Source organism: Cajanus cajan, chromosome 2, assembly GCF_000230855.2.
Source record: "Cajanus cajan strain Asha chromosome 2, NIPB_CcT2T_4, whole genome shotgun sequence".
Lineage (NCBI taxonomy): Eukaryota > Viridiplantae > Streptophyta > Magnoliopsida > Fabales > Fabaceae > Cajanus > Cajanus cajan.
The window spans coordinates 55,554,536-55,664,198 of NC_138518.1; the positions used below are offsets into that span (position 1 = coordinate 55,554,536).

The window sequence follows — 109,663 nt, forward strand, 5'->3', positions numbered from 1 at the left end:
GTGGTTGTACCTACCACTATGCTGCCTTGTAAGATATATAGTTCATTTTTCAACTTTCTTATCATAACTATCAAGGCACCTCTAGAAACTCTTAAGACTCCTCCTTCATCTCGATATGAACAATCAAGAGAGTCTAATGTGCTAAAAAAAATTAAATTCTTTTAGAGTTAAAGAACATACCTCACATCAGTTAATATTCTCACAATACCATCAACCATCCTAATTGCATTGAACCTTTACTAGTTATTCTACAAGCACCATTATTCCCAAATAGAACTTTGCCATTGTCAATCTCTTTGTATGTGACAAACCAATCTCTGTTAGGAGTCATGTGAAAGGTACATGCTAAATCAAGAATCCAGTCAACATCATTTACATTATATGAGACAAAGAGAACATTTTCACCATTTGATTCTTCCAAGGCAACAACTACTCCACCATACTCTAAAGTACTTTCTCTATCTTTCTTGAGCTATGAACAATTTCTCTTCTAGTGCCTTTTCTCTTTGACAATTATGACATTTATTATTGTTCTTATTTTCATTGCGTGATTTTGAATGCCTCCTTTGGAAATTCTTTTTCCTTTCCTTTGTTCCCATCAAACCTTCACTTGAGTTGGTCCAATTATATAAATCGGTAATATGCCTTTTCAATTTCCAATAGTGTAAGGTTGTTTTAACTTCCTCCATCAATAGTGAACTTCTACCAAAAATTAATTATTATGTTTAAAAAATTTTCATAAGCTCTTGGCAAAGAGCTAAGGGGAAAACGGCTTGGTCCTTGTCATCAACCACAATATCAATATTTTTTAAATTGAGAACAACTTAGTTGAAATTATCAATATGTTTATGAATGTACTCACCATCATGCATCTGCATGGTATATAATTGTTTCTTTAAGCAAAGACAATTATGGAGAGACATTGTCATATACCAAGTTTCAAGCTTTGCCCAAAGCTTATCGACAATTTTTTTCTTTAGAGACTTCTCCAAAAACTTCCTCAACTAGTGATAACAATATTACGCTATGCGCCTTTTTCATTATCACATTCTTTTGTGTAGATGTGTAAGATCAGCTAACAACTTTACTTTCCCTTCCAAGGCTAACTCACATTCTTGTTGCACAAGGAGAGTGAGCATCTTCATCTGCTATATGTTTAAGTTATTTTTGCGTAAATTTCTCAACGTCAAATTTCATAAATGTCACAGCTATGATACCAATTTGTTGTGGTAAAATCGTATTTGATGTAGAAATATAACTATATGAAAGATAGTTAACACTAAAAAGAATCTCAATTATTAAAAAAAAAAAAAAAAAAAAAGAACAAAATTATAAAGAAAAATTCTCGATAAATTCTTTATCTCTCACAATATTCTTTAAGGATTTAATTCTTTCACTCTTCTGCATGAATTGAATTGTAACAATCTTATACACTTATTTATATGGAATACAAGTAACACAAATTAAATCCCTTCATTTTGTTGGTCAACCATGACCAAGGCCTAATTTTTACCAATTCAAAAGTATACTCTAGGTTTGGTGCTTCGTTTATGAAGATAATGTTATTTCTATGAATCCACAACAATCAAACCATAGAAAAACATACATTATTTAGAAAGATAATTTAAATGTATAATTTGTATGTATAATTTAAATGTATACAAACATAGTTCGTAAGTTTCATTTCTCAATGAGTACTTATATGGTTAATTTACGGTTAAAGTTTCTATATTATATAAATACATTAATCTTTATATTATATTTGTCATATTCATTCAGCAAGGTAAAAAATTTTGCAATCCTTGAATATTTGAAATTCAAATGATAATAATCAAATTTTAAATATCAAAGATTTAGCCCATCCTTAGATATCGTATATGAATTTAGAAAAAACAAACTGCTTCAAATATTTTAAATATCAAATTTACCCCTTCCTTAGATAAGGACGTTGTTCCAACATATTTTGGTGATATTTTGTGTTTTGGCATCACTGTGAAGTGATTTGAACTCATAAAGTTCAAAATATTAATTTTAACGAATTCTAGCTAATGTATTTGATTTGTTTAAAAAAAAAAAAAAAACTCAATTCGTTCTCCTCACACATATCAAGTATTTTAATATGTTCCTTTCATTATTCATTTAGCTTGAGATCAATCTTAAGTTGGACATTTTAATTTCCAACACAAATCTTGCTTTCGGTTCAAACAAAATATGCACAATTTAACTATCATAGTTTGTATATTAATTACATTCATGCAGGAAGACGTCGAAACTACTTTATTAGAGAAGACACGTACAACCATAAATGGTGAAGAAATTTTTATTGCAAATCCAATATCCTTTTGCAGTCCTGATAACTATTATATTGGTTGTAATGAGGTCATTGAGAGCACAACAAAAGAGGTATATTAAATTTTCCCATTAAAATTTCCTTTTGTTACAAAGAATTTAGTTTTTCCATTATAAACTTCAGTTGTATATATCATCTAATCACATATTTGTACACTTAATAAAGAAAAAAGTGTATTTCACATGTCGAATGAGATAAGTTTGAGTTTATTTGATTACTTTATAGATAAATTTTGTCAATACATTTATTTACATATATAGAGAGAGATAAGGATTATATATATTTATTTCAATGTTCATTTTTGGAAACACCTTATATAATCGCTTTTTGAGGATGTGGCATGCATGTAACTGTCACTTCATATGCCACCTAAAAATGGTCTCTGCATGACATGACTAAATATTAGAAAGTTCGTCGTCAATAAATAAAAGCATAGACCATTTTCAAAAAAAAAAAAAAAAAGAAAAAAAAAAGACCAATTAACAAGAAAAATGTGAGTACTAAGATCAAATTTAAAAATATTTACAATTATTAAATACTTTTTAGGTGTAAATGCATTTGTGAGTGTTCATTTTTACTATTTTAAATTTATTAGATGATTTAACAACTAGATTTACTAAATACTAGGCTGACTAGTTTATAAATTTTAAATTAATTAATATATCAATTAATTTATCAAACATAAGGGTTTCAGAATTACTGAACTTTAATACCATGGGACATATGATACCTTCCTAAGGACACCCCATCATATTTTTGTTGAGATTTTAGGAATATATTTTCAAGCATATAAACCTCAATTATGGATTATCATATCTATTCATAAAGTTACATACTTCTTATAATATAAAATAGAAAAAAAAAATGTTTTAACAGTGCCAAAAGTCTCCATTCATATCAAACGAGGGTATGATAGTTTGATTCCTAAAAGAACATTATATCAATCGAAACTTTAAATTTTTGCTTTCAGTTTTTAGAATATCCATGTGTACCTTATATTTTTTTTTTTTTTTTTGTGTATTGTTGCAAGTTCAGAATGAAACCTCATCTGGGAAAGAAACTTCAAGGACAAAAAGAGGAAGACAACCCAAACCACCTGCTGAATGGATTGAAAATTGGAATATTGAATATAGAAAGCGGAAAAATGGTAAAAGGGTTGATAAGGTATGTAGACCATTAATTTAGAATGAATATATTCTTATCCCAAAAGTCTCTAATAAACTTGTTTGCATGAATAGTTCAAGTTTTAGGTAAATAATAATATACATAGTATAGAGATTTATTTCATAAATATGTTTCTTAATTATAGTAAATAGTTAGCTTGAATAGAATGCTACCTTTCACATTTACAAAGTAGTTTTTTTCTTTTCTTTTTTTTAAAACCAGGATGAGAAATTTCTATAGAAGATTTATGACGGTAGAAAACAAAATATATTTTTCAATTCCTAAATGTTTTATACAAAGGGAAACTAAGTTATCAAGGGTTGTCTACAAACCAAGTTCTTTAGAGTATATTTCTCCTTTAATCTCAATGGTCTCTGCTTGTAAATTACGATAAAAAATAATATTTTCTTTCTATTTGATCTTCTCTTTATGGAATCAAAAATTTCTCTTGAAGAAGATAAATAACTTATAATATTTTCAAATATATATATATATATATATATATATATATATATATATATATATATATATATATATAGATAGATAGATAGATAGATAGATAGATAGATAGATAGATAGATAGATAGATAGATAGATAGTGGAAGATCTCTATGTAAGCAAACAATCATTAATCTTCTGTACAATTTTGCATTTAATTCTTCACAAAATTCACCATAGAAAAACATATTTCAATTGTTGCAGTTGCCATATGCAAAATAATAGCTATTTTTTAAACTAAATATATCATTCGATAATAAGAGAGGATATAATAGAGATTAGAATAGGTTAAAATTTTGAATATAGCGGTGAAACATGTTTTATATATAATAGTAAATTTTAACTTTGACATATTATTTATTATTGATTTTTTTTTACTTAAATGGTCTTTTAAAAGTCTTATTTAACATATTAATCTATTTAAAGTCTATTTTACATTAATAATATTAAATAATTTAATAAATTTAATTTTAAATAAGATAACAAATTTATTTTTAAACACACATGGAGTCTTTTTTTTTTTTAATTTCATGTCAAATAAATAATTTACTCTATTATTATTATTGTTATTATTAAATTTTAGATTTTAAAATAAAAAATCTAATGTAAAAATGACAACTTATATGCACTCATGTATATATTCACGTTTGTGTAATGAAAAAAGATAATCTTATAAAAAAATATATAAATATTTCTTATATCTTATTTAAAATATTCTAAATAAACAATCATAAAAATAAAGGAAAAGAGTACACAAAGTTACGACTACTCGATTTTCTATTTTCTACTTCTTGATTTTGTGTGAATAGAAAATGTAAAATATTTAATTTAGTAAAAATGTCAAAAATAATAATAATATTTTTTTTACTATATTACATAGATAAATAATTTAACTTGACAACTTTTTTTAAATTTAAGTTTAGTTGGTTTAAATAAATAATTTTTTTAAAATTCTAAATCTAATATTTTTATTAAATAAGTCAGGAAATATCAAACTTTAAAAAAATATTAGGTCATAGGTTCTTATTTAACATGGTCAAGATCTGATCTATTTTCATCCTTGTAGATGAGTTGAGATCTTCTACTTTTACTTGATTATGTTTAATAAAAAAAAATCCTATAAAAAATAGATATTGTCTCATTCATTTTTTTTAATAAAGGTAAAAAAATTATATATTAGATGAATGATTGTTTGATTATATATATATATATATATATATATATATATATATATATATATATATATTATTAACAATGAAAAAATTATACATCATTTTTAAAATGGGTACAAGGCAATTATAATTTGTTTAAGTTTGAGTATTCTTTATTATTTTTCTTATGAAATTGTGTATTGTGAAATGTTTTTATTTTGTAAAAATATTAAAGACCACTTCTTTGTCTGTACTTAAAATAAAATTCTAGATTTGTCACTATTTGACATGCTATAACTTCTAATTTTCACCACAATTTTAGATACATCGTTAATCAAATTTAAATTAAAAATTTATCATAAGATTGAGCTTCTATTATAAAAGTTTCAAGTTATTAAAATGATATAACAAACTGTTTCTTCCAAAGATATCAACAGATACTTGATATAAACTTAAGATTTGAATTTTTACTGTCTTTATTTGAATAATAATCTATGTAAAGCTCTTGTAATTATTTACTAGCTGCTTAAACTTATATTTTTCTGTTTTTGATACATTTTCATCCCCATTTCTCATTTTATATTTTACTTTCTAACACACGTGGAAAGAAAGCATGGCTGCAACATCAACAATATTGAACATGATTTCTCATCATTTTTTTTTTATATGTTTACTCATTTTGTTTTAATTTTTGTTTTGAAGTTTTATCGTCATAAGGAGAAAGGTTTTCAATGTCGTTCTTTAGCTGAGGTTGAGAGATACGAGAAGCAAGGAATTCGTACTCGACGTTACAAAGCAAAAACCCACGACAAGGAAACCAAAGTGAGTATTCTTATTTTCAAAATGAGAAATGTTAACACACTTTGTCATATACACATTTTATTATAGTTAAAATATAATGAAAAATTACAAAATCACATGTAGATAGAAAGTCATAATTAATTAATAATGAAGAGTAGGATAGTGTTACACAATTTTTAATAAATTCCATACGCATATAAAAAAATTGTATTAGAAATGGTGATGCTAGCGTTTTGTTTTCAAAATTGGAAAAGTCCAAATATTTTTTTAGGGTTTGTGGTATTTTTTTTTTTTTATTTCTGGGGTTCACTGGTTCAGGTGAAGTTTTTTTTTTTTTTTTAAATTACAATTCAAAATATTTCTTTTTCAGGAAATGATTGTTTTCTTGGTATCTTTTTCATTACTATTTATAATGTTATTTTAAAATATTGCTAAAATTTTCAGGAAATGATGGCTAATGAGAAAAAGAATGAACCAACATGTGATGTGAGTATATTTATTTTGAACGTTTTCTATTTTTTCTTTACAATTAAAAATATTGTTTTGAAATATTGCTAAATTTTTCAGGTAATGATCATGACTAAAGAGAAAAACAAAGAAACAAAAATAGAAGTGAGCATACTTAACTTGATTTGTTTTTACTATTCAACATGCCAATTTAAGTTTTACTATCAAAATTTTCCGTAAATAATCGTGATGAAAAAAGCAAAATGCAAATTGAAATTAGTGTTCAAGTTTTACTATGAATATTTGCAGGAAATGTTTGTTGCTGAAAGGAAGGAAGAAGCTGGAGAAATTCAAATCAATGTTGAAAAGTTTCTTTCAGAAGCTCACTACAAACAACGTCACCAGTTCAAATAGTTACTTTATAAAATATTAAGATTGACTAAATACTTTCCTAGATGTAAATAATAATGATACTAAAACTCATATGCCTCATAACTCATAAGAGATTGTTTTAATTATAAAATGGTTACATTATAATTAAGTTTACCTAGTTCTTGCTAGATTACAAATACTAGATTAGATTATGACACAAATTGTTTATGTAATTTAAATATGTCAAAGGGATTGTTAAAAATGATGTTTGTATAATGTTATGTTATAGATGAATGAATAGAATGAGTGGTGATATTGTATAATGTTATGATGTATAAAATGAATGATGATGAGGTATGGTTGAGTTGATGAGATATAATGTTGATAGATGATGATGTTAAGCATGTAAGTTCAAGTTGTGACTGGTAATGATGAGATCCTAATTAATAAGACTTGGTGTGTTGTGGAGAAGTTAAGGGTTATATTTTGACAAAGAATCACCACATAATTATTGCATATATATTATGTTGTTGTGGTTTGTAGAATCCATGCATACATGTTTTGTTGCAAGGTAGTATGAGTTTATGCAGTAAGGTTTCAAAGGTCATTTACTTAAACCTTGGAGGTGTTATGGTAGGGAGCCTCTAACACACAATATAAGGTGACCATGGTCGATTGTAACACTTCAACAACATCCTTATAAACATCTCTTGGTTGAGGGTGGATCAAGGGGATCACTTGTGAAGGGGTGGTCCCATTCCATGACCCTAAGCTACCTTGATTTGGAGATGATGAGGTGATTGACATCACATGCATATAAGCTAATTACATGCATTGCATGAATATTATTAATGATTGAATTATCTTGAGTAAGATTAATGGATCTAGTTGATCTTGGATACATGTAATATGATTGGTATTTAAATGAGCCTTGATTTTGTAAATGTGAAATATACCTGTAGGGAGAACGTTAAAGTTATTATGTGCCTAGTTAATACTATCTTATGCCTTATATGTGTTATACTTGAATAAAATGTATTCTCACTCCCTGTGTTTGTCGTTGTATGTGTTTGGGTTGTGTAACGACTCGCCATGGTCACTACACTTAGTGGAATCGCACTACAACTAATTAATTAAGAGAATATAAATCTGGATAACATATATCATACATGCATAAATATAAGGATCAAAATAATTAAGTTTCTGTATACAAAATAAAATACCATATATGTATAGTCATCCCAAAATATTCCCTAGTGTCGGTCAAGCACAGACAAAAATCGTTACCCAAAATGGTAACTCTAACACGAGGCTCAAACTCCCCATCTCGCAGCGGTCACCTCTACTCCAAGCTATCTCTGACCTGCTCCCATACCAAGTATGATCATCGCAGTCCATCCACATGGAAACAGAAGGGTAAGCTAGAGTTTAAAAATCAATCATACAAGTATAGAACAATAATCTATACTACACAATCATCCAAACTATCAATCATATTCATAGAGTCACACCATACACTCTATCCAATACTATATATTCATGCATAAAGTAAAATCCACCAATCATGAAGTCAAACACCACACTTCATCATATTAATAATCATGCAATAAATGCATCTCATGACAGATATCAATGCATATCAATCATCTAATGCGTCGTCACGCATACACCTAGGAGATCTCCATAATAATAGAGTTGTATAAGTGACATTCCATCCTACCGAAACCACCCCAACCTTTTTCACGCCCAATGCGTCCGCTCGGTCACAGCTAAACAGGATATAATCCTCACTCGGGTTTACTCGGATGATGTCACTTACACAATTGGAAGTCCAGATCCACCGTCAGGTATAACACAGCTGGGTACGGGCTTACCACGACCTTGGCATGCATAACCAAGTCAATTGTGGAGTTCGCCCACCGATTATCCGCAAGGATCCACGCACCTTCTCGAGTACTTGGTTAAAGGAATAACCCTTGACCTCATATCCCGCTCCAACACTAGCTAAGGACTTAGAGGAGACTCACCCAACCTAGTGGCCTATCTGAGCACCACTCTCCCAAATCCAGTGGCCTCCCTGAGCACCACTCTCATATATCAGTGGCCTATCCAAGCACCACTCTCAAGAGACTCTATGTGACCTCTTCTAGTTCGAAAATATTTTTCCTCTCCTCAAGTCCTAGGTTAGACTCATTCCATAAGGCATCACATGCAATTATGCATCATACATCATACATGGTCTGCCCACCATCATGATCAACAATCATACACATGTCATAAGACATCACATGCAATTATGCATCATACATCATACATGGTCTACCCACCATTATGATCAATAAACATACTCATATGAACATATACACATGTCATATCATATTCAAACATTCATACGTATCATCATAAAGCATACATATGAATCGCACCTCACCATACATCATATATCATACATACATGATCTAAAACTTCAACTTTAAACATGCATAAGCATCAATTTAAATCAATTATTTATGAACATATTCACGCTCGGTGCAGTCAGCTTGCGCCTAGCCTAACACCAACCTGAGAGCTCTAAGCTCTTCCACGCCCGGCGTGCTCAACCTGCGCCGGCCTAAATCCCAATCAAAGAGTTCAAAAACTCTCATCCAAACCAACATATCTAGCCACATGCAAACACAAAAACACAATGCATAGGCTCCATACAACTTAAATAAACTTAGATCTCACATGCATCCAACTTATGCATCAAAATCATCAAAATCCTCCTTTTCTTCAAAACCCCAAAAAAATGAGATTTTCTTCAATCCTTCTATGGATTCTCTACATTCATGCATCAATTGAGTTTCTAAACTCACATGCAACCTAAACAACAAACATTCTAGCTTCCCTCACCTGAAGATTGGCTCAAAATAGCCAACAACTGAGACGAAATAGAATTCTCTTCCAAAGCTCAACCCGGAACTTCAATCCTCCCAAAGCAAGCTTTCTAATCTGAATTTCAAGAAAAGACAGAAGGCATTAGTTATATAGAGGAGAAAAGGAATCATACAGAGAAATTTGGGAGAGAAAGGAGCTCACAAACCTAGAGACCTTCTCTCTAAAAATTATCTCTAAAAACTCACATTCTCCTCACTGCACACAACCCCTATTTATAGACATTCCGGAGTGGCCAGAACGGCCTATACCGAATCCAGAACGGCCCGTTCTTCACCCCTTCTTCATGTGCAAAAATCACATGCAGAACGGCCCGTTCTGAAATCAGAACGGCCCGTTCTGAAATCAGAACGGCCCGTTCTGAAACTCATCTAGAACGGCCCGTTCTCCATCCAGAACGGCCCGTTCTCCAACCAGAATGGCCCGTTCTCCCTCCAGAATGGCCCGTTCTCAACTATAATTTACAGGTCAATTTAATAGCTTGGAACGACCCATTCCAGATTGGGAACGGCCCGTTCTAGGCTACTAAATCACCTATATTGGGCTTTCTAAAATAACTTGCTACGTTACAGGTTGATCTTCATCTACAAGAGTAGAACCGTTATAGGAGGTTGAGCATGAAGGAGAGAAAGTTTAGTGGTTCGATTGGTGTTTGATCTTTCTCTGATATTGTAACATTGGGACTAGTGGACATTCTTATGTTTTCTTAGTTATAGATGAGGATTCATTTATTTTATGAGGGATTAGGTTCTTTTTTTAAGTTTTGTGAACCTTTTGACTAGATGAATTAAGTTTAAATACGTTTTTATAATTATTTTAATTTATTTGTCTCTTAAAAAGGAAAATTCCTATTTATTATGTTTTAGGTAGAAATGTGTCACAATCAAAATGTTTATCCGCATACTTTTATTTTTTTGAATGTTTGAATAGGTTTATTAAGAGCACGAAACATTTTACAAGCATTGAACTTATGAACATATATAAGACATAGACAAGTTTAGGGTTTAGGATTTAGGATTTAAACGTTGGACACAAACATTGACTACTCTATTTTATTAAGTATTTCACTTGTCTTATTTTACATGTTTGTAGAAGGGATTTATTTATAAAACATTTTTTTCTTCTTTGCTTACATCTTCAAATGTATGACACCCTTCTACCCAAATTATTGTATGAAATTTTTGTCTTGAATAATTAAAAATATTTTAATAAGAACAAATTAGACCTGGTCAATTTGGTAAAGAGGTTCACACATTATTTATAAATAAAACTCTTACATTAAAATATGATAAATCTTTCAAAAATAAGCAAATCAAGGCCCAAACAACCTTTTTACACAAAATTTCAATAAGATACAAGTCAAAAAATAAATAAACTCTATCAAATTAAAGAACTTAAAACTCTCTAGTCCCAATGTCAAACTTTCAAAAAAGAAAAATTTTAGAATAGTCATTCAAGCACTAAGTTTCACCTCCATCTAATTCATCATCTTGTTCCTTGTGGAGAAAAGGACAGATATTAGAAGAGGGATTGAGTAGTGTCTATCAAAAAATTCACACTTTTTAAAAAATAGAAGTAGTAATACAAATCACAAAGAATATTTTATATTAGAAAAAAGTCCAACTTTTGTCTATCATAGATCATTAAAAGAGGTCATTCACCATTTGTCTAGGTAACAAGTCTAATAGTCTTAGGCAAGAAAATGGTATATTAAAAAAAATTCAAATTTCGTATCAACTAGAGATAAGGCAAAAAAAATAATCATTAATTGACTAGAGATAAGTATCATATCTATCTTTAAAAGAAAGACAAGTTTTTTGTAATTCTTTCTTGTCTTTAAAAGAAAGACAAGGTTTTTTTTTTTTTATATAATTCCTTCTATTTTTTTTTCAAGGAAGTCCGAAGAGATTTTGTATGTAAAAATAATACTTGTGGATGAGGATTCTTAAAAATTAGTTTTTCATTAATCTTTCTCACAATAATCTTCAAATGAATAAGAAAATACTTTAAAAAAAGAACAATTTTTTTCAAAGAGAAAATAAATTATAACCCAATTGATCAATTATGAAAAGGAGAAAGAAAAAAAAACTTTCTGACTGAAGTTGATCGTAATTGGGAAACAAAACCAAATACCCAACTAGATCAACTAGTAAAAAAAACATTTGACGATAAAATTTATCGTAATTGGGAATGAAACCAAATAAATAAATTTGGATGGGTATTCTAGAAATTCAAGAAATTTAATATTCTTGAAATTTAAATTACATTGATTTTATTTTTTATTATTCATTAAATGTTTATTTGAGTAAATTAATTCAAATTTATTAAATTTTTAATTTGGATAAGACAATTGAATTTAAAGAATTTGATTATATATATATATAAGGAGGGATCCTTTTACTCTATAAATAAGTCTACTTAGACTTACTCCGTTCAATAATTCATGTTTTACATCAAATTTCAACGATACAACCATTCAATTTAAAGTTTTTAATGCATAGATCAAATTTACAAATTTTTGAAAAAATTTAAAAATTATTTGATACTTCATTTCATTAATTCAAATTGATGGATAATCATAAAATTATTTTATTTATTGATTCGAATTAATAAAACGAAATATCAAATGATTTTCAAATTTTCTAAAAATTTGTAGATTTGATCTATACATTAAGAACCTTAAATTAAACGGCTGGATTGTTGAAATTTGATGTAGAACATGAGTTATTGAAAAAAATAAGTCTACATAAACTTACTCCTAGAATAAAAAGATCTCTTCTCTCTCTCTCTCTCTCTCTCTCTCTCTCTCTCTCTCTCTCTCCTCATCTCTCTCTCTCTCTCTCTCTCTCTCTCTCTCTCTCTCTCTCTCTCTCTCTCTCTCCTCTCTCTCTCTCTCTCTCTCTCTCTCTCTCTCTCTCTCTCTCTCTCTCTCTCTCTCTCTCTCTATATATATATATATATATATATATATATATATATATATAAAGAAACAGTAGCCAATTTTTGAATATTTAATCATAATTTTAAAAAACATTATTTATAATTATTATTTTTTAAAAAAAATTAAAATTTTACTATTTTGAAAATTTTCTCAAATACTTAAGTTTCAAATTCTTTAAAATTTTCACCCCAAAACGAACAAAAGAAAATTTTATTTAAAATTATTCACCGTTCTATATGAGAGGGAGGGTAGCTTCTTGAGCATGTGCTATGGGTTTGCTTTGTTGCTTCTTAATAATTTCGTTGCTATTTTGATAAATGACACTGCGTTGAAAGCATTTAGTACCTTATTGATCCTACATGGTGTGATTAGCATAAAGGAAGAAAAAGTAACAACATAACACTATGTTAGTTGTGCTATGCTTGTATTCGAGATCTTATGGCTCATGCTTGAAAGATTCAACTAAGGGTAACAAGTGTGTTGACTTTCTCACCAAACTTGGATCCAACTTAGGAGAATGGTTGTGTAGGGAGGGAGGATCGTCCACCTATAAGTTTTCTTGTGGATGATGTGAGTTTTATCTCTCACTCTAGAATGTAATTTTTCTTATTTCTTTTTGGTTTCTTTTGCTTATGTTAATTAGCAAGGAGGAGGATAAGATCCACTTAATTACACTTACAGAAGATCCACTTAATTACACTTATACATGTCTTCACTCACATATTTCTATAGATAAAATTTATTATAAATAAGTATACATGAGTAATAATATAATTATTTTTTATACACATACATTAACAGGCCGAGTCAAGATATCATACTATTTGTATTCGCTAATATTCAATTAGATAATTACATATTAAATTTCTTAAAATTTATGGGAATAAAGTACTTTAACAATTAAATTTAGTTTTAAATTTGAAGAACTTGATTAATAAAATTGTGCATAATATTTGAATAATTTAAGTTTTGATTTTTAAACTATTATTTTTTTATAAAAAAAAATATTAGAATAAATAGAAATTATTTTTGAAAAAATATTTATTTTTAAAATAACTATACATTGATATTTGTGGGTACCTACACATATTAAAAAATTATATGGATATTCGTTTAATAGATATCTAATATTGGGACGAGTAGCAAAGGCTACTACTCGGATCCATCTCACTCAATTGACATCTTCACTCTTACTCCAGTTAGGCATGGCAACGGGGCGGGGCGGGGACGGGTTTTACGTTCCCCGCCCCCGCTCCCGCAAATTTAAACTGCCCCCGCCCCCGCCCCCGATACCCGCCGGGGATAAAATCTAGGTCGCCATCCCCACCCCCAGCGGGGTTCGGGTTTCCCCGCCCCGCCCCCGCCCCCGCTTTTATTTTTTTTCTTCTTTTTTTCTTTTAAATAAATATGAACAATTTAAAAAAAATAAAAGAAAAATAATATAATATAAATTTTTACATATCAATATTTATAATTTTGGTTTATATATAAAAATAATTTTTTAATCATATTATTAAGCGGGGCGGGGGCGGGGCGGGTATGGGGACAGGGGCGGGGTGGGTATTACACATCCCCGCCCCCGCCCCCGCCCCCGCCCCCGCCCCCCGCCCCCGATTTTATCAATCGGGGAAAACCCAAACCCAAACCCGAACCCGATAAACACGGATTTTCCCCATCCAAATTAGGACGGGTTCGGGCGGGTACCCACGGGGGCGGGTTAGATTGTCATGCCTAACTCCAGTGACTAATTCATAGATTATATTGAATTTCAAATATCCTACCATTAAAATATGTTTCTTCTTAATGAATTGATCAAATTTACAAATTTTTTAAAAAAATTAAAAATTATTTAATACTCTAATTCATTAATTCAAATTAACATAATATATATATATAGAATATTTTATGATAACACTAATTACATAATACTAAAATTATTTGCTATCTTACCATATCACTTTATTTGGGTCGACCCGTTACAGTCACAAAGAAACGTGGATATCAAATGCGATGCAAGGAAATTTAGTTGCGTATTTGTTTCAAGATAATTTTGCAGTTTTAAATCAAAATGTTTAAAGTGATTTTTATTTATGTCTATGTATAAAAAAAATAAAAAATAAAAAGTGATTTACTATTTTCATTTACACAAATTTTTTTTACAATTTTAATATTTAAAATAAAATTAAAAATCTGTTCAATAATAAAATTGTTACTAAATAATAATAATAACAATCAGACACTACCTCACTATAAACTAATCAAACTATTTGCTGGAAGGAAACCGTGAGTTGGTAACCAGCATGCTAACGCTACAAAAGTTGAGAAAAGAGACTTTTTTAACATTAAAAAAAATTAAACATTTATACACGGTTAGTATAAAGTTTTTTTACACTATCAACTAATTATATCTTTTAATTATGTCTTGTCACTGTAAACACATTTATTTTTAACAGTAATATGACATAATTAAAAGATATAATTGGTCGTCAGTGTAAACTATAAACACATTTATTTTTAACAGTAATATGACATAATTAAAAGATATAATTAATCGTCAGTGTAAAGTTTATATTAACAATGTATAAATGATTATCTAAAAAAAAAAAATCATAGCACTTAGTGCACAGCTTTGACCATTTACTTGAAATCCGAAAGTGGTAATATTTTGATTGATAACTTGAATTCTATAGTCATGGCTCTTCTTACACGTCAAATTCAACACCACAAAACCTCTCTTTGAAAATATGATGCAATACTCTTTAATATGATTATGAGGTGTTGAAGAAGTCACATCAACTTGAAGCAAATCGGGAATGGCCAATGGTACATAAAAAGGAGACTCTTCTATGTCATGTCTGTCTCTTCTGAGCCAACACAATTAATCAAAAGACAAAAAAAAAATTGAACTTGAATATGAGAATACATTGTGAGTATAAAATAATTTTCTGTAAAAGTTAACCATAATCTTAATAAAATCTCATAATTAATAGCAATTTTATATTGTCAATAGTTTGATTAAATTCTTAAATGAGTTATTTACAATATATTACAAGTAATAAAATTTTATATTAGTATTATTAAGTAATTAAAAAATCACTTTAAGTATATTATATTTTTTAAAAATACTTCTTATCGGAATCAACAATCTCATACATAGCATACAAGAATTACAAATTCATTGGGGATATATAAGTTAAAAAATTAATATTTTATACTCCTTTTGATCGTTTTTAATTAATCAATTTCTTTAATGAAAACTTTGATTTAATTTATATGTTATATTTAAAGTCTAAAATTATATCAATTATACCCTTATATATTATCTAAATTTTAATTAATTTATACATTGACAATTCATATTTATTTATTATGATTTACAAAGTGAAAATCTAAGAAAATATAATAGAAAAGATCAAAATTATTTTATGAAAAACAAGATAATTTATTATATACCTTGACTTAGTATAATAACATTAAATAACCATTAAAAAGAACGGAGGCATGATAGTTAAATAATACATAAAAGAATATTAAATTAATATAATATCATAACTTTATAACACTAAAATTAAAATAAAATATCATTTTATAAACTCTTAAAAAATATTAAAAGTACACGTAAAAGTTGAAACTAAATATGTCATAATATTTAAAATTTAACTTAATAAAATCTAACAATAACAGATTTATATCTAAACTAAAAAAAGTCAAATTAATATAATGTAAAATTAAAAAAAAAATAGATATAAAATTTATTAATTAATATAAAGGATTAAATTGTATATATTAAGAAAGTTATTAACACTATATGAAAAAATAATTTATTCTAATTGATAATCTTCATTAAATATGTGTATATTTTTATTTTTGTTAAAAATATTTTAAATTATATTTAAAATATTATTTTTGAACAATATCGATTCTCTATACTATTTTTTTTTAAAACCGGTTGAATCCGATTCTAGAATACTCTATTTTATTTTTTTTGTTAAATAGACCTATACTTGACCAATTCATGATCAGACCCGTCCAACTTTTGAATTACTGATCATTATTATTATCGGTTGAAAAATAGGCATTACATTTGTTCATGTATTTTTTAATATTATTTTCTGTTATTTAATTAAGAATTATTATTTGCAAAAAAAAAAATGGATGTTAAAATATAATAAATATGAAGAGGCATGAAAAGGACGTGAGACACTAAATAAAAAAATAAGAAAAAAAATCATAATTGAATAATGGTAGTTTATAATCACTAATTACGACTCCTAAAAATCTTTCCTAATTTACTCTTATAACAAATATGATCATTACAATCAAAGATATGAAATCAAAGGTAAACTTAATATAAAAGAATTCTTACATAATCATATGTAAATAACAACATTATCATCAACAATAAAATCACAACAACCAATCATCATCAATTTCACAACAATGAACGTTACAACTCGTTACAACTCAACATCTCATGAACATCGTACATCAATCATATCAAAACTTCGTTATCATTAACTATGCAATGCATAATGGTCAACAACAACATTTATCATGTGTCATCATAGATGCAATATATCGAGCTTGCCAACATAAATTAGGAAGACTAGTTACTTCTCACCTATAGTGAAGTTTAGGCATAGGACTGCCACGATATTGATATATATTAACCAAGTTTTAAATGGAATTAGTCTGGCCCTTATCTGACAAATCTAGTACTTCTTTCCAACACTAAGTTGAAAACTATTTGCAATCTTTAATTTACACATGCCAATTCAAAATCCTTTATGTCAAATATGGATCAATCAGCTCCATATTGTTTTCAACAATACACCTTTAAAGGAGACATCTTTCTTTTAAAAGAAAATTCTCATTATTATGGTTTACAAAGTCTAATGCCTCTTAATGAAGATCCACTACTATGGCATCTCACAATTGAATACGAGGTTCAATACAAAATGCTTCCATTTAAAGCCTATTTTTCTCTTTTAAACTACCTTTAAAAAGCATGCAATCAACTATTGCAACATTCAACATAAACTTAACAACCAACATGGAGGTTCTCCTTCCATCATTCACAATCATTTAAGTCCTTAAACATTATAGGTATAAGAAGAGAAAATCACACAACTCACATCTCTACAAATAATTCAAATCCTACTACACATAGGTTCACTAAGTGAGCAACTCTCACTTATCAAATTCAAATGGACTTATAATAGAGGTCAAAAATCACCAAGGAAAAATGTTTGGCATAGAGGATTTCAAAAAGTCTTATTTGGTATAGACAAAACATTGTTCAATGAAAATACATCACAAAGTGAATTAAAATGCATCAACAATAGAGGCAAAAATTTTCTAATTCTCAGTAAACAAATTTAAAAGCACCCATATTAGGGCAAAAACTTCACTGAGCCAAAACTCTTAGCTAAGCAAATTAAAATACCCCTACCATTGAGGCCAACATTTGTTAAGTCAAATCGTTGGGCTAAAGAAAACCCACACTTCAAGAGACATGCAACAACTTGACTCAATGAAATAGTTTCACTCAGCCAAAATTTAAGTCATTTTTCTAAGCGGGATTGTGTTGTTAAGCGAGATTGTGTCACTAAGCAAAGATTCATCTTTCTCATAATAATCAACCTAAAACCATCATCTTTTGAAGGCTTTCTTAGTGAAATAACTGTTGAGCTTAGGAGAACTTGAAGCTTAAAGAGTTTTGATGATCACAACATGCAACAACTTGGAGAGCACAAAAACAAAGTTAAAGAAGAGTCAAAGAGAATGCTATGAACTGGAACTATGTAATAGAACTTAGGAAATGAATTTTTGTAATTGTGTGTTTCTCTCTTCTATCCTTTTATTCTCTCTTTTAATGCCAGTTGCCTAACAACTGGTATCAGAGCTCTAGGTTCGGGAGAGTATTCTTAGTATGCTCTGTGGTTGCAGTTTTATCTGATCTTCCACAACAGAAAAGAATAATCTTCAGTTTAGAGAGTGAGAGGAGAGTATTCTTAGTATGCTCTGTGGTTGCAGTTTTATCTGATCTTCCACAACAGAAAAGAATAATCTTCAGTTTAGAGAGTGAGAGCTTTTCTCAGAATTCCTCAGTTTAAGAGGAGAGAGTCTCAGTTTAGAGAGCAAGAGCTTTTCTCAGCAGCAGAGCAATGGCATTAGAAGAAGGGAAGGTGAAGATAGAGAAGTTTGATGGTAAAGACTTCGGCTTCTGGAAGATGCAGATAGAGGATTATCTGTATCAAAAGAAGTTATATCAACCCTTAATAGGGGAGAAGCCAGACGATATGAAACAGGAAGAGTGGAACTTGCTAGATCGACAGGCTCTTGGCGTGATCAGGCTGACATTGGCCAAGAATGTCGCGTTCAACATCGTCAATGAAAAGACAACTGCAAGTCTGATGAAGACACTATCAGACATGTATGAGAAACCATCTGCAGCCAACAAAGTACACATAATGCGTCGGTTGTTCAACCTTAAGATGGGAGAAGGTAACCTTGTGATTAATCATATTAATGATTTTAACACTATTCTTGCTATGTTAGAGTCAGTACAAATCAAATTTGAAGATGAGGTGAAGGCATTGATACTATTGTCATCATTACCGGAAAGTTGGGCTGCAACTGTTACTGCAGTCAGCAGTTCTGCAAGGGATAACAAGTTGAAGCTCAACGACATTCGCGACCTGATCTTGAGCGAAGATGTTCGCAGGAGAGATTCCGAGGAACCTTCCAGTTCTACTTCCAGTTCAGCATTAAATACTGAAAGTAGAGGAAGAACCACTCAAAAAGGTTACAACAGCCGAGGAAGATCAAAGTCAAGAGCTAAAGGTCAACCAAAATTCCGGAATGACATTGTTTGTTGGAATTGTGACAAGAGAGGTCACTTTACCAATCAATGCAAAGCTCCGAAGAAAAACAAGAATCACAAGAAACGTGATGATGATGAATCCGCAAATGCAGCAACTGACGAGATAGACGATGCATTAATCTGCAGCCTAGATAGTCCTATTGAGTCATGGATTATGGACTCAGGTGCGTCATTCCACACCACTCCTTCTAATGAATTGTTGACTAACTATGTTTCTGGAAAGTTTGGAAAGGTTTACCTTGCAGATGGCAAACCTCTGAATATTGTTGGAAAAGGAGATATTGCCATCAGGACCTCAAGTGGGAGCCATTGGACACTGAAAAATGTCAGACATATCCCTGCCTTAAAAAGAAATTTAATATCTGTAGGGCAGCTGGATGATGAAGGGCACGAAACCACTTTTGGAGATGGAGCATGGAAAGTCAAGAAAGGCAATCTCATTGTCGCTCGTGGAAAGAAGCGAGGGTCACTTTACATGGTTGCAGATGAGAACATGATAGCAGTTACTGAGGCTGCCAATAATTCATTCTTGTGGCACCAAAGACTTGGGCACATGAGTGAGAAAGGAATGAAGCTAATGGCGACAAAGGGTAAGTTATCAAAACTAAAGCACGTAGATGTCGGCACTTGTGAACACTGTATCTTGGGAAAACAGAGAAAAATTAGTTTCTCAAGGCAAGGAAAGACACTGAAAACAGAAAGGCTTGAATTGGTGCATACAGATGTTTGGGGGCCAGCTCCAGTGAAATCTCTTGGAGGCTCATGCTATTATGTCACCTTTATCGATGATGCTACGAGAAAGGTATGGGTTTATTTTCTCAAAAATAAATCTGACGTGTTTTCTGTGTTTAAAAGATGGAAAACAGAAGTTGAAAATCAGACAGGTTTAAAGTTGAAAAGTCTGAAATCTGACAATGGTGGAGAGTATAATAGCCACGAATTCAAGAACTTCTGTTCAGAACATGGGATCAGAATGATCAAGACAATACCAGGAACACCAGAACAAAACGGTGTTGCAGAAAGAATGAATAGAACATTGAACGAGAGGGCTAGGTGCATGCGGATCCAATCGGGCTTGCCTAAGGTGTTTTGGGCAGATGCAATCAACACAGCAGCATATCTCATAAATAGAGGACCATCAGTTCCTTTGGGTTATCAATTGCCTGAAGAGGTATGGTCTGGGAAGGAGGTAAATCTTTCACATTTAAGAGTATTTGGCTGCGTGTCATATGTTTTGATAGACTCTGATAGTAGAGACAAATTGGATCCCAAGGCCAAAAAAGTGTTATTTTATTGGTTATGGTTCTGACATGTATGGCTACAGATTTTGGGATGACCAAAACAAGAAAATCATCAGAAGCAGGAATGTCACTTTTAATGAGAATCTATTTTATAAGGATAGATTTTCTGCAGAATCTATTGATACAGACAAGTTGCCAGAGCCTTCTGAGAAAGTAGAACTTGAAGAAATTTCAGAAAGCGACATAACCAACAGAAGCCAGAGTACAGATATAGAGGTTGAATCAGAACCAGCATCTCCTCCTTTGAGAAGATCCTGCAGAGTTTCAGTTGCACCAGAAAGGTATTCTCCTTCATTGCACTATTTATTGTTGACTGATGCTGGTGAGCCAGAATACTTCGATGAGGCTATACAGGGGAATGATTCTGTCAAGTGGGAGTTAGCAATGAAGGATGAGATGACATCTCTTCAAAAGAATGGTACTTGGTCGTTAACTGAATTGCCAGAAGGAAAGATGGCTCTACAAAACAAGTGGGTTTACAGGCTGAAGGAAGAATCTGATGGCAGAAAAAGATACAAGGCGAGACTTGTGGTCAAAGGATTTCAGCAGAAACCAGGAATTGACTTCACAGAGATTTTCTCTCCAGTTGTAAAAATGACTACCATCAGAGTCATACTGAGCATTGTTGCTGCAGAGAATCTTCATTTGGAGCAGTTAGATGTTAAAACTGCATTCTTGCATGGAGATTTAGATGAAGATATTTATATGACTCAGCCAGAAGGTTTTAAAGTTTCAGGCAAGGAAAATCTTGTATGCAAGCTTCATAAAAGCTTGTATGGCTTGAAACAAGCACCAAGGCAGTGGTACAAAAAATTTAATGAGTTTATGCAAAACTCAGGATTTAGCAGATGTGACATGGATCATTGCTGTTATGTTAAGAAATATGTTAACAGTTATATTATCCTTGCTCTATATGTTGATGACATGCTAATTGCAGGGCCAAATATGACAGAAATTAACAGGCTAAAGTAGCAATTGACAGACCACTTCGAGATGAAGGATCTTGGTCCAGCTAAACAAATTCTTGGCATGAGGATTTCTAGAAACAGACTAGAAGGAGTCTTGAAGTTGTCTCAAGAGAAATACATAGAAAAGCTTCTTGACAGATTTAATGTTGGAGATGCCAAAATCAGGAACACCCCTTTGGGAACTCACATGAAGCTCTCAAAGAAGCAATCTCCAGAGACAGTTGAAGAAAAGGACCACATGTCAAGAGTACCATATGCATCAGCAGTTGGGAGCTTAATGTATGCCATGGTGTGCACCAGACCTGACATAGCACATGCTGTTGGAGTTGTCAGTCGATTCCTATCGAATCCCGGGAAGAAGCATTGGGAAGGTGTAAAGTGGATATTAAGATATCTGAAGGGTACTTCAGGAATAAATTTGCTCTTCAAAAGAGGTAATTTCACTTTACAAGGGTTCTCTGATGCAGATTTGGGAGGAGATTTGGACACTAGAAAAAGTACCACTGGTTACATTTTCACCTTGGGGAGAACTGCAGTGAGTTGGAAGTCTAAGCTTCAGAATAGAGTTGCTCTCTCAACTACCGAAGCTGAGTACATAGCTATCTCAGAAGCAGCCAAGGAGATGATCTGGCTAAAGAACTTTCTCAGTGAATTAGGGAAAGAACAAAAGAACGCTCCATTGTTCAGTGACAGTCAGAGTGCTATATGTCTTGCGAAGAATCCTGTCTTCCATTCTAGATGCAAGCACATTCAATTAAGATATCATTTCATTAGAGAATTGATAAATGATGAAGAATTATCTCTGCTGAAGATTTCAGGATCAGAAAATCCAGCAGATATGCTAACTAAGACTGTTACAACTGACAAGCTGAGGCTCTGCATTACCTCAGCTGGTCTTCAGGGATAACTGAAGATAAAGAAAGCTGCACTAGGCGAAGGAGCATATGAACTCGATGCTTACAAGGAAGCTAACTAGAACTCAGACTCCAAGTGGGAGAATTGTTAAGTGTGTAGTCTAAGTTCTAAAATTGAAGTAGTCCCACATTGTTTAGTTTAACTTACTTATTAAGTCCCACATCACTTAGTTTGTAATGCTTGCCTCTTCCTTATGCTATATATATAGAGGCACCTTGTAAGGTTTAAGACACACCAAAAACAAATACTCTTAGTATTGTTTATTTCTCTCTTCTATCCTTTTATTCTCTCTTTTAATGCCAGTTGCCTAACATGTGCATTGAGAAAATCTTGTCTAGGATTAAGTAAGGAGTAGATGATGATGAGTTAAAAACATTGGAGAGTTATTTTGAGGCTTAAAATGAAATTTTAAGAACTAACTCAAAATAATCGATTATTGTTAAATATAATCGATTATTTCAGCAAATGGGCTAAGTGGCATGCCTTGCTGTAATAATCGATTATTTGCCAAAATAATCGATTATTTCAGAAATAACTCTCTGGAATAATCGATTATCCAGCTAAATAATCGATTAAATTGTTCTTGGTTGATTTCCAGAAATCTGAAGAACAAAATAATCGATTATTCTTTAAAATAATCGATTATCTGGGTTTGAACTTTTATAAATAGACTTGAACTCTTTTGAAACTTAAGACAATTGAGTAAGAACTGATAATCAACTTGTGAAAACGTTTTAGAGAGTCTGTGTGACATCTTGGAGAGTTTTCTTTGTGAAATCCAAGAGAAAAACGTTTGTGAAAAGCTTGTGAGGAAATCATCATCATCATCATACTCTTGAAAGAGGAAGACAAAGATTTGTTCAAGAATTCCAGGTGAATTCGTTCCATTTTAATTCTTTGTGAATCTTTGTGGAAAATCTTGAGAAGGGGTTCTCAAGTGGTGAAGTTTCTTGTAGTGGGATCTACAAGGGTTGCTTTCTTGGGGTCAAGAAAGTGGTTATCTTTTAGTAGTGAAGTATATGCATGTGTGTTTGCTTGTAAACCTTCTTGCTTAAAGATAGTGGAAAAATCTTAATCAGGTGGTGATTAAGGACTGGATGTAGGTCACATGTGGAGTGGCTGAACCAGTATAAAAGACTTGTGCAATCTTCTTCTACCCTATCTCTTATATTGTGTAATTCATTGGTGGAACTTTAAAGAAGATAAAACTTGATTAATAAATGCATGTGAATCTTGATGGTTTGAATCTGTAATTGAATATTATTGCTGAACCTTACTGTGTTGAATCAAGTGAGCACATTGCATTCATATCATCATAACAAGTCTTTAGGAGGGCTTTATTTGAAAATTCTGTCATAGAAAAGTTTTGATTGAAATTAAGATCCAAAAACTCTGATAAATTTTTAAAGGGTCATTAAATCCAATTCACCCCCCCTCTTGGATTGTGCCATTCTTTTCTATCAATAACTTCACTAAGCAAAAATGCCTAGAAAGTTACCATACCTAGGGGTTATCAATGGTACCCACCATCCCCTTTTTTCCCCAAAACCTTCAACAAACCCAAATACTCACAAAATTCATACTAGATTCAACATATGCACAAGAAATAAGAGAGAAATAACCTTTCTCAAGCAAGTCCTAAAAACTCAACCCTTCAACAAGAGTAAAATCAACAATCCAACATCAAAATACATAATATAACACATGCAACCCAAAAGCTTCAGGGATCAAGCTCCCTTTACCCCAAAGTGACTTCCTACAAGCAAAAACCATAACAAAAAAGAAATCACTCTACAGGAATACTAGTTTCTTTCAATTCCACCTCAACAATCTATACTTTGAGGATCCTCCCTTAGTTATGCGAAACTTGAATATACAACTTGAAGAAAGATCAGAGGCTCATAAGAAATTAGAAAAGAAAAATAAATTTCTTACCACCCAAAACCTTTTTATCTAACTTTATCTCCCTAGAATTCAAGATATGTAACTTGTGAAGCTCTCTCCCTCCTTGTCCATTCTAATCTCATTATCTTTTAACTTTCCTCCATTCTACTTCGTAACATCTTAACTCAATCCTAGGATCCTCTCAACATTATCCTTCTTCACGCAACTCAAGAAATACACATACAACAATCAACCTGTATCAATAATTAAAATTTTACTTTTAATAACCTTTTGTAATATAGAAACAAAACATATCACATAAAACACTCAAAGAAAAACTACAATGTTACAAAAATAACATTTTTCATGCAACATCAACAACAAAAATTGCTTAAATATGATTTTAGTCCCTATAAAATTAATGATTTTGATTTTGGTCCCTCTAAATTTTTTTCAATATTTTTCATCCTTCTAAAATTTATAAATCTTATTTTTAATCCTTATAAAATAAGTAAATTTTGATTTTGATCCCTATAAAATATTTTTCTTTGGTTTTCATCCCTCTAAATTCTAAACTAACTATTTTAATTTAGTCCCTAATATCAATTTAAGATGGATAAATAACATTTAATTTAAAGACTTATAATATTTTTTAAAACCGTTAAATACCAATATAATATCAATAATATTGAAGGTAGCACTTAAGATGGTTACTTAACTTTTTAATAAATAAAAGATAATTAAAAATAATTACATAAAAATAGGGATTAAAAATAATAGTTTTAATTTTATAAGGATAGAAAATATAAAATAAATAAAAATTTACAGGGACTAAAATAAAAATTTGCTAATTTTATAAAGACTAAAAATATTTAAGTTAAAAAAATATTGATTCATTAACAAAAATGTTATATGTGTGATACATGGAAGACTACAATCTCATTAGCACATTTTGAAAACACTAGTTGAGTTGTAGTCTTACACGTGATGCACTTATGGCACTCGCATGGTTGAGAATTTTTTTTTTATTTTAGTAGAAAAAACTTTAATCTCACTAGTGTTTTCAACATTGATGTGCCCTCTTCGTACACATGGTTAGTTCAAACTTTTTCTTTTGGGTTTTAGTAGAACACTCAAGTGGCACTAACATTTTTTTTTTATATAAAAAAAAACCTATTAATAATAATCATAATTTTAAAAATTGGCTCAAACTGACCAATTAGATATAGTGTTCCAACCAGACTCGATTAGATATAGTGTTACAACCAGTTTGACCCTGTTGATGAATCATTTGTGTCATCAACTCGGTATAAATCGATAAAAACTGATTAATTTTTCAGTTGAACCAGCAATTATACTTGTTCATGTAATTCAACTTGTGAATCATAGATTCACCTAATAACCTACTGACTCAATGCTTTTACCGAGTCAATTATCACTTCAGTTTTTAAAAATACTAGCGTTCTTTGAACCTTTGGATACTTATTATAAATTTTCATCTAAATAGAAAAATTTATCTAACCATCTTATTATAAAAAAAGTTATCTTTGACATGATGAATGCATGAGCAATATCAATTGACAAAAATAGTGTTAAAGTCAAAATGCTAGTGAAGTTTGAGCCTTTCACTAGATAGAAAAATATATATAAATTAAGATATATATGAATCAACCACATGCATTGTTTTGAAGAAAGATAGAAAAATATGAAAAGGCTAGTACCAGTATTCTTTTGAAGACGCTAACACTTGAGTGTTCCATTACAAAGATATATATATATATATATATATATATATATATATATATATATATATATATATATATATATATATATATATGAATCAACCACATGTATGTGAAGGGCACATTAGACATTAGTGTTGAAAATCCAAGTGAAATTAGAGTTTTTTTATTAAATTTTTTTTAAAAAAATCAATGGCCACGTGTACATTACATGGAAGACTACAATTCTACTAGTATTTTTAGAGGATGCTAGTAAGGTTGTAATCTTCCATGTGGCACACACATGACGAATTTTTTACTGAAATATTATTTTTTTAAAAAAATTTACCAAAAAATATTTGTTCCAATTTATTTACACCACTAGTACCCTTTACTGTTTACGCTCAGAATTTGATTTTCCGGGAACCAAATTTTGAGAAGCCTTTTTTTTTTTTATGCGTTTTGGGTTTAGATTATGAGGTAAAATTAGATTCATAATGGGTCATTCTGCTATTAGAACGGATCGTTTCAGATGCAAAAATAACACATGACGAATGGATCAGAACGGGCCGTTCTCGTTAAGAACGGGTCGTTTCAAATTCAAAATTAACACATGACCAGTGGAACCAGAACGGGTCGTTCTGAATCTGAAACGGGCCATTTTGGCCACTTCTGATATCTATAAATAGCAGACTCAGACATTGTTTTTTGGTTCGATTTTCACTTATCAAATACCAAAACTCAGACATTGTTTTTTGGTTCGATTTTCATTATCAAATACCAAAAAAGTTGTTGTGGAAGCAAAATGAACACAGGTCTGCCTTCATTGGTACAACGGTAAGTTGAACACCATCATTATTTACTTTAAATTTCAATGAACTTGTAACAAATTAGTACTAAATTTGTTAATCATTGCAGGAGACTGATAATATTATTAACTCTTACTGTCATTGAATGTCAGAACCCCACCTTCTAATTGTTCCTATACTAAAGGAAGTTGGTTTTTCTGGGGTTGCAAACCTTAGACATCTCAAGGTGGATCACGCATTAGTCACAATTTTGGTTGAAAGCTGGAAGCCTGAGACTCACTCCTCCCGTTGTCCAACAAGGGAGTGCACGATAACACTAGAGGATGTTGCACTTCAACTTGGCCTAAGAGTTGATGGTTTACTAGTCATTGGCCCAACATTATATGACTGGGAAGATATGTGTTTCACGCATCTTAGAATCGTGCCAGTTAAAGGTGAGTCACTAATTAGCTTTGTGATCAAGCTAAAGTGGTTGAGAGAAAATATGTTAGAATTACCAGAGGAACCATCTCAAGAAGAACTTCATGCACATTGTAGGGCATATATATTAGGTTTAATAGGAGGTGTTTTGATGCCTGACAAAACAGATAATAAGGTACATCTTATGTATTTATCTTTATTAATATATCTTAGAAGAACAAGACAATATAGTTGGGGGTCTTCTTGTTTGGCTATGTTATACAGGGAAATGTGTAGAGCCATAGATGTTACCAGCAAAATAATGGGTGGTTGTGCATCTTTGTTACAGTCATGGGCATGGCATCGCATGCCATATATTGCACCTATTTCCAAAGTACCACCAACATTCCCTTTGTTCTGCAAATGGAGTGGGGGTAGAGTATTAAACTTTCAAAGTGTACCTCATAATGATGTTGTTGGATACAGATCAAGGTTTGATCATATTCACGCTGATTAGGTAACTGTTCAAAATCAAAGTTTTATTTGTTTCTTATTTTCTTTTGTTTAGCATATTATCTTAACTAAGAAAGTTTAAATTTTTTGTAGTTTTTATGGGCTCTATATCAAGTCTTGCAAACAACAATACCCATGCAAACATATACAGATGCTCAACTATGGACATCATGTAGCCCCATTATTTGTTTTGCAATTTTTGAATGGCACCAATCAGATAGAGTGAAATTACAATTTTGTCTCTTCCAAGATGTCCCTTCTTCACCCAATAATTTGGATAACTTGCACAAAATTGACATGAGGGAAAAACAAGATGAAAATTGGGTTACAAGACATGCTCAATGGATCGACATATGGAACAATAAACGTGAGCACACATTGATGGGTCATCCAATGCAAGACCCATTGTTTCACACACGAGAATACATGGAATGGTACATGGCCAATTCCATCTATTTCCTATTTGTGCCACGACTACTACAAGATCCAAGGACCCATCAACAACGAAGGACTTCCACAAAATTTGAAACTGGTGCAACTTCCATGCGATCGTATAAAAAGGCTCATCACCATGTATCAAATCCTCCACACAACATCTCCCCACAAGAAAACATAATTGACAGAAGGCATTCGTTTACAACAACTTTAGAGGATTTTTTTACAAATTTATTTGGAGTAGATTTTAGAACTCCATCTTCACCATAATCATACATGCAATCTCTTTACCAACCGGAATTCGCTAATGAACCTGGTAGTTCTTCAGCAGCATTTCAACAACCAGTGTTTGATGATGAACCAAATCCTTCTTAGCAACAACCTCCACAGCATAATCCAGGTCGTAACAGATGTCGCCCTCGTTGTGGAACTGGACACCATTACAGAGATTAAAAAACTTATATAATTCACTCTATCTTAATGTTATCGTTTTTTACTTTTAATGCACTATGTCTCTTTATCAATGTAATATGCATTTTAATGTTATGCATTATTACTTTTAATGTACTATGTCGCTTATAAACTATTATAATTATATATTATTTGGACATGTCTTCCTAGTGTGATGTGCATGTTATCTAGGCTTGTCATTATTAGCCACAATTTGACTCGTACGAGTTTTGAGTCTATTAAGACAAGGTCCCATTATTATCATCTCGTGTTTTCAAGTTTAAGACACTATAGCTTCATACTTCAAAGGTGTCTCCTTTAAATCTAGCTTCAAACTTAGCATTGCAACAAACACAATCTACCCTTTCAACACAAACACAACATAGTCTCAGAGACTAACATCAAGTAATTAAATTTATTGAATATTAACATTATAAATATAACTAAATAAATTTATTAAAACTCATTACAACAATAAAGATCAATGGTGGCGGAAACTAAATCCATGACCAATATTTGGACATGTCTTCCTAGTGTGACCAGGGGTGTGACAATAGGAACAATTTTTTACACGATTATGTTGTTCTCTAATGTCCATCTTTGTTCTAATCCTGCTAGACTTTGGCCGACTCTTGGAAGTTCTCTTGAGTTCTGGATTTGGCCACAAAGTTGGACCAGTGTAAGTAGGCCAATAATCTTCATGTCAGAGCTCTCTAAATTTTCCTTCGTATACCTTTGCAACTTATTGTAAGGTATATATGGGAGATATGTAGGTTTGATAGTCGTGATGTGTATGTAAGCATGAAGCGAGTACATGCGAGCAAGGGATATGAACTTTCTGAAACTTTCCACAATCACACCACATTTCATCTAGTCTTACTGTAAATCTCCTAACGGGTCAAACTTTTCTCGGATGTTGCGTTTCTTTCACAAGAAATCTAGTGCTTAATCTGTCAAAGGTGATAACTCTATGAGTATTTGCCTTGGACTGTGCATCTTGAATAGTTTTACTTGCAAGTTTAATAGGGTAGCAAAAATGTATGTTAGCCACCTTCTCATAATCTTGTCGATTTGGCTTTGTGTGGATGACTCACTGTAGTCTTTGTAGAGTAATTCCTCTCTTGATACGAACTAATTTTGCAGATGGGGAGGAGAAGGTGACTGTTTTATTCGGACATTGGTTAATGGAATCATCTGAGTGAACAATAATGTAGATTGAAAAAGTCATTTTATGAAGGGTTGAAAGGAAATGAATGTGATTCAGAGGAAAGGCTTAGTAGGGGTAGAGGGAACAATGAAGGAGTGAAGGTAAGGTGAAGCCGAATGAAGAGAATGAAGGGTAAATGACATATTTATAATGGAAGCATTGGATTTCCTGGGCCCATGCGTCAGTAGCCTAGAATGGGCCGTTCCAAAACTAAAACGACCCGTTCCAAACTACTAAAAAGGCCTAAAACCCTAATTTAGAATGAGTTATTCCAAACTACTAAAAAGGTTCGTTCTAAATTACTAAAAAGGCCTTTTAAACTTAGGAGTCAAATTGAAACCAAATATAAAATTAAGGAACCGAAAATCTATTTTAATCATTGTAAAATGATCTTAGTTTGGTGAATTATTTCACAATATTAAATGTATTTAATTTATTTAATTAATGTATTTATTATAATCATACTAAAAACAATTCAAATACATGATACGTATTAAATGATGATTTACAAGAAACTAATTAAATAAAACAAATGCATTTATGTATTAAAAAATCCTATAACAATAAAGTTTTCATGCTTACTTTACATTGAAATTTTACTAATTTTACAAAAATATTTTAAATATTTAATAAATAAGTATTGAATATTTTTTTAAAATTAAATAAAAGAAATGTATTTATATCTTAAAAACACATTATTTCATAACAAGGTTGCTTTTATAAATTACAAAAAATATTTTTAAATTTCACCAAAAAGTATTTTTTAAATTTAGATAAGATTTTGAAATGTAAACTAAAATTAAAATATTTTTAAAAATTGTAAAATTCAATTACTTTGTACCATGTAAATTACTTGATACAATGATATTCTCAAATTATACCATAAATTTTCTTATTTTTGGGAACGTTCAATAGGGAGGAGTTTTTCACACCGACAATAACTAAAAATTATTTAATCAACCAAAATATTTTTGAGAATATTCATATAAAATTTTTGATCATTTTTAAAAATAACTAAAATTTTGTATACTAAATACTTCATTTAAATAAATTTGTGAAAGGATTAAACAAATGCTAAAATTTAAGCAACTCATAAAATAGGACAGAGTTGATGTGACAGTGATGTAGTACGGGAGTTACTTATAAATAACCCGCATTGCTGATGCTCTAAGTAACATGATAAGAAAAAAAAAGTAAAAAAAAGATGAAATTGAAGGAAAAAAATTGTTTATAATAGCCCTTAAGAAAACTACTTTCAAAACTAGAAGTTGGAATAAATAGGAAAAACTGTTATTACATTTTCTAGAAAACACCTAATTCATTGTATCTATGCTAAAATGGGTAAATGAAAAAAATCAAGACAATCCAGTTGGTGTGATCATGTCAGTACCACTGAATCCTGTCTGTGCAAAATAGACAAAAAAAAAAAATAACAAAAAAGACCCAAAATCGCTGTGCCTCCAATCCACGACACTCCTTCATATAAATCAAGTCCCACCAACCTAAACTTCATTTCCTTCAAATCAATTGAACAAAACCTCAGAACATGGCTACTTCCATCCAATTCACAGGTCTCAACTCCTCAAGGGTGCTTCCCATTCCCAACCCATCTCTCCATTTCCCCTCAAACATGCTAAAGTTTGCATATTTGAGAACCCCATCTCCTTCTTCTGTTTCTTGCTCTGTAACCAGAGACCCTTCTTCTGCTTCCTCTGTTGTTTCATTGGAGGAACAGGCCAAAACCGACAATGGGTCGGTTCTGCTTCAGAGACCCGATTCGTTTGGGAGGTTTGGCAAGTTTGGAGGCAAGTATGTCCCCGAAACTCTGATGCACGCACTCACTGAGCTTGAGGCTGCCTTTCATTCCCTCACTGCTGATGAAGAGTTTCAGGTTTTGTGACAAAGGCTTAGGCTTTTTTGTTTTTGTTTTGTTTTTTTGGGTGATTTGGTTGGGGAAATGGTGTTTGTTTGTTTGGGTTTTGGGTTGTGTGGAGTGGTTTCATTGGGTTTTGGTGGAAATGGGTATCCCTTGCAATGTGGGCTAGGGGTTAGGGTGAAGTTTTGTTTATGATGAGGATTGTTGTCATGGCACACAAATTGATTGTTGAAGTGTTTCTGTGATGGTGATAGTAGCCGTTCTGGCCTTTTTATTTATTTGAAAGTTTAATGTGTTTGGGAATGCCATTTTGTTTGTTGAATTGAATTGAATCCTCTAGCCATGAAATGTTGAAGTGGTTGGGGTGAAGTTTTGTGTGTGACGAGGATTGTTGGTATGACACACAAATTGATTGTTTTAAAGTGTTTATGTGATGGTGATAGTAGCAGTTCTGACTCTTTTGGCTTTTTTTTTTAGAGTTTAGTATGTTTTGGAATGTCATTTTGTTTGTTGAATTGGATTGAATCCTCTTGCCATGGAATGATATTAAGTGTGGCATAGCCAGAAACTGAACTGAGGTTATGTTTCTGCAAGGTTCTAAACAACAGTCTGCAACGTGAAGTGTTGTGTTTTGGCAATTGTGGCCATATCAGTTGTATTTGTTCGCTATTCCCCACAATGAGATTAATTTAAAACCCTTTAGTTTATGCCATGGGAATGGCCAAGGGATACTTGCAATCAACATTGGTATTTTGATATTGTACTATCCTTAATGTTTTATTTCCTTTTCCTTTATGCTGTTTCTTCAAGTTATGATGCTTCTGAAATATACATTTTTGTGACTTTTGAATGTGTATCATTCCATTCTTCAGAACATTTCTTAGTCTTTACATTTCAGTTTCATACAAAAGTAAACAATTTGGAACTCCATATTAATCTTCACTTGATTTTACTGAGAAATACTTTGCCCCTCTTACATACTAGCACATCACTCTTGCTATGTATGTTAACTACATTCAGCAGTCATTAAATGTAGAATCCTGGAAGGAAAAACAATGGAAATTTTCTGAGATAGATGTTTTAAATTGCAGAGAGAACTGGCTGGGATTCTAAAAGATTATGTTGGTAGGGAGAGTCCTCTCTATTTTGCTGAAAGGTTGACAGAGCATTACAAGAGGGCTAATGGTGAAGGGCCTCACATTTATTTGAAGAGGGAAGATCTCAATCACACCGGGGCTCACAAAATTAACAATGCTGTTGCTCAAGCTTTGCTTGCCAAGAGTTTGGGTAAAAAACGCATTATTGCTGAAACTGGAGCTGGTCAACATGGAGTTGCCACTGCTACTGTATGTGCTCGATTTGGTTTAGAATGCATTATTTATATGGGTGCACAGGATATGGAAAGGCAGGCTCTAAATGTTTTCAGAATGCGTCTTCTTGGTGCTGAGGTATGTCGTTTGTTATTGTTGTTCTGTTTGGTTAGGTTGATATATCCTATATCTGGTCTTTTGAAGATACCTTTTCTCTCTAAGCAATTTCTTATGTTGTTGACTTATGGATAAAGTAAATTGAACATGCTGCTTTGTTCTATAATGTAATCATCAGCTGAACTATTTTATTCACAGAATAATTTATGAGTATTCTGAAAGTATATTGTTTGTTATGAAAACTGAGGTTTTATTCCTATACACCAATATTTTAAAAAAAAATTGTGAACACTTTTTTCTGATCCAACGGCTTATTTGATATATGCTATTTTCTGGAGTTTTATTTTATTCGTTACAGTGTATGCATCACGCTAAAAAAACATGATAAAAGAAAAGGACTGTAAGATTTGGGACGAGACAATGACACTGACATGAGAATGTTATAAGCAAATGAAAAAAAATCATCATCATATTATATAATTTGCTGTATTTGAGTAATTGTAGCATCCAAAGACTAAGTGTTGATTTAATTATCTTAAAAAACACTTAGATTGACTTATTACATTGTTAATCTGGGAAACTGTATGCTCTCTATCTACAATGCACGGAGTGTTGTGATGTGACTTCTTCATGTGTGTCCAAATCTAGTTGCTATACATTGAATTTAAAAGATCTGTCTACATTTGAAAAATGTGCTCTGTACATTGGTCTATCTAATAGGATACTCTTGTAATATAGGTGAGAGCAGTACATTCTGGGACTGCCACACTTAAAGATGCTACATCGGAGGCTATAAGGGACTGGGTGACTAACGTGGAGACAACTCATTATATTTTGGGTTCTGTTGCTGGGCCGCATCCATATCCAATGATGGTAAGAGAGTTTCATGCTGTTATTGGCAAGGAGACCAGAAAACAAGCTTTGGAAAAATGGGGAGGGAAACCAGATATTCTGATTGCATGTATCGGAGGAGGTTCAAATGCCATGGGAATTTTCCATGAATTTGTTGATGACAAAGATGTTAGGCTAATTGGTGTGGAGGCTGCTGGATTTGGCGTGGACAGTGGCAAGCATGCTGCAACATTAACAAAGGGAGAAGTTGGGGTTTTGCATGGAGCTATGAGCTATCTGCTGCAAGATGAAGATGGACAAATAGTTGAGCCTCACTCTATTAGTGCAGGGTAATTCATCTTATTGATTATTTGTTATATCAGTTGTCTTGTGTCTTTTGCGATTTTGCTTGTTCTGATCAAGTAATTATGTTTTCAACATCAAAAAAACTGTGCAGTTTGGACTATCCTGGTGTTGGTCCTGAACATAGCTTTCTGAAAGATTTAGGGCGTGCTGAATATCATAGCATCACTGATGGAGAAGCATTGGAAGGTAGGGCTACCTTGAGCTTCTTTTTTTATAATGTAATATGTGATTACACATTTATGTGAAAAATGCATGGATTTTGAATTGCAGTTGGCATATGTGAATTTTGTATTGGCATACACTGATTTTTTGCAATTGTCTTTCATAAATGTTAGATATATGTGAATGATAACTCTCATCTCAATCACTTGTTCAAAAATTATTTACTATATTATTCCAATAATCTTGATCTGGTCTTCCCTCAGGTTTTATTGGGCCTTGTTCTGCTTAAGTTTTATATAGACTGAGGTGTTCTATAATCTAAAAGTGATGTCCATCTGTTTTGTTAAATGCCATCTAGTTCTTCACATTTCTGTCTTTAGTTTACTTCGAATTGTTCTGGTGCTTGATTTTATGAACTTGAAATCTAAATTTCCTATCTACTTGTAATTTGTATGTGTGCAAAAGGTATTGGGTGATTTCTATGTTTAATTATGTTTGTGGTATTTGATAACATCACAATTTTTTGTTTCAATTTCTATAATAATGTTATTCATTTTTAGTCCTTGCATTTAACAAAATGATGTGGTTTTAGTCCCTCATCACCGATGTTTTTAGTCCCTAGTGATGGGAAAAAACCACATTATTTTGTTAATTGTAGGACCTAAAAATGAATAAAATTTTAGAAGGTCAAACTATAATTTGAGGTATTTTTAGGAACCAAAAACATATTCAATACTACTTTCTGGGAGTTTCAAACGTCTAGAACTGAGTTGCTACTGATCAATGTTACAAACCTGAACTATTAAAGTTGGCTTAATGGTAGAAAGTTGGGATGATATATATAAGATTCTAAGTTCGAACCTTATTGCTGTCTATTTTCTACTAGTAAAAAAATCAATGTCACAAAGCTATAATTACTGACTTTTAAGTAATCTCCCTGCTGATCTCATATCTCCTAGACGTATGTATGCTTTCTGAATACAGATATGAATTCTGCTATAACATAAAACATAGGCAGTGATGGGAATATTAAAAGTGGGTAAGTATGATAGTACTCATATTTCTATTGTATTCGCATCATCTTGCCATTTTCCATCATATAGTATTGAACAACATGCATATAACTTGTTTTGTGGTTAGATACAAATGCTTCTCTTTTATCAGATATTATTGTTTCTCTATCTTACTTTCGGATGTTTATTACTTTTTGTACATGTAGCTTTCAAGAGAGTTTCGCGACTTGAAGGCATAATCCCAGCTTTGGAAACATCTCATGCATTGGCATATCTAGAGAAAATCTGTCCAACCCTTCCTAATGGAACAAAGGTTGTGGTTAACTTCAGTGGTCGAGGTGATAAGGATGTTCAAACTGCTATCAAGTACTTGAAGGTTTGAAAGGGTCTTGTACTTGTGTGGGTTGGCTGCTGTGTGAGCTTCATTTTCATATATAGAGACAGGATTAGTACAATTTGTTGTTAAACCAAGTTAAAATAACCTTGTATATCTGCACCACAGAACTGTTTCTATTCAATCCTTAATAAACATAGTTTATGTTGTAATAAAAGTTTTGCAATAAAACTAGTATGCATGAACTTGAAGCATTAGAGTTAAACAAGTTTGCATATCTAATGGTTATGGTTTAACATTGACAATGGAATAAATTAAATAATTTGCTTCCTAAGGGGCTTGGTGGTGCACACCTGGAAGAAAAAGAAAAAGAATTATTCTTTTGAGTGATAATATTTTAATGTTGAAGCTTGGATGTGACAAAATCACCAAACTGCTTAGAGTTAATATGTTTGTGGTGTGGATTACATATTTTTAAACACTTATAGCATATTTTGTATATTATTGGAACAAGATTATGCTGTTATTATTGTAAATATTCAGATTAAATGTTTAGTTCTTAAAATTTTTTCAAATTTCATTTTTATTCCGTAAATAAATTTTAATTGGTTTTATTCTTTAAACTTTTTCTTTTGTTAATATTTTTAAGTCTCTCTCGTTAAGTGTTTCTGTTAAATGATGACGTATCAGTTACATTGTTTGTCATGTCATCTATCACATTATTAACTAATATGGTTTGCTAATTGCATATCCTTTTTTTTTCTTTTTAAATGATGTTTGTAGTCTTGTTTTTTATACAAATTTTACTTTTAATTTCTAACAACTTTTTAACTAACTGATTTTAGTGTTTTATCTTTTTATGAAATTTACTGATAGTTCTTCAATAATTTTATTAGTTCTAGTTCCTCAATTATTGTTTGGTATTGTTTTTAGTTAAAAAAAATGAGTTTCGAAATTTGAAAGAAAAAAAAAGGTGCTGCAATGAGTTAAATCAACAACCTTCACTATATAAATCAATAAATCACTAAAATATAATCCAAAATTATTTAAAAAATGATTTTTTTTTAGTTAAGGTGCTATAATCCAAAACTACTAAAACTATGATGCTTTCTAGTTATTAAGATGCTATTAAGACGTTAAAAGTGACGTTGCAACTAGTAGAAAATATATATATGATATCTAGAACTATAATCCAGCAATATTGTTCTAGACATTTGTTGACTAATAGAAAATCTCGAACCAAATAATAATAATAAAAAAATGTGATTAAAAGTGAATTTTATGAAAAGATGAGAAACTAAACATCATTATAGAAAAAAAACATAAAAATAGATAACACTATTGTATTATATTAGTTGGTGACACAGTAAATGAAGTTATTCTTAACTTAATTATCACACCACACTTAATTGTGTGATGATACTTGATGGTAAGGATTGAAAATATTAATGAAAGAAAAGTTTTTTTTTTTTTTTTGTTATATAAGAGTTTAAATTAATACAAGATACAATTTCATATAAAGTTAGAATCAACTACTAATTTCTTTGAAAATTTGTATACAAAGGATTTCGAATTTGATCTCCTAATTAGTGTGAGCAAACAAAATTAATGAAATGTGTTATTCTCACAAGACTTAACAAAAAAAAAAGTTTTGAAATTAATACTAGTTAAAAATTTTGTTTGAGGACTAAAAGGAGAATTGGAAGACCAAAAATATTTAATTATAACTTTTTCTAACGGTGCAAGTTTTTGCACACGGTTTTCGTCGTATTTTAAAGAGTGAAAACTTGGTTATAAATCATGTCTTTTTCAAAAACAATTTCCTGGATCTCTTTCATTTTCTTCCCTTACCAACACCTGAATTCGTTTGTGTTTTTGTATACCAGTATTATGATAGTATATTATTGATAAATCTGTTTATTTTGAACCCTTCTCTAATTTTGCAACAAGAGCGACCACCTAGTGTTTTATTGTTTCCCACTTTCGATATTAAGAATTCTTCATAATTTAAAACTTTAAAACCTTCATAAAGAGTGTTTTGAAGAATAAAGTAATTTTTTCCCTCTCGTTTTAAAAATATTCTATACAAACATGACTAAAATCTATGTCCTCTTCTTCATCTAAACATTAGGTGGCTAACAAGCTTTCATTATAAAAAAAAAACTTTACGTATTTATTATACTCATCGAAGATTTGATATTTTTTTATTTTTATAAATATTTCAAAAAGTCCTTAAAACGAAAGATGTATAAAAAACATATTGACATCATTTTAGTTCATTTTTCAAATTGAAGGGTAAAAATAAATGGTTATATAAGGTAAAATATTTATATAGAGAATAATAAAACACATCTTTTTAAGGAGAAAAAAACACGTTAATAAATAAGCTAAGATAAAATATTAGATATAGAGACTAATATAACATCTTTGGTAATGATTAAGGTAAAAGAAATATAAGTAAAAAAGACAAGATTAACTGTGAGACTCAAAAATGAGTTGTCGTCATTTATTATATGTGTGGATAACATTATTCTTATCATTTACATTAATATTATGAAAATTGAGCAAAATGTAAAATGAGTTGATGTGATATAATGTGTGTGTATATGACATCATTTTTATTATTTATATTGATATCATGAAAAATGAATTGATAGTAAAATGACATAACATGAAATAATGTATGTGTATATAGCATTATTCTTATTATTTACATTAATACTATATCGTTTTTGTAATACTAAAAAACAAACTGACATGAAATAATGTGTGAATAGCATTATTCTTATCATTCATTATACCACCTTTTAAAATAATAAAATAAAATAAACACTTCTTTATTTTACATTCCAAGTATAATAAGAGGTGTATAAATATCATCTATAACAATCATTTTGATGTTCTTATAGAAGTGATTTATATACTATTATCTAAAAGAATATCTAAGAATATCCAAAAACCGTTTAATTTAGTTTTTCAAAATATCCCCATTCTCCCCCTTTCCTTGTGCACCCTCCTCTTTCTTTCTCTCAATTTCACCCTTCCCCTCTCATCTTGATCTTTCATTTTTTTTTTCCTTTCTCTTTTCACATATCCTACACAAACTGGTTCTTGTAATGTAAAATTTACATCACAGCAACAAATTGACTCAAATTTACATCACATAAAATAAAAAGTGTTGAGTCAAACTTTTTCCAAAAAATATTCTGTAGGAACTATAGTTTCCATGAAGCGTATTTTTGTAAAAATAAAAATAAAAATAACTGATGAAGGGTGCAAAGAACAAACAAAAAGAGGGGGTGTAAACAGCATGGACTTTCAAATAATTACCCTCAAACTAAAGGCCCATTGACTAAGTTCTTGAATTGGTACACAGTGACCCACATTCTAATTCTGGCTTCTTGTGAGGGAAACCTTATCCACACAAAAAAAGACCATTTAATTGGGGCTTCAAGTTGAATCTCAAAAACATCATCCACAACAGCCCCTTCAAATGTTTCTGCAACAGTTTGGTTCACCATTTCTTGCACCTCTTAGAATGGCTTCAAGGGCCTTCATCAGAATACAAAATTATCAGACAAGGGTTCTTGTCACTTGCTCTATACACATTCTTCTACCCTCTCTACAATTGCATGGAACATCAAGTATGAATATGGATCTTCGTGACTGAAGTAAATGGACACAGCTAGTCTACATGGAACTGGTTCAGCTCTCTTTCTGTCTCTCATTACTCTTTTTTTTTCTTTTTTACCATTCTATTGAAATAAATTGTGCTCTTATATGAATTTTCCTAGAATTTAATCTTTATGCAATATTATTGTATAGGTTTTTTAATCAGTTTAATACTATTATACCGACAACGTACGTAAACATTCAGTCATAGTTTATTATAAATGATAAGTTCGTTAATTTTTACAATAATTATCAAAGTTATATTAATCATGGGTTTTGATTGATTAATTATATATTAAAAAAAAATTATATTGACAATATGACCATTAAATTTTTATTAAATTATTAATTAGTTAATAATGATTATGGACATTGCTTTAAAATATAGTTATTATTAAATTAAGTTAATAATCTTATCATAGATGATATCCTATTATTGAATGTCAGTTAAGAAAATAATTTATATTTTTAATGTAATATTAATTTCATCGATTAAATTGTTATTATTATATAATAAACTGAGTAGATGTACACTGATTTATAAATGCGAATAATAAACTGATGTCAATATCATCATTCTTACACCACTTATTTTAATAAAATAACAGGTATGCATTTCACATATAGTTACAAATCTTTTTTTTCAGGTATAATAAAATGCGATTATGCATTTGTGAGATGTATACAACTAGTTCAACAATCATGTCAATATTCTTATACAGTGTTTTGTAAATGGTTACCCACTATAATATTAAGTTTATGAACATATATTAGACTTAATATATCTAAGGAATTTGAAAGTCTGTAGAAACCTTAAAACATGTTTATATTTCACTCAATTCTTATAAAATCTACATATTTATTTTCACTTTTATTTTAGCGTTGAATTATAACAAAGTAAGCTTCTAAACAGATTTATAAGCTATATCAGACTTTTACATAGTTCAATTTAGGCTTTTTAAAATGACATATCTGACTCAAGCTATGCAGTTTTTATAAAGTCAAACTCAAGTCTAGTAAAACTAACCTATTTTCATAATTATATTCGCATATGAAATGTCGATAGCTTTCCTATCAAACGATCTTTAAACCATTGTATATAGTGTGAAGTTCAGTCGTAAGTGAAGAGTTAAGATCACAAGCTCTTGTGAATCCAATGAGCCACTAACTAGATGAGTTCCTGAGAACACCACCAAAGCTAGCTTTTCCCGAATTACCATGTGAGCTGCCATCCGTATTAAGTTTGAAAAACATTTCTTGAGGTGGGTGTCACTTAACACTTGGAAGTTGTTTGTTGGAAGTGATAATAGGAAACACTGCTTGTATAATAGCTTGTAGGGATGAATTATAGTATCAATTTGTCGTATTGCAGATGTATTACGGTGCATTTCAGATGTGTTACGGACGCAACACCTTTACATTGCGGAAAAATGTGTGATTTCCAGTCTCACTGCAATTGCGGTCCGATGCCGTTGCGGACAAGGTCGCAACAGCAATATTGCGGCTGCAATACGTGTTGCGGACCGCAATTTAAAACCATGTATAGCTTGTAGGGATGAATTAATCAAGTTTAAGAGCCTCCAAAAAGACCAACTTTTGTTGTGAAAAATGATATCATTTCTAGATTTCCAAAGATGGCAGCAAATGTTGGCAAAAAGCTGACTTTTATTTCCCAGAAGGTTTTGATGGAGCCATTCTGCTAGATTAGTTGTTGTAGGGAATTCGAATTGATAGTAGCTCCAGACTTGTTGAGAGTCATGACAATCTTTAAGAAGGTGGAGCCAATGTTGATTATGATTTTTACATCTTGGATTGGAAGAGAAATAGCTTGTTAGGAAGGTAATTTATGAAAACTAGCCATAAGAAGTGCTTTATATTATCAAGGATCTTGAGAGAGCAAATCCAGGACATGTTGTTGGTCCTACTCTAGTCATTGTTGTTTCTATAGAGCCATTTGTATGCAGTGCTGGCAGTGTAATCTCTGGTGGGAGAGGTTTTCCATATTATTTTGTCTTTAGTTATTTTGTCTATAGTGTTTTCATGAATGAAGGTGCTATAAAAGATATCCTTAATTTCCTAATTTAATTTACGGACTTAAATAGAATAATCTAAAATTTCAAGAATTTATTTAAAATTTTCTTAGTTTCAAGAACTCATTTTTAATTAACACACTTTATGGATAAAAATGTGATTTAGCTAAAAACAGTGTAAAATCACGTTAATTCTACCATTTAGATCATGATTTTTAATTAACTTGTTAAGAATCTTAAAATAATGCTTTTATACAACTATAATAGGAAAATTTTGGTTGTACTTTTTGCATTAGAAATCATTTTTCAGATGCGTGTATATGAATTTGTTTAGTAAATCTATTCAACTAATTTTTGTTTATTGAATAATTTATAGCTTATTAGACCAAAATAGATTGATTTTTTTTATTCGTTAAAATAGATGGATTTGATAAACAAGCATGTATAATTAAATTATAATATTTTTCAAATATTACTTAAAGTAACGTTTGAATTTATAACTTATAATTTGTTAATTTCTTTATTTTTACCCTGGATGGTTAAACAAAATTCCTTATTTACTCCGTCTTTTAACAGTACATTATTTATTTTGAAATTAATAAAATACTTCATAAAGTTATAAGAGCTTTGTTAAAAAAATTATAAAAATTCAAAATTAACTAATAAACTTAAAATTATATATAAAAAATAATATAAGTGTACATTTTTTTTATTTATCAATTACTTCAACTACTTTATTGAATATTCCAAATCAGTAAGTTATCAACTTTCACTTTTTTAAAAACTTAACTTTTTAACCTTCGATTATATTATTTTCTATATTATACTATTCTTAATTGTAAACATTAAATTAAAATTTTTTATGATTTTAATTATAAACAATAATCATCAATTTTTAAATGGTTTTTTTTTTCTTTCATACCCTTCCTTTATTGTTAACTCTATTTCATATATATTTACTTATACCTAACATTAAATATAACAACTACTTCAAATAAATCTTATATACTAGAAATATTATGACATACAAAAAATTGTCACCATAAATATAATATATATAGGATATAAATTTATTGAACATATATCTATACACAATTTCAGTATTAATCTTGATTAAGATTTAGAAACAGTATATCACTATAATTTATATTATGTCTTTAACAATTATGAGAATATAATTATGAGTAAAAATATTTTTTTAGTAACAACTACTATATCACTATTGAGTGATCACTACAAGAAATTTTTTAATAATAATATTAAAAATAAAACTTAAATTTATAGTAGAATAAATTAAAAATAATTATATTAATTATTTTTCTTAATAGTAATGATTTGTGCTTATAATTTGAGAGGAGGTAGTATATATTTACCAAACATAACTACAAAAGATAAGAAATAAATAGTTACTTACAATGTAATATAGAATTGATGTTGACATAATGCAAACACCCTATCTCAAGCTAGGCCTCGAATAAACTGAAATGATATGCCTGGCATCCTCAATTTATACTCGAATATTCTCTTATTAATTATTATGTTAATTAATATGCAAATATCAACACTGAACCAAGACATGCACAATGGGAACATGTCCTTTTGAAAAGCAAAGAGTCGCTTTCTCACTACACAAAGCTAACACATCACATGGAAAGGGTCAAAGGACATAAATGAGAGGACCACATTGCCCCCAAAATATTAAACCAGTGTTTGGTATTATACCAAACTTTTTTCATGCTTGAAATATGAGTTATGAAAATCATACATATGAAAAATCACCTAACTTGGAGAATGATGATTTCTCACTTTGAGAACAATTTTACGACAAATTATTTAGAAAATTATTTTATTACATCATTTTTGGTAAAAATAAATAAATAAATAAAACTATTTTTGTAAAAAAAAAAATTATCTATCTTTTACCTTTTCTTATGTAAATAAACCCAAAACAATGCTTATTATGAGACTGAAATAGTATTTAGTAAATCATAACAAGTGAGCATCAACTTGATCATATGCATCACATTATTCCAAGCTCCTTGTAGTAAACAATGTTTTGAGAAATTATTCTCAGACCATATAAACAAAAAATATTTATTTCAACTCACTGCCACTTAAGAAATCAGAGAGAGAAAAAAAAAACAGGAAAAAAATCTACCTAATCATCTGTATTTTGATAATGTTTCCTCAGCAACATTATTCTTATTATTATATCTACAGATGGACCAGCAGCCAGATAATCCTAGTCTTACAAAAATCCAGCAGTGACATATTTCAAAATCAACAACTTCCTTGTCCCTTGTTGAGCATGAAGAACATTAACAAACAAGTGCCTAGAGGAATCTTAGTTCCCTAACTCTATTGTTTTGCCTGCAGAAATAGTGGAACAATAAATAAGAATAAGTATACCTACCAAACAAAAACATCATTTCAGAAAGAAAAATGCATATTATCTTTAATGAACGCGCATAATCTAATCAATATTCTACTTTGTTTCAAACCCTTCTTTTTCTCCATCACTCACATGGCAACTACTTTCAAGATACATACCATAGATGCTCCTATCAGAAGCCTCACTGTGAAGGAATGAACCAAAGAACGTGCTCAAGTATTTGGTGTGGTCAACTTTGGAAGGTCTACAAGGTAAGCTAACTTATGTGGAAATTGACTTGGAAAAGGAATAAGGTAGGTTCAATGTTCGAAACAAAAGGAGTTAGGTGGCAATTCAAAGTTTAGCCACCAATAAAATACAGGATCACCTAACTTCAGAATAGCATCCCTATGAGAATGCAAAACATGAGGCACATTGATAACCAACTCCACCCTATCAACCAACTTTTTCTCCATTGTAAACTTCTACTAAAAGGACAAAACATAGGTACAATATCATAGGTGTTGTCCTCCAATCAGAATTAGAATATCACCTTGATAATATATGTAAATGCATATTAATGAGATCTACATTGAATGTATATTGTCAAAGTGAAACTCTACCAACAGTAAGTTTTGTCCCTTGCAGAATCAAAATTCCCTTTTATATAGAAAATCATAGTTTAAAAGGGTTTGCCAATTTGAGGTTCCATTTCACATGGATAAGCACAAAAAATCTCCCTAAACACATTCTCTCTATGTAATATAAGTGTGTTTGACGTTTCAAGTATAAATAGCATTTTTCTTTGGGTAGTAAATAATATGGAATACCTGTGAGTATAAGAAGGTTCCGAGGATAGCAATGGCAGCACCAAGAGCGTTGATGGGTTGAACCGGTGTGTGGAAGATAATAATGGAAGACACTATGACAGATATACGTTTCATGGTGTTTCCAATGCTAAATGTCAAGGGAGAGATCTCATCCAGAGACATGTATGACACCTGATTGTACAGATGATAGAATACACTTTGAGCTGCTACCCACCTGCAGTGAACAATTAACAGCCATACATTTAGTCATAATAATATGGAGAAGTGCAGAAGCTCAGAACAAAAAGATGGAGGATGATAACTGAACTCGATCAGAATGATGAAAAAAATACACATAGTTCTGTGCTTCTGTTACAATATTCAAACACATTAATCAGGTATCATTGATGTCACAGTGAACTGAACTGAAAGGTTTAGCCTTTCAATCAAATTACATTAACATGTATGAAATCAGGTATTTGATAATTAGTCCATTGAGTCTTGGACAAACAATCGGCCCACAATCTCAAATTACCATGAGGAAAGATCATCGATTGAGGCAGAAAAGACTGAAGAAGTTGACAATTGGCATAATTCTAGCAAGCAATAAATGTTCTCATGCATTCTATATGCATCAAAACTCGAGTTAGTTCTTAATTTCTCCAATTTATAAAGGATAAAGAAATAAAGGAAGCCAACTAAATAAAGCTTCTAATATAGGATCCCCAACAGAATAAAGTGTTTATATCGTGCATACAGATAGAGAAGAATGCAATCATGATAACAAACACAATAAGGATAACATTACAGTAAGTAGTCTTCTTCTTGACATTACCATATGAATTGGGGTCCAATTTGAGAGATGGCTGTTTGATATCCAGCAGCCCACAGCTGTGGTCCTTCCACGGCAATTGCGAAGGGCGTGAGAATTGCAAGGGACAAAATAGATAAACAAGCATAGTAATTCATTCCACTGACAGACTTTCCCTTCATGCCCTTTTTTGAAAATATATTACGGAATACAAATGCCAAATTTGATATCATAGCCCCCATAAAACCTGGAAAAACAATTCAATGAGATTAAAGTTGAGAAATACATTCCAGCACAAATAGCCTCTAATGCCGTCATTACATGAGTAAATTACAAGCAAATCACCCTTGCACTTGATGGATAAACTCATGCAAGAATAGACAACAAAGTGCAGTAAAAGGCCAGTTCACTAACAATAAAAGAAAAAAAAAATGATATTACCATAGGCCAATTAATTAAACAAACACAAATCATCAACTTTCGAGTCACATTGAAAATTCATGTCTGTTGATCATTCTATATCCAACTTATTATTATGCTCAACAAGATTAAAAATGAAAAAAATTTCTTCAAAGGACAAGTTGATTACCAGTCATATTGAAATTGAGCTCGGTCACAGCAGCAAGTGCACATCCACCAATGATTGGAAGTAAAGACAGATAGACTGGCACAGGGAAGGTCTCACCCAAAATAAATCTTGAAACCAGGACACTGAAAGCAGGCTCACCACTCTTGATAATATGTGTAAATGATACTGCAACTTTAGACATACTAACAGTTGCCGCTACATGTCCTATTGTATGTGCAACAGCAACCTGAAGGAGAAACAAAGACTAAAGTCAGTACCATTCAAAATGATAAATAAATAAATAAATAGAAAAGAATGACCAAATTGATCAATAACTTTTTTGAATCCATTATTAATACCAAAAATTTAAAGGTTTTCTTTTTGGGAGGGGAGGGGATGGGGAAGGAAGAAACTTCGCTAATTGTCAAACTATCACTCTTTCAAAATTAATTCTGTCCAATTCAGCCACAAGGTTTGAATGGAACAGACTAAATTTTCACCACTTTGTTTTTTTCTGGAATCAACCAACATATACGTATCCAAAATTGCTAACAACAAAAACATATTTTTCTCATAACAAAAAGCACATGAGCAAACAAAACAAAGCTTTCACTTCCTCCCATCAAATTTCTTTCCTCAACAAACAAACAAAACCCAATTCAAAACTTACAGGGAACAAAGACTTCCAAAACTCAAGATCCGTCTTGGGTGCTTCTGCAATCCTAGTGGCCCAAGAGATCAACATCATGAGAGAGCCACAGGCAAGTGAGAGAGTTGAAGTCAGCCAAGGGTAAGGGTAGGCATTCAAAACCTTCTTGTTATAAATATTGAACACCACATTCAGAGCCCACCAGGTTGCAAAATATATCCCAATTTTCACCTTCTTTGCAGCCTCTGATGGTGTGCTTGCAGCCTCAACCTCTGATCTGTCAGCCTCATAGGCTCCACACTTCACCAAATCACCCCTTTCATCATCCTTCACTGGCACAAAATTCCCAACACCAAGAGAAACAATGTGCAGTGGCTTTTGCACTGAAACCAGAGATCTTTGAGTCTTTTCTCTTGACAGAGAAGGTAAAAACGCCCTTGCCTTAATTGGGGTGGCATGTCTTTGCCTCAAAACAAGATCAGAGCCAGTGATCCCTATAACAGGTTGTCTCAACGAAGAAATCATTGTAAAGGGTAAGCGAAAAATTAAAACTTGTCTGACAAAACCTTGGTGGGGTGCTAAAAAATCTCGAGGGAAAAAGAAACAAAGATAAAATCAGAGACACTCTTTATATATGAGTGTGTCTTAGCTTTGATCTTCTGCCCCTCTGAGATCTCGAAAGGTTTATTTATGCCAAACCAAAACACTGCAAAACAACAACAACAACAATGATAACAGTAACAATAATTAATAAGTAAAAAGGAGAATTTTCATTGTTGAAAATTCAAGGCAAAACTCACAAGCATAGGAGAACAAAAAAAAAAAACAAAAAGATAAAGCTAAGGGAATGATGCCATGGAATCTTACCTTAGAATGAATTGAAAATTGTAAACAGCAATGTATTTGGTCAAATGATGTTGGTGGTGGTGTTGTGTTTTGTTTAGCGTATAAATAATAATAAGAAGTTGGGAATACTGTGTTTGTGGGGTTTGGTGGCTGAAACGTGACGGTGAGGGTCAGTGTTCTACTTCTTCTCTCGGTTCGATGATGGCTTTGAATGAAATGTACAAAGTTAACCTCTTCGAAATCTCAGTCCAATTTGGAAAAAATCCTAACAATAACAAAACTCACGTGCCTCTCTCTTATAATTTTGCTTTTAAAAAACTTAATAAATGTATCATACATGTTAATTTATTATTAGATAATAATAATGTAAAAATATTTATACAGTACTACTAGTATATACAGTCTAATTAAATTAAAAATATAATAATAATAAATTAAAATACTACCGTTTGTTGTGTAATATTGTTATAAAGTAAAATTTATGGAACATGTATAAATTTTGTTTGATAATTTTATGATATATTTATAGTCAAATTCTTCTCATTCATTAAAAAAAAAGTCATAGACATGTCACAATTTTTTATTAATATATTTTTATTCTATAATTTAAATATACAATTTAGATGAAATTTTCATCATCACAAGTATAATTTTTTTTTATTTATGAATTTAATGGTAATGCATTAATGATGTAAAACAGTTCTACAATTAATCATAATTCACATGAATAATAAATTTATTAGTTTTTATAATAAATATTTTAAAAGTCATAAAAATCATGATTTTTGATTAATTAACTTTATAAAAAAAATTATATTGACATTACATAATTATTAAACCTGTTATATATATATATATATATATATATATATATATATATATATATATATGTGTGTGTGTGTGTGTGTGCGCGCGCGCGCGCGTCTGTGTGTGAGAGAGAGATTGCTAACATTCTCATACCTAATTTTATATTTTGAAGTATGTTAACAACCTACATCGAGTTTTAATAACATGAATATCCTTGAATGGATGTTTTGCTTTGCGTGTGATATTATGAATCTTTATGAGAGTTTTTATGTTCTTGTAGAAAACCTCAATTTATAGATAGATGAAAATTGAATAATATAACTAAAGATTGGGCAATTGAAGTATTAATTAAGTAATTAAGAATGCTAGAAAGAATCAGAAAAATATCAAGCTTCAATATTTTTACTTGACTTACTAGAATGATTTGGAAATTAAATTTGTTGAATAATTAAGTTAAGGATGAGTTGAAACCCTTATATCATGTTTTAATTCATATTGGAAGTTGCATGCCTAATTAAGTATATTATATGATCGAATTAGGTTTTCTGATTTTCATAAGAATTGTATCCTTGGATCTTAACTTTCTAATGACATTGGAATCACAAAAAAGAAGTCTAAAATTCATGTTATGATCAAATTAGTAAACAAAGGTTGACCTGTCAAATTTAAGCTTAAATGTTACTAACAAAATCAACTCTTGAGGTCAATATAGTAGTTATAGTATCTTAAATTTCTAACAAAATTAAGGTTAAGTTGATAGCATAGATGTAGCTCTAGATATTGTGTTTAGACCACATGAGGTCATAGAAGATTAAGTAACAAAAAGATAGTTTGCAGGTGGTGATGGTAATTGTTTTAACATTTAAGTACTTAATCTTAGGAATGATTTGAAATACCAATATCAATAAGTAAGAAAAATAAAATTGTGGGAGACAACATTTGTGAATAAGTAACGATTTGAGTTGATTGTTTGTAATTTGATATGTTTTGGTAATAGCGATGCCTAAGAAATTAATGTATGATATTAATAATGTTGTGAGACTAGTTATGTTGTTGATTAAAATGCTTAGTTGATGTTGACTTGCTAGTGACTATGGTTAAAATATTTTATATATGATAAGATGAATTTATAATTGTGATTTTGAGATAAATTTGATTACAATTAACTTAAGGATACGACCTTTAGTATTAAAAATTATATGAAAGTGATTAAGTTAATTATTTATAATCATAATAACAATGGAGGATCTCATAATGAATCTATTTGAGGTATTATTGGAAGATGTTATGTATATTATTATACTTGGATTATGACATGTGAACCTTTGTGAGCTAGTACATTTTGTGCTTTTCTGTGGACCATGTGATGTGGTGAAATGTGAACACTTTTGAATGCATGATGACTAAATGACATGAGTATGAGATGAACTCACGAGGGGAAGTGTTACACATAATCTTGTGTGTTGAGATGCATCGTGTGCATAAAATGTTTTATGACCATATATGAGTTTTAGCTTTTGAGTCATTGTGCATAAGTATTAGTCTTCAAGTCATCGTGCATAAGTATTAGTCTTCGAGTCACTATACATGAGTTTTACAGGTGTCACATGCATATAGATCTATCTGTGTCCATTGTATCAAGTGCATGAGTTGTGAATGTTTATGAATTATGTTGACTTATTATTGTTATTACCTATAGTTATGTTGCACTACTTATATTATTAATATCACTTGTGTATGTTGTGTGACATATTTATATGTGTGGCTACATAGCCTTTACTCATACTAGGGAGCAGAGTAAGATGTATCTCACTCCTTTGTTTTGTGTTGGTTGTTTTGTTATGTGTTTTGCAGGTGAAAGTCATTATGATTATGATGCCAGTGATGAGGCATGATGCCTTGGCTAGGGTTAGAGTATGCTCTAATATAGGATATGATATTTGGATTTGGAGTTTATGATTTATGTTTTATATTATTTGAAGTCTACATTAAAATTTGTTTATGTTGACTAGGAATCTTTTGTAAGTTCTTTGGAATTTTGTAATGGCCTTGAAGCGTACTCCCATTCATTTACATTTGCCTTGTTATTTAAGTTGCTCTTGTTAAATACGTTTTCAAGATTCTTTTTGAACTTTTTTATGAACATTCACATGGAAATATTTTATGAACTTTTTTCCTTATTGATAATTTGAAGTATTTTATTTAAAAAATTATTTTTCTATGCTATTGTTTAAACACAACATTTGCAACATTCAACTTTAATTAATTTTACAACATAACACACAACTTACAACTTATGCAACATGACAACTTTTTAACTTAACAACGTATTCGTCGTCATGCATTCCAAAATTGGAGATCTCCTACAATGTGTTAGAAATTGAAGTAACTTAATCTTATTGAATTTATACAAGTGCGGGTCATTATGGACCATGAAACAACAACGGGTCACTTGGACCACAAAACAACAATGGGTCACCTGCACCACGAAACAATGTTTGATTTCTCAAATCTTGTCACTTAAATTAGGAAGGTAAAATGTTACCACCATGAATAGTACAATTTGAGCGTGAATCAACCATGACATTCGTATACATAAACCAAAATCTAAATAAAATTAGTCTACTGCTTATCCTCTAAATACCACATGCACACTTCAAGCACATAATTAAGGATTTTAATCCTTTGTGTCTTACTCATTAATCAGTTATATCAAGTATGACTTGACTTGGTCCCCATACCGTTTTCACAACCAAAACCTCACTAAAGAGAACTAATCCCAATTCCACTTGGACTAAAGACCTATTTACGAGTGAGCAAAAAATTTCAATCCACATGAAACTAATATCAAGCTCAATTTACGTTTAACAGATGGATTCAGGCGGGCCACAAGTTGTTGAGCTGGAAAAAATGAATTTCAATGGATTTCTACAATCGGGTGCAGATTTAATTTTTTTTTTCATTCTATAGAACCAAACCTATTCGATTGTTGCAATTATGTTATATTTATTTATTTATTATTGTTGTTGATTAATTGTTTTTCACCCCTTTTTCATCATACTCTACACTCAAACACTTTTTCTTAAAAATGAGTAAAGTATAATATTTTATTATTTTATAAGTCTTGAATAGTGGAAATCACAATAGCCTCTTGTCACTTGATGTGAATGCATTAATTAAAAAAGAAATTTCTTTTATAATCAACAACTTTATTGTTTCAAAGAAAAAAATCTTAAATAAATCCTAACAAAATCATATATAATCAACAATTTCTCACCTATGTTTTGAATATCAAAAAAAGAGCTCATTATAAGAAATGTTACATACAGTAACATACAAAAAGTGTTATATTATATGAAAGTATATATCTATTTGACATATAGTTACACACAATTTTAATATTAATTTTAAATAAGATTTAATAATATATTTTATATATCATTATAGCCTATGTCTATACTTTTTAATAATATATCAATATATATTATATTTATTATATAAATAAAAGTAATTTTTAGTGATAATTTTTATGTCATTATAAAATATATATCACTATATGATAATTTTCTTATAATAACTTTATGCAGGTTTATAGAATTTGTACTTCTATTAGAGAATGATCTTCAATAAAGCAAGGTGAAGTGGTGGTGCATACAACCATACGTGAGTTTGCTTGAATTTTTATCATCAATGATGCTCAAGTAAAAAGCTAAAATGTAGAGTTGCATTATTTCATTTATTTTTATTTTTTAAAAATTATTTCACGACATTTCTCATGTTTATCTTATATCGAATTTTCTATATTCCCAAGTGGCTTCTTCCTCTTCTTGTCAATGATTTTCTACAAATTCTTTTTTTCTCTTTAATCTGAGAGAACCCACCCGACTTATCCACCACCAGCTGCTCAATCCAATGGAGTTTATATGATTAGTTATGGATATGTTTTTATTGCATTGATTTATTTCAGATTAAATTATTTTAGTTCGAACCTGCCTGTAATTGACCGTTCAATCACTTTTTAAAAGAACTTTAGAAAAATTAAGCTGCGTATTTATAGAATATATATATATATATATATATATATATATATATTTTTTTTTTTAAAGAAGTAGCTTTTAATTCATGTAATTGGAGACTTTTATGGCATATATATTTTAATAAAAAAATATAACTTCTTTTCACCAAATCAATCTATAAGGTCAACCCCAAGCGTGTGGTTCAGCGGTAGGAGTTGATCCATGCTTAAGCAAGCTCAGGGGTTCGAACAAAAAAAAAATCTATAAGATGAACTTTTATGATTTATAAGAAACTTATTTTGACACTATTATTTGCAAGTTCGAATAAGACTAAAAATACCATTTTTTTTTTAATTTTACACTAACTTTTATCTTTGTGAGCTTCCTATTAAATAATTATCACATATTTTAGTTTATTTTACAATATAATTATTTATTGTGCTGTCTTAATTTATTTTAAATTATTTTTAAAAACTAAAAATATTAATTATTTTAGTATTTATTACATGAAATAAAATAATGTTATTAAAAAATATAGTTAAAAAATTGATATTTTAAATTATTTTAAATTTTTAGTTTTAACATTTAATTCAGAATTCAATATTTTTTTTCAATTCTTTAGTTTATAGTTAAAATTTTAAATTTTAAATTAAAACAATACATTCATTAAACACTTTTTCTTAAATTTATAGTAAAAAAACATATACTTTTAGATTAATTAGTAAATACTTTTCTTTTATTAGTACAAAAGTATACTGCAATAATAATAATGAGAATCCAATATAAGCCTCTATACATTTAACCTAATCTCCAACGACTAAATATATATTTGATTTACGGTTAAAATATTACAAATCTATGGTCAATTTAAAAGAAAAAAAAAAGTTAGTTATCAGTTTTTTTTAATCTATGGTATAGTTACTTATAGAGTTATACGGGTGTGTACAAATTTAATTAAATTGGATTTGACACGTATAATTTTAATGGGATTGGATTGATTCGATTTTTTTTAAATTTTGAATTTGAATTAATTTGATTTAATTATATTCAATTTAGATTGGTTTATACCATTTTGATTTATCCTTGAAATAAAAAGTAGAATAAAATTATACTAGACAACTTGTAAAATATATTTTTATGTCATCAATTGATAAAATATTTAATATTATAAATTTTTTATCAATATTTATAAAATATTACTTAAAACATTACAAATTACAAATTTAAAAAATAACAAACATTGTTAAATTAAAACTTAAATAATTGTGTTTAAGGTCAGGGGTTCGAATCTTGCCTTGTGTATGCAGCCGCGTTAAATCTTGGGACCAGCTATCCCACCCTTTGAGGTGCCTCCAATGTAGCGAGGAGATTAGTCACTGCTATCGGCGGTGGATACTCCAGGGATGAACCAAAAAAATTTACAAATTTACTAAATATCATCAACATTATAAACTTAACAAAATATCCAAGTATTATAATTAACACTACAAAAATCTTAATATCTAATTGGTACTCAATTTTTCTAAATGAGAGACATTAACAATAATACAAACAAAATACTTAAGTTTCATTTTGTCCTTTGATACGAGACGAATGACAAAAAAAAAAATTGAATGGACCACTTACTCCTTGTTCATCTTTTATTGGTAGCCCAAATTTGATAATAATTTATAACTGTTAACAAAAAAAACATATCAGTGTGAATGAGTTATTCATAGTTGATTAATGGTTGCATAAGAAAAGTTGATTAGCGGTTACAAAAAATTATAATCGTTCACATATTGTGAAGACAAAAAATGATTAAAAAAAAAAGTAAATTTATGTAGACTTATTTTATTTAATAATTCATGTTTTATATCAAATTTTAACAATTAAATCATTCAATTTAAAGTTCTTAATGCATAAATCAAGTTTACAAATTTTTAAAAGATTTAAAAATTATTTGATATTTTATTTCATTAATTCAAATTGACAGATTTAAATTAATGAAATAAAATATCAAATGATTTTCAAAATTTTTAAAAAAATTGTAAAATTAATTTATTCATTAAAAATTTTAAATTAAATTATTAAAGCATAAAAATTTAATATAAATTATAAGTTATCAAATAAATTTATTCTTAAAATAAATAGATCTTTCATTTTATATATATATATATATATATATATATATATATATATATATATATATATATATATAACTGTTAGACATGGATATACTCCACTAATCATTATGATTATAAAATATTAAATTCATCGAATAGAATATTGTTCTGATTAATAAGATTTAAAATCATAGATCGGAACCAACCTGATTGAGTTTTCCATTTTGAAGCCAAATTGATCCTGTTGTTTATACCGATCTAATTTTTTGGTTTTAATTTGATGAGATTGATAGGATGTAATTTTTTGGTTTGAATTTTAGTTTCATGAGATATGTAACACGTGCATGGAAAGTTACTTCTTATTTTGAACTTTACCAAAGTAAAAGTCCGTCAACCATCGACGACTATCTCCCGCTAGCTGCTCGCTAAACTCATGGCCTCAAATTTCCCCCACAAAGTCAGTCAACTTCGCCGAATTTTCCGGCCCTCTCGATTCTACGTTCTATAGCAACAAGGGAGTTGCTACTACCATCAAAGATGGAGAGGTTTCAATACATTTTTCTATATAAACTCATAAATTTTTTTATAAAAATTAATTTAATTATAAAATAAATAATCTAAATTATACTTATAAAATAAAAAGTAAGATAAAATTATAGAGATTAAAATTATAAGTTTTCAATAATATTATAAAATATTAAAAAAAAGAAAAAAAATTAATAAATAGTAGAAATAAAAATTATTAAAATTACAATATAGAAATTCAAAAATTTAAGAAAAAAAGATAAAAAATATACTTAAAAAACTATTAAAATTAAAATATAGAAATTCAAAAATTTTAAGTGAAAAGATAAAAAAATACTTAAAAAATTATTAAAATTAAACTATTTAAATATATAATAATATTATTACAAATAAATTAGAATATATAAAATAAAAATAAAATGACTAAATAATTTAAAAATTGAAAGAATAAAATATCATAAATATTATTTAAATAAATTACTAAAAATATAAAATATAAAAAACTGTACCGGTATCCTCTCAAATAAGATGGGTACCATAGAATTTCTCAAACTATAATTTCTTCTTCTAAACATGTTTATCAAATTAATATCTCATATGTTTGATGAGATAATATTTGTAAAAGAGAATATTTGACAATTTGTAGGTGCTTGTTTGGAACAATATAATTTTTATGGGTTTTTTTTTCTTCTAAATTTTCTTAAATAATTAATGAAAAACAAACGTTTTATTTATTTTAACTGAACTAAAGATATAGAATGTCATAATATGGTTTTTATTATGTGTAACATATAGAAGGCACTTGTGTATTTATCTTGTTCTCATTGAACATGAATGTCATTCATTCATGATTAATGTTTTTCCTTTCCTTTCCTATTAAAGTATGACATAGTTGATAAATAATCTTGTGTCTTAGTCATGTAGTCACAAATTCAATTTTTGTTGTGTGTTTATAGACAAATATTTATTTTGGGAGAAGTTAATCTCTTAAATATATCTTACAAGATTAGTATTTAACTTCCTGCTGGATACTTTTTTTTGTTAATTTGTTTTTTAAAAAAATATAACATAATGCATCCATTATCTCTTTGATCAATGGCCATTTAGAACCTCATGGCACCAAATTTCTAGGAAATCTATTGCCAGAAGAGAATACGGTGAAGGAACAAAATTCACGGAAAAAAAAAAAGACTACATTTATAGATGGACGTTGTGTTACTTCCATGCCTTAACCTAGAGTTCTAGTACATATAGATGTATACTTGAATCCCTGTAATGTGAAACTTAACAAAGTTGTCTTGTGTTGTGTTCATACTATTAATTCTTTTGATTGGACAATGTAAGGAAATTTTAGGATCCACCATCATGCATGAGTGCCCCCACCATTACTCTCAGTTAACTAAATAGAGGTCAAGTCTTCGTCAACAATTCCCATCAATAAGTCTTTGTCAACTGATGATTAAACCTTTGTTAATAGTAGCCTCTCTCAAGTCTCCTGTTCATTCTGCAATCTAAGCTTGGTATAGGAAGAAACGTGCAACATTTGCTCAAGGACTCTTGGTTGGTTCATCAGAAAACTTATACAAGGTTTGTTTCATCATCATTCCCTACACTGCTTCATATCTGCAATGCACAGTATTTGACTTCTCTATGATTGAAATTAAGATGAACATGAATCCTCATTTTTTTTTCTCGTAAATGGGAAAAATGAATCAGAAACATGATCAAGCTTATGAAAAAAAAGAAGGAAGAAAAATTATGGTGACCTCTTGATATTGCTATTAGTTGCAAGTTTCCTCCCGTTTGGTACAATCACTTTGAGCTCCCGTGAAGCCTTATTGAGCACACCCACTTAGTTTCGTACCATTGATTAAGATCATTGCCTTGAATTTTCTCTTTTTGGCAAAATTTATAATATTGTGTTCTAACATGTAACAAAAAGGTTAAGTTGGAACGTTTGGATTAATTTAATTTGCAGATAATCACATTCATTTTTTAGCTTACTCAAAATAAGTTGTAACCATTCATGCACTTATTATTCACTATATTATGTCAGGACAACTAATCAATCATTAAATAAGGATCAAGATCTTCGGCAGTTACCATCAACTGAGCTATGTTCTGTTTTGAGAGAAGTGATTTTCGTCAAAAACAAAATTGCAAATATCAAATTATTTAAGTCTATGAGAAGAATGATTGCAGTTTGCTGGATGTCGCTTACAAACTACTTTAAATTTATGGTTGTTGGCTTGTTGCTAGATTCTTCAAGTGTTTGAGATCATTATATATAGTTTTGTTTTATTCCAACTTAAAATGGATCATTATTTTAATTTATAAAGAACACTGTATAATCTCTAGAAGGCTATTGTCTGAGAAAATCTATACATTCAATAACTATTGGAGTCTCAATAGAAACCTGTGAAAACTAGAGTTCTAGTCATAGATATATCATATATACACAACGATGAGATAAATAATGTTTTTTAGGTGCAGGAAAATGGCCGAAATTGGTACTGCTGTGGCATCTTCAATAATAGAGCGTGTGGTGGATGCAATTGTATTCCGTGCACAGTATTTAATTCATTTCAACAAATCTGTCATTGATCTTCGAAAGTCAAAGAGAGGGTTAGAAAAGGCATTACAGCACATGAAAGAACGCGCTAAAGAAGCCACCACAAATGCTGAGAAGATTGTGCAACCTGTTGAAGAGTGGCTGAATCATGTGCAGAAGATTCTTGAAGATGCGCAAAGGCTGGAAGAAAGGGTGGAAGAAAGCCAATGCTGTTTGAACATGACATTTAAGTATTCTCTGGCAAAAGAGGTGATATTCGTTACACAACAAATGAACCTGCTCAATAACAATAACAAATTTGAGCCATTTTCACACCCCATTGACCTCTCAAGCATGAGTTACTTCTTTCCCAAAGACTTTGTGGCATTGGATTCTAGGAAGCCAGTTTATGAAGATCTACTGAAGGCAATCCAAGATGAGAGGATCAATGTGATTGGAGTAGTTGGCATGGGAGGTTCAGGTAAAAGCACTTTAGCAAGAGTGGTGGGAAAGCAAGTAGAGGAGTCAAAGTTTTTTGACAAGGTGGTTATGACAATTGTGTCTCAAGATGTCAAAGTGAGAGATATTCAAGGTCAAATAGCTGATCACTTGACTTTTTCATTAATGGAAGAGACAGAACTTGGCAGGGCACTACGGTTATCTCAAAGGTTAAAGACTGAGAAGATTCTCATCATCTTTGATGGTGTATGGGAGAAGCTGGACTTGGAAGCTATCGGGATTCCATTAAATGAGAATGACAAGAGATGTTGCATCCTCCTCACTACGCGCTACCAAGAAGTTTGCACTTCAATGAATTGCAAAAGCATGATTGAACTCTCTATGTTAAATGAAGATGAAGGTTGGACTTTGTTCAAGCAACATGCACAAATAGACGAGGATTCTCCTGAAGACTTGAGAGAGGTGGCAAAGAGAGTCTTTGGCAAATGTCAGGGACTGCTTTGTGCCATCTTGACAGTGGCAAGCACTTTAAAGGGAAAGACTTGTACAGGCTGGGAATTGGCATTATCAAGACTAGAAACTTCTGAATCAATTGATGTTCAAGAGGGCTTGACAAGTACCTATGAATGCAATGAACTAGAGGAAATAATTTGCTTGGATTCAAAGGATGCAGGGCAACTTAGATACCTGTATTCGCCTTCACAACCAATTTTCCCCAAGCTAAGGAAAATCTTAATCAAAGGATGCAACAAATTGAGAAAATTATTCTTCACAAGCATGGTTTCAAGCCTACCAGAGTTGAGAGAGCTGTCTGTACACAATTGCAATGAATTGGTGGAAATTATTTCTTCAGAGGAAGCTACACAATTCCCAAACCTTTCTTTTCCATCACAACAAGTTTCTTTCCCCAATTTGGGGGTGATTGAGATCAAAGGATGCAACAAATTGAAAACAATCTTCCTTTCAACCATTGTTTCAAACCTATCAGAGTTGAGAGAGTTGTCTATATGTGACTGTAACAACTTGGAGGAAATAATTTCTGCTGATTCCGTGAAAGCATGGAATCATAGAAATGTAACCGCTCCTTTCCCACATTTTTTCCCCAAATTGTGTAGGATTAGCATTGAGAATTGCGACAAAGTGAAAACATTCTTCTCTGCTACCACAGTTCTATGTCTACCTGAGTTGCAACAGCTAGTTGTGAAGGACTGCAACAAATGGGAGGAAATAATTTTTTTAGATTCAGATCAAGCAGGACAATTTAGAAACCTATATCTTCTTCACAAACAAGACTGTTTCCCCAAACTAAGAAGCATCCAGATTGAAAGATGCAACACATTGAAAACAATCGTCACTGATGCAATTGTTACAAGCCTACCAGAGTTGCTTGAGTTGATTGTAAAGGACTGCAACAAATGGGTGGAAATAATTTCTCTAGATTTAGAGCAAGCAAGAGAAGTTGGAAACCTGTCTTCACATTCAAAACAAATTTGTTTCCCGAAACTGCAGAGGATTGAGCTTGAAAGTTGCAAAAGCTTGAAAACAATCTTCTCCACAACTATTGTTACAAGCCTTCCAGAGTTGCAACAACTGGTTGTAAAGAACTGCAATGCATTGGAGGGAATAATTTCTTTAGATTCAGACGAAGCAAGACAACTTAGAAACTTATCTGCCTCTTCCCAAATGGTTTATTTCCCCAAATTGAAGACGACTGAGATTGAGAAATGCATGAAATTGAAAGCAATCTTCTCTACAGCCATTGCCACTAGCCTACCAGAGTTGGAGCAATTGATTGTAAAGGATTGCGATGAATTGAAGGAAATAATTTCTTTAGATTTAGATGAAGCTGGAGAACATAAAAACTTGGCCGTTCCTTTCCAAAATGTTTTCTTTCCTAAACTGAAATGTATTAGGATTAAAAGATGCTGCAGATTTAAAAGAATGTTCTCTGCAATCATTGTCAGCATCCTACCAGAGTTGGAACAGCTAGTTGTCAAGGACTGCAATGAATGGGTTGAAATAATTTCCTTAGATTCAGTGGATGCAGGACAACTTAGAAACCTATCTGCTCATTGTCAACAAGTTTGTTTCCGCAGGCTGAGGAAGATTGAGATCGAAAGATGCAACAAATTGAAAGCAATCTTCTCTGCAACCCTTGTTACAAGACTGCCGAGGTTGGAGATTCTAATTGTGATGGACTGCAATGAATGGGAGGAAATAATTTCCTTAGATTGTGATAAAGGTGAAAACAGAAACCTGTATTCTTTTTCCCAACAAGTTTGTTTTCCCATGTTGTTTGAAATTAACATTCAAAGTTGCAACAAAGTAAAAACAATCTTCCCTGCAACCATTGCAAGCCTACCGGAGTTGTGGCGAGTAGTTATAAAGGACTGTAATGAATGGGAAAAAATTATATCTTTAGATTCAGAGGAAGCAAGACATCTTCAAACCACATCAGCTTCTTCCCAGCAATTTTATATCCCCAAGTTGGAAATTATTTCTATTGAAAATTGCAATAAATTGAAAACAGTTTTCTGCACAACCTTGGCTACAAGCCTAACAGGGTTGAATCATCTTGATGTTAAGGACTGCAATGAATTGGAGTATATAATTTCTTTACCTTCAGAGGAAGCAGGGCAACTTGGAAACATATCTGCTCCTTCTCAACAAGTATTTTTCCCCAAACTAGGAAGTATTTGGATCTTAGGATGCAACAAAATGAAAACAATCTTCTTTGAAAACACTGTTGCAAGCCTATCAAGCTTGAAATCCTTGTTTGTAGCCGACTGTGACAATTTGGAGGCCATAGTTTCTCCATATTCAATGGAAGCAGAACATAGACACCTATCATCTCCTCCCCATCAAGTCTTTCTCCCAGAATTGGATAATATTGTGATTGTGGGGTGCAACAAATTGAAAACTATTTTCTTCAAAACCATTGTCTCAAGCCTACCAGAGTTAAAAAGGCTATGTGTTTCTAATTGCAACAAACTGGAGGATATAATTTCTTCTGATTCTAAGGAATTAGAACCACTTAGAAACCTATCAACTCCCCAGCAAGTTTATTTCCCCAAACTAAATAGCATTGCCATCCAAAATTGCAACAAGTTGAGAAAACTTTTCTCCTTAACCATTGTTGGAAGCTTGCCAGAGTTGGGAAGTCTGAATGTGGATCAATGTAATGAATTGGAAGAAGTACTTTCCTTTGATTCAGAGGAAGCATCACAAGTTGAAAACTTAACTGCTCTCTCCCAACAAGTTTGTTTCCCCAAACTCAGCTTCATTTGGATCAAAGAGTGCAACAAAATGAAATTCATTTTCTCTTATTCCATGGCCTGTCATTGTCCTTCCCTGCATTCACTAGGCTTGGAATCATGCTCTCAGCTTAAACAGATTGTTAAATTTGAACATAAAGGTACAAGTGAAGAAGGTGGTGGAGGTATGGTTATTGATGATGAACATAGGAAGCATTTATTATTTCCAGATCTGCATTGGCTACACCTCAAAAAGTTGCCAACTCTCAGTTGGATTTTCCCTTGGTTTGAATTTCAATATGGTCCTCTATCCAACATTGGTATCTTGACTATAGAAGATTGCCCTAAATATTTGATGTCTTCTGTTTCAACTTAAGTCTACCTCTCTCTGTCTATGTCACAGCTACATTGTTATTTGTTACTCCTCCATTCCTATCTTCTAGTGTTGTTTTAAAATGTCTCAATTTAATTGCTGAATTAGTTAGTGAGTACCGATTTCTATGATTATAATTTATGTATTTTTTTTTTTGGGCAAATTTTAGTTAGTCCAATCATTAATTATATGAATATTAGTCATTAGATACAAAAAAAAAAAAGATTAATTCATTAAAACTATATATCAAACTAATTCAGTGTTGTGAATGACTGACTAGTTGGGAAGTGCTAACATTAACATCGTACTCTTTGAATATACTCGTTATATTTAATTGAATTCAAATGATACAAGAACTAACTCAATACTAAAATCAATTCAGAAAAGTATATAAAGTTATCTCAGTGATAAATAATGGATTATTCCGTTATTGATAGAACTTTAACTTGCAAAGATTAATATGTAACTAGAAAAATGCACTTAATTGCATGGCAAAATGTTTTGATTTTGCTAATTGATGTGGCTTAAAAATAAGATGTTGGAAGAACCTAACATGTTCGCTGTACAACTTGTGTTTCACCTTACACACATGCACACAGATTTACTAAAAAATATATATATATATTTTTCATTACTTCCCTGTAGCTCATGACTAATGATTTTCGGTAATTGACACATCGTTTTCTTCATAAATAAATAATAATAATAAGTCAATGTGGTTAAAAGAGCTATTATGATACCATGTTATACAATTATTTGTCCATGAGTTTATTTCACTATCTTCTCGATTTGCTTTTGTTTCAAATCTTCTTTATTAGTTTTGTATTTCATAATGAAAGAGTTAAAGGAATTTAAGGGAGAAAATGATTATCACCTTAAAGTAAGGCTGCTAAAATGGATTGATCTGGTTCATTTGCACAACTCATTTTTTAAGTGAATTAGCTCAACTCAGTTTACTTGCTGAAATGTTCAAACTTTTTCAACTTGGTCGAGCCCACTACAAGTTGGTGGATTAAATGGGCTGACCATCAATCCATCTAAATTTTTTTAAAAAAATCAACATTCAATATAAAATAAAAATTGTCAAATTAAGCATTTTACATACATTAAATTTAATTAAAAAGTATACAACTTTAAATGATCAAAGCAAAAAGATTAAAAAAAAATCTTGTCATTAGAGTGATTGCTCATCAATATTAAACTTCATTAAAAGCTTGAGTAAATAAATCTATAGTAATTTCATGTTATTTAACATTAACTTTATTTTTATCTAAAAAAATGATGCCTTATTAAAATAATACAAATATAACAACAAATGGTTAAGTGGGTCATTGGTGAGTTGGGATGATGAGAAGTATAAAAGGATTAATTAGGTGGATAGTCTGATCCACCATGGATTTTCCTTGACTGAGTCGGATTGAAAGGAGGTCGAGTTGAGTTTTATGATCCATTATGAATTTCTTTATTATTTTTTTTTGCCTAACCCAATCCATTTTCAAGGTGCGCTAAATTGGTCCACTAGTCGAAATAAAAAACATGGGGATAAGACTCTTGTAAATTGAGTTTATATCTAAATTGGTCGATGGAAGGTTTATTTATTATTATTCCAAGGGTAAACTATATTCTATTAGGTTAAATCACACTTTTAGTTGTTTATTTTATTTTAAGATTTATTTTATTCCTTTTTTTTTAAATATTCATTTTGACCATTTATCTTTTAAATTTGCATCAATTTAGTTTTTTTGAAATAATATCTCTTTTCAATTTTGAAATATGATTTTGAATCAATTTTTAACTTATTCAAAACTTGAAACTTGTCTCATTGAATTTACTACATGAAAATTATTAAATACAACTGATATTTGAACTAAAAAGAGTCTTAAATGTGGTGAATGTTGTGTGAAAATGAGTCCAAAAAATAACCAATTTTTTTTAAAAAAATATAATTTCAAATTATTTTTTAGCTACTTTTTTTTATTGATAAATGTTAATTGTTAGTTATGTTAGTAGAGGGAATTAGAACTCATATCCTCCTTATCACTTCAACCCTATGTCCCTTCCCTTAAACCACTAGACCAACCTTATAACTCCAATTTTTTTTTAAGTTACTTGTGGGATATAATTTTTGCACAAGTTTTACTATGTTTATAGACTTTTTGAATTCAAATATTAGTAAGATTTCTTAGTTTTCATGTAAGTAAATCTAACAAGACAAGTTTGACATCTTAAATCAATCATAATATGATTTAAAATCATGTTATAAAATTGAAAATAATCATTATTTCAAAAAGGCCAAATCAATCCAAATTTAAAAGATAAAGAACTAAAATAAACATTTTAAAATATAAAAGACTAACATAAATTTGAATAATAAGATAAAATATCAAAAGTGTAATGTAGCCTAATTTATTCCTTGGTTGTTTCACCCTTTCTCAACTTATTACTTACAATGTGATTAAAAAAAATTCTATTAAAATTACCAAGAGTGTAGTTGAGTAAAGTAAGTCAAATGTATAGCGTGGATGCCTAGTCTACATGTATAATTTGTATGTACAATCTAAAAGCATATAATGTAGGTATCATTTGTCTACTTTTAGGGTTTGGTCTATTAGTTAATATATGTTTGTATTTTCTATTGATAGTTAGAGTTTCTATACTTTATAAATATGTGTATGTGTTATTACTTCGTGTGAGTGTAAGGTTGAACTTATATAATATCTAAGTATGAGAATAAAGTTCTTTCTCATTAGTTTTCACATGTAGTTTTATTCTCCGCTTTCCATGTGTGAATATGATCCTTTCATTTCAATAAATTGGTATCTAGAGCTTTTTGTTTTTGAGGGACCTATGTGTGTGTGCAAAACTCACTAGTTAGTGAGGCATTTTGTTGTAATCTAAACACTTTCCTGCAAGTTTTTCTATCTATTTGCAAATACTTCTATTTTTTTTCTTGCATGGAGTCAGACGAACCATAGCTAGATTTTATGGGTCTTTCCCTACAAACTAGCCTATTTTTGGTATCAAGAACTTAGAACAATGGTTCTCGAAGATGAGTGTCATCTTTGGTTTTCAAGAAGTGTTGAAAATTGTAAAGAATTAGATTCAAGAAGTGAAGGAAGGTGTTTTAGAAGCGCAAAGGTAGCTTCTAGAGAGTCTAAGCAAAAAATTGTAAAGTTTTTTTTTTCTTGAACCATCAATGTGTGGATTTTGCTGATTCTAAGAAAGTTTTCTAAACCAATTTGGCAAAAGAAGCTTGAGATATTTTGAATACAACTCAAACAGATGCTAACAAAATAAAGAAGGTGAAACTTTAATCTTTACGAAGGCAATGTGAACTATGATGAGGAGTCCATAACTTATTACTTTAATCAAATCTAGGTTCTTGTTAATTCAATGTAATTTTACCATGAAAAGTTTACAAATCAACAAATTGACGATAATGTGTTGAGAACTTTGAATTCTTATTTTGATCATATTATGGTAGCAATCAAGGAATCTAAAAATCTTGAGACAATAAAAGTAAATAGTTTTCAAATTTACTTGAAGGTCATGAACAAAAAGTTAAATGAAAGGAAAAATAGTGAGATTTTTCAAGAACAAATCTTGTTAATTCGAACCAACTATAAGAAAAAAGGTGTAGGTGGTTGGAATGAGAAAGGAAAAGACAAGTGGAAAGGTGATAAGAGGTGGAGTTGTTGACTCATCAAATATCAATATAAAGTCAAATATGATGAAACCAAGTTTTCAAACATACAAGAAGGGAGGCTCGAAGCAAAGGAGGATAGAAGTTTGTAAAAAAAAAAATAGTATTACATATGTAAAAATTGGGGGAAATTTGCTTATCTTATCGATTAGTATTTTCCTTCTCCATCAAGAAGCTAATGTTGTTTTGAATTTGAATTAACAAATTTTATTAGACCCCAACACATGTTAGGGATCAAGGATTTTTATTTTTTAATGGGATCAAGGAGCTGAAGCATTATACTTTTCTCGCCTCCTATCATTGAAAATATTGGCACAATTATGTTCTATTCTTGAAATAGTGAGACATCAAATGGAGTTAACACACTTATACAACTATTTTGAGGAGGGATTAGGGAGGGTGAGGGAGCTTTGGACTAAGGTGTCATTGATAAAATAATTATGGGTGTACTTGGATATATACATTTTTTATATAAAAAAATTATAATTTTTAATTGATTTAATATATTTATATATTAATTTAGGTCGTATAAAAAGTAGGGGTGAACATGAAATCGAGACCCGAACCGAACCCGAAAAACCCGATAAAAAATATTACTTTTGAGTGGGTTTGGGTGGGTCTTATGAGTAAAATTGATTAAAAATTTAATTTTATACAGATTATATTAGGCAGATTCGGTTTTGAATTTTTAAATCCGCTAAAAATCAAACCCAACTGAAAATTAGATAAGGTTTAAATTTTTATTACTTTTGCTTAACTAAATAATAATGACCCAAATTCAAAAGTCTTTATTTCAAATATAATACAACCATCAATTTGTAACTTATTTTTTTTTTCTTTTTCTCATAACTTGGATACTTTTTTTGTCTTCTCCTTCTTCATTAAACTTCTTAACACACTAATTCATTTTTAGAGTTTTCTTTTTGTTTCTTATTTTGTCTTTCTTTTCCATCTTTCTGCCTCTATTTTGAGTACAACTTGTGCAGTCGTGGTTTCTTATGGATTTTGTTCTCTAACTTTAGATTTTTTTTACATGTAACAACTATGAATTTTGTTATCTTTTGTTTTTGCTTCTCTAATTTGTGAATATTTCATCTACAAATCTATCTACACCATCTATCGTCACCTTCATTATATTTTTGTACACTATTTTGAAAATATTTTTTTTTTTACCATTTTAAACCTCACCTTCGTTAAGATAACTTGATCTACAAAAAACCTTAACTCAATTGTATCCACCCGCTCAAATCTGAATCCATTTCAACTCGAACCGCCTCAAATTGAAAACTTAATCGGTCGAATATAGGTCACATTTTTCCAAAGTTAGTTTACAATGAATTGAACATTTTTCACCCGAATCCACCCGTTGCTCACCCTAATAAAAAGGCATATCATGGTACTTTTTTTTCAGCACGAATATCTCTAAGGTGCAAGTTAAAAACTATTTTTCGAATTCTAAAAATTACCGACACGAGTTTAATCTCTTCCAACATTGTTTTTTCTCACCCACATGGCCAAGAATCAAATTTGTAATAAATGTTTAAATAATCAATCAAGTTATCTAAAATTTTATATCAAACCTTTGGTAAAGCATGTTATGTTATTATTAAGTGATAGAAATCATTTAATATATATATATATATATATATCAATTTTTTTTTAAAAAAGAAAGAAATACATGCAAGTAGATCCTAAAAATCTGACTGCCTAATTGCAGCAGTCTTTGGAAGTGGGATATTTCTTTTTATTTTCTCTTTTTAGTAGCCATAGCATCAAGAAGGAAAGTCTGAACCAAGTCCCTAGGAGGGTGATCATATATGAACCCTACATCCAAGCAAGAAAAACAAGTGAATTTCTCTTATTTTCTGGTCAGCATTGGGGTTGATAATTGATAAAGGAATCTTTGGCCCATAATTTTCGGCCCAGATCTTAGTCCTAGTAGGTTTAGGACAAAGGTTTGTACACTTTTAGGGATTCTAGGGACGACATCTAAAGGTTGATTGGGAGTGGCCAATGATTATTTGGTTTCTTTAGCATAATTTGAATCACTTGGTGCACAATAAATCAGTGATCACGGAACATGATGAAAAATACAATTCCAAGAATGCTAATTAATGCTTGTTCTTCACCTTCCAACTTGCAAGACTAGAGGTTCAATAGGTAGCTATAAGAAAACTAAATGTAGATGCTATTGCAAATACAAAAGTCTGGTTGATGTTAAGTTGCTTTTCCATCATAACAACAAAATTCAAATTCAAGATTGTTGAATAGCCACTACCAATTTGTGAGTTGATAAGAAATTAAGAACTGCATTTAGTATATACAAGAAAATACTGGTAACATGATGAAAAATACAATTCCATACTAGGAAGCAAAACTGAGAAAAATTGATGTATTACAACCTGTTGTGATATCTTATCACTCCAAAGAATGCCAAAATCTCTAAACTGGTAGGGTACATATATTTTTTCACAGAATATAAGTGATGTTAAATGCAGGAGAGCATTTTATCTTGAAATTTGGTTTACTCAGAAAGTTGGAAAGAACTTTAACACCACAATTCCAACAGGGAACATAAACACGTGTCTCAAAAAGATGAGATGGCGCAGGCCAACTGGCATGTTGCTGGAAGATTATTTTGTGCCCTCTGGTCTTTGCTCTTTACAGATCATTGCTTCAATATACATATAATGCAGGGAAGAAGGCTTCAGTGAACAATTAACTAAGACTTGTAATCATTATCAAATTATGGAAAAAAAAATGCTACATCTGGAAAATACTCAGAATTTACATATATTAACATTTCAGCCACAAAATAGAATTTGTTTCATAAGTAAATGCATTACAAATTTCCTTGCAAATGAAAAACTAGGAACTTTGTTATAAATGAAACTTCCACTTGCATGAATCCAGTCTTCATTTTTATCTATGATAACATGTAAAATCTGCTGCTTTTGGAAAAATACCAGAGTAGGAAGTAACAATATATGAATGAATGTATCAAATATTATGCTATGATTTGTTCATTAAACTGGCATCTGAGAAGAGGCTTACTTTGGCTTTGAATGATTTGGTCCTTAATGGTATCAGATGCCATCTTCTTGTTCATCCATCTCCTCAAGAATAACATATTTGGCTCCAGAATCTCTTGAAAGCTCTGCCACTTCACTGCCACCTCCATGGCCCTTCTGAAGCTTAAGGTATCTGAATTATTTTCCAAAAAAGAACACACTTTTAATGATTAGCATTAAATTGAAAGGAAGTATTACTATGTCTGAGAAACACCTGTTTGGCTTTGGTAAAAATGAAAAAGGAAAATGCTAGCTTGTGTTCTTACTTCTTAGGACACTAGTTAAGGAGTCAAAAAAAAGTTTTTTTATTGGGAAGTGTAACTGCAAATTCTGTGAATTCTCATGCAACTTCTCAATAAAAATTTCCTACTTCTGATTCCTTAATCGATGCCCTAAGGTAAATGGTTGCAAGACCCAAAAAACTTGCATGCAGACAAGATTTAAGTAGTAACGTGTTGTAATTTGATCTTAGGCGTTGTATTATTCAGATAAAAAAAGTTGCAGTTCCAATGTTTTACATACTATAAGCTAAGGTGTAAAAAAGTGGTTTCATTATTTTTTCAAGATTCTCTTATAAAGAAATATATAGAGTATGAAGAAGTTTGGCACAACTTTCCTGAACTAATGAAGAAACAAAAAGAATATATATTATTTTATTTGAGTTGAAATACTAAATATAATAACTAACAAATGTAATAAAAAGAAAATGCAAAGATTCCTTAAAAGCCATTGGCATGGAAACGATGCCAAGATATAAATCACAACTCTAGCCCTCAACATAAGATGTGGAGTTGAATGTCAAGGTTGAGAATCATAATGTAATAATTAGTAGTTATTATATCAAGTTTATAGGCACATAATATCGTACTTAGGGGAAACAAAATATCCCCTATTCATGTTTATTAAATGAAACAAGTCTATATAAACATATCTCCATGGTGTCGTTTATAAACACCGTTTCAGCATCTTGTATGTCTCTGTTTTCTCTCTTTTAACAGTCCTAAAAGTGCAACCTATTTAAGTTCAGGCAAATCAACTACAAATATCATGCAATAAATTTTTCCTTTCTTTATGCCCTAAGCATCAATATCTAAACTGCAGAAGATAGCATCCCAAGGGGTTCTGGAAGTGGGAATATAAATTATAATGATTATTCAATTATCCCCCAGTGTGGCCGAAAGTTTAAAAGCCAGAAAATTTGTGAACAGATTTAAAAATAACACAAATTTTTGCTATCAGAGAATAAGTTAAAATTTGAGAAAACAATGGTCATAAATTAGATATTGTTGCTTGAAATATATGTCCAGTGATGACTTACTTGTACCAATTAAACAAACTGACACCAACCATAATAGTTAATAGACCAAATCCTTTTAACCAAGTGAATTGATCATGAAAGTACAATACTGCAACCTACACACAAACATAAAACCAGAATATTAAGTTCAAGTAGATGTACAGAACCAGATGTGAGAAAATTAAAAAAACTAAAAACAAAAATCCAATCATTTATCCATTCAATACAAAGCATTATCTGAATATAATAATACATATCTGTGGTTGCATTGCATTATATGAATAATATATATCTGTTGCATTATATGAATAATGCATATCTATAAGAGATGATGTTGAAACTCAAGAATCGGTTAGTGCTCAAGTTAAAATAACATGTCAAACTCTACTACAATACAGAATTGGAAAATTACCTAAATTAAATACTAAAGAAAGCTAAATACAACAACTACCTAAAGAATAAACAAAAATGACAGTTCTAATTAATTATTTGAAATATTCCAGCTGGACCCTAACATCAGGATCAAACCAAAATATGAAATTTCTTTCTTTTAAGGTTTCTGGGTCTATTTTATACTTGACTAATTTCTGTCTTATATGCACATCACATGTAGCAAGTATGTGAATAAAAGAGAGACAATTTTGGGCAACTGATTTTGCAAAAACTAACAGTTCTACAAATGCTAATACCTTTTTTTCATCTAATGAGTGTTAATGTTTTGCTTAGCAAGGATCCTAGTAAATAAAATATCATTGCTAAATGAAAGCAAATGCTGCAGAAATGTAATCAAGAGTTACAGCACAGAAGTGGAACTAGGTAGTCTAGAAATATTTGATTGAATAATAAAAGGGGCAGTCACTGGTTAACCATATCAACAAATGGAAATCATCCCAAAACATAATCGATACCAATATGGTGACGGCCTCCTTAACAACCCCAGCTATTGTGACTGTGACAGCACTAGTTACTGAGACCAGAACATATTCTGTTAGCACCTGCAAGAAGTTAAAGATCCAAATGTTGGCATGGAGAAAGACTAAAGTTAACTAATATCTGTAAACAAAAGCCTGTTCAAGACAAGTCAAAAGAATAACTAACAAGTATAAAAATGTTAAAAATCCTTGAATTATCATGCACCTTGAAGCATGGAAAGAGAGATAAAAGAATATACATGCACCTTGAAGCATGGAAAGAGAGATAATAGAATATACATGCACCTTAAAGGGAATATACAATCTTACCATAAAAAAGGCAAGTGTGCCACCAAAAAGCATCAAAAAGCAACTTCGAGTAATATGCATTGGATTATCAAAGTACTTGTTTTCTCGGAATTCATCCCATGGATCTAATGCTAGAGAAAGAAGGGCAGTTGCTGCTGCCATTACTGGAGTTACATAGCTCATCAGCACAAGTGGATTTTTCAGACCTGAAATCATTTGAAAAGGTCAAAAGGCATATAATATTTTTGCTAAAATATAACAGCACTTTGAAAATTCTAACTGGGAAAAAACAACTCAATGCTAGATGGAGTGAGAATTTAGAAAGAGAGAAACACTGTAATATGTCATTTTAAAAGGTTAGCCTCATTAAATCTTGAAATAAATAATCACGCTCTATAATTTTAGAACTATAAGACCCACATCAAGTGCTTGGTGCTCTGCTCTTTTGAGCTGATTGGTCTTTACCTTTTATCCTTGATTTTGATGTTCTAAGGAGGATTCCTGATCCTCTTCTTCAGTATTTGTCTTCCTTTTTATTAAATTCTTTTATCAAAGGAAAAAGATCAATTTCTTGAAGAGTATTTAAATCAACATTTCCATACATATTTTCAACTAACCACATGTATTAATTTCTTCTGGAGCTTAAAAATCAATAACCCTGTGCTTTAAATGTAAGATTCCACGATTGAAAAATATCTTGATTGCAATGTAATTCAGCTTTCAAGTTTATTAAGATAAGTCAATCTATATGGCCTAAAGGGTAGTTAGTTGCTTTAAAACATATTTCCAAGACACAAGTGAGGCTCAAGGGCAAAGTAAAAACAAGATCCTAATACTTTTTCAGCAAGAAGCAAACTGCTTTATTAATGTAATTTGGGATTACAAAAATCTACTGTGAAGCATCGGGAGTATTTAGTTTATGAGATGAAGGAATAACTAATAGAAAAGGCAGCAAGTTCTATACAAAAGAAGCTATTGTCCCTCTCTGACAGTTGAAGTCACCATTGTTGATCCATCAGTTTTACAGCAAGGAGAATCGAACTAAAAGGTGAAAAATTAACATCTAAGAGCTGCCTCATTAATCTTCTCTTTCTCAAATTTTTTCCCTTTTGTTTAGGAAGATTCTTTGTCCTCCTTCCTCTTTGAAATTCTTTCTCTAATCTCAATAAACTTTTTTTACCAATATAAAAAGCTCTTAAAATATATGGTAATAAGTTTCCTTAAAGCTTCAATAGCTCAATTACTTGGGCATAATGCACCATTTTCTAAAGCTGCAATATCACACTATTTTGTCATAGACATGAATGACTGTCCAGAAAGAATACATAGTCAAAAAAAAAAACATGAATAAACTGGAAGAAGTTAATTTCAGATTTATGAATTATTGGAACAAAACCAACAATAAATAAATAAATTTAGAAACATTAATGATTTTGATTAAGTGAAACAGTTCACTCAATATATCATATAAGATTAATATTTTCAACAAATTATTTACATGAAGTTATGCAAGGCACATACCGTAGGCTTCTTTCTTTCAATTTGGTTCAGTTCAGCACAAATGGCAAGAATGAAAATCAGGTTCAAACCCAACAAAATGAAGCAATGTATCAGGTTAACAAAAGAAGAAAAAATAAGAGCATGAATGTGTGTCTGTGTCTTGTGTACATAATAGACATGTAGATATCAAATATACAGAGAAATGAAAAGGTAAATAAAATACCTGCAAAAGGATCTGAGTCATACACCAGCGAAACCCAGACATAACAGCAGCAAGCATAACAAGTATGAATCCCCAAAAGTCAAACTCGGTCTCTTTTGCAACTGCAGTACACCAAAATAAAATTAAACAGATGGTATAAATTCCTAAATCTTGCAGAATGTAATTTGATAAATTTTTGTTGAATATTAAAGATCGAGATTCATGGGGAAAAAATAAACTCAACCAACATAAGTAGAGAATCTTTCAACACAAACATTAATGGGAAAAACCAATACTTTTAATTGATAGAGAATTCCAACAAAAATATGAAGAACCTATTGGCTGTTTTAAATTCTGAAACTGTTTAGTTAATTAACCTTCAAACTTACTTATTAGAATAAAATGTCCTTCCTAACTTGTGTGTGGATGCTATTTCATTTTGAACTTGAAGTAATATCTTTCCCCAGTCTATTTTGGCTCTCTATTGCATTTAACCCAGTAGTCTTCCCTTAATCTCTTTTAATTTAAACTTTAGTAATTGGGGAATATTAATCACATTACTATTGCAAAAGTGAAGGAAGATATCATACCTGTTAGTAATATGCCAACAGAGATAATTAAGATGATGCCTGATAGTTTAACACTAGGTGCCTCCAACCTTTCAATCAAAATTCAAAAGTAAATGTCAGAAAACAGGTAAAAATAATTATATGAACACAATTTATCTTTATCTACAGGATGCATAACCAAACATGTAATTGCTTGAGAACTAATTAAAAAAAATTAGCAGAACAAAAAATACAACAGATTAGAAAATACAGAAATGTTAATTGAAATAATTGTTAGCATGACAATTTAAAAGAATTCTACCTGATTACAGAATAAATAACTATTTCTGTACATAATGATTATACACACCTAATGCCTTCTGGGTTATGCAACACTTCATAATAAAAAAAATATTTTCATTAACGCAATACACCTATGAATTATCTTATTGAAGCAACTGCTTAAATTTTAGAATGTTAACATTTATCTGAAGTAATTAAAAGAATCACATAATCATAGTGGTTACAAAGACAAATGACAGGGAACTCACCTGAAAGCAAAAGCAAACAGAAGGAGAAAAATTGGAGCAGCAGATTTACACTGTAAGAGAAAAGGAAAGGTATATAAGAATAGGAATAGTTAATTCCACTAAAATGGGAAAAAAAAAAGTAGAATCTGATAGAATTAAGATTTCACGTGTTCTACATGAAAAGAAGAGAAACGGAACAAACCATTGTAGCAAATGTGACAGAGATGAAAACTAGAGATGCATTGCTCAAGTTAACATCCATTGCAGTTCCAAAAGCAGTTGGTACAACTGTTAAAGGCAAAGTCCATCTGTGGCATTAGTTGATATAAAAGTTAATGTAATAAGTGGTGAGAAATCTACACAAAAAAAAAAAGGTGTGCTTCAAGGTAGAAGATTAGCATAAGCGGGGAAAAAAAAGAATAGCATAAAAATTGGCACATTCAATTATCCTAGGAGTTGTTAGACCATTTCATATTGCTAGCAAATTTGTGCATTTCAATGGAAAAATAGATACTCGAGTCAGCAAATAACCAGAATTGATGATTTAGGCCAATTATTCAAAATTGGAACATAGGTGAGCTTCCACTATTAAATTATTAGAAGGGGGTGTTTATAACTTCTTGGAAGTAAGGAACAAATGACTTTGGAGAGTTTATAACTTCTTTCCTTTTCAATAAAATCTTCATTTAAAAAAAATGACATGGTTAGAGGTGATAGAGCCTTCATACTACACAACAAAGACAAAAATTGAAATTGTTCCAATAGTTAAAACTGAAAAATAGCTCAACTAGCTCTCCTACTTAGTTCTAGTTGGACTTGCCAACTCACTAAAACCAAAAGAAATTAAGAAGAAATAAAAAAAGATGAAATTGAATATCATTCTAGAATAAACTTAATGATTAAAAAAGGATTTGGGTGCCATATTCCAATAGTTGTATGCTTTCATATAGTTGACCAAGTCAAAATAATGGCATGTTTAGAAGCGAAAAAACTGGAAGTGCATTGCATAGAGACTAACATTGAACATGTTTCAGTCTTCTAGATGACAACTAACAAAATGAAAGGACTGTTTAGCCAAATTTTGATATTTTTTTACATTCATCACGTAATTGACCAGGCAATAGGAGATAAGTTGGGCTAATTTGTCACACCATACAAACAGTCACTTGACAAACAAACATGAGCGTGAAGTATGTTTGACTTAGTCTTTATTCCAAGCCACAAAAAGTTTACATGTTTTGACCACAATAGTACAATACTGCTAGAATTTTGATATTTGAGTAGAAAAATGCAAGAAAATTAATTCCTATTTTCAGAAGATATAACATCACCACAGAGAAATACAAATTACTTTAAATCAAAACTAGAAGTGAAAATATAACTGATGCCATTCCGCATTCATAACATTCATTAAGTTATAAGAAAAATTACTACCCAAAATGTGTTAAGAAGTTACACCATTGTATATCTAATCAACATAACAAAGTGGTGGGCTGTATTAAAACCAATGATAGCAAGAATGAGGTAGAGGAATTGAAAATTTACCTCTCAAAAAGTAATCCCTCCAAGAAAAACAAACATTAGTCTCAAATCTATGAGACCAAAACCAGGTGATAAATTTTGATAAAACAGCTTGCATTGTAAAGTGGATGGTATTCATCAAAAAAGGAGCTGGGAACTTTCCCATATGATCTCCTAATAGACTTTTATTATACCTGTTCAAAAAAGTTCAGAATAAGAAAAAAAGAAAAAAGTATTTGCATCACAAACACTAAACTGGGTAAACTAGGAACTTACAGGGTCAAAAATAGGCTGAACGTGTACCACATAAGTATCAAAAACAATGTCTTCAAGATATTTGCTACATGAATAGGATTCTGGGAGTCTTTTACCAATGACTCATCACCACCCACAGAAATGTAGGAATCAACACCATTTGTTACTCTTTCAGACTTGTCCTCAATGTCAAAAGAGACATACTTCTCAGATACATTAACTCTCCTATGAACAGAATCATCATCCATGCTACCGGCACTGTTCATCAGCATACTCCTCTGCTGAAACTTTTGGTGAAAGAATCTCTCTCTATCTAAAGCTCTGCCCTGCAGCTCATTCTTTTGTGGAAATGGTAACTCAAAATCGGAGTCTTCTTCTACACTAACATCTCCATTACCTAATTGTTGATCCAAATGGATCCCTCCATCATCATCACACCAACGTGAAAATGAAAGTTCTCTACGAATGCCACGACCTAGGCTTTCACTGCCAATATCATCAATCCTTGTGAGATCGCCATTCTCTGAATCTAATTCACTCTGTACCATCTCCTATTGCATACCGAGTTATATCCATGAATGTTACTCTTCCATACAACTTATGTTTAATATCATCACTTGCCACCAAATCCAACAACATAAGTACACTTTGGCGCATAACACAGCTAGTGCATGGCCGCTGTTCAGGCACAAAACTCACCTCTTTATTTCAGTTGTCCAAAAGAAGAACCAGCTCCAAAGCACTTCGATAGCCACTCTATAATTAATTAGGCTTGGATTAAACTGAAGACTAGAACTTTACCTGTAAAAGTACAAGTCAAAATTTTCATAGTAGATGGCTAAATCTACCCATAATTAAATTCAAACAAAACCATATTACAAAACCAATTGCTGAGAAAACATAGAGTAAAAATAACAATTCTTCAAAATTTAGATTGAATTTGAAATTGAAATTGATTCAAACAGCAACAAACCCCTGAACTATCTACACTAAAGGTAAGCCCCCAAAAATACCATAATGGTTAAAAATAATAATCGAATTTAATAAACCATGCCCTTTCAACACCAAAAAAAAAAAAGTTAAAAACAAATTCCGGGATGTTATGCACTGCCATTTTTCAACCGACCCAAAATCAGCTCATAGTCACCAAACGTGAAGCTAAATAAAAAGACCATTTCTCTGGTAAAAGGTGAGAGCTATAAACACCCATTTGAGCTAAATTTACCTCGTACAAATCAAACACGTAGAAACTCAATAAAAATGCAACCTTTAAGATCAAAGATGGGTTTTTGTCCATACCCACCATGAAAAATTGATTGCACCATTTAATTTTAATTTCCAGAAAGCATGGAACTAACCTGTGGATGGTTGATTGAGAGAAAGAGAAGGTTGCAGATCTGAATTTGAAGGCGTTGGATCTGAAGCTTGGTTTGGATGAAAGGTGCGTTAGGCTTTTGAAGAATTGGTTTGAAGGTTATTGTCTTGCGCCACAACAGAGTCACCAACCTCTTGTTAATGTTGTTGATTATCGATTTATTGCCAACTAATTAAATATTAATCTTCTTTTCCTTTTATTTGAAGTAAAAACTTTGCTTCCAATTTGGAAAAATGGATTGGAGATTGGACAACGCAGTCGGTGGCAGGGACAAAATTATCTGACACGATTTTCAGGTGTGTTTCGGGGATAAATAATGGAATTAAACAGAAAATTATAAACTGACTATTTTGCACATTTAATTTAGTTGACTAAGGTTACTTATTCATTAAGCGTTTAATCATAAACTTCCTATTTCTTAAATTTTAAAATAAATCACATTTAAGATTAAAAACTATGGAGTAATTAATATTTTTTTATAAGACACAAATTAAGAATATTATTTTGTTTATTAACCAATACAAAATTGTTTTAACTTAAATAATAAGGAATATTGGAGCAATAAATGCTTCAATGGTAAATATATATTAAGAGAGAAATAGAGAGAGTTTCGAGCTTTATTAAGTGTAATGAGAATATTCACTCTTTGTTTTATTTATCTATTGAAAGAATGAATGTATTTATTTTTTATCTAAGAGTTCATCCTTAAACACATAAAAGTGAATCATTTTTTCTTAGTGGAAATCTCTCTTAGAGTGAGAAAGTGAGAAAGAGAAGGAAAGTTATAATTTGTGCAAATAATCACATATATACAACATTGATTGATTGTTGTATCATCTTAACTAGGAGTGAGTAAAATAAATTGAATTGAACTTTAACTTAATTATACTATAAAATTATTTTAACTTGTTGGTTGATTAAGATAGCCTAACTAACCTCATTTTATTTTATTTTTAAATTTTACAAAGGAAAATGTATATATAAAAATATTAGGCCCAATAGATCAATGGATTTCAAGCATGAAAATTAGTAACCCATCCTAGTCCAATTAGCCTATTAAGCCTAACCAAATTGCCCCAACTTTTTTCTTAAGACATTTCATGTCGAGTCCATCCATCAAATCGAGTCATTTTTACACCTTTAAATTTTACCCTTTATGAAAATAATTTAGTTCAATTCAATTTTTATTATTCAACTCAGTTTTTAAAGAATTCAACTCAAATCAAATTTTTATATATAAAAAAGAATAGTCCAATTCAATTTTTAAGGAGAATAGTTCGATTTTTATTGTTTAATTTATTTATTTTCATTGTCCAACCCTAATCCTAACCCATGTTAGAAAAATATTAGTAGAAAAAGAATAAAAGAGAATAATGTGTTGTGATAAGAATCATTGTCCTAAAAACAAATTTTTGATGGACTTTTGATGCGACCCAATAACCAATTTTTTTCCCCAAGTATTACACGACGATGTGTTCAAACACATACATTCAAGGTCAAACACGTTGGAATGTCACAAACAATGCTCCGAACAACCAAGAGTATGAAGAAATTTATAAAAATAGATAATATTCTCTATATTAAGACTCACTATATTACCTCTTTATATAATGTAAAGGAAATTAATCCATTGACAAATATTTAAGAAATACTTTAATATCAATGGTAACAAAACAATTAATATGTCAATGATAACATTGAAATAATTAGCACTTATATGTCATTATTTTCATATCCCCACTAATGGCAAATAAGTGAAAGAGAGAAAACAAATTTTGGCCAAGGAAAGGTTCTTATGCTTAAGTGTTAATGTCTATAAGATTGAATTAACACATAATGTAGTAAGTAACACCTTATGTCTAAAAAGTGAATTATTCTTGAACTTAATGGATTTAAGATGAGACCCCCACAACACACATTTACCTTTAAAAATGTGATAACTTTTGCAATTAAAAATTTACTACATATTTTAGGCATTTATATGTATATTCACCTTGGGTTACTTATGAGTTCTCTAGAAAGATAATCAAAGTCTTTCATGGAAGGTAGTCTATGCCTTCCCACTCACGTAGATAGATACTTCAAGTGCATCTCTATAATGTCACCCATATCAAAGATTATGTATCTATTAAGAGCTCATGACTCAACTTCACATCAAGCACTACCAAATGCCATAAGGATGAGAAATGTAGTGTATATGAGTATTCATATGGTTTTATTTGACCATTAATTGGGTGTCCACCATATTTTCTTCTACCCATGGTTTAAAGTTCACCCCCCTCGATATATCTTGGACAATTTTCCAAGGTAATCCTTTTTTTGTGAAAGGATCTGCAAAATTTTTCTCACTTTTTATATACTCATGTGAGATATTACAATTTTTAATTAAACTTCTTACAACACTATGTCTCATACATATTTATCTTCTCTTACCATTATAAGCACTATTAGCCATAACAATTGCAGCTTATTAAACACAATGAAGGGATACAAGAGATGTAGGTTTCCCCTACAATAGTATATTAGTCATTAGGCCTCTTTAGCTATTAGCTATTATGCTTATTTACTTGCACGTTCAAGCATTAGGAATGTCAATTCCATTGTAAACTATGTCATACATGTTTATTTTATTGATTTCTATGAAATAATATCGCCTCTTAAAGTGAATATATATTTGTTTACTTCATCATTGTGTGTACTCCAATTTACATCACAAAACTTTTTTGAGACAATTGAAAAGTTAATAATTTGTAAACCCCAACCATAGTACCTTTAAATAATTTAAAAAAAGGTGTAAAAGCAATTTTCAGTAATCATCATTTAGATTATGAGTGCAATTACTTAATCTAGTTAAAAATATGCAATATCAATTATAGTGTAATTTATGAGATAGATAACACTACCAATTTTTTTTTGCATATTTAGATAAGAAACATTGGTTCCATTTCCAATGACATTCCATCATTTTTATTTATTTTTTATAAGATGAATGTTAGGATTATATGATGCTATATCACATACAACATTAAAACTTTTGAATTTTCTTTAATAAATTTTCAAATATGATAACCTTAATTTTGAGAGAAACCATTTTTAGTTTTTTATATTTTAATACCTAAAATCACACAAGTTTCTCCCAATTCTTTCATCTCAAACTTAGGACTTAAAAACTCTTTAATTTTGATCACCATTTTTAATCAGACGTCAAATAACAACATATCATCATATGACATCACAATTATAATAGATCATTTTTACAAACACACAAGAACAAAGAGTGTTTATTGAACTTCTCATACCATTACTTATGTGTTTGTTTTAAACCATCAAATCTAAGCTTGTAGACCTTGTGTTATTGTCCTAATATAATATAACCTTTTGATTCCTTTTTTTTTTATTGATCCATCATGCTTGTAATTTATTTTAACAAATCATTTCATTTTATACATTTTTATTCTATTTTATACTAATAATAAAACAACATCTAAAGTAGCAACAATTTTACACTTTCACTATATATATTATTTATACACATTAGTTGCCTATGTTTAAGCATTTAACAATGCATATATTTTCAACATTTTTATTAAGATTAAATCTACAATTTTTTCCCATCAAATTAAAAATAATAATTGATTTTCCGTTGAATCATGCACAAAATTTGATTACATAACAAATGCCAAGTAAATTTGATCAAATATTGTATAAGAAACAATCATTAAAACAAGATTGTTAACATATGCAACTAATTAAAATTACAACTTGACAAAATAACAAATCAATATTATTTTTTTTAAATAGCTTTTTAATTTCATATTAAATATTTTTTTATCACATCTTTTTCCTCATTTTTTGTCCATAAACACCTTGTAAATTGTTTGATACATAGATCAAATAACAAATTTGATATGCACTTAAAAGAGAATATGATAATAGATCAAATAACAAATTTGATATACACTTAAAAGAGAATATGACATACCTGTACTTTTAGTGATTTTCAATTAATTTGATTCTAGTTTCCACTACCTCGTTGTTTTCTCTGATGAATTGTTTATCCATATTTAAAATATTGTCAACCTCAAGTTGCTCGAAGAATATAAGAAATCCTTGTGTTTGTATATGTCATTGGTTTCTTCAAGGAGTTTGAGTTTTGATACATTAACCAAATCAATTTCATAAGCAAAGAACGAAAGAGAATATTATGTCGTGGCAAGAACCACTTCCTAAAAGCAAATTTCTAGTGGACCTCTGGTTTACACATTGATGTGTTCAAACTCGTGCAATTGAGGTCCAACACATTGGAGTCTCACGAACAGTGTCCAAAATAACAAAGAGCATGAAATAAAATTTATAAAAATAGATAATGTTATGTATTAAGACTCACTGTGTTACCTATTTATATAGTGTAAAAGGAATTCGTCTGTTGGAAAATATTTAAGAAATGTTTTAATACAAATAATAACAAAATAATTAATATGTCAATGATAACATTAAAATAATTAGCACTTATATATCATTATTTTCATAACCTAATCCTCAAAGGTATTATGGTTGGGGAGATATTGAGTGAATGCAGTGTGATTTTGTAGAATCTATAAGAGTTGTGAGCTCTGTGTTGATAAACAACCATGAGCGGTTGTTATGTTGATGTTTTGGTTATTGTGAAAATCTCACAATTAAAGTGAGGATTAAACATAGTCTTGTGTTAAGGTGAATTAATATAAAACTGTTATGTTCTTTCATTTTATCTTTCCAATAAATTGTTCTTGATTTGAAAGTAAAATAATATGTACCAAAAAAGATTTAAATATTTACAAACGTTATTTTGATGGGAAGAGAATTTTCTATGAAGCACAATGAATATTCAAAGAGGTTACATGTTTCGTAATTGAATTAATGTATTCTAGAGAAGTTGTTGAATATCCATTATGAGTTCATGACTATTATTCATTATGAGTTCAATATGCTATCTATTTTGAGCTCGTAACTAATATTTTTCTAAGCAACAAATTTCTTACATGAAACTAAAATATTTTTCAAACAGAATTTAATTATCTTTCTTGTATTATTTTATACTTTAGAATTAACTTGATATATACGACAAATCAAACTAATCCAATTAAATTAGTTAGGCTATTTTGAGTGATGAAATCCAACTTAAACCAACTTAATAAAATTCAATCATGATTGATTTGGGTATTGGATTGACACTTTCAAAATTCAATAGATCCATATCAAACCAACCTCCTTATATTTTATTTTTTTTAATATTTTTATTCCATCACCAATTGAGAATAATTTATACTCATTATATTTTATTTCTTAGTGTAAGTCCCTAAAACCCTAAAACACGTGCTGCCGATTCCCAAATCATTGTCCCCTTTACCCTTATTGATGAAAAGTCACTCCTACATACCAAACCAGTCACGGTGAGTTCCTCATTAGACTTGATCTTCACTTATTGCTCTATTTTTCTAATCTGTCAAATTCTTTTGAATTCATGGAAGTACTATATTATGTTTATGTTATTACTTATTAAGTGTTGTTTGGTGCTTTGATTAATTTATTATTGTTGTTCCATGTCTTGTTTTTAGAAAGAGTTTTATGATAGTATACATGCAAAATTAAGTTCTTAACCAAATGGAAAGTGACATAGCTTCTAATAGACCATTTCCAACACAACCACAAGAGACACAAGGAGTTCAACAAGCCCCCACACAACAACAGGCTCAAAAGAAAATTGATTATACTATGTAGAAAAAAACCTACGATATCAATTAAATGAATGGAAAGTACATTTATCACTTTCATGGAAATTGTGTTTAAAAAATAATGAAATTGAGGTGAAGATAAGGATTAGTAGTTTGGGTTTAAAAAGTAATGAATATGGGTTGAAAAGATAGAAATTAAATAATAACAAACATGAAAGTTTGTATCAAATAAAGTGCAAAAATAAGATTATGATTACTGAAAATTACTTTTCAAAAAACATACTAATTCTGAAAAGTATTTTTTTAAAAATATAATATTCCAAAAAGTTGTTATCTATTATTTTAAAAAGTAATTTTTAAATTAAATTTTAACAAAATACACGTAATTCTATAAGTTACTTTATGAAATTGGTACATGTTATATAAAAAAGTAAAAGATACTTTTTAAAAAAAAATTACAACTTTATTTTTTTTCTTCATATTTTTATTTTTATTTATATGTGATATAGAATAACATGTTAGTATGACGTATGAAATGATGAATATAATATATTTTTTTAAAAAAATGAATGAATATATACATGCACACAAAGAGATTTACCATTTTTTAACATGTTATTGATTTTCTACTTTGTAAGTTATAAGAATACTATTTCTAGTATACTACTTTTATTCATTAAAAATAGAAAATGGATCACTAGAATAAAGTTGTTTAAAGAAATAGAAGAGAGAAATTATTTGAATAAAAGGGTAAAATAAGATGGGTATTTTAAGAAATCTATTAAAAAATAACAAGTTATGAGTTCATGTTTACTAGACTCGATTCCTTCAAGTAAAATTTTAGGTTTAAATTTTGTGTGTGAAAAAAATATAATTAAAAGAGAAGATCCCGATAAAAATAATCAGTTAAATTTTTTGATGAAAATTATATAATTATTGATGAAGTTGATGAATAGTATAATTAAAAAACTTATTAAAAAGGAGGGAAAAAAGGAGAAAGATTTATTTAATAAAATAATAAATAGGATTTAGTGTAAATAACAAAATTCTAAAACGATATCTAAACCTGTATGACAAGTCTATTATTTTAGTCCCCACCATAGTCCTTGTAGTTCACATATTAAGATTTGGTGACATGAAACATTACTGATAATTAAGACCCATATGTGACTAATAGGTGGAGCCGAATTTAAGAAAATGTTTTTACATGTGCTTTTAGTTTTAATTATAAACATATAAAATTTTAAAAAATAATTTAAAATGATATAGAAAATAGTAAGAGAGAAAAACAAACATTTTTTTATACTGTATTTTAAGAAAAAAATAAAATAACACATAAAATGAAAATATTATTTTCACTGCTGTCAAAAAAATCCTTACTTATAACTTTCTCTCGCGACCACTTTCCCCCTTGAAAGAATTTAGGGTGTGATTAGTAGAGGACTAGAGGCAAAATAAATACGAGAAATAGAATAGAAAAAAATATAGAAAGAAATATATATATTTTTTTATTTTCTTCTTTTATTCAAATAAAGATTTAGAGTTTTAAATATCAATAAAAAGTTATCACAAAATATTTTGACATCTTTACACTATTTTCACATATCTTAGTGTGAAAATAAAAAATGTTTGTCAACACTTTTTATTTTGAGGTGACACTTTCCCACTCAACTAAACTATTTTTCACCCATTTTACACCCTTTTACTCTATTTCTATGCTATGTCTCACGTACCAAACAAGGGTCCATGTTCTCAATTTTCTTCTTCTTTCTCCATTTACAGTTCAAACCAAACTATCATCAAGACACCTTTTTGTTTTAGCATCTAACTTTTCTTGTCTATTAAGCGGAGCGTTGATCTTCTCAATTGACATATCTTAGTAGTGAAATCCCAACCTTTAATTAAAAAATAGAAAAAAATAAATTATAAAAAAATATAAAATTTACTGGTAGAAATTTTTACACAAAATAATTGAAGTGAAAATTTCATATTAGAAGGTCCATTCCCAAAAGAAAGTGTTTGACTTCTCATGGAAGTCATTATCGTTTCCCCAGAAGTCTAGCACACTGTCATTTTTTTTTACACATAATATTAATATATTCTATATTATTTATTTTTAAATTCTAAAAAACAACTATTTTAGATATCAATTTAAGTTTTTAAAATAGTATTTTATTATTTATAAGAAATTATAGTTATAGGTTATTTAATTAACATTCATTTTCTTAAAAAAAAGTATTTTATTTCCTTAGTTTTTTAGAATAGCACTATATTTGTTATTTATTATAAAAATATATATTTAATATTTTTTCCTTCTAAAATCTAAGGTTTAGTTACTCTAAATATAAATATATTTCGTAAAAAATATGTGGCAATTAATAAATTAATAAAGTTATTTACTTAATAATAAATATATTTAAGTAAAGATTGAACCCAAAAGGTCCAAAACCAAGTTTTCCTCCTGTTAAGTGGCAGTTCATTTTAAAAGGTACTCCCTCGGAACATATAAGAAAAAAAAATAACTTCACATTAAAGAAGATAGTTGTATGCATTTAATTTTCATAATTTCATATAAAATATACATTATGCTAAAATATTCTCAATCACATTTATCGTAGACAATGTTCTTATTTATTACCTTTAAGAGTATTTTTTTTTATAAAGAGCATATGAATTGTTTAAAATGTATTTATATTTGAAACAAAAATTTAAGCATTTTGCTCATATATAAGTCCAGGAAGAGTACAAGTCAACATCATGCATGTTTAAATATAATTCATACTTATGGACCCAAACACATTCAAGAGTTTTCTATAAATACTTGCTGAAAAATCCAAGAGACCAGCTAAGAAATCAAAACAATAAAAATACCTAGTCATGTTCGAAATTTTCCTTTGCATTTACATCAGGAAATAAACTAACAACTAGCAAGTGTTTGGACATTTGTATTTACAATCGAAATTCCCCATGTCATCCTTTGTATGGTCACTTCAATTTCCCACGAAGTTGAATGTCTTAACATTAATTAGTACCGTGTGTTTGGAGACACGTTCGTGACTAAAGTTTTGGCAAAATTTTCATGTCAACTATCAACAAATATGTAGAAGCTATAAATTATTGCTTCAGCCCAGACATGGATCAAGTGTTGTTGTTTACTTGCAACCAAACAGACACTAAGATTTGTGTCGTGTTAATGCAAGATTTTTGATCGAGACAAATGCCACCTTCTTCGAACAAGAATGAAGTTTGTCATTGGTTGAAGACTTTGATGATGCATGCAAACCAACATCTGGTGAAGATTCGTTGATGGAGGCTTTTGTGGTACCTTGATTTTTTCCTTCCTCATTATGTATAGTCTCCTTATTTTCAATTTGTGATGAGCCAGTCAACAACTCAGTATTCGTATCATCGATATGAGAGGGATTTTCTTGGGCAACACCGTCAGCTTCTACTCTCTCTGGAACAAGCTGATCATCTACACAAGACAATTTAAAGAGCCTTGGTTAAAACTAATAGCACCAACAAATTATAATTTAACTTTGCATATAAAATCGTGATGTCACTGATAAAGGTGAGAGAAAAGTAATTCTTTTATTTTTTACAAAGCAACAAGGCCAAAGCCCGAAAAGAATTTATTGACGTGGTTTGCATTCAATTTCATGCAAAAACTGCAACTGTTGAGAAATCAATTTTTAACCTAATCAAAAGAACTCTACAAACCAAAGTATAACAAAAGTCTGTTTGGATACAAACTATAAGTGTTTTTGAGAGCTTTTCTACTAGAAAAAGCTCTTTATTTTAAATAGAAAAGTTCTCAAAATCAATTTTATGCTTGTATCCACAAGCTACAAAGCAAGTATGACAAGATCAATTCAACAACAAGAGTCTTATCCCACCAGGTGAGGTCGGTGACATGGATCAAGTAATGTCATTGGGTTTGGTTAAAAACTAAATTATCAAGAATACTATTCGCCATAAGATCCTTTATAATTTCTGCCAATGTTCTTTTGGGATGACAAGATTAATTCAATCAAACTAATTAGTTTTCTGTTTCATTTAATAGCATTTACATGTTTGAGATTCAATGGTCATAGTAATAACAAATAGAACAGAATATCGACTCCCAATTGTACTTAACAGAACAAGAGAAGTTATTGAATACAAATCATATTAACATGTGATCAAGTTCAGTACTTGCTAATATAAAATTGTTGAGTCCACAATATAGCAATATGAAAAAGACAATTGTTTCAAGCACCAGAAGTCGAAGGATATTTGTTATAAAGCAGTAAAGTTGCCATAAGTTGAACTACCCAACACAATAAAATAGTAAAATAAAGACGACTTGGAGAATATGGAACAGTAGAAACAAACAAACCATGGTTCTTAACCCCAAGCAAAGATTCAATACTAGTATAATTAACATCGGATGTTTGGATAGTGACATTTCCACCAGAGTCCTCAACTTGACTTTCATTCTTCTTTTTATGCTTCGTCTCAAGTAATATAAACTTGTCTGATTTCCAAACACACTCTAATGTAACAAAATCATCACTGACAGGGTAGAAATCTCTAAAAACCTGCTTCAATAGTATATAAATATCAAAAAGGAAGAGAGAATATATTAGTGAGTAGAATATCATTTTAGATTCATATCCATGTGTCCATGCATAAATATATAAATACAGAAAATTTGGTGGTACAAACTAACCTCAATTCCATTATGATTTATTTTTATTGATTGCTTTGTTATAGAGAGGGGAGAAACCATGTTGAACAATGAAACAACATCAAGTAATATCTGCACAAGGAGGAAAAGAAGTTTGAAATTTGAATTAACTAAATCAATAGAGCTATAAGATCAATTCATGATCACAGAGAGGAATAATCTACATTTTTTACAGTATCTAATGCTAATCTAATAATATCACTTTTTAGATTTTAGTTTCCATCTAATTTAAAAATAACCTCTGCAATAGTGTTCCACATTATATAAATACCAACTTAAAAACGATACAATCAAGATTAAATAAGATACATGAATTTGGGATTTGGGATTTGGGAAACTTACTTGTTGAACCAAAACTCGAAGACGTGCAAGCAGAGCCATTATTGTCAGAGAAAATCCCATAAAAAAAGATTGAGCAAATAATACAGATATCTCACTGTTAAATAGTCAAGGAAAGAATTTCTATGTTGCAATTTTAACAGATTATCATAAAATGTTCAAGAAGAATACTAAAGAGTAAAGACCAATGGCACTACTGGCATTAATGATGATAAAAGATTTCAACGTTTTGAGCATTCTGCACCTCCAAAGTAGAAAAAAAAATGATGATTCATGGATAAAATAACAGACCAAAGTATCACATTAGATAACCATAAACAATCATAATCTTAATTCTAAAAACAGCTTTCAGAAATGTAGAACTTCAAAATCAACATAATCTAGAATTGAATGAAGGGAAGGGGAGAAGATGACATCAACATTGGCAAGTATGAACTAAGAAGTCCATGTTTCAATTAAGATCTATATCAATCAGCAGACATGCAAAGGGAAAAGTATCAACATAAATGAGTAAACAAAAGGATAGAACACAAAAAATAAACTCCAGTATTAAGTTATTATGTACCCATCGTATGAAATAAGAGAAAAAAATTATATGCCTAATGTCATGACCAGAGTATGGCCAATTAAGTAAACTATGAGCATGTTGAATAAATGAGGAAAGCATTAAAATACAAATCAGATGATACTAATATAGCAGAAGGATACGAAGCAGCCTTCAATATTGGTTCAACCATCTGCATAATAAAACAAAACACAAATTGAAATAGGAGAATAGGTTCCATAAAAATAAACAATCCAATGTTAGATCTATTATGATGCATAGGGAAAATGATTTCCATTAGAATCAAGCAATTTGTGTGAAATCGTCATTATAGTAATATTTATACAAGGAAAGAGGACAGCTGAGCTACCAGATATAAACATGCTGATCTTAATGTACAAAGTAAGAAAAACAATTAGAGCAACAATAATATTTATCTGCAATTTCACCTCAGCTAGTAAACGTGCAGCTCCTAACAGGCGCTCCATAAAATTATGCTTTTCACCATCACATTTTCTCCTTTTTAAGCTGTAAAGAAAAGGTAAGTAGAATGCTATCATCATCAATACAGTACTTATAATATTATCATATGCTGAAGGGAAATTTCACTATGAGAATATTTCAAAATCCAAAAATAAACTCAAAAAATGAAGTATGACCATAAGATATTCAGTTAAACAAGAGAGAGTAAGTCATCTCTCACAGGATTGTAATTATTTTTTGCATAATAATGTTGCCACATCCAGATTCCCACATTCTTTAACCATAAGTGCACAACAGTATATCTTAATAATGGTTTCTACCAGTATTACATCTCTTCAAATGAACATTAAAAATTGTCATTTCCCATTTTCATGAAATCTTGTAAAATAGGAATTTCAAAGTTTTCCATTTCCTTTCTCTTTGCCTTGAACATACTACACGCAAGGAAAAGGAAAAGGTAAAGAAAATTCAACATAATGAAAGAAAAAAAAAATCCCCATGTCAGTGCAAAGCACCTGAGGCATACTAGTCCCCCACCTCCCAGAAACCTATCTTTAATGAATACTGGCACTAATCTTGAAACAGTGGTAAAAGAGGAACTACTTGAAATATCAGCACGATAAACACAACAGATTTTAAACATTCATCATATTACTTAGTCAGTTACCATAACTTTATAGTTGAAGTAATTCTTTCATTCTTTGTACATATTGAATAAGATAAGCCTACCTCTCTAAAAGATGAACCTTCTGTTTTGGTCTATCTCCTTTAATGACATGGAAACATGATGTTACAAGCTCCTCCAAGTTTGCCAATTGCAGAAGTCTTAAATCCCTCCTCACCTACAAATTACAATGCAGCACAAATAAAACCCAAAAGGACATAAATACCCATTACATACATGAAATCTCAAATGTAAATACACATGTTCCATTCAACTTTCCATGAAAATGCAATCACTTTAAAATTCTGTACATTTCAGAGAGGAAAAAAAAAAAAAAAGCTTTCATGAAATTGTCAAACAATTTGCAATTTCATATTGAATGCTGACCGGGAAAAACTATAATGTATAACATTTAGTAGTGAACCTTCAAAAGACGCTGGAAATAGGAGCAGCGTCGGTGCTGGTTCTTATTCTTGTATACCATTCTGTATAGGATGCCACCCTCAGATTGAAGCTGGGCAAGCATAGATGTTAATCTTGCCTCAATTGTTTCAAATTCGGTACCCATCAAGTCCCTGCAATTTAATACAAGCAATAAACAAGAATCATCCATTAGTGATCCAAACATCCAAGTTAACTGGAAAAAGAAATTATACATTTTAACTAATACAGAGAGGAAATAGGAAAGAACTTAAAACAGTGTTAATAATTGGTACACAAGGCAACCAAATCGAGCTGGTATGACATGAATTATATCTTAAATTCGTCCTGAAAATATATCAGCTATAATTTCTAAATCAAACTTAACAAAATCAGCATCGAGTTGGGTTGAGTTAGTAGGATGCGACAGGTCGTGCACACTCCTAAGTTTAGATTAGAAGTGAAAAGAAAGAAAGAAAAAATGAATGATAAAAATAGAAGAAATAAAGTAGACATAGACACAATATGTTATTTGGATGGAGAGAAGAAATGAAATAAAAATAAAACTCCATTGGTTTAGTTGGCTGAAAGAGAGAGTAAAATATAAATGAAAACACTAACTAAAATATAAATTTAATCTAAAATAAAAAACTTTTAAGAATTACCCTTTACAACTAGACAGATACTAAGGTTGTTCAAGAAATTCTTAAAAACTACTTTTTTACTTTTATATCAACTGGCTTCATATGAGTTTCTCAATGAAAGGGACACGTTAAGTTCTAACTCAACAAAAATATATTAAATAGGAAGGAAAAGTATTTGTCAACGAAAACTCACAATAGTGCTTCCAATAGACTCTAACATATTATATACTAAAGATAAAAATTTATTAAAAACTACAAAATTAGGAAAGAGATTCATTAAATATATAATCTGACTTACAAAAATTTGTAATTTTCAATAAATTTCAGCCAATAATACAAAATGTGTTAAAAACTATATTGCTGGTATTTCTTTTCTAGTTTATCACTTTCTATTTGTTAGATTAGAATTGGTTACTGATTTTATCTCTATGAAAACATGGGGCCTTTTTTTTTTTAATCACACTTTGCAATTAAATTCAAAATTTAAATCAATATGAATTCTAATCTATAGGAGCTATCATTTAATGAAAAAGTTCTTATTAGAGGCTTTTCTTTACCTTATCTCTTTTAATTTATCTTTTTCACCTTTATTTTTAAATTGAATTTCAAAAAATTTTAAAAATTATTAATAATTAAAAATAACATAAAATCACAATATAAAATATTCATCATAAATTTAAAATATAATTTATATATTAAAAAATATTTAGTTATTATGAATTTTAATTATAATATAATTTATATATTTAAAAATATTTATTTTATTATAACTTTTAGTTATATAAAATGAACATTTATATTGTACATTGCAGAGGATAAAATCAATGTTTTAAACTTTGGACCAAGACACTAATTGAATCGCTCTATTAAAATTTCTGAAAATTCATATCATTCAAAGAATTCAGTTAAGTAATTCTAAATCTATATAGCATTGTGGCAATTCTGAAACGTGAAACTAGAACCATCACGGCACAAGAACAGAGCAAATTATAAATTATCGGAAAATAAATCAACATTTTTTCAAATTCAGATTGTTAATATCAGAAATTAAATCAACATGAACCTACAACTTCACAAATTACAACAACCTACAACTACACATTTATAGTTTACAACAGAAATCACAGAACAATAAACCGAATTAGTGAAAACGTAAAATCAAATCAGTAACCTGTTGTGCTGAGACGCGAACAGAGGCAGAGGGCTGCTAACAGACTGCGGAGCACCTTGCGCGACGGGAGTGCGGAGGTGCTTGCGGTTGTACGACGCCGCAAACGGCGGCGGGCTGTTGGTGCGGAGCGGAGTGCGGCGGAGGCTGTTCGACAGATGTGGACGCGAGATTCACTTCATTGCCACGTTCATTTTTTAAAAACAAAATTCTTAAATCAAAGTGACGTCGTTTTGGACCTTTTTTTTTCAAATAAGGAAAATATGTAACCTGGTCTGACTAATATTTTAACATTAATCAAAATAATTATTATATAATTATTTTTATCAATAGTAATCAAATAAAATCAAACAATATTTTTTATTGAAATTTTTTGGGTACAATATTGAAATTGATTTTACTACGATGCATGTTACTAGCAGTTTAATTTATTATGATACAAGTTACTCATTTTAATAATAAATAAAATAATTATGATACAAGTTGTTATTTAGTTGTAATTAAATAATTATATATAAATTGTTGATAATTTATATATTAAAATATTAATTAATTAAAATACTATTTTTTTACAAGATAATTTAATTATTATTAAAATCGTAACTTAAATTCGGTTAATATTAAAAAAGTTTTTTTTGGGTTTCCTGGCACGTCAAAAATATTTTTTATTTATTTATATCTTATCAAAATACATTATGAAAATAAACTTTGGTAATGTCAACATGCACAACGAAAATATTTTTATATCATGCATCTCAACAAGTTAAGAGAATTACATCATAAATATATTTTAGCTAAATTATATTTTTTGTCTCTCTATTTTTTTGTTAATATGTAATTTTGATTTTCCTATTTTAATAAAAATATTTAATCTTTCTAATTTTAAAAATATAAAATTGTAATTCTATCATTAATTTGATCTTCATTAATTATTAAATTTTAATATTGTTTAATGATATGTCACCGCTTAAATTACATAATATTTAATGACATAATATTTAAGAATAAAAAGTTAAAAAAAATAACTTACAAAAGATATTCGTTTAAATTTATTTTTTTAATACATATTATTTAAATATTTTATAGTATTTTTTTAACTCCAAATATCATGTTTTTAAATGTCTTATCATTTAAGTATGAGTCAATATTGTAATTTAATGGTTAACAAATATCAATTTGAAGAGAGAATCAAAATTTCGTATTTTTAAGATTAAGGAACTAAATGTTTCTATTTTAAAATAGATGCCCAAAATTATAGATGGATGAAAATAAAGAAGGGGAGTAAAATTGTCTCTCCATGTGGGCTTATATGAGGAGTATCGATAGTGAGGAGACCCCAGGGCCTCTTCAAGTTCTTGTTGAATTGTGTTTGATGGAATTATGTATATTATTGATTCATTGTTATGTGTATGAATGTTTTCTATTGCGAATTTGTTGAGAAATATATTGGATTGTGCTCTATCATGGGTTTGGTTGTTTGGGGTTTGGAGTTCATCATAGTGAATTGGGGATTTATATGATTTGAGTTTTTAAGCATAAATTGAAAATATATAAGTGTTCTAGAGTGAATTGGGAGTATTTTTACTGATTGAATTGGAATTATAAGTGTTTAAAAGTGGTTTGGATGGGTTGTAGGACCCTATATAGCATTTTTTAGTAAGTGCAAATGTCAATCACACTGGAGATGGATTCATAAGTGCTCTATGTTCCCTTGGCACCATTTGATGCTATTTTTATGTAAGTCTCTTGGTGCTAGGTGCGGAATATGCCTCTTTGGGCATGATAATGAAATAATTAGAATTGTGATCTTCATAAGAATTATACCCTTGGATATTAGCTTTCTAATGTCGTTAGAATCACTAAAAAAAAAGAGATCTAAAATTCAAAAGATATGATTGAATTAGTAAAAAGAGGTTGAGCTATCAAATTTAAACTTAAATGTTATGCTTTTGTAATTTTTAAGTATAATAGATGGTAAAGCAAACACTTAAGGTGCACATAGAAGTTGTAGATAATTATCATAGCTTTCTAATGAAATTAAGATCAACTTGATAGTTTAGGTATAACTTTAGATATTATGTTTAGGTCACACAAGGTCATAAAAGCTTAATATAAGAAAAAAAAATCATTTGTAATTTGTAACAGTGAGTTGTTTTATCCTTTAAATTTTTAATCTTGTGAATGGTTTGATATACTTATATCAATAGTTAAGAAATAAAAATTGTGAGAGGGAGCATTTGTGAATGAATCATGAGCGGGTTATGATGAAGATGTGAAACTATGTTTGTGAAAACTTGTGCTTATGACTTTGTGTATGTATTGCATATGAGATGTTTCTATGTGGTGTGCATGATATGATATGTTAGGCATTATGCGATATGGTATTTTATGTGAAATGTGATATGCGATGATTATGTGTGATAGATATGAGATGTTTATGTGTGATGTGATATGAGATGATTATTTGTGATGTGATATGAAATGTTGATGTGTGATATGAGTTAGCTCAGATAGTGGCTTAGCAATAAGAAATCCAAGATGAGTTAGTCATTTGAGAAGTCCAAACATAGAGGTCTAGTAGGAATAAAGTCTAGGCTTGTTTAGCAATGTGATGAAGTGTTATGATGTGATAGGCACAATGTGCATTTTTGTGTGGTTGGGTGATGTGCTTGAGTGTCCATGCATTCAGGCATAGTTTGTTTGGAGGTGGACTATGAGTCTTTATGGGAGGATTTCCATGGTCTTCTACCTTGGCCTTGGGGATGTTATCATAGGAAACCTCTAATGTGGAATGGTAGGTGGCCATCCGCAACTATGATACCCTGACTGACTTTTGATTGATTTCATTCTAGCAAAAATGGACTACATGTTAGGTTCCCATTGCGTGTTGACCATTTTTCTTTTCCATGTCCCCTTATACTACATCATACGTGTGCACCTTATGTGAAATGTGATTGGTACCACATGCATATAGAATTAAGAGTGTGATTCCTCATGAATCATATGTTTCTTATGATGTGGAGGTATGAGCTTGAGCTTGAATTGTGATTGATTTGCATTTAATATGCAATATGTGTTGGTTGTTTAAATACTATCTATATTTTTTGTATATGCCTACATATGTGTGAGATGTATTGTCACTCCTCTTTGTTTTGTTGTTCTTATTTGGGATGAACATTACTTTCAGATGCAAATTAGGTAGATAGGTTTGAGTTTGAGATAGACGAAACTTAGACTTTGGCCTTATATTTTGATGAGATTGCTCTAATTAGTGTGTCATCAGAACTGAATGAATTAATTATAATTTCCTTTAGTTTATTATATCTAACTTATAGATTTTCATTTGAAAACTTGTGAAGGCAATTTTATGCCTATTTATCTTGTTTTACCTTACATGCAAGATTTGTCATTACATGCCTTATTTTACTATTATATTTTATTAAAACATTTTTGGGATAGTGAAATTAAAAAAAAAAGATTTATAATATTGATCTCCTAAAACAATCTAAATATGAGAACATGACGATCCATATGTTTCTTTAAGCTTTTTATCCTCTAAAAAATGAAAAGTCAAATAACGTGAACATTGAAGCATACTGTTTTTATTAAAAATTTGCATATTTTTTAACCTTTTGAAAATAGAATACCCAAAAGTAAACATATAAAGTTCTGATTTTAAAATGGTAATTGAATGAACATATTATATATTATCTGACATTAGTAAACATTTTCACCATTAGATATCATTTTAAGCTTCATAAAAGCTATTTCTACAGCCTCCATATTTCAAACTTCAAAAATCAAATAATTCATTAAAAAATTGAGTAACTTTTCCAACTAAACGAACTCCAGTAAGTTCCAAACTTTAAAAGTCATAAAAGAGCGTTTATGACACCTATTTTCAAATTATAAGCACTATTGAACATCCTTAAAATAAGTGCGGTAAAATGGCTTGAAGAATTTCTTTTAGCATCCATCTTCATGGTTTTGAACTTTTAAGGGTACATAGATGTATTCCTAAGTCATTCAATTCACAAGACCTTTTTTAATCATTTAAAAATAATTTCAAACCATTAAAATAAACAAAGGCAGCAATACAGAAATTTAAATATAAAGAGAGTATCTCTACCCAAAAATGAGATATAGTAGCAAAGAGTTCAAGAACACGCAAGAACAATGAAAAATCAACACAAAGGCTCCATGAAAATAAAAATGTCTCCTCCCTAACCTTAGAGAATAGCAAGAGGCAAGAAGGAAAAGGGAAATTAATGGTGATTGAGCACATAAGATATAGAAGAGCAGTTGTGTTTTGGTGGGAAAAGGTGAAAATTCAACAATACTAGGAGGCTCCAAGCAAGAAGAAAAAAAAAAAAAAACAACTCGCCTTTCACTCTCTAAAGAAACCAATTTAGGGTATCTATTAGGGTTGGATTTATTGACTTGAAAATTTTAAGACACCTTAATAGGTATTGAGTCGCGAGTGGGTCAAATTAGCTCACTTCTAAAATGTCTAATTTGGACTTTTAATATTAATTACTTTTTATGTCCTTAATTAAATTGATTTGATTTTTTAATTTTATATGCTTGCAAAATGGTAAAAGATGTCACTCCTAAATTTTCCGAGTAGATAATTAATGCCATATTGGCGATCTTCAAATCGAATACCATTATCTATTTAGTGATTAGTCGAAACTTAATAATGTTTAATTTAATTTAAAACTTTACTTGTTAAATTGATAGTGTACTATCCGTATTATGAAACCGAGCTGCGAGCTCGGTACCTCAACGCGACATGACCTCGGACACGCATTATGTGACGTCAGCCCGGTATCCGAGAAGATTGTGACTGATCTAAAGGGATCTCGCCCCAGGCGAGATACATTATCTAATCTCATCATATCTTATCTTAGGCCCATAGCCCAAAACAACCCTAATTCACACCAAGGTACGTGCACTATTCATACGAGACCCATACTCATACAAACCCTAACTTTAGCATCGGAGTCTCTTTTGCAGGTACCAACCCCATCTTGGAGCATTAACGTATCAACAAAGGAGGCTCACCGATCTTACTGGACGGATCATCTCTACGACCAAATTCCGGTAAGAACATTTGGCGTCCACCGTGGGGCCGATCAAGACCAGCTCTTATCGGTCATTCTTATGGTTTTCACTAGAAGCCATAACAGACGCGCAACAGACGACCTAGATTGCTCAACTACCATGAACAACGAAGCCACACTAAGGAGACTGATCGACCAGGTCGAACGGATGCGGCAGCAACACGCCACCGATCTGAAAAACATACGTGCCAAACACGAAACCGACCTGGCCGCAACTCAATCTCGGTGGCGACACTCTGATCTCCCCTCCGGTTCTCAACTCAACCCCAGCAGAGCAATGCGAGACGTGGAAAACCAACAATCAGGGCCAACTCCCTTTCGGGGAGTGGTCTATACGATCGCAGGAGGCTTCGCGGGAGGGGGTGCCAACAGCTCAGCCCGGAAGAAGCACTTGCGCAACGTCAACCGCGTGCACTTCGCCACCCCTGTCCCGCACCGGAACTTGCCCGTGATCACTTTCACCGACGACGACTATGTCGGGGTCTACCCCAACCAGGATGACCCCATGGTGATAGCCGTAGCACTAGCTAATTGGGAGGTCCACAAGACCCTAGTCGACCAAGGGAGCTCGGCCGACATCCTATATTGACCAACGTTCCTCAGGTTAGACATCCCCCACTCTCTCATACAACCTCACACAGAACCCCTAGTCGGTTTTGCAGGAAGAAGCATTCACACTCGAGGGTGCGTGGACTTACTAACAACTTTTGGGACACCCCCGGACTCAAGGCGGATCATGGTTCGATACCTCCTCGTGGAAGCTGACGCCTCCTATAACATCATCATCGGCAGGCCAACCTTGAATCAGCTCGGAGCGATGGTATCCACCCCACACCTGTAGACCCCTAAAATTGTCCGGGTCAGAAATAAAGCTTGAAGACTCTTGAGGACTGAAGGAAAGTCAGCCAGAAGGACTCATGGAAGGCCCTAGGAGGATTCTCTGTAGGTCTAGAGGTCTTGTAATAGCTCAAAATAAGGAAGTGGAGGGAATGAAGCCCAATACGGCCTCCCAAAAGTTCAGTACGGCCGTATTGAACATTTTGAACTACAATACGGCCGCACTGAACTCAATACGGCCGTATTGAGGTTTCTTGAACTTCAATACGGCCGCACTGAACTCAATACGGCTGTATTGAGGTTTCTTGAACTTCAATACGGCCGCACTGAACTCAATACGGCTGTATTGAGGTTTCTTGAACTTCAATACGGCCGTACTGAATTCAATACGGCCGTATTGTAGTTCAAAAACTCAATACGGGTCGTATTGACCCCCAGAGGCCGTATTGCGCCTCATCCCTATAAATATGACGTCAATTGGACGTCATTGGACACTTTTACACTGAGTTTTAACCCTCTTCTTGAGTATTCTGGGTTTTTTTTGAGCAGTGCTCTGCCTAGAAATCACTCGGAGAGTTGATCCGACAAAGTTCTCGAGTTCTGAGCTTTTTGCTTGAGTCTCGAACTGAGTCGAAGGGAAATCCTCCGGATTTCCATAGTTAAAATTTTCTAGGAGGGAGCGAGCGGGCTTGTAGAGCGAGGGAACGCCAAAAAGCTTCCTAGTTTTACTTGAATATAAAAGCACGCTTCAAAGGTTTCTTCTTAAGACCTTCCTTTTACTGCTTTCTGTGTGTATATTTAACTGTCATCATGTAGATAGTTAAGTTATAATTGTTTAGAATAAATAGGGGTAATTTAGTAATTTCGCACTATTATTTAGAAATAATCTGTCATAGGGAACCCGAAAGGGGCGCTGTGGGGTGCTAACACCTTCCTCACGCGTAACCGACTCCCTTACCCGACTCTGGTTGTCATGGCCGAAGTCGATTTTTGAATCGATTGCCTTAAACTTCTTTTTCCAATGTTTTGAGTAAAACATTGGTGGCGACTCCATGAACCCTTCCTTTTTATGAAAACCGCTAATCCATGGAGGGTCCCGCTTGGGATTAACATGGATTGGTGAGCCTTTTAATAAAATTGCTCGTTTGACAAGGTCTCAGTTTGAGAATAAGTCATTCTAGCAATCCATATTTTTAAACAAATAAAAGAGTCCAACCATCCATCGCGAATGCCGAAAGCCCGTTTCGGGCCGGTGGCGACAGATGGCGACTCTGCTGGGGAAGCCTCGAGAGTCAGTCCCATTTAGTGACAGATTATTTTTAACAAATAATAGTTAAAATTACTTCATTACCCCTTGTTTGTATGATAACATGCTCTATTTATATGGCTTTAATAACTGTTGTATGTTTAGTTTCTGCAATTGTTTGAAATATAAATTGCACACAAACCTTTGCACACAACAGTTCCCTCTATACCCGGGGGCATGAGTGGTAAGCCATAGGGAGTGGATGTTAGTACGGCCGGTTGTCGAATGGGTCTATAGGTGCCCGTAGACCGTTGTCGGAAAGCATCACTCAAGGTGATAACCATGAACTCGAGTCCGACAGTGCGTTGGAGCTTTCCATCGACTTACGACGAGAGGAATTGGGTCCCTATAATGGAGGCACCTTGGGGGCCTCAGACCGGTGAGAACAGTTAGAACCACCTTGAATATGCACCTTTCTGCAGGAAACCCCTACCTCGTAATTCGCTCGTGACTGTTCGTGGATGAGTGAATTGTTTGTGTAAATGCTTATGTGCAATTGTTTGTGCATTAATAAAACCTCGTGATAAGGTCTAAAGAATAATCCCCATGCATGAAAAAACCATGACATGAGAGGAAAGACCATGTGCGAAAATATAATAAAAGTGAGGAGCATGTGCATCATTACCAATAAGACATCATGCATCCTCATAAACCATGCATTTTAGGTTCACCAATACCTCTTGACATGAGTAAAAGAGACCCATAATTATCGAGATTCTCCGTTGAGGAGAGATCATAAGTCAAGGAGGGTAGTAACACTCTGTTTTAAAAAGGCAGCGCCTTAAAAATGGAGGGTTATCAAGCTCATGTCAAGAGCGTATTCATTCCATAAATTAATTAGATTAAATATTCATTTTTAGAAAGTGGCTGGTCATCTCTCTGTCCTCACACGCGCGCAGAAAATCAAGAAGATGGAAGCGCTGGAGGACCAAAATAAGAAGCTTACAGCCGAGCTCTCACAGCTCAAAGAACAAATGGCGCAAATGATGGAACTCATGCGTCATCATAATGTACATGGGTCTCACCACAGTGACCATGAGTCCCATCATCATGAGGAGGAGGAGCACGAGGAAGAACCTCCACGAGCTGTACCCCTTGGGGCGGGGATCATGATTAAAGAGCCCGAGGTTTCAAAGGAACAATTCCTTGCTCTTGAGGATCGGCTAAGAGCTATGGAGGGGCATGACTTCGATATTAAAGATGCCGCCGACATGTGTTTAGTGAGGGACATCCAATTCCCTCCTAAATTTAAAGTGTCGGATTTCCCAAAGTACGTGGGATCGACTTGCCCTAAGAGTCATCTCACCATGTACTGTCGCAAAATGGCTGCATATGCCACAAATGAAAAGCTCTTGATCCATTGCTTCCAAGAGAGTTTAGCCGATACTGCGCTCAATTGGTATATGCAGCTAGATGGAAATCTAGTACATACATGGAGGCAGTTGGCCGACGCCTTTCTCAAGCGCTATAAATACAACATCGACCTAACACCCGATAGGTCAGATCTTCAAGCATTGAGTAAGAAAAATGATGAATCTTTCAAGGCGTACGCCCAACGATGGAGGGAGTTGGCGGCACAGATGGAGCCCCCGCTGTCGGATAAGGAGACGGTGTCCTTATTCATCAACTCGTTGACTGGTCTCTATTACGATAAAATGATAGGGAACACAACGACACTCTTCTCGGACATCATCACCATTGAGGAGAGAGTGGAACAAGGACTTAAAAGTGGGAAGCTGGCTAAGCCTTCCCAATCATATGAAGCTAAGAAGGCCTTCGGGAAGAAGAAAGAGGGAGGAGTCAATGCTATAACCATACCCTCGGCTACTTCCACTTCGAAGTCGGGAAGATCGCAATTCACCCCTGTGAAGAAGTTTGATAAACTTCCGACCACTTATAGCGATCTCCTGCCGAAGCTAGTAGAAGCCAAACTTCTAGCTCATGTTCCACCAAGGAAGATCGACCCACCTTACCCCGATTGGTACAAGCCACAAGACAAATGTTTATACCATTCGGGGGCACCAGGGCATTCAACAGAGAACTGCCTAGCTCTCAAACACAAGGTCCAAAGCCTTATTGATGCTGGGTGGGTCACTTTCGATTCGACAGCGCCCGACGTGAGCAAGAACCCTCTGCCAAAGCAGGAGTAGAGAGAAGGGCAAGCCACGATAGGGCCCCTCCTTAATTTTCTTTTTGGGACTCATGATCAGTACCCGAGATCATGAGGACCTTTCATATAAATAAGGGTTTTGTACATTTTACATATATCAATAAAGAGGCATTTTTCACACATCACTCTCTCTTTTGTTCTTTTCTCTCTTTCCTCATTAACATTAATAATTCTAAACCTAAACAGAACCAATAAAATAATTATGTCTGTAATTGTTCGCTCTGACCGGGATCCGAAAGTTGAGGATGAATGGGTTGAGTTGGACAGTGATGAGGAGGCCATCTCTCCGGATCTGCAAAGACTGCTAAATCAAGAAGCTCGTCTACTCCAACCGTATCAAGAGAAATTGGAGAATGTGAATTTGGGGGCCAGGCCGAGAGATAAAAAAGGTCAACATCGGAACCCATATCAGTGATGAAATAAGGACACATGTTTCCGCTATGATTATAATAAAATCATTCTTTATTCTTTCTCATTGCTTCTTTTCTTGCTTATAATAAAATTCTAAACCACATTATTTTTAAACTTGTTTGAATAAACATGAATGAGGTTAAAATCATCTTAATAATAATAAACCCGCATCATTTTTATGTGGAAGTGTGTGTGACAACTTGGAGCACCTTCCCTTGGCCTTGACAAGTGCCATCATGGGTAAAAAGAAATCTTTCAAAATAAAAGAAGCTCGGCAGGAAACTCAAAAAGGGGGATGCGCAAAAATAAGAGCAAAGAACCCGCTAGGAATCCCACGAAAGGGTGACCTAGGCAAAAATTAGGGTTGCAAAATAAACAAAAAACAAAAGTCCGCTAAAACACCACAAAAGGGTGTTTCAGGCAAAAAAAAAAAACAAAAGAAATCCATGATGGTACCACGAGCCGAATTCAAGAAAGGTTCAAGGGAAGCTATCCAAGTTGTCGAATCACAACACGACTTTTTAACTTCATAAGTGTTTAATCAAAAAAGCCTAAACACATAAGCCTACCTTGACTATCCATTCTTACAAAAACCATTTTTGAAAAATAAATCCCCTCTAAAACACAAACTTCAGAACAAAAATATCTTTCTTTTCTTTTCTCTCTTGTCCCAAAAGATTTTAGGATAATCTAGTGGAAGCACGGAGAAATAAATCATCACTGATAATGGATCTAATCTGAACAACAAAATGGTGGAAGAACTGTGCCAAGAATTCAAGATCCAACACCATAACTCTTCCCCATATCGGCCAAAGATGAATGGGGCAGTCGAGGCAACCAATAAGAACATCAAGAAAATAGTGCAAAAGATGGTTGTCTCATTTAAAGACTGGCACGAGATGTTACCCTTCGCTTTCCATGGTTATAGGACTTCTGTACGCACATCTACAAGAGCTACTCCATTCTCCCTCGTCTATGGGATGGAGGCAGTGCTACCCGTCGAAGTCGAAATACCTTCCCTAAGGGTAATCATGGAAGCAAAACTTTCCGAAGCAGAATGGGTTCAAAGCCGGTATGACCAGTTGAACCTCATTGAAGAAAAACGGCTGAACGCCATATGCCATGGTCAAGCCTATCAGAAGAAGATCAAAAAGGCTTTTGACAAGAAAGTCCACCCTCGAGTCTACCATGAGGGAGAGTTGGTAATGAAGAAATTGCTACCAACTCAAAAGGACAAAATCGGAAAGTGTGCCCCAAATCACGGAGGACCATACGTGGTAAAACGAGCCTTCTCAGGAGGAGCACTGATCCTCACAGACATGGATGGAAAAGAACTTCGATACCCAGTCAACGCTGACGTGGTAAAGAAGTACTATGCTTGAAGACGTTGCTTGCATAGGCCCGCTAGGATGAAAACCCAAAAAGGGCGTCCTAGGCAAAAGTTAGGGCAAAATAAAAAGCCCGCCAGTACAAGGGTACTAGGCAAAACAAAGGCGAATTTATCCCCGCTAGGATATGTCTTAGGCAAAAATTAGGGGCAAAAGAATAAGATACAAAAACAAAGCAAGCAACGATCACTTGAATCGAAAATCGAAAGGCGGCTCAAGTGATTATTTTCTAGAAGCAAGCGTCTTGCAGCATCTACACTCCTGGCTCAGGCATCTCACCCGAAGCAACTAGGGGAATGTAAAGAGCAACAATTACAGATATAATTGTTAAGCCCAATGTATATAGCCTACCCTGGCCAGCCATTCTTCAGAAATTCCTTCTGTATAACTTTCTGTAAAAAACACTTGTGAATATCAATAAAATATTTATTCATTTCTCTTCTCTCTTGACCATGTGATTATGCCTCTAAAATTGGTATTTCATAAAAATTGTACGAAATTCCTTTAATAATCGGTCAATAAAGAAAATTGGAGGGGTTCCTATAAAATCCGTAATCTCCTGCATAAAAGGCTCACAAAAATATTCCCTCTCGTCGATGACAGAAATTCCTCCAAGAAAAGGAGGATAGGGAGAGCCATTCATTTTTCTAAAAAAAAAAAAAAAAAAAAAAAGACATTAAATAAATTAACTTGCATTTTTGTGCATCATACACACATTAGTTGCACATTCAAAGACCTTATCATGAGGCAATTGCATAAAATAGAAAAAATAGAAAATTGCTTGTGTATGACAACAATCAACAAAAAAGGCAAAAATACAGAAAAGCCGAAATCAACGAAAAAAGGCAAAAGATTTAGAAAATCAACCGCATCGTACAGAATAACTGAGCCTGGAGAGGCTTGCCGAAACAATACTCATACAGAATAACTGAGCCTGGAGAGGCTTGCCGAAATAATACTCTCACAGAATAACTGAGCCTGGAGAGGCTTGCCGAAATAATACTCTCTCAGAATAACTGAGCCTGGAGAGGCTTGCCGAAATAATACTCTCTCAGAATAACTGAGCCTGGAGAGGCTTGCCGAAATAATACTCCCACAGAATAACTGAGCCTGGAGAGGCTTGCTGAAATAATACTCTCTCAGAATAACTAAGCCTGGAGAGGCTCGCCGAAATAATACTCTCTCAGAATAATTGAGCCTGGAGAGGCTTGCCGAAACAATACTCCCTCTTAGAATAATTGAGCCTGGAGAGGCTCGCCGAAATAATACTCTCTCAGAATAATTGAGCCTGGAGAGGCTTGCCGAAATAATACTCCCACAGAATAATTGAGCCTGGAGAGGCTTGCCAAAATAATACTCTCGCAGAATAACCGAGCCTGGAGAGGCTTGCCGAAATAATACTCTCTCACAGAATAACTGAGCCTGGAGAGGCTTGCCGAAATAATACTCTCTCAGAATAACTGAGCCTGGAGAGGCTTGCCGAAATAATACTCATACAGAATAATTGAGCCTGGAGAGGCTCGCCGAAATAATACTCCCCAGAGATATTTCAAGCTTGCACTCACGGGCCAAATTCCCCAGTGAAAGCTATCAGAATACGATCAGCAAGATTCCCCAAAGGAGGTCTGATCATCCAAACAGAATATCCAAGTCGAAAGGATTTAAACTTCCTCAGTGGGAGATAGCTTTCCAACTCAAGCAGTGAAGCTAAGCCTGAAGAGGCTTTCTAAATAATACTCTGGGATACATAAGAACTTCAAATCCCCTGTCGCCTACCAAGAGGCACCCTTTCAAAAAAGCAAAATCACAAAAGATCAATAAACCATTCCCCAAGTGGAATTCGGCTCTCAGCCAAACGTCAAGCATCAAGATGATCTACCTAACAGAAGAGGCCAATCAAAATCAACATCCAGAATCCCCAGCTGATAACAGCCTACACAGAGGCAACAAAACCAGAAAAACAAAAAGAGTCACCCGAATAAGGATAACCGGGATACTCCACCAACGTCAAAGGACGTCAGCCAATCATAAGGCATCGCTCACATCAGAAAGAGCATCTTCGTGTCTACACCCCAAGGAAACAGAAATTCCTCAATGGGTACCAACTACGCAATGGAAAGTTGGGACACAAGAACCTATGAGTAACTGCACATCCCCTAGACGGATCCCTGCGTTATCCAGCCCTCAGCGGCACCAAAATCAAAAACAAATCGTCGAAGCAGCATCGTGGACTGTGGAGACAAACTTATCTCAAAACCCTGGAGAGGGCAAACTCACCCTGGAGAGGGCAAACTTAGCCACCCTGGAGAGGGCAAACTCACCCTGGAGAGGGCAAACTCAGCCACCCTGGAGAGGGCAAACTCACCCTGGAGAGGGCAAACTCACCCTGGAGAGGGCAAACTCAACACCCTGGAGAGGGCAAACTCAGCCACCCTGGAGAGGGCAAACTCACCCTGGAGAGGGCAAACTCACCCTGGAGAGGGCAAACTCAGCCACCCTGGAGAGGGCAAACTCAGCCACCCTGGAGAGGGCAAACTCACCCTGGAGAGGGCAAACTCAACACCCTGGAGAGGGCAAACTCAGCCACCCTGGAGAGGGCAAACTCACCCTGGAGAGGGCAAACTCACCCTGGAGAGGGCAAACTCAGCCACCCTGGAGAGGGCAAACTCACCCTGGAGAGGGCAAACTCACCCTGGAGAGGGCGAACTCAGCCACCCTGGAGAGGGCAAACTCACCCTGGAGAGGGCAAACTCAGCCACCCTGGAGAGGGCAAACTCACCCTGGAGAGGGCAAACTCACCCTGGAGAGGGCAAACTCAGCCACCCTGGAGAGGGCAAACTCATCCTGGAGAGGGCAAACTCACCCTGGAGAGGGCAAACTCACCCTGGAGAGGGCAAACTCACCCTAGAGAGGGCAAGACTCATGCTACCAAAGTGACTAGAAGCGCGGAGGTATGCACCAACCTGGAGAGGCTACTCAACAATTTTCCCACCTGAAGACACTACAAGTCAGAAGGATGGCACATTCCCCGGACAATTGGGTCAACTCCTTTACTTATCAAACGGTACACCAAAAGACCGTTTGACTAAGTAAAGGGGGGGCAGCTGTAGACCCCTAAAATTGTCCGGGTCGGAAATAAAGCTTGAAGACTCTTGAGGACTGAAGGAAAGTCAGCCAGAAGGACTCATGGAAGGCCCTAGGAGGATTCTCTGTAGGTCTAGAGGTCTTGTAATAGCTCAAAATAAGGAAGTGGAGGGAATGAAGCCCAATACGGCCTCCCAAAAGTTCAGTACGGCCGTATTGAACATTTTGAACTACAATACGGCCGCACTGAACTCAATACGGCCGTATTGAGGTTTCTTGAACTTCAATACGGCCGCACTGAACTCAATACGGCTGTATTGAGGTTTCTTGAACTTCAATACGGCCGTACTGAATTCAATACGGCCGTATTGTAGTTCAAAAACTCAATACGGGCCGTATTGACCCCCAGAGGCCGTATTGCGCCTCATCCCTATAAATATGACGTCAATTAGACGTCATTGGACACTTTTACACTGAGTTTTAACCCTCTTCTTGAGTATTCTGGGTTTTTTTGAGCAGTGCTCTGCCTAGAAATCACTCGGAGAGTTGATCCGACAAAGTTCTCGAGTTCTGAGCTTTTTGCTTGAGTCTCGAATTGAGTCGAAGGGAAATCCTCCGGATTTCCATAGTTAAAATTTTCTAGGAGGGAGCGAGCGGGCTTGTAGAGCGAGGGAACGCCAAAAAGCTTCCCAATTTTACTTGAATATAAAAGCACGCTTCAAAGGTTTCTTCTTAAGACCTTCCTTTTACTGCTTTCTGTGTGTATATTTAACTGTCATCATGTAGATAGTTAAGTTATAATTGTTTAGAATAAATAGGGGTAATTTAGTAATTTCGCACTATTATTTAGAAATAATCTGTCATAGGGAACCCGAAAGGGGCGCTGTGGGGTGCTAACACCTTCCCCACGCGTAACCGACTCCCTTACTCGACTCTGGTTGTCATGGCCGAAGTCGATTTTTGAATCGATTGCCTTAAACTTCTTTTTCCAATGTTTTGAGTAAAACATTGGTGGCGACTCCATGAACCCTTCCTTTTTATGAAAACCGCTAATCCATGGAGGGTCCCGCTTGGGATTAACATGGATTGGTGAGCCTTTTAATAAAATTGCTCGTTTGACAAGGTCTCAGTTTGAGAATAAGTCATTCTAGCAATCCATATTTTTAAACAAATAAAAGAGTCCAACCATCCATCGCGAATGCCGAAAGCCCGTTTCGGGCTGGTGGCGACAACACCTCACCATGAAATTCCCAGGACACAATGGGAAGGTTATCTCCGTTAGAGCAAACCCAAAGGTGGCACAGCAATGCTACGTAGAAAGCCTGGAAGTTGCCCCACTCGGCGAGCAGTGTAAGCGCAACCTCACCACCGTGGCTCACACCGGCCGCGAAGAAGTCACCGACCTCGATCCGAGATCCGATGCCCAAGACGAGCGGCCCAGCCCCGTCGATGAGCTCGATGACCTCCAGATCGGGAAACTCCCCGGGCAAACCACGAAGATCAGCAAACAGTTGACCCGAGAGTTGCGACAGCAACTTGAAGCGGAAATCCTGAGGAACGCCGACCTCTTCGCCTGGTCTAGTGCTGACATGCCAGGCATAAGCGCCGATTTCATCTGCCATAAACTAGCAATACACAAGGAGGCAAAACTAGTCGCCCAGAGGAAGAGAAAGGTCGGCGGCGAAAGAAGAGAAGCCATCGTCGCTGAAACATAGAAATTACTCAACTCTGGCTTCATCCGTGAAGTTAGATATACCACCTGGCTGGAAAATGTAGTCCTAGTAAAGAAGATCTCGGGAAAGTGGCACATGTGCGTCGACTATATCGACCTAAACAAAGCGTGCCCCAAAGACTCATACCCTCTACCGAGCATTGACAGGTTAGTCGACGGAGCCTCCGGACATGCCCTCCTCAGTTTCCTCGACGCCTACTCTGGGTACAACCAAATAATGATGTACCCACCTGATGAAGCACACACGTCCTTCATCACCGACCACGCTAACTACTGCTATCGGGTGATGCCCTTCGGCCTCAAAAATGCAGGGGCAACCTACCAACGGCTAATGGATAAGGTTTTCCATCAACAAATCGGGAAAAACATGGAAGTTTATGTCGACGACATGGTAGTCAAAACCACCTCGACAATAGACCATGCTACCGACCTCGCCGAAGTATTCGCCCAGGTCAGGAAGCATAACATGCGTCTCAACCCGGAGAAGTGTGTCTTCGGCGTTCAGGGAGGTAAGTTCCTAGGCTTCATGATTACTAGCAGAGGAATCGAGGCCAACCCCGAGAAGTGCAAAGCCATCATCCAGATGCAAAGCCCGCAAACGATAAAAGAGGTCCAACGCCTGGCCGGACGATTAGTCTCACTGTCCCGTTTTATTCCCAAACTCGCGGAGAAGGCAGGACCAATCTTCACCCTATTAAAAAAGCCAAAGGACTTCCTGTGGACAGATCAGTGCGAAGAAGCTTTCCAGAGCTTCAAATCGTTCCTCACCACTCCACCGATCCTACAGAGACCGGATCACAACACCGACCTCCTCCTCTACCTGGCAGTAGCAGAAAACGCCATCAGCGCAGTTATCGTGCAAGAGCACCAAAAAGCACAGACGCCCATCTACTTCATCAGCCGAGTCCTCCAAGACGCGGAGAGAAGATATCAAATGATCGAAAAGCTGGCATTGGCGCTTGTCACTGCAGCCCGGCGGCTCAGACCCTACTTCCAGAGCCACCAGGTGGTAGTTAAAACTGACTATCCCATCAAACAAATCTTGCGAAAACCTGAGCTCGCCGGGCGCATGATCGCTTGGTCAGTAGAGCTATCCGAGTTTGACATCCAATACGAAAGTCGCGGACCCCTGAAGGCCCAATGTATGGCCGATTTCGTGGCCGAGCTCACGCCGGCTACCGCCGGGGAACCCCAGGTATGGACTTTGCATGTTGACGGATCCTCCAACTCCAAAGGTGGTGGTGCAGGTATCATCCTAGAAGGGCCAAACCAAGTCGCCTTGGAGCAATCCCTCAAATTTGGCTTCAAGGTGACCAATAACCAGGCGGAATACGAGGCACTCCTCGCAGGGTTGAGGCTAGCCCGCGACCTCGGAGCTCGAAGAGTGAGTTGCAACAGTGACTCAAAACTCATGGTGGAGCAACTCAGCGGGACATACCAAGCAAAGGACACTATGTTGCAGCGGTACTTTCACGCCGCGTCCCACTAGATCTCATCCTTCGACGAATTCACCATAAAGCACGTGCCGCGAGAACAAAACGCCCGAGCTGACCTCCTATCGAAGCTAGCCAACACCAAAAGGCCCGGACAGCACTGAACCATCATCCAAGAAACCTTGCACTCCCCCAGCCTGGACGACAAAATCGTCAGCGTCAACGACAAGGAAGGCCTGGGATGGATGGCA

General features: G+C 32.0%; 6 protein-coding genes and 1 long non-coding RNA gene across 9 annotated transcripts; 4 read left to right on the forward strand and 3 right to left on the reverse strand.

Annotated features, from left to right (window-relative positions):
- Window positions 1–27,287: 27,287 nt before the first annotated feature.
- On the forward strand, window positions 27,288–28,058 carry LOC145955059 (serine/threonine-protein phosphatase 7 long form homolog). Its single transcript, XM_083069758.1, has one exon. It carries the CDS (start codon window positions 27,288–27,290, stop codon window positions 28,056–28,058), a length of 771 nt encoding a protein of 256 aa, XP_082925884.1.
- Window positions 28,059–31,566: 3,508 nt separating this feature from the next.
- LOC109805060 (tryptophan synthase beta chain 1) lies at window positions 31,567–36,423 on the forward strand. The gene is made up of 5 exons (XM_083068458.1): window positions 31,567–32,037; window positions 33,114–33,470; window positions 34,188–34,630; window positions 34,738–34,832; window positions 36,028–36,423. The coding sequence occupies exons 1-5, from the start codon at window positions 31,693–31,695 to the stop codon at window positions 36,201–36,203; spliced, it is 1,416 nt and encodes a 471-aa protein (XP_082924584.1). The 5' UTR covers window positions 31,567–31,692; the 3' UTR covers window positions 36,204–36,423.
- Window positions 36,424–39,538: 3,115 nt separating this feature from the next.
- Window positions 39,539–41,857, forward strand: LOC145954374 (uncharacterized). The gene is made up of 3 exons (XR_014431579.1): window positions 39,539–39,858; window positions 40,475–41,089; window positions 41,200–41,857. It is a non-coding gene; the product is annotated as an uncharacterized LOC145954374 (long non-coding RNA).
- Window positions 41,858–43,853: 1,996 nt separating this feature from the next.
- On the reverse strand, window positions 43,854–48,133 carry LOC109804880 (glucose-6-phosphate/phosphate translocator 2, chloroplastic). The gene is made up of 6 exons (XM_020366784.3): window positions 47,933–48,133; window positions 47,087–47,771; window positions 46,438–46,663; window positions 45,873–46,095; window positions 45,059–45,272; window positions 43,854–44,227 (listed from the first exon to the last, which is right to left on the reverse strand). The coding sequence occupies exons 2-6, from the start codon at window positions 47,588–47,590 to the stop codon at window positions 44,216–44,218; spliced, it is 1,179 nt and encodes a 392-aa protein (XP_020222373.1). The 5' UTR covers window positions 47,591–47,771; window positions 47,933–48,133; the 3' UTR covers window positions 43,854–44,215.
- A 7,918-nt stretch (window positions 48,134–56,051) lies between these two features.
- On the forward strand, window positions 56,052–62,105 carry LOC109804655 (uncharacterized). 2 transcript variants are annotated; one of them, XM_083068459.1, is made up of 2 exons: window positions 56,052–56,951; window positions 57,852–62,105. In XM_083068459.1, exon 2 carries the CDS (start codon window positions 57,862–57,864, stop codon window positions 62,002–62,004), a length of 4,143 nt encoding a protein of 1,380 aa, XP_082924585.1. In that variant the 5' UTR covers window positions 56,052–56,951; window positions 57,852–57,861; the 3' UTR covers window positions 62,005–62,105. The 2 variants fall into 2 exon arrangements, with proteins under 2 accessions (XP_082924585.1, XP_029128458.2); XM_029272625.2 differs by having other exon boundaries at window positions 57,858–62,105.
- A 5,888-nt stretch (window positions 62,106–67,993) lies between these two features.
- On the reverse strand, window positions 67,994–77,484 carry LOC109804847 (Nucleotide/sugar transporter family protein). Its single transcript, XM_020366728.3, has 13 exons — window positions 77,207–77,484; window positions 75,870–76,649; window positions 75,618–75,787; window positions 74,275–74,360; window positions 74,094–74,143; window positions 73,585–73,652; window positions 73,016–73,116; window positions 72,814–72,826; window positions 71,314–71,498; window positions 70,981–71,067; window positions 70,094–70,188; window positions 68,759–68,908; window positions 67,994–68,378 (listed from the first exon to the last, which is right to left on the reverse strand). The coding sequence occupies exons 2-12, from the start codon at window positions 76,394–76,396 to the stop codon at window positions 68,791–68,793; spliced, it is 1,500 nt and encodes a 499-aa protein (XP_020222317.2). The 5' UTR covers window positions 76,397–76,649; window positions 77,207–77,484; the 3' UTR covers window positions 67,994–68,378; window positions 68,759–68,790.
- An 8,196-nt stretch (window positions 77,485–85,680) lies between these two features.
- Window positions 85,681–92,127, reverse strand: LOC109805059 (uncharacterized). Of its 2 annotated transcripts, none has more exons than XM_029272640.2 (9): window positions 91,932–92,127; window positions 90,121–90,271; window positions 89,762–89,874; window positions 88,999–89,077; window positions 88,714–88,742; window positions 88,009–88,102; window positions 87,649–87,738; window positions 87,316–87,520; window positions 85,681–86,412 (listed from the first exon to the last, which is right to left on the reverse strand). In XM_029272640.2, the coding sequence occupies exons 2-9, from the start codon at window positions 90,262–90,264 to the stop codon at window positions 86,111–86,113; spliced, it is 1,056 nt and encodes a 351-aa protein (XP_029128473.1). In that variant the 5' UTR covers window positions 90,265–90,271; window positions 91,932–92,127; the 3' UTR covers window positions 85,681–86,110. The 2 variants fall into 2 exon arrangements, with proteins under 2 accessions (XP_029128473.1, XP_020222598.1); XM_020367009.3 differs by having other exon boundaries at window positions 87,316–87,517; window positions 91,932–92,124.
- Between the last annotated feature and the right edge of the window lie 17,536 nt (window positions 92,128–109,663).

What these genes read in the sequence shown, in the direction of transcription:
- LOC145955059 (XM_083069758.1), top strand. Translation starts at nt 27,288, where the DNA reads ATGTCAGAACCCCACCTTCTAATTGTTCCTATACTAAAGGAAGTTGGT.
- LOC109805060 (XM_083068458.1), top strand. Translation starts at nt 31,693, where the DNA reads ATGGCTACTTCCATCCAATTCACAGGTCTCAACTCCTCAAGGGTGCTT. An exon ending in TGCGTCTTCTTGGTGCTGAG is followed by an intron (nt 33,471 to 34,187) that starts GTATGTCGTTTG and finishes CTTGTAATATAG; the next exon opens with GTGAGAGCAGTACATTCTGG. An exon ending in CCTCACTCTATTAGTGCAGG is followed by an intron (nt 34,631 to 34,737) that starts GTAATTCATCTT and finishes AAAACTGTGCAG; the next exon opens with TTTGGACTATCCTGGTGTTG.
- LOC109804880 (XM_020366784.3), bottom strand. Translation starts at nt 47,590, where the DNA reads ATGATTTCTTCGTTGAGACAACCTGTTATAGGGATCACTGGCTCTGAT. An exon ending in TTTGGAAGTCTTTGTTCCCT is followed by an intron (nt 46,664 to 47,086) that starts GTAAGTTTTGAA and finishes TTTCTCCTTCAG; the next exon opens with GTTGCTGTTGCACATACAAT. An exon ending in GCTCAATTTCAATATGACTG is followed by an intron (nt 46,096 to 46,437) that starts GTAATCAACTTG and finishes TTGTTTTTCCAG; the next exon opens with GTTTTATGGGGGCTATGATA.
- LOC109804655 (XM_083068459.1), top strand. Translation starts at nt 57,862, where the DNA reads ATGGCCGAAATTGGTACTGCTGTGGCATCTTCAATAATAGAGCGTGTG.
- LOC109804847 (XM_020366728.3), bottom strand. Translation starts at nt 76,396, where the DNA reads ATGGTACAGAGTGAATTAGATTCAGAGAATGGCGATCTCACAAGGATT. An exon ending in TGTTGGCATATTACTAACAG is followed by an intron (nt 73,117 to 73,584) that starts GTATGATATCTT and finishes GGTGTACTGCAG; the next exon opens with TTGCAAAAGAGACCGAGTTT. An exon ending in AGTTTGTTTAATTGGTACAA is followed by an intron (nt 68,909 to 70,093) that starts GTAAGTCATCAC and finishes AAAATAATTCAG; the next exon opens with ATACCTTAAGCTTCAGAAGG.
- LOC109805059 (XM_029272640.2), bottom strand. Translation starts at nt 90,264, where the DNA reads ATGGGTACCGAATTTGAAACAATTGAGGCAAGATTAACATCTATGCTT. An exon ending in CTGCACGTTTACTAGCTGAG is followed by an intron (nt 88,743 to 88,998) that starts GTGAAATTGCAG and finishes TTTATTATGCAG; the next exon opens with ATGGTTGAACCAATATTGAA. An exon ending in TTCGAGTTTTGGTTCAACAA is followed by an intron (nt 87,739 to 88,008) that starts GTAAGTTTCCCA and finishes CTCCTTGTGCAG; the next exon opens with ATATTACTTGATGTTGTTTC.